This window comes from Myripristis murdjan, chromosome 24 (genome assembly GCF_902150065.1).
Source record: "Myripristis murdjan chromosome 24, fMyrMur1.1, whole genome shotgun sequence".
Lineage (NCBI taxonomy): Eukaryota > Metazoa > Chordata > Actinopteri > Holocentriformes > Holocentridae > Myripristis > Myripristis murdjan.
Genome location: NC_044003.1, coordinates 8,568,739 through 8,711,757, shown reverse-complemented (window position 1 = coordinate 8,711,757; position 143,019 = coordinate 8,568,739). Strand labels below are relative to the sequence as shown.

At 40.9% G+C, this 143,019-nt stretch overlaps 10 protein-coding genes across 16 annotated transcripts in view; 3 read left to right on the top strand and 7 right to left on the bottom strand.

Annotated features, from left to right (window-relative positions):
* Positions 1-11,671, top strand: part of LOC115356653 (gamma-aminobutyric acid receptor subunit rho-2-like) — a 20,840-nt gene extending 9,169 nt beyond the window's left edge. The window contains exons 4-9 of the mRNA XM_030047871.1: positions 403-626; positions 847-929; positions 1,474-1,614; positions 5,100-5,252; positions 7,967-8,175; positions 9,299-11,671. Coding sequence (XP_029903731.1) covers positions 403-626; positions 847-929; positions 1,474-1,614; positions 5,100-5,252; positions 7,967-8,175; positions 9,299-9,613 — 1,125 coding nt within the window. The 3' untranslated portion in view covers positions 9,614-11,671. The remainder of the gene's footprint in view (positions 1-402; positions 627-846; positions 930-1,473; positions 1,615-5,099; positions 5,253-7,966; positions 8,176-9,298) is intronic.
* Positions 11,672-22,056: 10,385 nt separating this feature from the next.
* Positions 22,057-39,146, top strand: LOC115356010 (gamma-aminobutyric acid receptor subunit rho-1-like). The gene is made up of 10 exons (XM_030046989.1): positions 22,057-22,396; positions 30,210-30,260; positions 30,991-31,097; positions 33,174-33,241; positions 33,702-33,925; positions 36,034-36,116; positions 36,742-36,882; positions 37,101-37,253; positions 38,138-38,334; positions 38,639-39,146. The coding sequence occupies exons 1-10, from the start codon at positions 22,293-22,295 to the stop codon at positions 38,924-38,926; spliced, it is 1,416 nt and encodes a 471-aa protein (XP_029902849.1). The 5' UTR covers positions 22,057-22,292; the 3' UTR covers positions 38,927-39,146.
* A 2,626-nt stretch (positions 39,147-41,772) lies between these two features.
* Positions 41,773-54,099, bottom strand: LOC115356011 (peptidase M20 domain-containing protein 2). Of its 5 annotated transcripts, none has more exons than XM_030046992.1 (8): positions 53,442-53,852; positions 51,828-51,976; positions 50,746-50,888; positions 50,495-50,649; positions 50,113-50,248; positions 49,814-49,921; positions 49,109-49,244; positions 41,773-42,819 (listed from the first exon to the last, which is right to left on the bottom strand). In XM_030046992.1, exons 1-8 carry the CDS (start codon positions 53,850-53,852, stop codon positions 42,777-42,779), a joined length of 1,281 nt encoding a protein of 426 aa, XP_029902852.1. In that variant the 3' UTR covers positions 41,773-42,776. The 5 variants fall into 5 exon arrangements, with proteins under 5 accessions (XP_029902852.1, XP_029902851.1, XP_029902850.1 ...); XM_030046993.1 differs by lacking the exon at positions 41,773-42,819 and adding an exon at positions 50,333-50,391 and having other exon boundaries at positions 49,113-49,244; positions 53,442-54,099; XM_030046991.1 differs by lacking the exons at positions 49,109-49,244; positions 49,814-49,921; positions 50,113-50,248; ... (2 more) ...; positions 51,828-51,976; positions 53,442-53,852 and adding exons at positions 43,043-43,150; positions 44,260-44,395; positions 44,523-44,677; ... (1 more) ...; positions 45,402-45,550; positions 46,548-47,217 and having other exon boundaries at positions 41,782-42,955.
* Positions 54,100-55,272: 1,173 nt separating this feature from the next.
* Positions 55,273-66,442, bottom strand: cfap206 (cilia and flagella associated protein 206). Its single transcript, XM_030047131.1, has 12 exons — positions 66,335-66,442; positions 62,731-62,814; positions 62,460-62,550; positions 61,925-62,113; positions 61,528-61,686; positions 60,655-60,869; positions 60,250-60,369; positions 59,144-59,342; positions 58,422-58,562; positions 56,892-57,085; positions 55,992-56,135; positions 55,273-55,494 (listed from the first exon to the last, which is right to left on the bottom strand). The coding sequence occupies exons 1-12, from the start codon at positions 66,440-66,442 to the stop codon at positions 55,273-55,275; spliced, it is 1,866 nt and encodes a 621-aa protein (XP_029902991.1).
* Positions 66,443-67,529: 1,087 nt separating this feature from the next.
* LOC115356102 (uncharacterized) lies at positions 67,530-90,765 on the bottom strand. 2 transcript variants are annotated; one of them, XM_030047115.1, is made up of 24 exons: positions 90,557-90,765; positions 90,167-90,241; positions 89,691-89,814; positions 89,439-89,541; positions 86,557-86,670; positions 86,347-86,463; positions 84,140-84,300; positions 81,460-81,606; positions 80,790-80,892; positions 80,296-80,424; positions 79,677-79,862; positions 78,623-78,876; positions 77,209-77,854; positions 76,796-77,118; positions 76,247-76,352; positions 75,737-75,844; positions 73,761-75,320; positions 72,978-73,100; positions 72,742-72,870; positions 72,229-72,421; positions 71,828-71,952; positions 71,327-71,517; positions 69,868-70,001; positions 67,530-69,626 (listed from the first exon to the last, which is right to left on the bottom strand). In XM_030047115.1, the coding sequence occupies exons 1-24, from the start codon at positions 90,573-90,575 to the stop codon at positions 69,394-69,396; spliced, it is 5,403 nt and encodes a 1,800-aa protein (XP_029902975.1). In that variant the 5' UTR covers positions 90,576-90,765; the 3' UTR covers positions 67,530-69,393. The 2 variants fall into 2 exon arrangements, with proteins under 2 accessions (XP_029902975.1, XP_029902974.1); XM_030047114.1 differs by having other exon boundaries at positions 76,796-77,854.
* A 4,311-nt stretch (positions 90,766-95,076) lies between these two features.
* Positions 95,077-98,346, bottom strand: smim8 (small integral membrane protein 8). Of its 2 annotated transcripts, XM_030047148.1 has the most exons (3): positions 97,383-98,346; positions 96,185-96,342; positions 95,077-95,513 (listed from the first exon to the last, which is right to left on the bottom strand). In XM_030047148.1, the coding sequence occupies exons 2-3, from the start codon at positions 96,311-96,313 to the stop codon at positions 95,355-95,357; spliced, it is 288 nt and encodes a 95-aa protein (XP_029903008.1). In that variant the 5' UTR covers positions 96,314-96,342; positions 97,383-98,346; the 3' UTR covers positions 95,077-95,354. The 2 variants fall into 2 exon arrangements, with proteins under 2 accessions (XP_029903008.1, XP_029903007.1); XM_030047147.1 differs by lacking the exon at positions 97,383-98,346 and having other exon boundaries at positions 96,185-96,554.
* On the top strand, positions 97,360-98,994 carry gjb7 (gap junction protein beta 7). The gene is made up of 2 exons (XM_030047833.1): positions 97,360-97,413; positions 98,185-98,994. The coding sequence occupies exon 2, from the start codon at positions 98,206-98,208 to the stop codon at positions 98,992-98,994; it is 789 nt and encodes a 262-aa protein (XP_029903693.1). The 5' UTR covers positions 97,360-97,413; positions 98,185-98,205.
* Positions 98,995-100,096: 1,102 nt separating this feature from the next.
* Positions 100,097-102,754, bottom strand: LOC115356614 (zinc finger protein 292-like). The gene is made up of 2 exons (XM_030047832.1): positions 102,722-102,754; positions 100,097-102,218 (listed from the first exon to the last, which is right to left on the bottom strand). Exons 1-2 carry the CDS (start codon positions 102,752-102,754, stop codon positions 100,557-100,559), a joined length of 1,695 nt encoding a protein of 564 aa, XP_029903692.1. The 3' UTR covers positions 100,097-100,556.
* An 814-nt stretch (positions 102,755-103,568) lies between these two features.
* Positions 103,569-120,190, bottom strand: znf292b (zinc finger protein 292b). Its single transcript, XM_030047116.1, has 8 exons — positions 120,006-120,190; positions 114,720-114,874; positions 114,147-114,225; positions 113,237-113,372; positions 111,904-112,106; positions 111,032-111,168; positions 108,713-108,854; positions 103,569-107,382 (listed from the first exon to the last, which is right to left on the bottom strand). Exons 1-8 carry the CDS (start codon positions 120,168-120,170, stop codon positions 103,717-103,719), a joined length of 4,683 nt encoding a protein of 1,560 aa, XP_029902976.1. The 5' UTR covers positions 120,171-120,190; the 3' UTR covers positions 103,569-103,716.
* A 2,485-nt stretch (positions 120,191-122,675) lies between these two features.
* On the bottom strand, positions 122,676-123,809 carry htr1e (5-hydroxytryptamine receptor 1E). The gene has a single exon (XM_030047138.1). The coding sequence runs from the start codon at positions 123,807-123,809 to the stop codon at positions 122,676-122,678; it is 1,134 nt and encodes a 377-aa protein (XP_029902998.1).
* Positions 123,810-143,019: the final 19,210 nt, after the last annotated feature.

The following is a 143,019-nucleotide window of genomic DNA, read 5'->3' as shown; positions in this document are numbered from 1 at the left end:
CTGCAGCCATTATTCCAAACTGATCTGGTCTTATGTAATACCGGGAGGAGAATGGGATAGAGGATGATCTCCTGTGGCGAGGGGGAGTCGTGTAGCCGTAGGACCACTCTGCATAGCAACAGGGGGAAGGAGACGGGAAGAAGTGGGTAATCTAGGACCAATGCACGCTCGGGACTTTGCTCGGTAAACATATGTTCTGCGCTTCTGCTGGCAGCGTACGTTGGATCATAAACAATCCATATAATCCAGCGAGCACGGGCCAAAGCGGTGTAATCCCAGCAGCATTCAATAAACCAGCGGCAGCACCCAAGTGGAGGCCTCCTAGTAAGACTTAATCCAGAGGCTGTTTCTATTTCTATGACCCTCCCTCCGCCCCCGCCTCCTCCCTCTCTGCTCCCTCAGGACTTCACCATGACCCTGTATCTGAGGCACTACTGGAAGGACGAGAGGCTGGCCTTCCCGAGCGCCACCAACAAGAGCATGACCTTCGACGGGCGCCTCGTGAAGAAGATCTGGGTGCCCGACGTGTTCTTCGTCCACTCCAAGAGGTCTTTCATCCACGACACCACCACCGACAACATCATGCTGCGGGTGTTCCCCGACGGTCACGTCCTCTACAGCCTGAGGTGAGGGGATAATGCCTCCCCACACGTGCACACATCTCTGCGTGTTAACTGTATCCCTCTGTGATGAGCAACAAAAAAAAAAAAAAATTTGCCCGGCTGACATTCGGGCAACAAAGAAATGTGCCCTCACAGGGGTTTCTCTCACACGGCGCTGTGATAGATCACAAGATGAGACTTGGCAGGTCCCGGCGTGGTTTACAGCATGTTGTTAATTCCCCAGGGTTACAGTTACGGCTGCATGCAACATGGACTTCAGTCGGTTTCCTTTGGACTCGCAGACGTGCACGCTGGAGCTGGAGAGCTGTGAGTGCACAAACACACTACAGAGGGAATATCAACAACACTGAAAAAACACTGTCATCCCATGTTTAAACCGTGATTTATCTGATTCAACACTTTTCGCACCCTATAGGTTTCTGTCCAGCTGCCCACAAAACACCAATTCAGTCAAAAAAGTATATTTTACTGCTAATATTTTAATGTACATCTACTACTAGTACAATAACAATTGATGCTACTAGTACAAAATCAAATATCACATTATCTTCGATCAAATACCTCAGTATCAATATTGTGACGATACTGTCGATATAAAATATTTACACGAGATTTTTGATAAACAGTAATTAACGATGTGGATATGATGACCAAGCAGGTGGAGGCAACAGCTACAACAGTCTAACAAGTTCAGAAAATTGCATCAACTAACTGTAACGCAGGTTTTAAAATCAGGAAAAGGAGCGCACTGATGTCTAATCGCAATATTATATCCAAATCCTAGATGTCTAGTCTCATATTATGATATCGATATCTGGGTTGTCTTTAATTCTTGGTTTTGGTCCTTTAGACGCTTACACCGATGAAGACCTGATGCTGTACTGGAAGAGCGGAGACGAGTCTCTGAGCACCGACGACAGGATCTCTCTGTCTCAGTTCCTCATCCAGAAGTTTCACACGACCTCCAGACTGGCTTTCTACAGCAGCACAGGTACCGCGGCAGCACAGAGGCTCATGGGAGTTTCGGGCTGTACAAACATGTCAGAGGCGTCGCATTTACACCGCAAAAACTCCAAATCTTACCGAGAATATTTGTCTTATTTCAAGTCAAAATGTCTTATTTCTAGTCAAAATATCTCATTACACTTAAAATAAGACATGATCACCTCAGAAGTAACTTGTTTTTAGACAATTTCCACTTGTTTTAAACCAATTTTAATTTTTTCCACTGGCAAATTTTGCCAACGAAACAAGCAAATTTTCACTTGGAGTGGAAATTGTCTAAAAACAACTTTCTTCTGAGGTGATCAAGCCTTATTTTAAGTGTAATGAGATATTTTGACTAGAAATAAGACAGTTTGACTTGAAATAAGACAAATATTCTTGGTAAGATTTGGAGTTTTTGCAGTGATACTTTATTTGTGATTTGGGGAATGCCCTGCCAAAGTAGTAAATACAAGTGGGGAAATATTGATGATCGCAAAGTTTCTGGGTTGTGATTTTTCATGACGATTAAAATGGTTGCGTTCTATTTTGGCTGCAGAATCTCTGCTCGTCATTTTGTTGTCAGTGTGGAAGGCATTTTCTGTTTTTGTTGAAAAGCACAATTCCAACGCTGCACATGTTTGATGCCTTGGAGCACTGGAACGCAAATAAAGTTGGAAGCTCGTACTTTTCTGGTTCAAATGCACAAGCTTCTGATGTGAACATGATGACAGAGTTATGCCGGATTCATGTGCTCATTGGACGGCTCGGACGGTTCCCACTGACGCATTTGCAGATTCTGATGTCAAATAATGAAATTGAAGTGTTTTCTGGAAATCAGAAAACACTCATTTTTGTGGGTAGCCTTAGGCACGACAAAACTAGCCTTAGCTGACAATCATGGTTGGATGCAAATCTTTTGAGACTGTTAAATATCGAACATGATTTTACATTTAAAATTGTTAGATGAGGCTTACTGAGGTAATATCAGATCAAATCACCATTCACAGAAAACTGTGGGCCACCGTTTTGAAAGTCAGACCACATCTGGGCCAATTTATATTACATCTACAATAATTATTCATTTGACTTGATCATGTGACTTGGTGTTCACGTGCACTTCCTGCTGGGAAACTACAATGCACCATAAACTAAACACCACATGGAACAGGCATTAAAGCACAACTGAACTGCAGGAGCATGCTGGGTTGTGAGGTGACCTGGGTGTAGTGTAATGAGTGATAACAATGAGTCCACATGGTGGGGAAATATCCTCATATCCTCACTAGTTGTCACGTGCTGTCCAATGCCCCATACTATTTGTATCTCTCCATTCAGTTCCCAAAATGACAGCTCTGATGCAAACAAAGCTAATTGTGCCAATATAAGAAACACAACAGGTCCCGGTACCCTTTTTTTTTTTTTTTTTTTTTTTTTTTTGAGGAAACAAAACAGGATTGTTATTGCTATTTTCCTATTTGAATTGGAAAGTAGATCCGGCAGGCAGTGAGGAAACCTCCTCATGGTAACCTTATGCTGGGAAGAAACGACCTGAGAGTCTAGGCCCTAGTTTAACAAATAATTACATGAAAAAAGGGGTAGTGGATTTGTTATTTTTTTATTAGCATAATCCACTTTGTTTGTATTCATTTATGCACTAAAATGTTATTTTGATGCCTTCCTGGCGCAATATATATTACAAGATGAAAGTTTTCTGGCTGCCTGGCGGATCTACTTTCCAATTCAAAATAACAAGACCTGTTTTATTATCAGTACTTGTTGTTTTTTCATATTAACATGAGCTACTCAGTATGCATTCATTCATGTGCTACAGGGAGCCGTTTTGCTCCAGTGTTGTGGACTGGGAGCCAAGGGGACAAGAGAGCAGCTGATGAGGAGATTTCAAAGATCAGTTTTGTTTTAAACATCGGTGGGCAGAGCCAAAGAACTGAGTTATTGTGGGGGAGGGACTGCTAACTGGAAAAAGGCCTTCAGAACAAAGTTTAACGTTAACGAAAACTAACCAAATAACAAAAACTAGGTGTGAAAAAACATTTTCATTAACTGAATAAAAATGAAAATGAGGTTTTACACAAAAAATTATAACTAACTGTAACTGAAACTGCATCGTGTGTTTAAAATAAACTAAAATTATTGAGAAAATGTCTTTAGTTTTCATCTATGTAGTGTTATTTGGCTGTCAGTCGATTTGGTTGTTCATCTGCCCTAAACTGAATTTTTATTACGTAATATTTCTTCTGACCTCTCTGAATCTCGCCCCTGACAAATATCACAAAAATATAACCAAAAAAGACTAAAGCAAACACTGAAACTAAGAAAAACTAAACTAAAAGAAAGCATTTACACTAAATAAAGACTAAACTAAATTAGCTAGCCTGCTGTAGCCTAAAATTTAATTAAAACTAAACTGAAATCAAAAACAAAGCCAAAATGAAAAAAAAAAAAGATGAAAAATGCAAAAGTATAATCTTGTAAGCAAACAAAGCTAGCTCACCTCGCTAACTTTCCAAATTGAAACTACATTAGCCTATAGCTGCTAGCTTCGCTAATTAGCCTGCTTACCTTCATGGTTCATGGACGCCACGGCCATGAGTGAAGTAAAATACGTCATTTACAGTCTTTGGTTTTAATTTTGAGTAGTTGTAAAGAATTCATTCCGAGTTTGCTGATTAATTAACCTGTGCCTGAAATAAAACTTGATTAAATTTGCCTGCTCAGGTCTAATTGAGCCAAAAAGATTATTCCTGCCTCCAGAACAGCTCTGCCTCTGAAAATGTCTTTAAAACTAAAACTCCAATCTGCAAGACAGAGGACAGCTAATTTATCACTACTATACTTTTTTTTTTTTTTTTTTTTTGATAAATGATGACAGAGAACTAAAAGGAGTCGTATTAATGTTCATGTCATCAGTGTGGAAATGTCCACCAGGCCTTTTCTGTCAGGACCAATCCAGTCATTCAGAAAGAAAAAGAAATATTATTCTATCTGGTAGCAGTCACTCTGTCTGTCTCTCTCTCTCTCTCTCTCTCTCTCACACACACTCACACACACACACATTAACATCCTCATTTGCCTTACAATTTAATTTCCGGCGACAGTGCTGTTTTAATGCAGCCTCATTGCTCTTTTCATTTTACACTCCGTATTGTTGTGGCATTTTGCACCACCATGTGTTCTGCTCTCATTCAGATGTTGCATCCCATTCTGATATCTCTTTGCTTTTCACTTTAATTATTTGTTGTTTTGTTCATTTATTGGTTTGTTTGGCACTGAGATGTTGTTTTGTTTTGTTTTTTTATCTCTCCTCTGCATAGTAATTTACATCTCTTCCTTTTGTCTTTTCCAGAGGTACATTTTAGCACGTCTTTAACACAATGCCTCTGAGTTGTTTTTATCAGCGCGCAAACGAATTAAACGCCCTGCAAATAAATCCCCACGTTGTTGCGTTTCCTCCTCCTCCTCTCTCGCCAGGCTGGTACAACCGTCTGTACATCAACTTCACGCTGCGGCGGCACATCTTCTTCTTCCTGCTGCAGACCTACTTCCCTGCCACGCTGATGGTCATGCTGTCCTGGGTGTCCTTCTGGATCGACCGCAGGGCCGTGCCTGCCAGGGTCTCATTAGGTAAGGTCACATTCAGTTTGGTGGACACTTTCATCCAAAGCACCTTACAATTAACCCTCCTGTTATGTTCACATTTTTGAACATTTTTTATGTTTGGGGTCAATTTGACCCCTGCAGTTTAAACTTCCACAAAATTATTATAAAGTTTATCTGTCAAGTACTTTATGTTTCTTTGTTGATTACCTAAATAGGCCTTTAAATAAAACATAACTCCCCCCACCCCCACTTATACATCCAGTATTCCTATTACACGACAATGGAAAAATATTCAAATCACCATAAAATCTCACTGATTGATCTAAAATTGGAAAGAAATATTAATTTTTGGTGTTTTAATGGCTTTATATTATTACTAAGTAACGATTTTTGTTATTTATAACCAATGCGTTACAAAGTGTGTACGGGACATTGAAAACATATCATCATGTCAATTTCATCTTTACCCGGTAGTACCCATTACATTAGGAACACTCATTAAATATGAAGCAAAAAAAATGATGTTAATCATTTATTTAGAGACGTTAAACATTGGCTGGGGTCAAATTGACCCCAAACATAATAAATAGGAGGGTTAAAAAGACAGCATATGATGATAGCATTCGTGGCCATCCAGGAGCATCAAACCCATGATCCAACATTGTTAATGCGAAAAATACTAATGTAGTAGCGCTTAAAGGTGTTACATAGCATTTAACATGATTTCATAATTACCACACGAAGCCTGAGCAATTTCTATAAAGTGCAGAAATACAAATAAGACCATCACTGAGAAGACTAGCAGCGCTCACTGGGCTGGGTATTTTAAATTGTGAGCCACTGGGTGACAATTTACAGGGAGGCTGATGGAGCACACCACAGCTATCACCAATACAATCTTGCATTTCCATTGGCTTAGAGGCTTCCTGATCGGTGATGATATCTCCTGATATGGCACTCCGGCGGCATTTTTTGTACACTAGGCGTGCCACGATACCAGAATTTTGTTAGTTAATGCCAGTGCCAGTCAAAATCCACGATTCTTGGTGCCAATTTTGACACCACGGAGAAAACGATGTGCCATATACAGTACATGCAAACTGTGGAAAATGTGAAAGCACCGTCTGTTTTGCCTTCTCCATCTGCCTCAAAGGCCAAATACTTATTGCCAAATAATTGCTCTTTCCAATTTTTTTTGTTTTTTGTTTTTTTGGTTTGCAGGACAGTTTTTCTGTGTGTGCCATGCTCTTGTGTCGGTTGCAGGTGCACAGTTACCAACGAATGTGATACTGATATCAAAACTGATACTGTTGAGTTTCTAAAAATTTGGCATCCACATCCCTGTTGTTCACATATCACTCCGTCTTGTTGACTCTCAGTCTGTAACAGAGGTGTTGCAGATTAACAGCTAACCTATTGAACTGTGGTGGCAATTTGCAAAAGTAGCTCTAAACTGATGACCAGCCTGTGTTTACTGCGACTACTGCGTGAATGTGACCAGTCCAATTAATATCAGGTTCATCACCAGCCTCAGCTACTTGATGCTGCTTAGCAAGAATGGCAGCAGCTACATATTTGTCTTTACAGCTGATCATATCAAAACATTAATCAATTTATACTGAAACTATGGTATAATCGCCAAAAACAGTCAAAACTGTGCTATCCCATGTAATATTCTCTCTCTCTGTTATTGTTTAATTCGTGGCATAAGGGCAAATTGCTTTACTGCACAAAACACACAGTTCATACCTTTCAAGTCATAAATAACTTTGTTCCATGTCTACTCTCTGCAGGTGCTCTGTTTCAGCTTCACAGTAGCTTAACTCATATTTTTTTTTTATATATTATTAAAGGCTGTTATTGAATCTTAGATGTCTCCTTGCTAATCCAAACAAGCGAACCTGGAGATCAAAGTGGCATCAGAAAGAAAGAGTTGGAAACTGTGAGCGATGTTTAAGGGGGAAAATGAAAGAAAGGGGTTTATGTGAAATATGGTGCAAATTTTAAGAAAAACACGATATGTAGTACCTTTATCTTGACATGAGCCCAATATCCAGCTATTAGTGCACCTTACATTTGTAATTCCACTGTTGTCTTCTTTGTGTATTTTTCCTAAAGCTGTGGAAAAAAATAGTCAAATGTACACAATGTGATGCCATGTCAAGATATTGAAAACAATCATCAACATCAGATTTTGGTGTCAAACTCGAAGAACTTTTAGGATTTCTAGACTCACCATTCTGCATCAGGGAGAAATCCACCGCAGAAGAGGCAGACATTAAACTCAATAGATCAGAATACAATGAAACTCCAGTGTTTTGGGAAAAAAACAAAAAAAAAAACTTTTTCTAACTTACCCAGACTCAGACAGGATGTTCAATACCATTCTCGCCTCTGTGGGTCTGGTGGTTCGGTTGCTATGGGCTGCATTTCATGTCAGCTTAGTATAAAGATTGATACGCTATATAAATAAGACAGCTTCGAAGTTGCTGTAAGGTTTATTTTTTCACTTTGATGGAGCCAGGCTAACGACTCCCATAGACTTCAAGTCTTTATGCTAAGCTAACACGAAATGCTACCCACTGGAGCAGAACCACTGGACGTACAGAGGTGAAAATGGTTTCGAACATCTTGTCTCAGTCTGGGTAAGTCGGGAAAAGTGTATTTCGCCCAAAACCCGCTCTCTCCCTCCAGGCGTCAACAAGGCTACACCAGGTTGTGTGTTTTCTGTGCTTCAGGTATAACCACGGTGCTCACCATGTCCACCATCATCACCGGTGTCAACGCCTCCATGCCCAGGGTCTCCTACATCAAAGCTGTGGATATTTACCTCTGGGTCAGTTTCGTCTTTGTCTTCCTGTCGGTGCTCGAATACGCTGCCGTCAACTACCTGACGACCGTGAGGGACGGCAAAGACCGGAAGCTCAGAGAAAAAGTCCGAGATCAGGTACCGGGAACCTTTCAGAAAGAACATGTTGCCCCCAGTTTTCTTTCTTTCTTTTTTTTTGTTGTATTTGTTGGCTGTCATTTATTGACGGTTTATCATGAAATCCAATAAAGCTCCAGGCGAGTTCAGGTCATGGATGGGTGAGGGCTTTCACAGCTGTCATATCAAAGCCGTTTCACCAAATGGGCAATTTTCAGACCAATCGCAGTGTTTGTGGGCTTCTCTTGTCCAGAACTTCACTGGGATTCATTCATACTGCTTTATGAACTTTTCACTCTAATATTGATCCCTTGAACTCTGAATCTTCCCTCTAATCTCCACCTCAGTATGCCTTCAAAATGCTAAAACACCTTTTTCCATATATTCTGCATCCGCTGGTTGCACGCTTTGCTGAAACTGCACACCTATATTGAGTGAAATGTCCAAACCCGAGATGCCAGTGTTTTATAGAAAATAGAAAATATCGAGATGTCTTGTGCGTCATTTTACACACATTTCCCTGAAATTCAGCAGGACATGCGTGGTATCTTTGGAAACTTTGGGATCTCCACTGGAATTAAAGATAAAGCTCTGTGGGTTTGAACAAAGATTAGCCGTGCGTAATGCATTTGTAATGACAAACCCACCGATGGGACAGGCAGGCTTGAACAGGTTTTAATTATTATTATCTCCACTTTCTCTTCATTTAGCTGCTTTTTGTTTTTTTCTGCTCCTGTGTTAAGTACACCGCTTTGCATTTTAATGTGCGGATAGAATCAGAATCAGAATCAGAAATACTTTACTGGGTAAGTGGGTAGTTGGGTGAGTGCTCCATAAATGCAATTTGATTTAATTCAAGCATGCATAAGGGTTCGTAATGGTGCTGGAAATCCTTGAAATCCTTGGAATTTAATGCGGTATTTTCAAAGTGTTTGGATTTTGAATAAAATGCTTGAAACTACTTGAAATTGTAACTGCATTATTTTCATTGTAAATCACTGGGTTTGTGACACATTTTGAAATTTTATGTACCTTGCCTGGAAAGGTGCTGGAATCTGATTGATTGAAACGTCCTCACAGTATGCGTTCAAGTTTTTACCCCTATCTTGATTCGTTTCCTCTCTGATCCCTTTGTTCCCTCCAGTCCCAGCCGCTCCCCTGCACCTGCGGCATGTCCCACGCCAGGACCATGATGCTGGACGGGACGTACAGCGAGGCGGACGCCAACAGCCTGGCGGGGTACACCCGGGCCCCCATGGTGGCCGAGGACTCGTCGGAGAAACAGGAGCGCATGGTGGTGCATCTCTCCCTGGACAACGAGTCGACGGGAACCAAGAAGAAGGGCATCCGCAGCTTCCGGATCATCCAGAACACCCACGCCATCGACACCTACTCCCGCATGATCTTCCCCGGCGCCTACATTTTCTTCAACCTCATCTACTGGTCTGTTTATTGCTGAGCTTCTCCAATTCCCGGCGGACAAAAACGCCGGAGGTTTCATCGATCCAAGTTGAGAGATAATCGTTTCCACCCGGCGCTTCGAGGCGAAGGGACGAGTTACACGTCGTGGATGAGTGAACAGAAGACATCCGGCTCTTCTGGATGCAAGACCTTCTCATCCCCCGGCTCGCACCTCGACGCCGGACTCATTTGCTTGTACAGATTTCCTCCTTTCTGACATTTTATCACGAGCTCAACGTTGCCCCGTTTTCCCTCAACCCTCCTGACTCGATTTCCCCAAGGTAGCATCGTCCTCTGAAGCTTTCTATCATCACCAACAAGCTCAAACTCAAGCGGGCATGGACTCGGTCGCCTCTGCCGCTGTAAACGTCAGAACTGACTGAGTCACACCGATGAATGTGTCCCGAGCAGGTGACTAATGAGGCAACATGTGAACTAAACAACCAGGCTTTCTTCCCTTAGCAACACGCAGGCTTTTGCTGACAAGGTCTGAATTAGCGTGACAGTAATTACTGACCCTTTGTTACTCACGGACGGCTGTTCGGTCGCAGTCAAACAGCACACAAAAACCACAAAAAGCAGGACTCTCACCGTACATTTCCAACGGGTTTGTGCTTGAAATACATCACTGTTACTGAGCAAAAAAGTTCTTTATTTATTTACAGGCTTGATCACTCATTAAATCAATTTATTTGGTACTTATGACGATTTTTTTTTCTTTTTAAGTGCACCAGTCAATCCGTATGGCATCACACCTTAAGTTGGCGAGCATGAAAGGTCACGGTTTGCATAAAATGGCTTGACGTTGGATGGAAATGTGTATTTGACCCAGAGAGCATGTGTGGTAAACAGAGAAGGAGAGTTTGTGCGAGCCGCTGTTAAGCTCGATGCACACGGCAAGACGCAGATATGTTTCCAGCTGCATATTTCTTAGAAGGGATTTAAAAAAAAAAAAAAAAAAAAAAAACATCTGAAGCTTTATCAGTGATGTAACGAACCGCCTTAAGTGAACATTTTTTTTTTTATAAATATAAATGTCACCATGGTTTCATGGCTGGTTTTGCTTGTTTGTTTGTTTATTTGGATATCATGAGTGACTGCATAGTTCTGTTTTTTTTTTTTTTTTTTTTTCTATGCAGTTTTCCATTCAGGATTTAATCACAGGGGTAAGTAATAGTTACTGAAGAGAGCCAGGGGCTATACTTAAACTGACGATGCTGTGATGTGTTTTCAGCCATCGCAAGCAGTGCTTTTGACATTTGGACAGTTTCACTCCACCATTCGATATATTTACTCGCTAATTGAAAAGTACGAGTCGATACTTCACAAAAACAAAGATGATTCTACCCTCAAAAAGCACAGCCATTTTGGAGCCATCTCAAGCCGACGCATAAAGTTTCTTGGTAACCAACAATGTGCTTTAGTTTCATGCCGGCAATCATTCGCTTAAGAGTGTCTTTTTGTTTGTTTGTTTGTTTGTTTTTCAAATGGTGCAGATCTCATTTTGGAATGAAACTCGTGTCATCAAGTTGGATGAATTCCTAGTGCAAAAAAAAAAAAAAAAAAAAAGTTGGAAAAGCAACAACGACGACGACAACAAAAGCAAGATCATGCAGATGTTGGTCTGACGGCTTCCAAACCGATATCAGGTCTAAATGCGTCTTCACAAAATGTTTAGAATGTATGCTTTCAGAGCAGATTTCATAAATAAAGTCTTTCTTTCACACGTTTAAATGAGTCCTGGTTTATGCCGCAATGAAAGACTCGGACAAGAACCAGTCAAAGCATCGAGGATATTCCCACAGCGCCGGCGAGCTCCTCCAACCCTCAGCGACAGCCGAGGCGAAGCAGCAACTTTGCTGGAAACGCAGCCGTGAACTTCCAAGAATAAATACCGGACCCAATCTTCCTGTGTGACGCACATCCGTCCTTAATCCAGATTTTAGAGAGCACTCCGGCCTTATCTAATCCCCAAATATACAAATCATGTCAGATTTTTTTCTTCTGTGCTACCACTTCTTAGACTGTGCAGCCATAAAGCAACTGATCCCAGACTTTCATATTTCTGGTTTAACATTCCTACAGACCGGTTTCAAGTAATGCAACGACTCCTGATGTATTTCAAAAAGAAACGTCTGGCTGTTGATCTTACACCACCTGGCGTGTGTGACTGTGCAAAAAGCATGCCTGTGGCTTGTAAGAAGTTGTGCTTTGGATAATGATCAAAAGGTTTATTCCCCATTTTTCCCACAAAAAAAAAAAAAAAAAAAAAAAAAAAAAATACTTGGGGGAAAAAGTTTCAGGGTAAGCAAAGCTGATGAAGGAGAAGAGTTTGAACTGTATATGCTCAAAAGCTGAGATTTGACATGTTTTTATTTAATAGGGACAGTGTATATTAAATGACTATTTATAAAAGAATGCATATGCCATATTTAGCATATTAATATAATATAATATAATATAATACAGTATTTATTACAAGCTAAGTTTAATGTGGTTCCTTGTTAGGTTCATGGGTTTAGGCCTGTATTTTCTGGTCTTTTTTCTATAACCTTTGTTTGACATTCTAAAAAAAAAAATGCATCAGATGGTTGCAGAGGTAAAAATCCTATTTGATGCACAAATGTATAAATCTGCTCCTCATCAACTGGGGAATTCAAGTGGAATATTACACAGGGTCAGCAAACGCTGTCAACAGATGCATGTCCATCAACAAAACAATTTTAATATCCTGTCAAAAAAAAAAAAAATCCTGTTATTTCCAGAGGCTACACATCCTCTCTGATAATTGGCTTTTTTATGCAATGTGATTAGCGCTGTCGTGTTTTGGCTTTGTACAATATAATCTGTGCAGATGGGCAGGTTGTTGTTTAGGCCAGCCGCTGACCTCTGTGCACGGGGCAGAGGCGGGAGAAGGCGGCCCGGGGCGATCCTCGTTATAAACACACCCCAAAGCCTCCCGGCGGCATGCTTCCCGGAAAACCGAGGAGTTTCACTCAAAAATGAGACATCCATTTGAGACAATCCACTTGTGCTGCTAGGAAGTTATTAACTGGCATGAAATGAAAGCACATGATGGTTTGGGTTTGTGTGTGTGTGTGTGTGTGTGTGTGTGTGTGTGTGTGTGTGTGTGTGTGTGTGTGGGCAGGAACTAAGGCTTATGCTCCCCTTGACATATGAACAGAAATACATCCGTTTCAAACCATGTAACCTTCACTGCCCACGTATTTTCATGCGTCCTTTCTGTCGGCATGGATGTTAAATGATAAGTCCACTAGAGGGCAGCACTGAGTCAAATGTCGAAATAACACACCTGCTATTTATTCATTGTGTCTCGCTCATAACCCGGTCTCGCTTCAACTATTGGCCTCTGCGATTTCCGGTGATGCTACTCCGTTTCGTTCGTATCCGTAAGCTTCGTGAAAACGTGCAAAAATGTGGAAGAAATGAAAAAAGAGTACAGACATAAGGCTCCGTCCATATCGAAACTAAAGAATGAGTATAAAGGAGCCTGGAAATGGTTATTGTTAAGGTTAAGGAAAGGTTTGTCGAAATGGTTAAGGTTAGGGAAAAGGTTACCAAGCTAAACGTTCACTGCACTCGCTTGGATTTGAACTCGAATGAAATGGTTTCTTGTTTGACTCAACAAGCCTCATTTTCAATTTGTCTTTATTTAAAGGACCACTAGAGGTCGCTGTGCTTTAAAACGTAACTATAAGTCATAATGAGCTGCTGTGCAAATGAACTCTGGGGTCGTTTTCGTCTCCAAACATTTTGGAGACAAAAACTGTGCTCCATTTGTAGCACAGAATCGTCACATTTGGTCATTAAAAAAAATCTACTGGAGGCTTAACATTTTACAACGAAACAACAAACTTGTTAACATCGGCTCCTCTGTGAAGCCCAGACTGTTTTATAGCAACACCGTGATCAAATTATCTGTGATGTTAATTATCTCAAGATATTTTTTTTTCTCTGCAACATGTACTGTTGTTTTTGGCCGTATAGTCAACAACATACAGGGATACTGATCTATTATCTGTGATGAGCTGCTAACATAATTAGGAGCAATAATAATTAAAGGGAACTGATGAGAATGGCTCACAAGCTTTGAGTCAAAACCGTAGCTCTGGAAACAAGAGATTTTACTGAAAATATGAGATTCACCCACACGACAGAGGTTCCTTCAACCATTTAAAAGCTGTTTCAGCTTGTTGCCCACTGTATAAACAAGAAAACTGGGGTGAAAACATTGAATAGTATTTCTTTTTGGCATGGAAATTGGTTAATGTGATGGGTATTAGCTTTAAAATGCCCCTGTTCGTTGAACCCTAATGCAATAATAATAATTTCAAAAACATTTGCTTTGAGAATCGATCATATTTGCCTTTTGCTCCTCCTCCCCCTCCCCACACCACACAGTGGGTCCGCTTATTAGGTTTTCACACTTAATATCTCTGTGGCTCATTTCGCCAATAAAGCCACGGAGGTTATGAAAATCAACTTAATGAAGTCAACTCCAGCTGCTCCCCACATACCAAAGCGGTCCGGGAGCGTATAATTATCTAATATCTAAGTCAACAGTTACGCCACTACGTCTGATATTTCATTTTCACACGTCTGCATAGGCCATATCATCAGCTGACAGTTGGTTTGTGCAGATTAATGAAGGGACTGGGGGAAAAAAAAAAAAAAAGCTTTATGTAATGTCATGAGGTTGGCTCTCCATCAAGTGCTGCAATCTTCCACCCACCAAATCCAGATTAATTCTGGTTGCGTGTGTGTGTGTCTATCTTTGCGTGTGTGCATCTGTGTGTGTGTGTGTGTGTGTGTGTGTGTGTGTGTGTGTGAGTGAGTGAGTGGGTCGGGAGAAACTGGGGACAAGGTGGGGGGTGGGAGGGGGCAATCTGTGAGTTGTAAAGAAAAACTATCAGACATTTTATGAAAACTACAAGTCAATACCGCTCACTGTGTGGGAGTGTCAATCTGCAGCTTGACAGCCACATTATGTTTCTGTCATGCAAATATTTATCAGTAATGAGCGTTTGTTACCTTTCTGTTTAATTTTAATTAAATGAACGACGTTACTGTATCAGTCTGTGTGGCTCAGAGGTTTTTCTGTTGTTGCTGAGCCTGATCAGCTATTTGGTCAAATAATGAGAAATTAAACATTTCACCGAATAGTTCATGGTAGTTGACTGCCCTCTACTGGATGAAGAGAGATAATACAAAACAAGAGAGATGCTCATTAAGATATCTTCTCTAAGATATATGATACAGTGCGAAAGATATGGCACAGTTATATTTCTTTCTTTTTTTATTTCATTTTTTAAACTTATTGTTTACTGCATATCTCTAGCGGTTTGGTATTTATTCCCTGTATATATTTTTTTTATTGAAAAAAAAAAAAGCCTATCACAGAACTTCAAGAAACAATTTTCCTTATCATCATCGTTTGTTTTATGTTTCATTTTACTTCTAACTGAAAAATATCATCTGGTGTTACTGCAATGCAAATGAATCCAATTTTATTACATATGCTGCTTTTTTTTTTTTTCAGTTTCACAAGTTCCCAAATTATTAATAGAATTTAAATATGATATTTTGTTAAAATATGAACACTTTAATTCATACTAGTAATTAGGTAGTGAGAGAAATTGAAATAATTTAATTTCTTTTTTGCCTTTCATGTGTTTTATCTACATTGCTTCCAGCAGCTCACTGTCTAAACGTTTACATGCATTTTAACTGCAATACAATTATTCTCCTCAATGAATTAAATCTCAATATGTAATAGTTCTCTAAACCAGCAGCAGGTGGCGCTACACTGCCAGATTTGATCTCAGGTTTGGATTAACCAGCAGCAGTCAGGGTCTGTGTAATCTCTTCTCAGCTGTATAAAAAAAAAAAAAGATCATACAACTGATTAATAGCCTGATTAAATCTGCACGGTGCAGTAATGAAATAAACACAACATTAATGTGCAAAAAGCCATCCTGTAACTCAATAAATAAACACAATAGAATAAATACACACAGGCCAAATCAGAAATTAGACAGTAAAACAGCCTGAGCATGAAAAAAAAAGGTCTGTACATTACACATTAGCCCAAAGCAACTGTTTAGTCAGTGATTCTCCAAAAACTGCTTGTACAGTAGAAAAACGCAATAGAAAAATACAAAAATAAATAAACCCTGGAGAGGTGGCTGGGCTGAACACATAAACAAGGTGCTGCTGATGCATTAGATAGATGAAAAATAGTCAAACAGTGCAAAACCAGCGTGCAGTCACTGTAAATAAAGTGATCAAGCTGTCACACGGTGACTAACAGTAAAAAGCTATGAGTGATAAAACTGTAAAATAAAGATAAAGCTGGTGAGGAGACATAACAGACACAGGACAGGACAAAGAGCAGAGGGAGTGGAGACCAAAGGAGCTGAATGAACAAGACTCAGGTGAAAACAATAATGAGAGGACAGGTGTGCCGGGGAAAACGAGCAGGGCAAAGCAACAGGTCGACACGGAGCAGAAAATGTCCACAAACACAGAGTTTCTAATATTATAATACACCCATTTACACACACACACACACACACACTGATCATTGAACAGGTACTTTATTAGTTAGCTTTCTTAATGTTTTTCTTTCTACCTCATATTTCTATTATTTGTATCCATATTTTGTTGTTTTATTGATATTTATTTTATATGCAACTTTGAATTTATTTACTATTTGTATTTAGGTGAGATAACCTATAACTCTGTAAGGAGTTTTTTTTATTTATTTATTTATTTTTTTTATCTCACCTGCACAATCTGTTTTTGTTATTTTATGCTTTTGTTGCTGTTTTAATACTGTGCAAAGAAAGAAAGAAAGAAAGATCAACGCCAAAGTCCATAAACACAGAGTTAAGGGGGAAATACAAGCCCATAAATTCCCCGAAAAGTCCAAAAATGCACTCTATAGCGCGGCTGCTCATTCTCAGTCATACCTTCTCATGAGGCTCTGTCATGCATAAGAAAACCCTTAACCCTATAAAGCCATTTGTATCATATATGATACACATTTTCAATTCCGTTTTTCGTTTTCAGTTTAATCAATACTTGACCAAAATACTGTTGTATACCTTTGAACACTTCCCCTGTTCACCCTGGACCATACCATTGGCACCTCAAGTACATATCATATATCATACACCAGAAAGGTCGTGTAATAACATATTTTTTGAATTTTTATTTTTTTATATATATATTTTGTTATAGGACTAAATAAAGGGTTCAATTTCAAAAAATGTTCTGCCAATTCTTTCATAGTTCAGGCTTTATAGGGTTAAAACTGAGGGATGAGGACAATCACAGCTGGAGCTGGTCGCTGGCTCAGCAGCTTTTCAGTAACACCTTTTCAGAAACGGGAAAGTTCAACGACACTTGTATTTAGACAGAGCGACAGGAGAACAGATGGAGAACCTGAAGAAGAAGAAGCAAAATCCAGACAAAATACACGGTCACCAGTAGGTTTGTCCAGATAAATCCTATCATTGTGGCATCTTGTGTTTCCATGAGCGAGTTATCCACCATCTGAACACTAACACTCCTCACTGATGTTGAAAAAATACAGAAAGAAAGAATGTGTTCCTTTTAAAGGTAGAGAGGTAGACAGATACACTGAAACACGGTTTTGAGATGTTAAATCATATCTGGATGGTGTTTGAGAAAATATGCATAAATTGCATTGCACTCACATACAAGCACATACGTTGATCTGCTGTTTTAGGCACTAAATTGACTTTTTTTTTCCTGAAGTTAAATCTGGAGTTAATCTGAGGCTACATGAGCTACAATGAAAAGATATTGGTTGATAAACTCGATGAAACCATAAGAAATCTTTGGATCAGCCTCTATTGACAATCAATAGACATCAACCCGTTTCACAGCCACATCCCTCTGGTCAGTTGAATTAAGGCAGTCTGTAATCAGCATAAATATATGAGTAAATATGAAATGACAATAAAATAAATAAATAAATTAATTGAGTCACATTCTCCCAAGAGAGTCTGGTTAGAAAGCTAATTAGAGGGGAAACCAAGCAGAAATGTCTGATGAAGACGTATTAATATCTCTTTGGCGGCTTGTAAATGTAAATAGATTGGGATCCCTTCAGTGGGCTGGGGAGTTTTTGTTACAAAACACAGAGCAGACCGGAAAGTGACTTTTTGAAAGCCAGAAATCTCAGCATCTGGCAAAGTAATCCTTCGGTGAGTGGCTTTGATCAGCGGGCCTGTAAATCCTCTTAAGACAGACAATGGTGACTTGGTGCTAGGGGACGGTAGGAATCTTACTCGAGATTACCTACCGACCCTCCTCTAACTATTTAGAGCATATTATCACATATTATCTTCATTTATGCAGCTTGTGATACTGATGACCAATCAGCAAATCCCTTTTTAACTCTGGTTTTAGTGGTAGGATCCCATACAGCACGTAATCTGCCAGTTCAGTGTGGAACAGAGGATTAGGTGCCCTGAGCTTTTGACATTTGTTGACCTCTCATTGATCCTGCTTGCAGACACGAAGGCTGCCAATACTGTATCGTCATAAGTTATAGCAGCCTTGGTAATTATTGTTTGGTATGAACAGTGTTTTACAGTAGGTCAACAGATATTTAGTCCAGCGCTGATATGGGTGGAGATGCAGGCCTCAACAGGTTGACATAGTAACAGTATTTCCACAAAGCACTGATTACGGTACAACAGGCATGCCAATCTGCTAAAAAGCAGCACAATCCTGGCTATGGATTAATGGCACGGGCCATTCGACATATTCTAATATAGGGTTTGTAATATCAGAAATGGACTGGTCTGGTGATATCAGGCCTGCATGCAGTAAACAGACTGGTGAACCAGCTCAGCCATACTCTTCCAAACAGGGATTGAACCAATAACGACGACCTCCATCACGTTAATATACAGTATGCAGCTGTTTTGTGATCTGAACACCAGTGGTTGACATATTGCACGGTAAAATTGTTGTGTCTAGCATCAAAAATAAGGGATAACCCTGCTTATTAATACAAAAAACAAGCCCAGTAAAACAAGCCCAAACAATGTGATGCAAGGCCCTTACCAGAGACTCTTTTGTGTGCGACTTCCAGTCTGAGACTACAGGAGTTTTAGGCCGATTTAACCTTGATTCACTCCTCTCTACAATCGGATCTTGGACCTTGGTCGATACCTATGGTCAGACCAGATTATGGGATGTGGGATTTATGTGAGTAAAAGTACACCTTTTTCACTCAAATCAAACTAAAGATACCTCTGTAAGAAAGATTCGTAAAAGTAGAAGTACTGCCTCAACTTGACTCAAGCCAAAGTCCAGGCTTTGAAATGTACTCAGAGTATAAAATAAAAAGTAGTCCTCTGAAGAACAGCCCTACAGCTCTTTTTTCGACAGCCGTCGGCTTCGGTTAATTGCTGCTCTGAATCTGCTCCGTTGACAGTGTTAGCTGGTTAACTGTCAGTGACATCACATTCACTAGACACCATTTCTCTGCGGCTGAGTCTCCTTCTCTTGTCTGTTTCGTCTTGGTACATCCGTCATGTGTCATGATATCCATGGTTGGATACAACACAGGATCATCTTGTCTATGTGCTATTGTCCCGTCTATTTAGGTTGAAACTAGACTTGATGTTGGGAAGGTGTGCAATGCAAAATTAAAATAATTGATAAAACAAGCCTGTTTTGAAAATGTAGGAAATGCAAAGTCGAGACATTTGTGTTAAAATGTAGGAAGGATAAGTTAAAAAAAAAAAAAAAAAAATAGAAAAGTACAGATAGCTGAAAAGTCATACTTGATTACTTTCCACCTCTGAGTGGCATGAACCATTTGTGTCGTCTGAAAGTTTACTAAGGAGACCAACTCAGGTTCTCACACTCCATACGACAACATCACTGGGCCTGAGGTGGTCCTGCTGTCTGAAGCTTCAGGTCGTGTTTGAACTGACCTGAGCCCTGGGTAAGACGGGATGAAGAGTCACGTAAAACGAGGAGAGACAGATATCAGAAGCTGGAGGAAAGAAGGGTGGAGAACTTTTCCGCAAGCCCATCAAGGTCAAATGTCATCTTTGCTGGCTGTCACTCCGCAAAACCTAAAACGCTGACTGGACACGCAAAGTGAAATCAAAACCACAACGAAGAAATCAGACGGCTGTGGATCAGGAGGTGTGGCACGCAGACAGATGCTACTGGGACACGAGTCGGGGTTTAATCGACCCTGCCTGGGTCATCTGGCTGGGGGTGTCTGATGTTGAAAGACCTGAAACATCCAATGAGCCCAAATTAAATCACTAATGATGTGTCCCAGTGCACTGAGTGTTTGTCTGCAGCAACCAAGCCCTGATAGTGTCTTTAAGGCACAAGATGTTTTGAAATCAGCAAATTGAAGACACTTCTTGACTTCAGATTGATATGATCTGATGTGAAACAGTCATCTGTCACTGAGCTCACTGGCCGGTTGGAAATGACATGTCTGCAGGACAGCGATTATACACCAGCAGATGTAGTCTTCTGCAGGCTGTCAGATATTTATACTGCAAACACAACAGACAGTTGCAGGCTTCCCTCTGCTGTCACAGATACAGATATAGGCTACCTCATGAAGCTTCGACTGACTGGGCAGATTGCCTCAATGTCCCGCGCTCACCGCTGTCACGCTCTTATTTACTAATCTATCAAAACAGTATTACAGATCAAGAAATAATCTTGGGCAGGAATAGGAAAATGAAAACTCGGGTGGCTTTTGGAAAATCCTACTGAAAGCAGATCTGACAAAAAAGCAGGGCTGGCCTACGTCCTACTGCCCCTGCGGACACAAAGGCCATCCAGGCTACACCGGCAGATTACCAGGCTCATCGAAAATAAGCTGAAATTATGGAGCGGGAGACACGCAAGAGCTTCCAAGTGTTTAAATAAGGGAGGAGATACTGTATGAAGGCTGAAACCCTGGTTGTGGACCATAGAGGCTGGGTGTCGAGGTCAAAGGGTACAGGTTGCTGAACAGAGATACAGATATGGATATTTCTGAAGATCTACTGAAGCTGATGATCTTGTTGGGTTGGAAAAGTCACTGGAACAGCATTGAGACCGTAGTGGCATAAAACTCTCCACAGATGAACGCAGTTCTTTTAGATGTATGTGCTAAAATGTGAATTAATCTAGAATCATTATTAAACAATTATCTGAATAAAAAAGAATGTGTAACAACAATAACAATTCATTTAAGGTTTCACAGACTGTTGTTTAGCTGTGGTTGGGGAAGAACCTCCATCAGGTCAATATTAGGGCAGGGCAGTGTACCAATATTATATCAGTATCGTGACACAAGACTTGATATCGTCTGGGATTTTGTATATCCTCATATCATGATACGGCATATGTCTCGTCATCTCCTAGTTTTAAGGGTTTTATAACAATTAGGCCTCCACAGTATCATCAAAATATTGACATTGAGGTATTCAGTCAACAATATTGTGATATGTTTTTGTCCATATCATCCAGCCCTGGCTGATATCTTTCATAAAAGACAAATTTTGATCAAATTTACAGGCAAATCTACCCTGATCTAAATGTATACCATATAATGTGATATATGATATGAATGTGCATTATTGCATGTAAAGCCCTTTGAGGCATACTTGTGACAAAGAGCTATATAGATAAAAAACAATTTAAAAAAAATGTATAAAATTGTATTTGTTATCCAGGTTATGAAGAGACTATTTGCAATTAGCGGTCATATTATTATTACATAAACATGGCTCCTAGACTCAGACTCAGAACATCACAGCACCTGGGGGTCAATTAAATAGGTCAGAAAAACTGATGTGAATCATAGCTCTGCATTCCTGTTCACCGCTGAACAGGAATGCAGAACTATGAGCAGCTATTTATTCATTTATCATTGGAGATCTCAGTTTATAACCCTTATGACCCTGGATTGTGGTGAGATTTAAAGTTACATGAGCCCCTTAACTGGTGTTTGTGGGAATATGTCCATACAGTATTTTAGAAATAAAATCAAGTGACTGATGGAGCAAACGGCATCTTACTAAAATACTGCAATTTTGAAAATCCCTTACAATGACTGCAAAGCTTGTTCTTCAGATTGAAAAGTGCAAAATCATTTATAGTCATACCACCAGTGATCTGATTCGTACTTTTTCGGGCATCAGCTTTCGGAAAGTTAGTGATTCGGTTTTAAAAACACAGCTTATAAAAGGAGAGAGAAAAAAGAAACCACTCAAAAGAACACCGTAAGTTGGCATGCAAAAGTCTCATTTGTCTGACCTGCCGGCTGCTTCCCCTCACCTCTAACCTTTGTCTGCTGGGAGCGAATGAATCCGCTTCCCCGCCGGAAAAACGAGCCCCGTGTTGATGCACAAACTCTTCCGAGCGGACGTAGCGCAAATCCGAGCCATCTGACGTGGAGGATTTATAGGTTTAGGGCGAAATTGCTTTCCCCCTCTGTGAGATTAAGCACAGTGGGATGCGGGATGTATGTAGAGTATCTCATGATGTTGGGTGCGGATCATGTCGGGAAGATGCATATTGTGCGCAAAAAGTTTGGCAAGTTCTAGCCTGTGATTGTGCGACTTTTGGAGCGGGCTGAGACTGCGGGCACCATGCACACGGATGTGGTGCTGCTCTCCTTGCTGCTGTGGATGGCCGGTGCGTCCGGGACGAAACTACCGAGGGGACAAATGCTGCAGCCGTACAGATACATCAGGTCGGTTTATCACATATATCACGTTTGTGAAAAGAAATGTGACGCGCAACCCTGGATGACTGCTTACTGCGCCATGCGTAAATGCGCATCAATATGTATAGAGTCTTAAAATCCCCTTTTTTAAAACAAGTGAGGCATCGTTCCAGTGGTGTTAGTTAATGCAATTTCTCTCAAATACAGCTCGGGAAAAAAGGTGCGCATCCTGAAACAATAATCTCAAGAAAGTGACACTTTATTTAGTTACTATTCTTTAAATAAAAAGCTGAAAATATCCCTTTTTCTATTTACTATTTTTTATATTTCTTCCCAAACACTTGCAGGAAATTAATTCTAAGACGATACAATATTAAATTATTAGTTACAAGGTGAAATGAATTGTTCAGATTTCTGTGTAAATTAGAAAAAGTTACATTACCAGCTGTCCTGTGGAAGTGCACTATGTGATACAGTAATTTTTTTAAGCAGATAATTTTATGCTCTCCCTCATTTCCCTGGGTTGTATGGTATGGATTTTAAAAGCACCAGTCTGTTGATAAGAGCACATCAGTTGATCAGTATGCTAAATAAGTATAAATTAGCCACACTTGGTGCAAGAAGCTGTTATAATGTCTCCTGCTGTGTGTTTGTGCTACTGTCATTCCAAAACAAGGCTCTGACTGCCGCCTGCTTTCACCCTGTTTTTAGAGGTTTTATCAGCGTTCTCTGCAAAAGCATTTCAGATAACCTTCAGCAATTAATTGGTAACTGCTTAATACACTAATATTTGCCCAAATTTCTTTTTTTTTTCCTTTTTTTTTTTTTTTTTTTTTGCACAGCTTGTAACATCAGTGTGTTTCCATTTTCCACCCTTAAAAAACTAATCCTGATGACTAGTTCAGCAGTCAGTGTCACTCAAAAGCTGTTTGAATATTAAGTGCAGGAGAAAAAAACAACAACAAATGGATGGAGGTGTGAGCAGAAGGATTTTCCCATTTGTGTGGCACCAGCCGATGTTGTGATGATGTAATGGCATTTATTCTGATTTGGGATTGCATCAGAATTCAGTGTGTTAGGGGTTCTGGTTGATTCCCTCTTTTTAACCGCCCGTGAAATCTCCATCAGGGACTCTGGCTACTGCAATAAAAACGAAATGACAAGCAAAATGTGGACTAAACAAATGCAAACAAGGCAGACCGTATCAATAGGTTTTAGGCTTACATACATACACCACAAAATCAGAGCAAAGACTGAGAATTTATGAATGAGCATGCATCACAATAAGAGTTTATGCTATTTCTGCTACTTTTGATACAAACACTGATGGGATTTGGCCTCATCCTGGTCTCCCATGTTAGACTCAAATTCCCTGCCAATATGAATTAAAAATAAATGATTTGTCTGGGAACCTGTTGGTATATACAGATTACATCATTCTGAATAGAGAAGACATGTATTCATTTTAAGAAATTCATGATTCTGTCAATATTTCACTCTTCTTGTTTTTGAAAATTACCGCCACAGCACCCAACAGTATCCAGTACAAGAGCAATGACATTTATTGTCAGTTTTATTTACTGGAAAACGATTTATATTTCAGTCTCGGAGATCTGAGCTGTTTTGTGTTGATTACAGCCGACATGTTTAATTTATAGCCCACTTGTCTTAACTGCAAAAGTGAAATCAGGACACTCGCTGACTGAAATGCATGCGTGGTAACAACAGATTTGTTTAGCTGACAGCTACAAAAGGTGACATGTGCTTGGTTAGAAAATCGCATTATGTAACCTGTAATCTGAGTGTGTTAATGTGCTTTCTCAATTATTGCTATTGTTGTGGTTTTGAGGAACCAGGTGGAAGGCAGGCAGGTCGGATCAAAACATGATGAAGTGTCAAATTTTTAACACACTTGAATGTGAAGTAGTTATTTGCTCGGGTAAGTTATGATGAATTACAGCTCTTTTGTTTTTTTGGCTTGAAATCAGCTCAGATCAATGCTGACGTCCTTCAACACCTTGTCTCCTACGATAAATTTGCTGAATATGGAGGTGCATTTCATTGAATGACTCTTCTGCGTGCCCACTTGTCTTTTTCTTATTCTTGTTTTCTTTTGGTACGCTTTGTGCAAGATACTTTACAAAATATTTACCCACTTCCTTCCTGCTCATGTGACACGTCATGTGATCATCGGTGACCTTTTAAGTCGCAGACGTCTGCATGGTTTTCACACACTAATGAGGAAAATGTTTTCTTTAGTTTGGACTCTCCCAGTCTGTCACTCAGAACGAAAGGCTGCCTCTTTTGGCAGTACACCTGTGTAACGGTTGAATTTGGGATCTGACAAGCTCATCTTATCATATTTGTGACTGTTATAGGGGGGAAAAACAGCAGGTGTTGCTTCCTTGCTGGTCGTTGAAAGGTTTAAAATTTTTGGCAGAAGCTTTGTTAGTAAATTTAGGGGAAGTTAAAGGCAGATTTTCCTAAAAAAAAAAAAAAAAAGAATGTATCTCATACAAAAATAATTCCTCCCAATCATCACTTATGAGCCACTAGAAGTGTGTGTTGGTGTGTGTATGTAGCTCCCAGCCAATCACAGCACTCGGTGCTGGATCGATAGCACTACATCCAATAGGAAGCTACACAAAATCACACACACAGACTGCAGCTGTTGGTATAGCACCATCAGTGGAAACTTGAAAATATCTGACACTCACAAACAAAACTAATTTTCATTTTTTTTTAAAATGATAAGAGCATGCAAACAGCTCTTCATCTCAAAGTATTTTCTGACTCACACTCTGCTGTTGGCGTGTGTGTATGCTTCAGGAAATAAATCGACTTAACGGTTCGAAAGGCTGCATTACAGTGAAGGAATGCAATTTTCTGAGCTGATTAGACAAACCTCCGTTTGGTCATCTTAACATTATCAATGATTGTTTAACAAAACTCTAGTGTGTAAATATCTTATGAAAGCACCAACAGCCATTCCTACAGGGATTCAGTCAAAGACACTGTGACATTTGATTTTGCACTGTTTCTATAACTCCTCCCTACTAAATAGCTATCTGGAGAGGAGGTAATGTACTGTATGTCCAAATTTGTGCATTTCTGGGTTTAGTCTTTGATGATGCCACACCAAAGAAAGGAGCTATGTGGTGGAAAAGACTTGTACGAAAGCCAGTCAGGAATAAAGGAATAAAATAAAACATCCTCTCCTCCAATAAATTCCTGAAGTGTTATGCTTTGTTCTCGTCCATCATTTCTCCATGGTTCACACACCACACTGTTACCAATTTTTCGGCTCGCTTTGGCAAAGCCTGCAGTCTCTTTCGGCAAAGAACCGAGTAAAAAGGAGTGTGCTGGTGATCAGGTGTCCTTCAGAAACGCCTGAACTGTCCTGGTAAATGCGTGTTGTCCAGGCAGTCCGCTGGTAAAACACTCACCATCTATCCTCAAGTCAACTTGGCACTTGTTTTACATGCCGCTAAGCAAGCCAGATGGTTCCCAGACAGCTCTTGTGCTCTCTGACCTTTTCTGTATTCGATCCGCAATGAGATGCTTAATCATTCTCTTTTTTTGGCTGCATTCAGGCGGGTGAGGTAAGGTAAATGCACTATAGATAAACAGAGGGCAGTCTAAATTTAGCAGGCCTGTCTGGTCGAGAACAGTTGCCCTTTCCCTGTAATATCTCTCCCTAACTCTCCTCCAACATCTGCTGGAAATTGCGCAAGCTCCCCCTGCAACTATGGAACAGCTGCAGCAGCTCCAAATGTTGAATTTTATATTATTACTATAATTATTATTATTATCGGTGATAGTTTCAGTAACATATTATGTAAGACCCACTTGACTTATCAACATGTTTTGGTGCATAAATACCGTTGTGATCATTATTGGGGGGGACAATAAACAGCAAAATTTCTGAGAGTAATTGTTGGGGGGGGGGGCATGAAAAAATTGCTGTCTGGCACGACTGTACCACCCTCTTTCTCTCTTACGCTCCTTTGAAACCTGCCGTACAGCGTTGAGCGCTCAGCATGTTCATGTGTTTTAAATAATGCTATCAAAAGCAATAAAAAGCAATAATCTTTCTTTGCTCACTGTTCTATTTCCACTACAGTCCGTCAAAGTAGCTTTACAAGCACTAGAAACTCAAAATAAGCTCTAAAACTATTCATCAAACTATTCTTCAAAAAACAGATTTATTGTCGTGTCAACAAAAAACAAAGCAAGATATGGCATCAAATAGTGACATACAGTATATGTTTGAGCTGTACACTGTCCCTTTTAGATTAAATAAGAAAATAAATGAAACGATGCCACAAAATAATGCAACTTAAAATGCAAAAATAGATATCGATCTAGAGACAAACTCAAAATATCAGTAAAATACGAACTATTTCTGACATTAATATCCTGACATACATTTTTAACACTAAAAAACACACTGTTTTACATTTATAATTAGCACCGCTTGCATTGTGCTTTCATTGAATATTACTATATTAGTGAAAATTATTTATTAGTGTTAACAATGTTTTTTTTTGGGGGGGGGGGGGGGGGGGGGGGGGGGGGCAACTTTATGGATGGAGGGGTCTTGTCCCCCCTGACCCCCCCGGGATTTCCGCCTATGGTTGTGACAGCTACACGACATTTTCAGGAATACTGTTTAATGTAGTATAGGTCTCAATATTAATACTCCTTTACCATTTGTGGTAAAGTAGCTTAACAGTGTAAATTTGCCCATTCTGATAGCAAAACATACAGTTAGTGATTAAAAAAAAAGGTCACCTTTGTGAGTAAATTACTTTGTATTAATCTATGTTTCTGGATTTGTAAAGTCAGTAAGAAGTCAATATGCATCTTATGTCCTCTTGTTGTCTTCTCAGACCTCTGTTCCTTCTCCTGGTGACTGATTTTGATGCTTTCTATCATAAGATCCCAAGGGGAGAGGCAAAAATCCTGCACTGGAGACATTGTGTAAGACATGTTTGACATTGTGACATCTTTGCCCCACTGGCAGGGGGCGTCTAAGGATGGCCGTGTTTGACGGCATATCCCGAAATCTGTCGGTTGATTGCCATGAAATTTGATGAGCACATTCATGTTTCCTAGAGCATGAACGCTGTCAGTTTTGGTGACCTTACGCTCTTTTGTCTAGTGTCACCCTCAGGCCAAAACACCAACCTTACACACAAAATATCACAAAATCGAATTGGTGAATTGCTGTGGTTGGCGAGGGCATTCATGCTCCCAAAAGGAAGGTTCTTCTTGATTGCGGTGGCCCTATGGCTTTTCCTCCATCGCCACCTTCAGGCCAAACATGAGTTTTACAAAACATATCTCTCAATCTAATACACAGATTGACAACTGGCCGAGCGTACTCATGCTTCAGGTTTGGTGTCACCAGCACGTTTCCCCTCACAATCTAATTGCCATGACATTTGTTGAATGCATTCATGCTCCCTGGAGAGTGATCCCTGTTGATTTTGGTGAACTCATTTCCACCAACAGGTCAAAATTCACAAACTCTATTCTCCCTTTACATGCATTTTCCTGGCAGGTACCAAGCCAGTAGGGCAGCAAATGCACCCGACACCAGAATGTCATTTTGGCAAAAAGGGCAAATCCACTCAGTGAGTGAGAATGGGAAGTTCTTCTCAAATGCAACCCCACTTCTTTCATTTAGGCTGGTAAAACGGGTGTAGCTTCTTTCCTGGAGGATCTCTGCATTTGATGTTTTGCCTGCTGAATGCCAAATGAATCCACATGTTCCATATGTTCCCTGATAAGCCACAAACGGACATGCTGGCACCACGCTCTTGGCAACAATCCCCATGTCATGTAGAGCAGACCGGCCAGTGAAACCGTGTAATAACTGGACAGTCTGTTACCTGGAAAGAGTGATGAGAGATGAGATTCTATATATTACAGCTTGGGCCGGGCAATGCATTGATATTACACCAATATTAAGACATGATCTGGGATATGATCTGGGATTTTGGATATTATCAAGACATTATCTTGGCATAAGTGTCGTCTTTTCCTGGTATTAAAGGCTGCATTGCAGTAAATGAATGCAAACTGCGACTTTTCTAGCTGTTGTATTATTTGCCTCTAACTGCTTGGTCATCATGTCCACATTAGTAATGACTGTCTGAAATCTCTCGTGTGCAGATATGCTGTGAAAACACCAGTATTCCCTATGCTATTATCACAATATTAATATAGACATGAAGTCAACATTTTGTGATATTTGGTTTTGTCCATTTCGGCCGGGCCTAGTTATAACAATCAAAACCGCGATGGTGATAATGTTATCTAATATCCCAAAGGCATCTGCTGAGAGATTCCAGATTATCTTGCTTTCTGTGGCTTATTTTAAGCCCCAACACACCCACACCCACACACATGCTCATGCACGCACACATACACACGCGCGCACACACACACACGTACTATCCCTGCGTGTGGAAATGTAGAGCAGCCGCCTTCGCTCACTCATACCTACCGGTGGATTTTGTCAACACCGGGTTTCCCCTCACCTTGCGGGAGGCAAAAACGAGCAGACCTTTGTTCTGACCTCCCACACCTGTTTTTGTTATTGTAGCTGTTTATGAAATGAGATTTGAGTGTCTGCCACCTCTCGCTATAGCGTCACTCCTGCCCGCCCCATTTTGAGGAGGACAGGCTGATGAATGTTTTGTAGATTAGTTTAAGTTGAGGGTTCAGTGAAAGGTTATAATAAAACCTTTGCCAGTGTGCACCCCTGAGAAGGTTGGACACCAATTTCACAAGATACAACGTAAAACTGAAGCCCAAGTAGATCCCAGGCTTGGTCATACTTGTTATGATGGCATGATTTATTTTTTTAAACAATTAACTGACAATTATAGCCTCTACTACACTATAGAATATTGATTTTTAATACACTTACAGTTCTGAATATCAGAAGTGGACTGAAGTGGAAATTGTGTGAAATGCTGCAGCTAAGATGTGGACATTCATCAGTTACATTTTCATAATAATACAACATACTTTTCTTGTTTAAATCACACACTGCTGTGTAACTGACTGACGTGGTTTGTTGAAAAGTGTTTTCTCAGTTGTAGAGCTGAATGTTTTTTTGTTGTTTGTTTGTTTAATCTCTTAATCGCTTAATCATACGTGCGACTGCACTGTGTCAAAAATACTGGCAAATGGTCCTGGGAGTTTTACTTGATAAATGACTAAAATTAATGAATTATCAAAATGGTTGATTCATCTTCTGTTGATTAACTGATTAATTAATCGGCTCACCGTTTCAGCGCTACACTGAAGGGATGCACTGTTTGATTTTGCCCAGGTGTAGAGATGGAAAAACGTGTCATCCCTGACTGAGGGACCTAAAATATTTGCCTCTTTGTGACCTTAGTAAAAGCAAAGCAAGCAAAATCAGCTTGCTCTGCCTTGTAAGCATTTGCCTAAAAGCCCTGGCAGCCGAAAGTAAAAGGGTCTTAATGGATGTGACAGTTTCCACTACAAAACACACAGATTTCAGTTTCCTGCTTTGAAATGGATGATTTGGGCTCTCGAATGTGACAGAAATCGCATCACGACACAGGAAATGATCTCTGGTCAAAGCCAGACTTGGCATGAAAGGCAGACAAAACAGCATGAACACAAAGCTAATGCAATAATTAATTCATAATCTCATGCAGGGTGTGGGAAGCCTTTGCTCTCTGTTTCTCAGCGTGTCACTCTTACTTGAAGATTTTACTCATCTGACATCACATGCTGTCTCACATTACACAGTCCCTGACAAAAATAGTTATTCTTTCCTTTTCCTTTCTTTCAGAACAAAAAGAGAAATGCCACTGATGGCGGCACCCATCCGCAAGATTGGCAGGTATTTTATCGTATTTATTCATTTCTTTGTTTGGTTTGAATAAGAAAAAAAAAGAATAAAACTAGATAGGAGAATTTGACAGGGGGGATTAAAAACAGCAGGCTTGGACCTGGAGGCACACGGTCAACAGCGTTTTAATTATGCTATTGTTTGAAGTATCCAGTTAAGGGGATAGGCGGCTCCTCAGAGTCTCCCTAAGCCCAATTTAATCCATTCTTAACCTCCAGAATTAGAAGTTCACGAGATTATTCGCCTGTGCTGCATAACACCAGTTTGAGATGGCAATACACTACAATGTATGGATTTTATTATTCCAATAACCTCTGTTTTAGTTTAAAACAATTTAAATTAATTAACCCTTGATGAATACAACAGGATATTTTCAAGCGCTTGGAAACACTTTAGTAAACAGTGTAGTGATTATAATCATCAGTTTCTATAGACCAGTTATGACGGCAGTAATACAAACCACCAACAACAAATAAAACCATGAAATGAACAAATTAGAAGAGAATGTGAATAAATAGATTAGTAAAAAGTGTCTGATTTTTTTTAATGAATATTAAATAACAAACAATTTAGATGCAAAATGACCAATTCACAGTGAGCATTTAAAGCATACTTAATAATTTCAGCCTTTAATTGACAAAATAAAGAGACTTTTATGAAGTAAAAGTTGTCATTTAATGTGTGATTAAATGACAACTGTTTTTCCAACGATTTCCGACAGCCCCATTTTCAAGAGAAGCCCTGACATAACCAAAGCCTCGACAACCAAGTCCGAGCAGCTCCTCAGGATCGACGACCACGACTTTACGATGCGACCGGGTTTTGGAGGTAAGGGACTTGGACTTTCTGAAGTTATTTGAAATGAAATGAACGATTTGAACGATGCAAGGAGCCGCCCAGATCGTACTGATTCACTGTCAGTTAGTGCAGCCAATCCTTTTATTACAGTTAGGAATGATAAATATATCATTGCATCATATATCAGACTGACTCCTCTTTTATCCAGGACACCTTATTCAACATCAATCTTTGTTTTTCTCTGACTGAAATAAATTTCTTGATAGTGTGATTCTATAGTGGAGGGAAAAAAAATTCTGCCCTATGTTTACATCATTTTATGATATGTGATCCAAATAATGATCCAAATAATGTAATAATGAATCAAACAGTCAAGTAATCAGCCTTCTTATATTTGACAAAGTGATCCAAATAATCTACCCTGCACTGTTAACCAGGCCAGGTTCATTAATTTGCCACCTGATTCATGTGTTAAATCACAGCTATAGAGAAATTAGAATTAAAAAATAGAATTTTAATGATTTCTTGAACTGTTGTGGGTTTTTTTTCATCCTCACACAAGGCATCCAGGCACACCACAATAGCACTGGGCGTTGAATGCATCCTTTTCATTTCACTATGTATTTCAGCGCTGCGGCGGCCGTATTTTGACATGATATATATGGGACTTGCAATGTGGTGTGTAAAAAAAAAATTACACTTTCAAAATCAGTTTGGTCAGTTTGAGCCCACAGGCTGGGGGCACTAACCCTTGAACCTTCTCTCTTTATCTGCATGTTTGTCTAAATGTGGGAAGCGGCAGTGTCCAGCGCACTGGCTGGAGTAGATGACATAACCCGGCGAGGATTATGTCTGAGCCACGCTGCTGTGTGCCAGTGTTTAATTACCACGCAGCCACAGTCTGTAGCTTTAGGTTTCAATAACCGCCGGGTAAAGCAGCAACATTAGCAGGGTCCAAATCCTGAATCTGTCTGCTTTCCTAATTCACATGCTTGCATTTCCTCCATAAGTTAGACCGCTTACGTGGAATCCCACCACAAATTAGAGTTCTTGAAAAGCCGGCGCTTGTAGCAGCAGATTTTGCTCGTTGTTTGTGGAACGGAAGTGTGACTCGGTGGAAAATAATTTGAAGTTCAAGGGCAGTATTTTTTTTAAAATATATGTTCAGGCACTAAACCCACCTTATAAACTTCTCTTTCTGCAGCTGACAGCACATGCCCAGGTTTAGAGGTCATGGGCATTTGAATTGACTCTTTAAAACAATCTTTTCTTCAGGGACTACTTTCTGACAGAGAAGTACATTCTGTCGTCTTGTTCTGAGGGCAACAGGGAGGAATGGTGCATTTTTCAATAATTTTCATATTTAATTGTTAGCCAGACTAAGTATCACAGCTTATCTAAATCAAGAAGCAGCCAAATCCTTATAATAGCGTCACTGTTTGTGAACGCCATTGTGTTTGACACTTTGTAGTCCTCGATGTCAGAGTTTCCCAGCAGCCTGTGAATGCACCGGTTCAGATGTGTAACACATCATTTGGACGCATCTGCTAATAAATTCATGCTGTGAGTCAGAATTTTGCATTTTGTTTCTTATTAAAAATGTGGGGGAGAAAAAATCTCAACTGCTTGCGCCATAATGTCAATTAGGATTAAAGTATTCATTTCACTTGCCCATTTTGGGGAAATGTGCACCCAAACTGCTTTTACAAGGATTTGGATGGAAGTGAGCAGATGTCATTGTTTCAAACAGAAATGTTGGCATAAAAAGGGGTCGTGACCACTGGATAAAGATCACCAAGTTTAGAAAAACCCGCGTCTATTGATAAATCTGCACTCTTGTTGTCCAGTGTTGCACAGTACCTCAGGATACCACCTCTGTTAGCAGAACTTGCTCTGTATGCGATATTGTTTTCCCTAGGATGGCGAAGTCATGATCTAATTAACTTACATTCATTCTCTAATTTTAGCCATAACCATTTTAAGCCTAACCTTAACTGAAGAGCCAAAATGACCACCAAATGACCTAACCATTCTTGGAAAAAAAAAAATGGCATAGTGTACAGTTCAGGTTAGCGGATCATTGTAACCTGCTCTAAATCTCTCCAGGTCCAGCTGTGCCAGTTGGAGTTGATGTTCAGGTTGAAAGTTTGGATACAATTTCAGAGGTCGACATGGTATGTTTTTTCCTCTTATTAAGTTTTTAATATCTCATACTGCTGTGTCATCAGTTGAGATGAAACAGGATAATGTAAAAAACAATGCTGACGAGCTCGTTTCTGATTTTGATTAACTTTTCTGTTGAAAAAGATAATGTGCTACCTAATCTTTAAATATTGTTAAATGTTGCCATGCAGCTAATGAAATCATAACAGTCATAACAATCATAAATCATAACCAGTTTTCAAGCAAATATGTTCAAATCCTTAATTAACTGGATATCAGTTATTTGCCCATCAGCCAGATGTAGGTGTCATTTGAGGTGTTAGGTTTCACATTTTTCAAAAGGTGGATTCCTCATTTTGGACAAACCCTCTTCTTAATGTTTTATTCTGTGATTCTCTAATTATTTACTGTCTTTCACTACTACAGCTTGTTCTGAGCTGAGCTGGTATTGAAACAAAACATTTTTTGCAGGACTTTACAATGACCCTGTATCTGAGGCACTACTGGAAAGATGACCGTCTGTCTTTCCGAAGCAACAACAACCAGAGCATGACATTTGACGGCCGCCTGGTGAAGAAAATCTGGGTGCCCGACATGTTTTTCGTCCACTCCAAGAAGTCCTTCACACATGACACCACCACTGATAACGTCATGCTGCGAGTCTACCCAGATGGCAAAGTCCTCTACAGCCTCAGGTCAGTTCCCTGGGTTGGAAGGCCCCTGATGCTCAGTGTCCATCTGTGTTTGAAACTCCTCACAGTCGCTGTTTGGACTGGGAATACTGAACGCAAATGGCAAGGTTTTGGCCATGTCCTTACTACATTTCAATGACGAAAATCAAATTACTTCATAGTCAGGGTCACCTAACTCACACATTTTGTTTTCCCTGTGAGTATGTAAATGACCAAACAGTGATTTTTGGATCAGAACTAAAATAAGTTTGCTTACAGAAACAAACTGTCAAACTCTATTGGAGTGCAGAAACATAGAGTAATTGAACAATAACATGATAAAGGACAGAACAAAAAAATCAAATAAAAAATTTAAACTACAATATGAAATTTTTATTGATGTCTGTCAATGTAGGAACATTTAAACACTGCTCAGAAATGAAAACCATTCAACAGATTGCATATTTTCCTGGGTTAGTGATGGGTGATGGTGTGCTGGCGGGTGGTCAGGGATCTAATTGCCATCGATTGTCCCGGCTAGACAAAGCGGCCCCAGATGCCACCGCTCCATATGTGTATTTCGTGGGATGCAGTTCTGCCAATTATGAGCTTCAACCCTACTGAGCACGACCTTGTAATTTGGGCGAGCAATCCCAGGCCTAATGCCAAAATACTTGATTTTGTAATCCACATTAGAGATTTTAGCAGCAAGTAACAGCTGGCCATCTGCCTCCTGTTGTAACCATTAGTGCGCACTGCCTTAAATAAAAACGTCACACTTGGTATACACAAAAGTCAGACAGGGATACTGATGCACTGTCATCATCAAAGCTGTAGCACTAATCATTATTTCGAGCATCATACCTATAAAATATCTTTGAATGTTACCACTGATGAATAGGTAAATCATTGATGGCAGAGTGGCCTAATTATCAGGCAAACAGACAGGTCATAGGTTTGACCCCGAGATCATGCAGTTGGTCCATCAGCAGTGTCCATGAGCAAGATCCTGACCAGGACCTGACCATGTCCTGATGAAACATTATTGGAAAAACATCATCTACTGAAAATTGTGTTGACTTTACACTGAAATGACCTGGCTGCAGTTATGTGGACATCTAGAAACGCAATCTTTCATGACTAAAGCACAGACGAAATGGCAAGATTCAAACATGACAATCAGAGATCCTGATCTTGGTGTGGATCACAGTCATTTGCACGTTGTAAATTTATGCGATGTGGGTATACGGAGGAATAGATTGTGAGAAACAGTGGACATAAGCAGGCTCATCACATGGCATGGGTTAATCTCTCTGGGGTTGGCGCTGTTGGTGGAGATTTTCCCGCAGATTGGTGAGTGAGGATGACAGTTTGTAGACCTACGCTTGCAGACCGTGCCCTCTCTCCTCCAGTGAGCAGGATTATCGCCACTATTTTCATTTATCATCTCTGTGCTGGGAAATCTCAGCCCAGACCCCTGACCGGAGGTTTATTTGGCTGTGAATATGAAGGGGTGGTGCCTGAATTTTTGCTGGGAGCTATGTATCTATGCCCAGACAAACTACAAAAACTTGGTGGGAGAAGTTGAGAAGGAACTATCTCCCATTTTTAAGAGCCACTGCCTGAACAGTCTGCAAATAAAACCAATACAATGTGGAGGGACAACACAGAAGCTAACAGTAGAGGGCAATAATTGTACTGCATAGCTCCCAGGAATTAAGGTGGGAAGCTGAACATAGTGACCGATGAAAAAGAGCATAAGGACTTTTATCAGTCTGCTGGCTAATGAGAATTACAGCACCCAAAAACTGGACATGGTGACATGGTGTAAAGCAGTGCAGCATTTTAGTGAGATGTGTCTGGATTCAATGGGTAGGGAGTTTTGTTCCAAAACAAAGTGAGCTTTAAATTCCAGAAATCTGGGCACCAAAACAAGTGATCATTAACTTACTGCGTTCGGTGGTCAATTCGTAGTATGGGACAGTAAAGACATCATAGTTATTGTGCCTTAAATAAAAATGTCTTTGCTTATTCCTAAAGTTGCATATCAAAGAAGTATTTTTTCTCTGACAACACTGTTTTTTTTTTCATCATGCAATATAGTATATTAATTGTTTTGTCTTCCACTGCAGGGTCACAGTCACGGCCATGTGTAGCATGGACCTGAGTCGATTTCCTCTCGACACGCAGACGTGCTCTTTGGAAATAGAGAGCTGTAAGTGACCGATGTGATCGAGCCCCACTTGGGCTTTCTTTTTGTAAAGCAACTACACTGTAACATGATTTAGAGTTTGAACCAGACATCTTGAAGAGTCTGATAGTTCTTGTTGTCACTGGCGAATATGTTGTTGTAACTGTGGAGATAGTTTGAGTTTTCATGCATTCTCTTGTCTTTATTTATCTGTTTTAGTACAGTAAAGAAATTGAGTACAGTAAAGAAAAGTTTTCAGAGCATAACACTTGTATTGGTAATTGTTCTGGTTGGGCAAATACTTAAAAACCCATGTACCCATTTTCTCTGTGACGAAAGTCCTCTCAAGAGCTGAATCCAGCAGTTCTTGAAGTGGGGTACAAGGACTGCCAGAAGTCCTTGAAAGGGAACCAGAAGGAGGACTCTCATCAATTTTGACTCTGGGCTAATTTTCATCTAAAGACAATCTCTACAGATGGGGGGTCCCTCATCTAAATGGGCTTTAACTTTAAGTTTGGAGAAATTAGGCATGTGGACGCCTAGTTTAAATTACCTTTACAAGCTGTGACTGTACTGTCATCAATTCACCTTGTTCCTTACAAAAAGATTTTCTGCTGCAAATAGTTAGGTGATGCTCTTTGTGTCCCAGATGCTTATACGGATGACGATCTGATGCTGTACTGGAAGGAAGGGAACCAGTCATTGAACACAGATGAGCGAATTTCCCTCTCCCAGTTCCTGATCCAAGAGTTCCACACGACCACCAAGCTGGCCTTCTACAGCAGCACAGGTACTAACGAGCAGATCGCACAGCAGCTCCAACTGCAGTATCATGATGAAGAGCCACCATCTTGTCTGTTAACGTTAATCATGGATCCATTTTTATTTTACTTTCCAAGCAGCAAGGTGCTATTAAAGTTAAGTAACCGTAGCTTTCATGGTACCTTTTGAAAACATTACAGCACTCCTGACTTTTGACATCAACATTTTATCCCATGTCCTTCCCAGGCTGGTATAACCGTCTGTACATCAACTTCACCCTGCGGCGTCACATCTTCTTCTTCCTGCTGCAGACCTACTTCCCTGCTACTCTGATGGTCATGCTGTCCTGGGTGTCCTTCTGGATCGACCGCAGGGCCGTTCCTGCCAGAGTGCCACTGGGTGCGAATCTGCCATCCTTAGACAGTTATTAAGCTGATTTGTGGTTGGTTGGTTAGTTGATTGCCTGGTTTGTTGTAAGGTGGTTATGTAGATTACCACCCAGCCACTCCAAGATGCTTTACATCAAAAGATAGGCAAAAGATGCAACTTGCTCATTTCAGTTTAGGAGACACTTTGGATTTTGCATTGGCATGTCTTCCGCTAAAGAAGTTCTGGTTCTCAAACTGGTTTGGTTCAAGATTCTTGGAACCAAAGTGCAAACTAAGGAACTGGCCCACATTCGACCAGTGTTTGGAATGAAACTGCTGCATCGCCAGTCGACAAAATTTTGATAATCTGGCAGTGCATAACCAGAGTGTCATGGTGACCTAGCCTGAGCCCAATCCCTCACACCTGTTGGAATAATTAACCTAGATAATCTGAGCCTGATAGGGTTCAGACTGAGATTATTAAATTCTAAATCATGATGGTATTTTAGCTGGTGTGCTGATTCTGTCCCAGAGAAATGAGCAGGATGTGATGGGAAAAGCATAAATGCTGCCCATAGAAAGGGAAATGTAAAACGTTTTTATATGCAGATGTACACAAGTGTGAGGAAATCTCTGTTTAGTGCTGGCAAAAACACTTTTGATCACTATTTTTAACCAGACCACAAAGTTTCTTGGTAGTCCTCTTACATGCCCACTTGATTCACACTTAAAAACTACTATTTTATGGTTCCAGCTGAGAAGCAATTTTTCCATTGGGGAATTGATCTGTATTTGATGGAAATTCAAAGAACGGTTCAAAATTAAGTGCACAAACTTGAATGGAACCAGTTCTTTGTTGGTGGAAAAGGGAGTATGGGCCCTGAACTGTGATTTAAACTGTTTTCTGTGCTTCAGGCATAACCACGGTGCTCACCATGTCCACCATCATCACCGGCGTCAACGCCTCCATGCCCAGGGTCTCCTACATCAAGGCTGTGGATATTTACCTCTGGGTCAGTTTTGTTTTTGTGTTCCTATCGGTGATAGAGTACGCTGCCGTCAACTACCTGTCCACGCTACAAGAACGCAAGGAGAGGAAACTTCAAGAAAAGGTTAGTCCAACAGTGCTCAACCAATCATCATCAAATTAACATAATACTGTGCAAAATTTTCTAGAAAAAAACTGCCAGTACCTTGAAACAAGCGATTAAGAGAGAAATGTCCACTACCATCAAGAAAACGATAATGATAAAATCAAGAGATTTTACCTCAACCCACTGACAAATTCTTTCTTTCAAGTGTCAAAAGTAAAACAAGATTTTAAGACTCAGTTCCTGCTTTTGTTGATAAATTGTCTTTCAGCATGCAGGGTTAATCATTTTGTAGTGTTTTAAGGTGTTTTCTGTCCCTCTCCAGCTGCCCTGTACATGCGGTATATCCCATCCCGGCATGATGTCGGCCAGCTACAGTGACGTGGACCCCAACACCACAGGGAATTACGGCATGCCAGAGGAAAATGGGGTGAAAAGGGAGAGAATGCTGGTGCAACTGGCGATGGAGAGTGACCAGATCACCGGCCATGTTGGCCCCAACGACTACACCAGCGTCTGGATCGACACGCATGCCATAGACAAGTACTCCCGAGTCATCTTTCCTGGCGCGTACATCCTCTTCAACATCATCTACTGGTCGATCTACTGTTAGGACATGGGACTGAAAGTGACTTAAGAGCAAGAAAGGTTTGAACGCTTCACAGACAAGTGTGAAAAATGTGCCAGCTCGCTCATCAAAGAGGTGACAAGACACACCGAGCTCACAGCATCGATTTGATCTTCATATTTTATGGTGAAAGAAAGAAGTCAAATTGTAATTATACTTGAGATTATGGCCAAACGATATGGCACAAAGAAAAAATCATATTGGAATTCTTTTAACACTTGGGGCCCTATCTTGCGCCAGACTCCCTCAACCCGCTATTTGAGGATTTAGGATTTAGGAAGAGGCGTTCCCCCGTAAAAGTTGCTATCTTGTGCACCTCCCGCTATCCGCAAAACACCTCCGCTTCCCGCTATATTATGCATAGGCGTGTTTTGGGCGTTACGCCAGTTAAACCAATCAGTGTGCCAGGTGCCATCGCCTTTAAGGGCAGGATGCGCTATCCTAAATCCTAAATCCTAAACCCGCGATGGAGAGAGGGAGGTAGATTTTCTCAGGGCTTCTACTGAGGCTAAAGCAAGTTGGCTTTATATACATATTATATATTATATTATAGGCGAGTTAATTCGGGAGGTGGAGCCACATGTGTCCAAGTGGACGTGTCACAAGGTTGTACTGATTGAGTAAAATCCCCGGGCCACACCACACACACACAAGAGGCAGAGGTGGAACTATGTGTAAACTAATTTATTGACAAGGTAGATTGGGCAAATAAAATATTAAAAATAAAAATATAGCACAGCTGCTGGCTTATGATAAAACAATAAAACGTGCTGGCGTAAGTGTCCAATTAAAACAGTCTTTCCTCTAAACAGTCTATATGAGTAATATACTCAGTCCATTCCGGCGGCGTCCCGGTATCAGTCCGACCGTGTGCGTGGTGAGGCTCCATCGGGGCGCGCATTGAAGCCGCCTGGACGCGCTCTCATAACAGCCCAAACTTTAGGGATAGCGGATAGCGGGAGGTCAGGACCACCTGCTATCCGCTATCCCTAAAGTGTGTGCGCAAGATAGCAACTTTAGGGATAGCGCATGAAACACACCCACGGACACACCTCCAGGCGCAAATGACGGAGTCGGCATAACGGATAGCGGGTAGCGGGTGGCGCAAGATACCGTTTAGGGATAGCGGAAGTTCCTAAATCCGCAATTTGCGGGTAGCGGGTAGTGGCAGCGGATAGCGGGTGGCACAAGATAGGGCCCATAATCTTTTCAGTATGAATCATGATTTTATTTGGAATGCTGATTTTTTTTTTTTTTTTTGCATGATTTTGACTGAACAAAAAATCTGATAAAATGGTGATGATGATAGTTTTTTCTGAGGTCTGTCACAAACAAACAACATGTTTGCAGGCCAGGACACCACAACACTTTATTTATAATGATATTTTGTCCCATTTTAACTTTATCAAAAAAAAAAATGCAGCTCCTGCACTTAGGCCAACATCACTCGGCTGTAGTGTGAATATTGCAGTAATATTATGATTATTTGTTCAGGCCTGCTTGTGAGCTCCTACTTGACGTACTACCATACGACATTTTGAAAACATGTCATTTCATAGGGCTATTTGTGTTTGATGAGAAAGCACCTGCTGTTGGAGTCTTATTCTCTTCAAAGTATGGATTATTATGCAAGGCTCTTGTCGGAAAATCCTTCCATTTGGCACAAGCTGAAAGGCACTGAGAGTGTTTTGACTCTGTCTTTGTGTACATGTGTAGATGTGGATAATGCAATACCAAAAGATCATTGTGTCATGGTCACTGTGTTGGTCATTGTGTAAAACCATTCATTTATTTATTTTTTGTAAACTGTAATATAGATATACATTTTGTGTACAGTATCATTAGGTGTAGAGCTCAGCCCACGCAGTGCTAAACACATAGACTGGGCTTTATCACGTCCTGAGCTTGTTCACAGGAAATATGCAGTCACGTATATATTTATAGAAGTGTATACTGAGTTGTTTGTGTTGTTAGTCGATACTTCAGGGAAACATTTATGGTTTGAACATTAGTTCTTTTTCTGGATATGCTTGAATTAGAATTTGTGTAGTAAGTGGGTGAAAATCTCAAATGATTTTTTTTTTTTTTTTTACTTTCAGCTTCTCCATTTCTTTCAACTACTGTCATTTACCCACAGTGGCAGAGGTGGAAGTAACTAATTAAATTTACTCATGTCACTGTAATTGAGTAGCTTTTTTGTGTACTTGTACTTCTGGGTATTTTTTAAAGTCAGTAATTTTACTTAAGTACATTTTTGCTTGAGTATTGTACTTCACTACATTTTTAAATCACACCCATCACAGAGAACAAATTGTCAGTGAGATTGTGCAACCTTTCACAATAAAAGCTCAGTCTGCAAAGATGAGAAGAGGAAACTGTTCGTACTTTGTTGGTTCTACCGTTTCTCGTTTTCAAATTTCAAAATAAAAGCAGCACGATGAAAAACTGCAGATGGTCCATGGAAGTGAGGACCATTTAGACTCAACTGACAAAAAACTGTAAAATAAGTGAGGGAAAAAATAGGAGTAATATCAATACACTGTAGACTCAACCATTACATTACGGGCATACTGTGTATGTATGCCCGTGGGTATGTGGGTAATGTGGGTATTCCACATTTGGGTCTGTTGAGTCTGCAGAGTCCTAACTTTGATCAACTTTCAGCAATTTTGCGTAATGCCCCTTTAAAAGAATAGTTTGCAGCGTGTTCTCTCCTTTTCTAACTTCATGGAAAAGATCACAGCTAACAAAGTTACTGTTTACTTTTACTGTGGTAGATTTTTACAGCACAACGTCTACTGCAGTAAAACATCAGTAAAGAGCTTCTACTGGAGCAGTGGTTTGTAGTGGTTTCTTTATTTAAAATATTTTTCTTTCGCCGGTCAGCTTCTTTTCTGCACAAACACCTCTGAGCTACTGTGACAAATGTGCAATTTAGAAATCCTGTCACTGGTGTCAAACACATCTGACATGTTTGGATAAATGTGCTTGATCAACGATGGAGAAATAAAAGACAGTGGGAGGTTTCATGCTGAATGTGGCTTTGGAAGTTGTTCTTCTGTTGCTATTATTCTTATGCAATATTGATACAACATCTGCGTGGATAACGCCAAATTTCTGATAAGGCCAAAGTAGAGGACATAACGGGGAAAAAAAATAACTTCAGACTCGGAAGACTGAAGAATTTTTCATTGCAGAAAAATTAAGAGTTTAGACAAAAGCCTTAAGATTACACATGAACTTAGTTTGTAGACACGAGCTCTTCAGTGTAACCCTGTCGTCCTTGCTGAACCACAATACAAGCGAGCAACACCTACATTTTCATTGCAAAAAATGTATTTATCAGATACTTTTATCATTATGTGAAAATGTAACAGTATTTCAGTTCAGCACCGTATTTTAAATGACAGGATGTTTAATATGAGCAAAGAGGGTGAGGATTTTGAGGAATGTAATAGCACATGAACTGTCTTCAAAAGCTATACACATACAAATTATAAGTAACCTGTGAACAGCATGCAAAAGTCATGATATAATAAACTATAATTTTCATGATGTAACTTATTTTAAACACACGGCTCTGCCTTCACTCTGTGGACAAGCTGTAATTGTCTATAAGCTAAGTATGCTTATGATGCTTTGATAAAGACGTTTGGTGAGGCTATTTGTGGAGATTCATTCCCAGGCCAGTTTGGTTTCCTCAGTGATTCGCTCATCCACTACATGTCTAGAAATGTCTTCGCCTTCTCCTCCTATTTTTGGAGTATCAACCAACCCCATGTTCTTTGTGGAAAGTCCAGCTGTGTGTTTGTGTGCTGCAGCTCGTCCACCTGTCTTAAGCGTTCTTTGTGTTGTCTGTCGGTCCGTCCTTCAGCAGCCTGTCCTCCTTCAGCTTGGCCTCGGTGAACTCGTCCTTCACCCTCTGCAGCAGATCTGGACACAGCAGCACATCCAGGGCCGTCATGGCCAGCGCCTTCGCTGTCCGCAGGGTGTAGAACTGGGCTTTTTGATCTCCTGCAGGGAGTCGGACACACACACTTCCTATTAAATTATGTGATTTTTAGCGTATTCAACGTGTAAGGCTTTGTCTGCTTGACGTACCGGCAGCGACGGTGTATTCCTCCGTGTGGCTCAGAGCCTTAGAGCCGATGTAGAAGTAAGAATGGATCCCAGGAACGACAAAAGACACATTGCCAAAATCTGTGGAGCCTGTGAATATTAGAGACAGGGTATTATTTTCAACCAATCACACACGTGGCTGTAATTTTGCTTATATTAAAACAGAGGAAGGCCAGTATACCTTAGTGATGGGAATTCCGGCTCTTTTTAGAGAACCGGCTCTTTTGGCTCGGCTCACTAAAAAGAGCCGGTTCTTTTGGCTCCCAAGCGGCTCTTCAGATTTTTTTGTCGCTTAAATTAATTTATTACCAACAATAATGTAAAATTATGCACAAAATGAATTACTAATGTAAAAAACAAAAAAAAACAAAAAAAAAACATGCGTTATGTTTTTATTTATTTATTTATTTATATATGTTTATTATATAGATATGCCTTTATTTATTCACTCTACATAGTGCTACAAAAAATATATTATAAAATACAAAAACAAACTTTTAACTAGGCTATTTACAGTTGAATTGAATTGCTGTACACACTGCAGCAGCCGCAACAACAGTTGCAGTAGACACACTGGCATCTTCATTAATATCAGGATCAACTGCTTGTGTTTTTAGGGTGGGGGTGGACAGTTGCCATGTGCCTGTGCAGGTTGTTTGTAGAGCCGGCTCGATAAGAGATTTTTTCTTGCAGACTCTACACTCTGCCTTTCTATTGTCAATAAAATTGAAATGGGTCCAGATTATACTCCTTTTCCTGCTGTCACTCATTTTCTTAACTCCACCTTTCCAGCGCGTTCGTGTTGTCTCTCCTTGTGGCCCCTTGCTCTTTCTCTTTCGTCTCCCTCCCTCCTGTTCGTGTGTGCTGTGTGTGTGTGTGCTGTGTGTGTGTGTAACTGCCGGTCCGGGGTGAAGCTGCTCAGCGCAGACAGATGGCACCCACATCTTGACCAATCACGTGCGGCTTTCGCAGAAAAAATAACCAATCGGCTCCCGAAAAAAAAAAAAACGGCTCCCAATCAGGAGCCGGCTCCCGTCGTTCACTTCAAAGAGCCGGCTCTTAGAGCCGGTTCGTTCGCGACCGACCCATCACTAGTATACCTGTGCTAGAGCTACAAACCATTAGCAATAATCGTCTCTTTCCTCACATGGTGGTCGGTGTTTTGTGAACTGGCTCTGACAAAGGGGATGTGTGCTCACCGGAAGCATTGGTAAGGACTTCTTCATCTGTGGTGAACTCCATCCCCAAAGCTTTGCCGTTTTCCTCGTACAAATCCTCCAGCGTCCTGTTCCTCAGGATGTTGTCAAAAGCATTTCTCGCATATTCAACTTCCACCTGAGGAGGAGATTGTCTTTGAGTTGAAACTTGAGTCCTTGGGACAAAAAGGACCAACTCGAATTTTAAGTTTGCAAAACACTGCAAAAAGAAATAGCGCCTTTATTTTCCGGGTCATCTTTCTTACCTCGCAGCCGGTTGCCATGGCGGCCGATCTGAAACACATCTCCGCTTTTGCCTTGATGACGGGGAGCTCGGCGCGTGATGGAGTACGGAGGTAGTACTCCAGCTCAGTGTAGGCAGGGATGATGTTTGGTTTCACTCCTCCATGCTTTATGATGCCTGCACAGGAGCACATGATGAAACACCGTGACTTATGATGCATGGACTCAAGCTCGGCTGGTTGGAAGGACAGACAGATCACGTGCTGCTCCTCACCATGAATCCTCCAGTCGGGCTTGATCTGCTGCCTGAGGACAGACAGGTTGTTGTAGCACAGCACCGCCGCATCGAGAGCATTGACGCCCTCCCAGGGGTAGGCTGAGGCGTGAGAGGCCTTGCCGTGGTACTTCACAGTGACACTGGAAATGATCAGAGACACCACAGGCACAGATTAATCTGGCATGTAAGAGAAAACCTAAAACATGACAATGCAAATAATTCAAACAGCTAACGGGAAGTGTTGCACTGGGGATTTAGGTATAAAAGCATTTTTCATGGCAAAAACAATCTCATTGGTTGATTGAAATCTGATGACTTGAGCCAATACACAGCTATTCAAAAAATGTCATGATCATAATGCAAAAAAGAATTAAGACACAATCATTTATGTCCTTTATCTATCTTTTATTTTATTTATCTTTGCCATTAAAGTTTGCCATTTAGTCAACTTGCAAAAGCTTGACCTCTGTTAGTGTGGTGGTGCCCACAGAGGTTTAACCCAACAAATGAGATTATTTCTGCCTATGGATAATCTGTCTCTGAGTGAAAATGTTTGTATAGCCTCATGAGGCAACCACTATCTCTAAAAACTAAAAAAACAAAACAAAACAAAAAAAAAACATACTCATGTTCAGCCACATGTGGCAGAAAGGGGGCGTCGTCCTGTAGCGGGTGGGCCATGAACACCACATCCAAACCGTCAAACGCACCTTCTCTTATCAAGTCTATTTTCCCTCCACCATCCTCCTCAGCCGGGGTCCCCAGCACCGTCACCTGCAGAGACGACAGTCAGCTCAGTCATGACATACTGCTGTTACCATGCAAACTCTTAATGGGTGGCATCAGTCGAAAATAAACAGAGTTTCATACTGATCCCAACAACTGATAGTAAGAATATATCTTGAAAGGGAACCCATCTATTGGAGTGGAACCAATACATCTATGTTATGGTGAGGGTTAGGTCATTTTTGCTGACACACCTGGCAGGACAAGTGAAGTAAATACTGCATGAAGTGAAGGCTTTCTTACTCCCCTGAGTTAACGTGGCCAATGAGGTATGTTAATTTTACTTAAATCGATAATATAAGCTACCTTTTAGTTTGCAACGGTTATTATTCATGTGGCCACTGAGTATCGCACTTCATTTATTAATGATTTGTGTATTTTTCTGTAATCTAGTTCTCACGGCACGTAACACCATAGATACTCAGAATGCCTCTAACAGAAAAACACCTGGTGTTTGAGATTCAGCTGGACTGACACTGTGCTGAGTTTATAAGACACTTTATGGTGCGTTCAATTGCATGAAATTTGTGAATGTTCATATTTTGAGGATACCTTGCAAGGGTAACTAGCAAAGTAAGCATCAAGTATTTTTTCCATCTTATTGTGAATTTAACCTTAAGGGGTGCATTCTTCAAAGTGTACATAGTGAAACACCTGGCCCTGGCTTCCCTTATTGCAGAGGCTGATCAGTTTGATTGATACTGTGCTGACTTTACAAGGCACTGGTGCTAAGTCAGGCACGGGCTCCGAACCAGCCCTGGAACCGGTTTGGTGGGAAAGGGGTATTTGTGCTGCATTCAGTGGTATGATAGGCATGAATGCTGACATTTTGGGAAGAAGCTTGTAAGGGTAACTAGCAGAGTATGCACGTATTTAATTTATTGTGACTTTAGCCTGGAGGGGAAAGTTAACCCAGCTTTACTCAGATGTAATGAGTTGAGTGTACTCTGTGCCAGCTGGCCCCAGCCTCCCCTGCCGGTGTTACCTGCACCCTGACAGGGAGCTTGCTGCTTTTCTCCACCGCAGCTTTGAACCCCAGAGCCGCAGCAGCTCCGACCTCAGCGATCAGGTTGTGCCCACAGGCGTGTCCGATCCCGGGCAAGGCGTCGTACTCGCACAGGAAAGCGACGCTGACCACGTCGCCCTCGCCGCCGCCGCCCGGTCCCCATGTGGCCCGAAACGCGGTGTCGAGTTTGAAGTGGCTGTCGACCTTCCAGCCTTCCTCCTCCTGGGAGAAAAACGCCACCAGCCTGTCGTGAGCCTTCCTCTCGTCATAAGCCAGCTCCGGGCAGCTCCAGATGTCCTGACTGAGGCGGTGCAGCTTCTCTGCGGCCTCATCGATGCGGCAGCCCGCTCCGTGTTTCAGCTCCGCCAGCAGACCTGCCCGCTCACACATGATGAACAAGCACTTCTGCAAACTTGGACTGTCTGTTCACCTTCACGGGACGTGGCGATTATACACCGCATGTGCTGCCACCTGACTCAAATTCAAAATAAACTCACAAACAAACACCATTAAGTGGAAAAGCCAACATGTCACTTGGAAATAATATGACTTGCAAACTGTGTCGCTGTTGTTGTTGTTGTTGGTCCTGAATTTCAACTACTTGTCTTCCTTCTCCCCTTTTTCTTCTTCCTCCTCACTTATTTCCAAACACGTAGCATGCAATAACAATGCGTTGCTGCCACCTAGTGGGTATTTTATAAACTACTTTAATAAAACACGGGGACAATTCAAAGTTCAGGTTTGTTTATTCCTCACTAAGAATGAGCTCATTAGTCAATTATTCCCAAAGAGGTTTACTTTGTGTCTAAATAATGAGCTTGTGGTGACCTTAATATGCTGTGTTCTATTTTTTCTATGCACTTACTGTTGTATTACCTGCCTGTGGGAATTATTTTTGCTCTGATAATCATTTAATAACTAAAAATTACTGAACATTTATCAGTTAATTCTCATGCTATGTTCATGATAAAAAAAAATGAATCTGTTCTCTTTTATTACCATATCTATGCAGTGGAGGCAAGGTGTCTTGTTTTCTGTGGGGAAACATGTATGCAAATGTTTCTTTATTTTTTATTTAATTCACATCACATTTCAACCTTTGAGTCTCACAAACACCCACAGTTTCTTTGAAATCATCAGAATCCTCTTAGGTGTTGAAAGAAATGGGGAGCGCGGTGGCCGGTGTGCAGGACTGTCTTTACAGATAAGACTCTTTAAAAAATAAATAGATAAATAAACTGATGTGTTCCCGCCTGTCCTTTTATCTTCCATCTAACACAGCTTACATCTGACGTCTCTGCACTACTTTCAAGTGCATTTTTTTCGTGCAGGTGAAGCTGCTCAAACCCAATATAACCCTTGGGAAAACAAAATAAATATAATAAAATAAATCATGTGCATACCTGATTGTGTGTGGTGCAGATGGGAGCTGAAGCCCTGACCCTGACAGAGCTATACAGGACCATGTCACCCCTGAAATCAATAATTATATCATTTAAACTACCAATTCATGACTGATGAAAAGGAGAACATACCAGGATTTAGCAATAGTTCAATAAGACAGCCAGTGTTGACATGAAAAGCTTTATATGGCCTATAATTACAGCATGAGGTGTTTTATTTAGAGCAAAACTGAACTTCGGTCAATTGCCGGGTTGTATAGTTACCTGAGTGTTAAGGTGGTGAAATATTCTCATAAGTCACTGCAGTTTGTGCTTCCCTGGGCTACTAATTCACCACACTGTGTTTGTGTTGCTCTGATCACTTCCATAGCACAGGAAACTGAGTCCAAAAATGATGTTTTAAAAATGACCGCAAACTATATGCTTGCAAAAATACGATCAGGTTGTTTCTTTGTGGCACAAGCCTGCAATGCCGAAGTTACCTGGCGACCTGGCTAATTCCAAATAACAAGAAAATATCTTTATTATTGCCTCAAAAATGGGTACTGGGACATGTTTTATTATATTGGCATAATCCAGCTTGTTCACACTTGTTTATGTGCTAAAACTGTTGTTTTGGGATCTGTTTTACGTAAATGAACTGAGAGATACAAATATAATATTCTGGATAAGGAGCCCAGGGAAGCATGAAGCAGTTAACGAGGATGTTTTGCCACCATGTGGACTTAAATAATGCCTATCGAGCTATGCAACCCCTCATCATACCAAGTTTCAATTCTGCTTTAACATGTCACACTTGTCAGTGAAGGATACATTTCAAACATAGCAGCAAAATGAACGGTTTTTGCTAAAAACAGCTTCCTCTGTTAGTGTGACATCGCAGAATCAGGAGCAGCAGCTCTGCCTGCCTCCACAATATTCAAAATAACAACGTGTAGAGCAAAAACAGAGGAAAATATTCCACGGATTAATCAGTTACCAAGCCTTTGGCAAACATTTAATTTTGTTTTATAAAACCCACTCAAAATATTAACTACACTTGATTACACAGTCAGTGTTTTTGAGGCTGGTATGCAGCTTCTCCCTCTGCCTTATTTGTTTTTGGAAGTGCGGTCTGTCTGTCCGTCCTTCAGCAGCCTGTCCTCCTTCAGCTTGGCCTCGGTGAACTCGTCCTTCACCCTCTGCAGCAGATCTGGACGCAGCAGCACATCCAGGGCCGTCATGGCCAGCGCCTTCGCTGTCCGCAGGGTGTAGAACTGGGCTTTTTCATCTCCTGCAGGGAGTCGGACACAGAAACAAGTGTTCAAAAACCCACAAGGGCCAAAGTCCACTCTTGATCACTTTCAACTGAAACCACCACAAGTCAACATGTTGTGGTCATTTTTAGTATAGTTAAATTTTCATCTCTGAAAATTCCAAGGATTCAGTGTCTCCCCCAAATTTCTTTGCTGCTGGAGTAAAAAAAAAAACACTGAAACTCTCCACTGAAACTGATCTAGTCAAAGTGTTGCACTGGAATCAATTCAGGTTCAGGACTTCCCATACACTAGTGGTATAGTACTGATGCATTACACAATAAATTTGAAATCAACTACAGAAGTTGATGACACTGACTGGCTGATACAGGAAAAAAGGTGAGTATCCAGTTTTACTCTAAATGAGATATGCTAATTGTGATCTTTATGCCATTTCTACTTTATGAGATAGCAGTGGGGAAAAATTAAATAATTATTTAACAATCATTTTTCCATATTTAATTAGGCATGCCTATTCCAAAAGTGAATTTGATAATGAGGCTGCAGCTGATAGTGATTAGTACTATCATTATCGGGAGAGGCGTACCAGCAGCGACAGTGTATTCCTCTGTGTGGTTCAGAGCATCAGAGCCGATGTAGAAGTAAGGATGGATCCCAGGAACTGCAAAAGACACGTTGCCAAAGTCTGTGGAGCCTGTAAACGTCAAAAAAACAGACTATATTTAACTGGTAACATGTTACACAGATACAGAACTCTTAGTTTATCGGGTTAAATTAACAAAGTGTGGTGGTAGAGCTGAAGTAAAACTTAACATTATCAACTTTCGAATGTTTACATGCAGCTCGCTCTTTTACAAACTGGCTATAGAGAGGATGCACTCTCACCGGATCCATTAGTGAGAACCTCTTCATCTGTGGTGAACTCCATCCCCAAATCTTTACCGTTTTTCTCATACAGCTCCTCCAGCGTGGCATTTCGCAAGATGTTGACGAACATATTTTTGGCAAACTCCACTTCAACCTGAGTAGGACATTTCTTTTATGATGACTTCTTGACTTGATGTGCCTTTTTAATAAAATCTAAAAAAAAAAAAAAAAAATCCACCTGCAAGGGGGTTTCATGCCGTTGCCACGTTCTATCAGTGTTGTTGTAATTCCTACTGGCTGCCAGTAGAGGTCGACAAAGATCACAGATTACTTACTGCACCTTTAAACATCACAGGCACGCTCCTACTGTGCTCTTCCTAGTGCTTGTGTCTTGTCTTACCTCGCAGCCGGTTGCCATGGCGGCCGATCTGAAACACATCTCCGCTTTTGACTTGATGACGGGGAGCTCGCCACGTGATGGAGTACGGAGGTAGTACTCCAGCTCAGTGTAGGCAGGGATGATGTTTGGTTTCACTCCTCCATGCTTTATGATGCCTGCACAGGAGCACATGATGAAACACCGTGACTTATGATGCCTGGACTCAAGCTCGGCTGGTTGGAAGGACAGACAGATCACGTGCTGCTCCTCACCATGAATCCTCCAGTCGGGCTTGATCTGCTGCCTGAGGACAGACAGGTTGTTGTAGCACAGCACCGCCGCATCGAGAGCGTTGATGCCCTCCCAGGGGTAGGCTGAGGCGTGAGAGGCCTTGCCGTGGTACTTCACAGTGACACTGGAAACGAACAGAGAAACCACAGGCACAGATTAATCTAGAAGAAAAAGCAGCGTCCGACTCATAACCATGCAATTAACTGAAATGAGCAATATGGGTGTAACAACACACAAAAATCACGGTTCGATACATACCTGAGATCTGAAATCACGGTTCAGCTCATTTTCAGTACAGTACGGGGAAAAAAATGCAAAACATAAAATAGCTTTTCATTTATTATGAACTTTTGTAAACATTAATACTTAATAATTTTTTTTAATAATAAAAAATACCAGTTAATATATGCAGTACTGTGACAAAGTACTACTTGTAGTAAATTCTCAAACTAATAAGAGGTTCTCAGATAAATTAAACAAAATAATATATATATATGTGTATGTATAAATATATTTAAGATTTGCGTATTGAATTGTTCGTTTTTTCTTTTTTTTTTTTTTACAGTTCGGTTTTGCATCCCTAAATGGCCAAGTACTGTATTATGGCTGCCTTGTTCTGGGGAAGTCCAGCACTCATCCACTACAAAAAATGACATTTAACCTAAGACAGAGTTGAGCTACAGTAAACTGCATTCGTTACTCAGCGTGAGAAACCCTCTGCAGACCAGGGGTCCAAGATAACCTGTGCAGCGAACCTAACCAAACTGTACATGAAACAGGCTGTTGACCGATAAGTTAGGAATGCTTACTATCCAAAAAACAATTCTGTACTTTTGGAAATGGTGTTGGTACTCAGAGCCTTCTCCATTTTTTGTATTCTGGGAAAGGGGCACCAAACTAATGCCACATGCAGTAACTGAGAAGTTACCTTAAATAGCTGCAGAATGTGCAAAATTCACACTTTCTGGCCTTCACTATGAGATGTTGTGTATTTCTAAGTACAAGTGGAGCACGAGCACTGAAGGTCAAACTTTCAAGATGTGTGAGCTACAAGTAAACTTACTCATGCTCCGCCACACAGGGCAGGTAAGGGGCGTCCTCCTGTGAGGGATGGGCCATGAACACCACATCGAGACCCTTAAATGCATCTTCCTTCATCATGTCTATTTTACCCCCACCATCCTCCTCAGCTGGGGTCCCCAGCACTGTCACCTGTGGAGACAATATTTAATTCATTACCATAATGTCACCTTAGAATCAATAGCAGGGGGGCAAAGTGAGTGAAAATGAGGTCAGTTAAAAAAAAAAGGATGTAGCTGAGTGTACAGGCACAGTCACATCTACAAGTCGTTTTCTTTAGTCTGAACTGTTGTGGAATTATAAATAAAGCAGAAGTGTAGCTCCTCTTTTTCTTTTGGTCACTTGCGATCCCACAAGCTCGGCTAGAGATTTTGGTGATGGGGTGGGAATTTATAACAAACACAAAATCCAGGCCCACTAACCCTGAACTGATGGCGAAGAAATAGCTGAATATGAGCAGTTCAAGTTTATTTAGAGCCCAAAATTACTGTTTAAAGTCCCAAGAGGCTTTACAGGATCTTTGCATGATTTTACAAAACAGCACTCCCTGATTTAAAACCTCATAGTGCTTTGGGGAAAAAAAAAAAACTCTTAATCCCTAAACCCCAAAGCAAAGGGGAAAAGGGAAAAAAACCTTCAGGACCATGGAGAGAGAAGTTCCCTTCCAAGTGGTCCAACAGTTCAGTCAGATACAGGGTGTCCACAAAGTCTCTACAATTTAAAAAATCTATTACAAAAGCAATTGATGTTAATCAGATTTGTTCTATGTACTCAGTGGTTATCAAAGTTTTTAATCACACTGGACATCAACGACCTGGAGCAAAAGATCACTGATGTCATTGCCACCATTGATGAGGCTATGCTACAGTAAACATGGCAAGAAATTGAGTACCGTCTTGATGTGCTTCATGCAACTAATGGTGCCCATATAATATAGAGGTGCATTAAATGAGGCAAAAAAAACCCCTTCAATATCTTGTCCTCATTTTGTAATAATTTCCACAGATTTGTCTATTCATTTGCTTTTGTAATAAATTTGTTAAATTGTAAAGAGACTTTATGGACACCCCGTATATCAAATCAGACATATTCTGTGTACTTTGATCTTTGGTTCGCATTACGCAGCTTTCCAAACATCAGGTAGTGTTGGCTATACACTCAGTGGCCACTTTATTATGTCCATCTGTACAGTCCAATGCAGTTCAGTGCAGCAGCTCTGTCATAAATTCTACTTTTTAAGAAAGTTTATGATGTTCAGTGTTTGGTGACACCGTGGAGAATGTTAACTCTATGTTTATCATTGAGGTTGTAGTTTACAGAAGCCTTGTACTGAACTGCATTATATTTTGGTGTTTCTAATTTTTTGTCCTCCCTATTTATATTCATGAGGGCGGACAGAATAGTAGAAACACCTGTCAATAAAATGCAGTCCAGTACAACAGCAGTACTAACTATGACTCAGTGCCTGCCAAACACAGAAGTGAATGAAAACCTGAGCATTATATGCAGCTGAAAATGAAACTTTATGGCAGAGCATTTGTGTTGGATTGTATGAGATTGTGCCCTACTATGAGACTGAATTACAGCCTGGTGTTACCTGCACCCTGACAGGGAGCTTGCTGCTTTTCTCCACCGCAGCTTTGAGCCCCAGAGCCGCAGCAGCTCCGACCTCAGCGATCAGGTTGTGCCCACAGGCGTGTCCGATCCCGGGCAAGGCGTCGTACTCGCACAGGAAAGCGACGCTGACCACGTCGCCCTCGTCGCCGCCGCCCGGTCCCCATGTGGCCCGAAACGCGGTGTCGAGTTTGAAGTGGCTGTCGACCTTCCAGCCTTCCTCCTCCTGGGAGAAAAACGCCACCAGCCTGTCGTGAGCCTTCCTCTCGTCATAAGCCAGCTCCGGGCAGCTCCAGATGTCCTGACTGAGGCGGTGCAGCTTCTCTGCGGCCTCGTCGATGCGGCAGCCCGCTCCGTGTTTCAGCTCCGCCAGCAGACCTGCCCGCTCACACATGATGAACAAGCACTTCTGCAAACTTGGACTGTCTGTTCACCTTCACGGGACGTGGCGATTATACACCGCATGTGCTGCCACCTGACTCAAATTCAAAATAAACTCACAAACAAACACCATTAAGTGGAAAAGTCAACATGTCACTTGGAAATTATATGACTTGCAAACTGAACCGTTGTTGTTGTTGTTTGGGTCTTGACTGCCTGTCTTGCTCCTTCCCCTTCTTCCACCTCTGACTTATTGCTAAACACAGAATGGAATAACAATGCGTTGCTGCCACCTAGTGGGTATTTTATAATTTACTTTTATAAAACACGGGGCTAATTGGCCAACTCCTATAGAGGTTTACTTTGTGTCTAGATAATGAGTTTGTAGTGACCGTAATATGCTTTTCTATTTTCCTCTGATAATTGTTTGAATATTGAATATTTGAATATTTTCGATGAGCATTTCTCACTACATGTGAGTTATATACAGAAGGAGATGTGTAGGCCTAATATAATTAATATTATTCAAATTTGAATGCTGCTGTGGAAATGTTTTTCAGTATTGTTTCTGACAGGTAGGCAATTTGAATGAACTAGATAAAGAGAGAGAGACCTATATCATTAATACAATATACAATTCAATAATATATTATTGTGTGCAATCAGGTGGACTTGGATTATTTTTGATACTAACATTTTCATGACACTGAGAGGAATCTTTCCCTTATGACAAAAATAAATAAATAACTATTTCAACAAAACATTTTAGACAGATAATAAACACTTATCCCAGTAAAACTAGTGGTCTCTAGCTGTATTGTACAACTACATAGATACCATAGGATATACAAATCCTGTTAAAGTTACTGTAGGCATGGTAAGTTCTATAAGCACTGAACAAATAAGTACTGTGTACAACAGACACTATAATATACACATTTTAGTCTTTTTTTCCCCTTCTTCTTACATAATAATTACCAGGCCTGTGTGGTTTTCATGCTGATTGCCCATCCTGGAAAATATTTAGTTTGACTAAGTGGCTGTTGATGGACATGTTGGTTGTTATGTGGACTGAACGTCTGACCTCTCTAACCACTTATCCGCACTGCCGCTTGGAGCCATTTGGAAAAGATGACTGTAAATTTGGTCTTCAGGGAACTTTTATTGCTGAAATTATTCCTGTGTCTCTCAAGGCGTCTGAGTCAGTGACTGCCAGCGCTGTCATTACTGCCAAGAAGAGGATCTGCAATATAACATACAGTGTGTCTGTAGCGCTAATGTTTTCCAGCCAACAGCCATGCACCCTAAACAGCAAAACTAAGGCGGATTTTAAAGAAAACAATATAAGCCATACCGTTCAGTTGTGAAAACATATATTTTTGCTGGATCATATTCAAAAAAGTTTTGTTTTCATTTATTTTTTCCAAACTTAATCATTCATTGATAGACCTGGTGAGGTTTGTTTTCATGAAATGTCCACTTTTTTGCTGTCGCAGACCAGCCAGGTAGACCTGAGGCTTGGGCACGTTTGTCTCGCCGTCCCCCTTGCTTTGACAAGCGGCGTCCTTGGGGAGGAAAGTCTGACTGCTGTTGTCCCGTCTCATGTGACTCAGATTAGTCTGCACCGAGTGCGTCACTTTAGTCCGGAGATTGGCCTAGAATTATGAAACGTAAATAGTTTTTGCATAGTTCTGAAAAAAACATTTGGTATGACAAAATCATAACCTGAGGCAAATCCTTTCATATCTTTAAAGTACAGCTGACAGTCTGTAAAATTATAATTTTGTCAGACAAGGTTGTAATTTATTCAGTGTTCTATAAAGAGTGTTATAATTTGTTTCAATTTTATTTTGGCAGCTATTATATTGCCTAGTGCTAGCCAAACCTCTGGATCTATTATTTACAGTGCAGTTTTAAAGACAACAACCACTTGACTGTATTGCTTCAATACTGAATTTGCTACTCTTTAAGATACAACTTTGAGGAAAAGAAAAAAAAGTAATTCCTTGAAATCACTTGCACCATGTAGTTTGAGGAGGGAATTCTGAATGTCAAAATATTTTGGGATAAAGTGATGTTTTTAAACCATAATGACACTGTGATAGTGGTTTAACACACAAAAAAATGCATCAAGTGAATTCATCTCACTGACCAGTTTGATTGCTTTTCGTCTCAACTCCCACTCGTTCCATTCATACGACTTGACGATGTTTGTCTCCACCGGGTGGATCTCGGTCTGCGTGCTGCTGTCACACTTGGTGATGGGCTTCACCAGGAAACCCTCCCCTGACTGCATCTGCACGTGCACAGTGGCAGAAGTTCCAGAAATGACAAAAAAACAATTGATGGGGCCATAAATTACTCAGCTCAGCCAAAAGGGAAAAAACAGTTGTTAAAAGTGCTTGGCACATACACTTCAGTTAGACGTCCCTTTTCATATGTAAGAAATTAGTCATTTTATCTACTTGCAAAGAAAATGTGAAATCTGACACTCCTCCTATTTGTAATCCTACAAGAAGGTATGATTTGGAGCCATCAGTGGCATCGCTCAGAGCCGACAGGGTGAATAAATAACCACTGCAACCCAATTCTCCTTTTCAAGCTTTTATCAAAGCTGAGAGCCGAACCCGCCAGTGAGACTGCCAATTAGAGCAGCAGTACATTAGCATAAAATCAACAAGCGCAGGGAAAACAGCCTTTTCTTTTCAGTAGAGACACTGACAGGCTGGATCATTCAGAACACTACAAAAGATGCATTTAGGTGCTGTTCTTCAGCTCCACAAAACAATTTGAAGCTGTGTTAAATCGCTTAAAAAATTAGTCAAATATGGGGCTTCTGACTCAGGCTTATACCACTGATACATATATATATATATATATTTTTGTACGGACACCAGTTGCATAGCCCTGACACACCCTGTTCTCTGCAGTATCCATCTGAGTAATATGGATCAAAAACATAAGGACTTGTGGGGTATACCATTACATCTCTTACATACAGGCTTTCAGAATAATCAACATAAAGCAGAGTCAACAAGAAGAGGTTTCTGACCTCAGAGTATGGAGTGACGCAGGCAAACTGCTGGTGGAGTTCAAGGAGCTGAATCAGCTCAGGGGAACGCTTGGCTTTCTCAGCCACTTGTGCAATAAACTCGTCTGGACTGGAGGCAAATTTCAGTGCAGTGTCTTTGGAGCTAAAAACATACAACTTCTCCTTATGCTTCAAGATGCCGATGCTCGGATTACCTGTACAAAGAATGCAAAATATTCCATAATGTCTTCAGATTTTGGATCAGAAATGGACCACCGCACTGCAATTTGGACTGAAGGGTCAACAGCCCTCATTTAGAAAGCTGTTTTTCAAATCATCACAAATTCAATCTTTGTAATGATCACATCTTCTGAAACAGAAAGACTGAATGAAAAAAACCTCAATCATTTGGAGCAATGAGACAACTATTTCCACACTGGTCCACATTTGCTGGACGTCATTCAAGTGAAACAGGCTGAAGTGGCAGCTTTAAAAAACATAAGAAATGCTGATTTATTTTGCTGCTCTGTGTGACTGATTTCAACAGAATGATGACATTAAGACTGATAAATCTTATTGGTCATCAATATAGGTCATAAGACACATATTTGCCAATTTTGACATAAACTAGGCAAAAAAAGTTCTGCACCGCTTTTTCAGTCTATAATTTCTCCCGTTTATTTATACCCAATAGTGTTGTATCTTATACCATTGTAAAGCCTGATTCGTCCTCTTTCCAGTGAGATACAACTTGTAAGGATCCTGCAAAATCCCATTCAATGTGTTTTCAGTTGATCATTTCTCCCCTGTGATAAGACCAATTGGATTTGTGAGTTATACTGTTGGAATGCCAGCCCCCTTTACAATAGGGTATAACTGTAAGGATGAGGCAACACAGCTAAACAGGTGGGAAGCACAATATTTTATTCATTTTCTCATTTTGCCATATGCTGTCAATTAAGTGCCAGTTAGGAACACCTGTGAGTGCAATTTAAATTACCAACAGAAGAACAGTGAAGGGAATTTTTATTGACTGAAAGGACATTGAATGGGATTTTGCTCCCCTCAAAAAAGGGGGGAGGGGACATGTTTAGCCATGTTGGTCATACCAATCGATTGACAATCTTTACAACTTATTTCTCATTGAAAAGGGGACTAATCAGGCTTTCTAACGGTATAAAAGACAACACCAATTGGTTTTGTTAAATGGGAGAAATGATCAGCTGAAAAAATATTGCAGGGGATTTTCTCAAAAAAAAACTGGTCGCTTCCCACACAATTACCAGTGTCACTCATTCCAGAAATGCAGGATCCTTACAAGTTGTATCTCATTGGAAAGAGGACGAATCAGGCTTTACAATGGTATAAGATACAACACTATTGGGTATAAATAAAGGGGAGAAATTATAGACTGAAAAAGCGGTGCAGAACTTTTTTTTGCCTGCTTTATATGACACAAACATCTATATATTGCACACATCAGATTTCTGTATGTGTCCGCACCGCAGACATGCCAGGGGTGTTTGTGTAACATCAGACCACATACCGTACCTGGCAGTAAAAGCCCATCCTTGTTTACGAGCGTATACCCACAGACTCCGTTATACTGCAGCAGCAGCTTGTCAAAGTTGGCTGTTGTTTCAGGCAGGAGCCACTCCTGTGTCTTAATCTCAGAGGGATTGATACGTTCACCTGAAACGCACGATGAAGTAAAACAACAGCGCTTAGGCTACAACATTTAACTGTTCAGGAGCACGATCATACTCAGAATAAGTCATCTTCCTCCTTCTACATATCAAGATGTGTGACTGTCATCCTTGTTTGGCAGATGAGGCTGAAGCATCAAACCGTGGCACTGGGTTTTTGGTGCAATAAATTAAGCCTGAAGCACCAATGTTGCAAGTGTACAGAATCATTTTTCAGCGTGCTAATGCAGCTATTTATATCACTAATGTAATGTAAATATTGACATAAATTTGGTAGATGCATATGCTGAGAGCACCACAGAGCATTATGAGAGCAAACATTTTTACATATCCACTGGCCTCTTTTGGATGAAACACGGGGGAATCATAGGTTTTAATACGGAGGTCCAGAAATTTGATTATAAACCTGACTGGCCGACCACAGTGCCACCACCTGGCCAACAGGTCTCTGAGCTTCACACTCAACATCTGGGTCACATCTTAACAACCTTGGGGTGCACTGGTGTGTAACAGTTGAGGAAGTGATGGTCACTGTTGGCTTGTGTCTGATGTAGACATGATCTGTACCTGAGGAGTCAATGATTCTGTGTTCATCTGTCTTCACCTCTGACCCCCCCAGCAGTTCATCCAGCTGAGCCTCAGAGAAAATTTGTGACTGAGCAGCGAGGAAGGGCTGCAGATTCACCGCCGTGTTATCGAGGATGCTCAGCAGCACCATCTCATCCTGAAGTCCAGACCACAACTTCGCCAGGCTTGTGAAGTGTGGCTGAAAAAAACAAGCAAACAAACAAACACACACACACACAAAAAAACAACAACAAAAAAAAAAAAAACATGTGGAATGGGAGCTGAAAAAGGCTGCATAAATCAAGAAAAAGAGAACTCAGTGTTGAATAATGCAAATATGACTCCTGCAAGTTACAAATAAGACAATGTATTTTTTCAGTGGAGGAAAGTTTCCTCCTGAACAAACTAAGCTGGTCATATGATCATGCAAGATTACAGGACTTATTTCCATGATTTTCCATAATTAAGCTGGTGCACTTTAATCACCAAAAAAATATTGTCCTTCTTGGTAAGTTTGTTTTTCAACGACTATTAGAAAACAGCTCAGACCACAATCAAATGAGATGATGCTCTAAGATACATTTTATGTTTACATTCTATGTTTATATAGAATGCATTTCCTATAAAGTGGATATATACATTTATAGGTATATTCCTGCAAAGTGATTGTTTGTAATTATTTGTTGATTATTTTGTTTCCAAACAAAATTCCACGATAAATGCAAGTAAGCACTTTTTACAAAACAGCAATAGCAAAAGGCTGTCTTTGCTCATCACAAATTGATATGCAAATACATTATTCAAAAAAAGCAAACCCCTTCTTGTCCCTGTCTGTTCCAATAGTCACCACTCATCCTTCCCCTCCACATTCTGCCTCCATGGACTCACTGAAAATGTAATTTCTCCTCCTATATTTCTTTCTTTTTTCTTTTTGTCATTCCCCCTCACTGCCTGTCTATATTTTTAGGATCTTCTATTAACTTGCACATTATACTTGAATTTACAGTACTGTATATGTGCTACATGTGTAATATACCATAGTGTAGCACTGTTTAAGGAATAGAAAAAGACAAATATACTCTAGAAGCAGTAATCAGGGCACTTACAAAAACCTGTGCGGTGGGTATAGCACTCCTTGAATGCACCATTTCCTGCAGCAGCTTCACCTGCGACTCCAGTTTGGTCTGCAGGGCTTCAACTTGCTTGGCACATAAACACACATCAGCCTGGCAATAATAGGAGACATTTTTGTATTCCTGAAAAGGTTTTACTCAGGAAAATAAAGGAGGGTATGTCATAAAAGATTTAGTCCTCTATTTTAAGCTGATACAAATCTCACATCAATTCATATTCTATGTAATATGCATAAGAGTGCTGTCATTTCAAGTGAAACCTGAATGAAAAGTATTTGCAATTGTCTGTAGCCTCATCACTACCGTCTCATGTAGCATATAATCAGTGACTGAAGTGAAGACTACTATCACAGGCTAACATGTTTACTCTAAACTCACCAATATGACTTTCAGGAACAGTTCGTGCTGCCTGACATTGTAGAGTGCCTGTTTGAGAAGGACAGGAGACACGTCACAGTCTCCAGGCCGTCTATCAGGGTCCATTAGCATCTCCAGTAGAGCTGTGTATTTCCATGCCAATTTCTGTGATACATTCAGTGTGTTTTCTATGCCTTTACTGGTGACTGGTAGAGCTTCATTAAGAATTGAAGGCACTGCACAAGACAAAATAAAAAAAAAAAAGAAAGTGTTCCATAAAGTGCCCCAAAATGAGAAATCCGTCATTTGTGAAGGAGTGAAACATACACTGACAAAGTAACTGACAGCAACAAAAGCCCATGGGCTGGAAAAAGACATACATTTATGCAGTGGATCCTTGAATTTTGAGATATTGAATGATTTTTGAGAGGATATACAGTATAGTATTGCAATAGCATTGGACCAGAATTTTTAAAAGCTGCACCAGGCACTGTTGCACTTTGTAGCACGTTGTAGCTCCAAAATACTCTTTGTAAAATTTTAATTCAATTCCCAGAAATCATCAAAAATAGTGTCTGTAAACTGCACACATCATGCTCATGTTTACCGTCTCTCCTGTCTGTGATGCTCTATACAAAAGGGAACCAAAGGAAGACGAGAGGCAAAGAAATTTATCATCAGTATGTCCAGCTTTCTTTGGACAAAGTGCTTGCTTGCTGGAGATGGGGAGACAGTCTATATTTCATTTTGAGAAGTGGATTTGTATTGGATGCTTAAAAAGTAACAATACTAATGTGCAAAGAACTTTCCTTAATGGAGGAACAAAGAGCTGTGAATGTCAGGTATATGTGTTGTTATACATATGCTTCACTATGTACCGTGTGAAGAACTCACAGTCATCAATGCCCTGTCCTCCCTTGCTGCTGAATTTGTTGAAGAGTCGGATCCCGGTGACAATCATGGTCAGCTCGCTGAGTTGCTGCTCCTTGTCCCTCTTCATGAGTGACATGAAGGCTCCCAGTTCAGGCTGAGGGAAGACGCTCTGCAAGGCAGCTGGTCGAGGAGAGGAGCAAGAGAAACTAAATAACCATTCAACCATAACCTGATGTTGTTGCCTAAATGCAGCTGAGCCAATCTACTGTAGCAGTTCAACCATATTTTGCTGAGGGAGGGAATAGTGCATCTTGTTCACTTCCTCCACCCAGACCTATTTTCTATGCACTAAAATGCTCTCATAGAAACTGCATTTTACACAAATAAAACAACAAATAACAACAAGCTGATGTCAAACCTGTGGCCTCTCGCACCGTGCTGTCATCAGATGGTGAGCCCGTGCCAGAGCGCAGCAGGACATACTCAACGATCTTGCGATAAAGGGCCTCCACCTCCTCCCGTGTTTTCACCCGGCTGTCGGTGATCTCTCTGCTCATTGGGCTCAGCCTGGACTGAAGCAGCTGGTGCTGCTCCTCAATGAACTCACCTGGATGGAAAAACAAGGGATAACAAGCCAAGGCTTTGACAATATAATCAGCAACCAGAGACATGATGGTGACTTCTGGCTGTGGCTAGAAAGTGGCTGTTTCAAGCACTCAGAATTAAAAGCACTACAAAGATGGAAGAGCTGTAACATAACAATATAAGAGCTGAGCAGAAAACAAAGAAAGAATTATTTTACACCTAAGTCCCCAGTTGGAAAGAGTGCTAACCATGCTTTAACTGGTGTGAGAGTAAGTTTACTTTGTGGATCCAAGGCTGAGATAAGCCAATCAGTTCCTGCTATTACAAACAAAGGCCATTAGTATGACATTTCATACAGATTTACTTACGTCGAGATGTGTAATTCATGTCAAAATGGACCTGCATTTTGATTGTGTCGAGGGCCGGGCTGCACTTTTCCATAAGTCTGCCCACACACAGCTGGAAGAAAAAAAAAGAAGCACTGCAGCCAGACATGTGAACATCAACAACATGAAAAACCTGAATTTTCAGGAGAGTGCTCAAACTGTGTTTGTTTGAAAACAGGGGCCTGAGATTTATTCTACCTACATGACTGTTAAAAAAACAAAACAAAAAAACAAATCCAACACACTAACTCACCTCTTCCAGTTTTTGGACATCTTGCTTGGTCAGTGTCCGATCGACATTGAACTCATTTCTTGGGTCCAACACAACAGCTTTCACCTGAGAACAAAGAGGAAACCTAGAACACTGGTTCCCAACGTGGGGTATGCAGTCCTCCAGGGGTCCAACCAGCAGAATGAGGACTAGCTACTATCCTTTTGCTACTATTACAGTCCCTACAAGTTAACCAGTTATTAAAAAGAGTTATTAACTCTATCCATCTCTGGTTTCACTGTCCTCACTGTTAAGTTACCTCCACAGTACTGCATTATTACTGGTTAGGTAATTCTATGACAAACCAGCTGTAAAATGGAAACTAACAACAACATGGGGGTCCGTTAACCCTTACGAAACAAAAATATATTGCAGTATACTGGAAAATATCATGTGATATATTAGATAATACATTTCCATATATGGGAACTAGTCTTTATATTTTACAATATATTGAAATATATGCATAGACCATACATGTCTATATATTGATACATATAAAAAAAAATATTGCAATCAAGACCAAAAACGGCACTATATTTTTACATGCAATAGTTTGTCTTTATATGTTCAAATATACTGCAATATATGCATATACCATATATGTATATATATCGCAACATAATATATAAAAAAACATATTGGGATTTTTCTTAACATTGCATATTTTCCAATAAACAACCATAACATATGCATGGACCACGCATGGCATATATTTAGGGTCCGGGCAGCTTAGGACACCAGACACTATTGTATTCCCAGGTCTTCTTTCTTTCTTTCTTTCTTCTTCTTTCTTCCAAGGAATTCATACTTCCCATGGGTGAAAACTCACCAAACTTTGCACAAAGGTCCTGTCCAATGCCAGATTACCTCAGCTGCAAACTCAAGCCTATAGTCCTGATGGTGGCGCTATAGCAAGCTTTTAAAGTTCAAAACTTTGAAAATTCATAACAAATCAACCATATGTGCTACAGCTTCACAACTTTCATCAAACTGTAGCCTCAATATAGAAGAAACTTTTGTACATTCAAACCTATTGAAAATTATGAAGCCATCACTCTGTTTTTTTTTTTTTTTCCAAAAACTGCAAAACTTCTTAAACTATCTCCTCCCACAATTTTTGCTCAAATGTCACCAAACCTGCTACGGAGCATCTTCAGACTGTCCTACACAAACGATGTTCACAGATTTTTGATTTATCAAAAATTAAGCCTACAGTGCATCAAAATGTTTTACTGTAAACGCTACTGTAAACATATACCTGCAAAGTCTTGCTAAATAAATCTTCAATGTTCATGAAAAAAATTGACAAAATTCTGGAGTCATGGTCGATGATGTGTGGCAAATTTCAGAATTGTATCTCAAAAACTGAATTTTTGACAGCATTTTGAATTTTGCTCTCATGTGAACAATTGGAGTCAATGTAAAAATGGCATTTTTAAACATCAATTTTTCACTTATGGAGCCGATCAATCATTGTTAAAAACAAATTAACATCATCTCCCTGTTGTCTAGATCAGTGTTTCTCAAATGGGGGTACGCGTACGGGCTACTTAGAGGAACTCCAGGGGGTACTTGAGATTTTTTAAAATTATAACACGAGACTACCTTGCGTAGATCCGACCGAGCAATCTGTCAAATGTCTACAAGACTACCTGACAAACACCAGGCAAACAGCTGATTTCTCAACTTAAGTAAACAAGAGCTAAACAAGATCCCCCGTGAATTTTTATTTCTATAATAAAGTGCCTCAGTGGAGTCAGCACCACGGACAGTAGGCTACCTGTAAGATTTTCCACGGAGATATATATTGTTATCAGTTATTAATTAGCCTATTAATCGTTATTCATTTGTTTAGTCTTTATGAGTTTCCTGGGCCATTTATTTAATTAATTTGTCAGTTTGTTTGCGTCTGTACATTGAAATGAACATTTAATAAATCAACACATCTGTGAAAACTGTCGTCTTTATTTCAGAGGTAAATTAATAACAGCCTGAAAAGGTGATTCTATAACTCTGTTCAGCCTTAATGTGACTGCTTAGGCCTACTGTTACTTTTGCCGCATAGCCACATTAATCGGAGCTGACGTTAAATTGGAATGACACACCCCCAGCTGAAATGAAACATCTACCAGTTAAAAATGACTGAGAAGTCGATAGAAGTATAATTATCAGTCCATTAATTTTTTTTTTTTTTTTTTTTTTTTTTCCAGCAGATATTCTAGTCACAACATGATTGAGCTAGTAGAGCAATTTTATTTTGCTATGTTTGGTATCTATTCATTTTCAGGAAAACACGATGTAACCACTGGCTTAGTAAAACTGTCAAGCTGCTATTGAGCTGCTACTTGCCAATTAGCTCAGAGCGGTAAACGACGGTCTTTGGATCCAGAGGTTGCAGGTTCAAACCTTGACTGGTGCAGAATCCACATTGTAATGTGAACATCTTAATCATGTGCTCCAAACTGCGTGAGTGTGACTAAAAATGCCTGGACCCCACCCATCGCTGCACAGCAGCTGTAATTTTACGTATATTTCCAATACATGTTCCCATATAATTGGAATGTCATAGATCATGTATTTATAAATATATTAACCCAGTGTTCATCACATGAATGTAAATACATTATGGAGGACTTTTATACATATAAAAGTCAATATATGAACACATATATTATATATTTATATTGTATATATGGCAAATATATGAAATGCGCAATTGTTGCTGTATTTTTCCATATATTAACATATATTGCAATATATTGATGCAATATATAAATATATGCCACATATATGATTCACCTATATATTACACAATTTATTTCTGAGACATTTTCAAATATATAATATATTTCTATACATTGTTGTTCGCATATTAAATGTAATATATTCGAATACATTACAATACATTGCATTTCATATATTGGTAAATATATTTTCTTTCCGTAAGGGAAGATATTAATATTTCAACAAATATTTGTTTGGGGTTCTTTGACATGGATTTTGGGAACATTTGACAAGTATGGATGTACTAATCTACTTGGGGCCAATTTGACCCCATTAATTTAAACCTGAATTATAAAATGACTATAGTAAAAACTGTTACTCAGGTTTGAGTGTCAGGTAACATTATGTTTCTTGCTGACCCTCTACACATTAAAAATCTTTTGGGAATCATGTTTTCCCCTCACAAATGTCACATTAACCATCAGTGGTTGTCACAGGCATGGTTATGGTTATGGTTACGTTTTTTTTTTTTTTAAAGATTATAAATGCACGTTATAGTTCCTCAGAGTCCAATTCTCATGTTTCACACAGCTTAAAAAAAAGTCCAACCCCAATACACCTGTAGGAACCAAATGCGTACAGGGCATTTACAACAAATTATCATGTTAATGTATCGCTATTTCATTGGTAACAGTCAAAAACAGATGTTAATCATGTATTTAGAGATGTTAAACACTGAATGAGGTCAAAGATAATAGGAAGGTTGTTATGACTCTTACTTTATAAGACATTAACGCACATTCAGAGCTAGCAAGCAACACGTAGCGGTTAAGTTATACAGTATTTGGCTGTTACTTACCATAAAAGCCACCAACGTCTCCGACACAGCCTGGCCCTTCACTGCGCATTCTTGAACTATCTCACGAATAATAGTTTTAATCACACCTTCTGCTTGAGCCCGGGACATTTCGACAGTCAGTATAGATTATTTTCACTTTAATCTGGAGAGTTAGCAAACTGTTATAACTTTAGCACAGAGCTACACGGCGTCTCACGTCGATGACACGTTACCATAGCAACACTTCAGCGAGTAGACAGGAGTGTGCTGCGGTCGAGTAATGCGCCTCGGTCAAAACAACTCTTTTTATCCAACGTAAAATATTAGACAGATAAATAGTTATTTTTCCACACAGTGTAAAAGCTTTGGGTGTTAGTTCAATGATTTTGTTTTCGTAGTTCGACTGGAAAAAAACTAGTCCGCTGACAAGCAACAGTCATGATTATTCATTAGATTTCAATGGAACAGCGCGGAGTGATTTTACCTTTAAGTTTGTGTAGTGTGGTTGCCCAATCACAAAATGCTTTCACAAGTACACATCTATTTACAGGTAATGGATGGTTAACTTATAAAACACTACATTATGAGAGGTATACATAGAAAATGTAAGTATATCATTGTTATGCATATAGGTTAACATAGCCTATTATTAGTTATAGTCTAGATCAGTTAGAGTGCGCACAAAAATGTGGCATTAATAAAACAAGGAGGATTACTCTGTGAAGTTACTTATCCTTCCATTTTTTTAAAAACATAAACACTGCTGATCTGTGTGCACAAAAGTTGCAACTACTTATGCAAAACATTAAATCAGTATGTTAGAAGAGCAGTATTTGATTTGACTGAAACCGTGTCTGGTGGTCCTGTAGATTTATAAGGATAACCAGAGGTCCTCTATAGTCACCATTTGTGCGTTAGTACATCATCCTGTTAACATCTGAACTTGACCTCTGTATGAATACTAACATTTGAATATATGACAAAGTATCACCACATCAAATCCTCCTGTGAACTGGCAAACTTTTAACCTTTGACAACTTGGCTTAATCCATGTTTTCATACTTTAACACAATGATAGTGAATCCATTTATGTACTTAAAATGTACTAAATTTCATGCTTAACCACTAGAAATTGGCCAGTGATGATAACTTCATGCCTGAGTGAAAAACATTTGTGCCTCTCTAGGATGTCTTTAGCAAGGATACAACACAATCATGTGGATTAAAATATTTATTATAAAAAGAAGAACAGACATGACATAAATAGCATGATTTAGGTGAAACATTGCAAGACTTAGTCCAGACTGTTACAGTACATTAAGGAGGCCCAGACAAGGTTAGGACCGTTTCCACTTCAGATTACAACCAGCTAACAGGCTGACTTTTACTGGGCAGTTTCAGTCTGCCCTTACATAAAGGCTCAGAGTTCCCACAGTCATACTGCATGACTACTTCCACTTAAGACCTGAGGTTTAGATCACACGACAATCCCATGCCTTTAGACTATCAGTTTAACAAAAAAAAAAAGACAAAACAAAAACATGCAAAAGGTGCAGCAGGATTTCATGCAAAAGGAAATGTGAGAAACACAAAAAACACCAACACAAAAAATAAGCAAGTAAATACATGGGGGTGATGAAAGTTTCACAATTCTCTCATTTCAAGGTGGCAAAAAACACCGGTTTTGGCACTACTGGAACACCTTTCACAATGCTGAGCAACACACACTACTGTACAGGTATTCAAACAAGGAAAAAATTCATATTTAAAAAAAAAATCCACGCACACAATGCTCTGAGGTTCAGTTAAGGAAAGTAAACAAAAGCTGCAAAGAAACTGAGCTCAAGAAAACAGACAAACAAAATTTCGGCGGGTAAATATTGTCCATGCAGCAGTTGCAAATGGCAGTGCCTGTTTCCACAGACTGAACCACAGTGATAGGCATTTCCAGACCAATACTGTGTGTCACATGACTCACCAAGAACATACATTTCATTTTTTAAATTTTTCTTTTTAAAAAAAAAAAAAAAAAAAAACACACAACAAAACGGGTGGACAAACCTCCAAACTAACTTGGCTCTAGTGGAGAATCAATGCACGAGAAGGAAAACTGACTGAAGAGAGCAAACAACTGAGAAAGAGACAGACTCGGCTGGTCGCCTTGAGTATCAAATACTGCTGAAGTGATACGAGCCACAGATGACTGGTCTATTTGGAATGATTCTCTTTTTTTCTCTTTAAATGAAACTGGGAGTTGAGATTGTCTGTACTGATGCAAGCTTCACAATCAATGCAACTTTCATGTCTACATGGAACAAAAATATTATTTGCTTTTTCAAAATTTAGTTTAAAAAATTTATATAGATTTATATTAGACTAATATTTAATTTGGGTCAGTACATCGACCTTTTTCTTCTGTATGTCCCTCAACTGGTTACTCTGGAAATGAGATGATGGCAGACAAAACAAAACATGATTAAGCCCATTTTCCACATCTCCAGATTACCATCTTATTAGCTCTAGTGCCTTTATCACACCAATCAGTAAGGAATGCTTTAGAGACGTCCATTTAAATTATTCCTGTGCTGTGTTTTGAGGCATATGACCAGCAAACCAGTGATCCAGCGTGAAGGGTCAAGATCTGGGACTGAGGTATGCATTCCCAAGACTGGAAACCTAAGAAATCCCAGCCAGATGATTCTACAGACAATGCCATCACCTGACCAAGATTTCACAAAAGTCATTTCATATTGGCCATGCTGGCAGATACTGATCAGTAAAATTGTCAAGGCATAAACTCAACAGCAGGGTAATATTTATCTGCTGGTGTCAAGAGTTTCCATTCGGACATCACAAGTGGACACACGACGCACTGACGAGGATAAAAATGACTCTTCAAAGAGCCACCGATACTTTAAAAAAGACAAAGACAAACACTTAAAGGGATTATAGTGGCTCAGACCAGAACCATGGCACTGGGAAGAAGAGCTGTATGTCTATATATGTCTATATATTGCACTTGGGGTGAGAATATTAGCCATACGTTACACAGGAGTCGGTGCTGCAGACCCGAGTCCAGCTCAGAAGCACTTCCTGAAGACAATCTGTGGTCCAAATTCCTCGTATTCTTCTTGACTGATCCAGGCGGGGGCGAAGGTCGGCAGGTTGGCCAGCACTGCTCCTCCGCTCCACACAGAGAAGTCTCTGTCTTTGGGGCTGGAGACACGAACGCAGTCCACCAGGTCTGCAGGCACCATGCCTCTGATTTCAGCCTGGAGCCGCTCGGGCAGGCCGGGCAGCAGGGTATTTCCACCTTGGCAGAGGAAATTCACTGAGGATTATTAAATTAACTGGAACAGAATGCAATATTGCAGAAAGGCTGCTGTGTTATCGACCTACAAATGCGAGTGTACCGTTTGAAATGCATTCCTCAAAACGGACTATTTCCATGGTTTACAAGAAGTTTTTTGCAAGTTGTGGTTTCTTAGTGAGACCAGTTGCTTAGCTGAAACTACCATTTGTATGAAACATCTTAACCAAAACCAACTTGTTACCTGACAGAACAATGTTCCCCAGGAAGCCCCGCCGCAGGTCAATGTCTGAACCGAGGATCGACTTGAAAACGCTCTCATGCATCCCGTACTGGTCACGTCCAATCAGCTCAGGCTTAAAGAGAATCTCAGGGGCCCTGGGTGAGCGAGAGGAAAGCAGGTGACTCATCTGAGAAGTCAGCTGTAAGAGGCATTTGACCTGTCTGAGTCGTCTGCTGTGGAAGGTGCAGACACATGATCAGTTGCAAAACAGCTGTGCATTGGTTGAGCAATCATTTTCCTATGGCGGGAGCAGCAGTGGCGCCCACCTCAGAGGCAGCACTACCTTTGCCAAACAAAAAACACTCAAGTTCACAACCCAGCCACTGCCTAAAAGCTCAAATTATTTAAAATCAACCCTGCATGTGAAGCTGAACTCCCAAAGCACTTTGGATGAGATCGTAGCTTTAGGCGATGTGAAGTCATGCAACCTGCATTTCTGAGCACCCTGAAGTTTATACTTCATTAAAAATGTATCAGTGCTGGGAGACAGTGCTGCATAATGAAATATTAGGTTGTCAGACCGGGCTTCTTTACACATTAACTTGCCAGACCTGTCTACATACTGATCACATAAAGTAATCTTCAGAGGTAGTTGGTGTGTTGCAATAGTTAGCTTTAGGAGGAAGCGGCTGGCCTGTTAGATTTGCTTTGCATGGAGAACCTGCTGATCAGGCCTGCTCTGTAGTCTGAATTTAAAGATTGCCTTGATAAGACAGTATTCAGATGTAGTTGAAAATAATGGAGGGACCGTATAAATAAAATTGTGTACAGGCAGAAGGGCAGCTACCATGTGATCATGATGGCTGGAAACATAAATTTAATCTGTTTCACTGTTTTATTATAACAGCTACACAGCAGTGTCTCTTGAGCTGCTAGCAACTTAATGTCTTGCCCAAGGACATTGCAGCAGTGTAGATGTTGGCTGTCACAAAGGCTTGTTCACAGGCCTTGACATAGACTCTTTTCCAAACTTAGATCACCACATCACTACACCGCTTTCCAGCTTTAAAAACACCACTAAGTTTATTACAGTAAAGACCCTTCAAATAACTTTTTGATGCTGGCCAAACTAGAATAAACAATCTTTCCTGCAGTAGCCAAGATACACCAGCTGGTGGCTAATGTTCAATGAATACGCCATGTTTTTTGGAGGCTGGTTTGCTGGTCACTTATGAGATGAGATCGCACTATGTTGAAAAATATTTAGCAACAAGACCTTCACATTAAGACAATTGACCCTTTTTGAGCTTTTAGGCCACTGGGCAATATCCCCCAGAAACTTCATCCTGACAGCCACATTTATAACAAAACAAAAAGTAAAACTGATGTTCTGCAGTTTCAAGTGGTAATAGAGCCCTTGGCGACCCCGACTCATTTGCTTAAGTGTTAACGTGAAGCAGGATGATGGTCAGACAGTTACCTGAACCTCTCCGTGCTGAGGCAGATAATCTGGCCGTCTGGCATGGTGTAATGCATCTCTGCACTGGACGGCCCCCCGTGCTTCAGCTCCGCTTCATAGTTCAGAGCCACGCAGCAGCACTTCTCCTTTATCTCCCTGACAATCTCCATCTCTGCAGTGGTGCGCAGAGAGACGCCCTGCTCCTGCAGGAGCTTTGAAACACAAAAAACATAACAAATGCCCAGATAAGTGCATCTATGGAATAAAATACTCAACCCAAGCCAATTCAGCTTGCACATTAAGAGGCCCATGAACACAGCAACAGATACAGGACATAAAGGATTCACTGCGTAACTGAGACACTCCCATCCATTAAACTAATGCAGTTACAACACAAAACATGCTTGCCATCTACATTCAGATGCTACTGATAGAAGCTTTGTCCATCTATATAATAAGTTCATCATTACCTACAAACAAGGGATGTCTAAAAACTAAATAAATAAAACAAGAAATACATACCTTTTTAAGCTCCATAGTAACATCTACACCAGCCAGAGGAAAGCGCTGCACAGCATGAGGTAGGCAGTAGCCCTCAAAGACAGGCACACTGTGGCTCACTCCATCCCCAGAGTCAAAAACCACCCCTGCAATTAAATTAAAAAAAAAAAAAAAAAAAAAAAAAAAAAAAAAGTGAAGGAAAATTTGGTTTTCACAGAGCAGTCAGTACATGAGAAAAATTACATACTGACTTCCAAGCCCTTAAGTGCCACTTCCCTATAATCCAATAACAAATTTTAACAAAGGGTTTATGATAGAAGTATTCATTCATCTTTTTTAAAATCTTCACATGTGCAAAGTTTGCTTCAGAGGTTGATAGACTTTAACTGTAATGCATGAAAACAATAAAGTGACCACGTTACCTGTGGATCTACCTGCTGCGTACAGTGCCAGCACCGCCTGCATGGCCACATACGTGAAGGGGACATTGAAGCACTCAAACATGACCTCCACCATCCGCTGCCGGTTTTCCAGCGGGTTCATGGCTGCCTCGGTCAGCATGACGGGGTGATCCTCTGGATCCACACACAGCTGCTGGAATGTGTGATGCCAAATCTGAAACCAGGACACTGTCATTAGCTCTGAAGGCTCAAACAGTAGGCTTGTGTTTGTGGGAACGTTGCCAGTAACACTGCCTTTTGACGAGTGACAACTGCTAACAGGCATCTATTAGCGAGGCACTTAAACCCAAATTGTTCCAGCGGAGCGTTTCAGTGACAACAGAAGAATGTATGAATGCAAAACAGAAAAGGTGGAGGAGGTGCTGCTACCTAAATAAATAAAGACTTCCATCTAGCCTAGGTCCCTGCAGGCGCTCACCCTAGTTTTAACTGCAAAAGCACATCTAATGTACCATCCTTTGCATTTCTGCTTACTTTCTCCATTTCATCCCAGTTGCGGACTATCCCGTTCTTTATGGGATGCTTCAGAGTCAGGACCCCTCTCATGTGCTGGGCGTCATGTCCAATGTAGGTCTCCCTTTCGAGGTCACCATTCATGATTTCCTGCCGAGACAAAACTGCTGATCAGAGAGGCATGCCGCACGTGAAGTAATGTTACTATCTGACTGTTTTTCTAGAGAGACCGCATACTGAACAAGCGAAGCCATTACCTCATATTTGGGCTGCCCGATTATTGTTGGGAATATAATCGTTGGGAGGTCTTGATCTGCAAACCCGGCTTTCATCAAACCAGAGCCAGTGTCCAACACTATGGGCGTCTTAAAGTCTGTTATCTGATATTAAAAGTGAAAGAGAATTAATTCCACCAAATAAAAACAATACTGGTGAACATGCTTTTATGCACTAATCACAAAAATACTTGCACACCTAAGGGTTAAATCTAAGGGCTTTTTTGTCCTTGGACCAAATAGGTGAGAGCCTGCGTTTTTAAAATTGTAATACCTTTGCAATGAAAACATTTAATCTTTCCACATTAAAGGGTATTCCTGTAAAATTTGTTATGTACCCCATATTTAATTCTCACATTCTCCCCCCCCCCCCCCCCCCCCCCCCCCATATTACTACCAAGCTTACACAAACTGGTCAAAAATGATCACCTCTTTGTCTACATTTTCCTTTCATTACTGAAGATTTAATACATTTGACCATTTAATTTATAAAATTTATAAAAGTAGGCATAATCAAAACTGACAAGGGACTCTTCGAGTGAGGACTGTTTAGACTCAACTAACAAATGTGGAAAAAGCTTGTAATTTAATGTTTGGGTCTATATGGCTCTGAGTGGTTAATTATGTACCTGGTCCAAACAGTTCTCATTTTCAGTTACTGTAGCATTATTTCCAGATATTAAAATCTATGCAACCAACATAAGACATATTAAAGTGGTTCCAAAAATTCTGGAAAAAAAGAATGTGAAAAAGTCAGAGCATTACAGTGCTGCTGATGGTGAGCTGGACCTGGTTCACAGGCAACATGGAGGCGGAGATCCTTGTGGCTTCAGAGATCTGAAGGCTATAGGATGTTTCTTCACCGAGCTCATATCCCCCACCTGGGTCGCATACAGGCAGCTCAGGAGGCACTTGGGATGGTGACTGTGGATTTGGAGACTCGTCTGCAGGATCGGACGTCAGGATTGGTTCCTGAAGGACCGTCTGTGGAGGACCAGCAGACACTAGCACCAAGGTCGGGCTCTCTTTGCTTTCTGTAGATATTTCGAAGGAGTCAATATGGCTATTGGACAACACTGTGCACTTCTCATCTAGGTGATGGTTATTATTGTTGTTATTGGTGCTGTGTTCCTTGACATCTAGACTGAGACTGTCAGCTGGAGTCTTGTTTTTTCGCTCTCTGGGTTTTGGTGGAGCATCTGGTGGATCAAGTTGCACAAGATCCGGATCCTGAGAGACTGAAGGCACGCCTGTATTGACCGACTCTGTAGAATGAAGAGTTTCATGTTGTGCAAGGTTGTCGCTCACAGGAAGTGATACCGTCCTTGGTTTAGGCACAGGAGGGAAGAGTGATTTACCACCTGGGTCGAATGCTCCATCATCAGGCCTCATTTCAGGCGTCAAGGAAGCTTCCGGTTTGCAAGTTGTATCATCTTTCCCAGATTGTCCATCCAATTCCTTCTCAGGCACGAATTCCTGAGGCTGTATTCCCACCTCTTCAGAAAAGTCCTTCGGCTCAGAAGTGCTATTTTGTGGAGTTACAGTGGGTTTAACACCAGAACCATTAAGATCCTTCAGATTACACTTTGCGTCTGTATCATCTTGACAAAGGGAATCTACAGGTGGACCCAAATCCGGTGGTATTGTGTCTTTGGCAGTGTCTAGACCTAATTCTATGTAAGCGTTTTTGGTTTTACATGTATCCTGAGTCAAAAATTGATCCAAGATAGTTGATGTCAAGTGCTGTGAGCTCTGACTTCTGCTCCGACTTCCTGATAAAAGCTTGTCACAGAGCGCCCTGTCCCCCATAGTCTCATTCGTCGCCTTCTCCATTATAGAACATTTTACAACTTTCCTGGTTGTGCTCCCGTGCTTCTTGATTTTACGCTCTCGGCCCAGCTCTTTCTTGAGACTCTTCTCCATCCTCTCTACCTCCCTTTTCTCCTTTTCCAGTTGTAGCCGGAAAACCTGCCTCTCCTTGCTTGTACTTGAGGGCCCGATCGCCTCAGAAGAGCTGTTCCCTGGGGGTTCCTTGTTTGGGTTTTCCTCACAGCGTCTGAGCTCATGGATCTTCAGGTTCTCCTCCATGATTAGCTCGTCAAGGATGTTAACTTGCCTCAGCTCGGTCAGCAGATCCGGCCTGCTGCAGGGTACCGCTGAACTTGCCGTAGTTACGCCTTCACTATAGTCCCCGTTATCATCGGAGACCTTCGTTTCACTTGGAGAACCTGGTGTTTTCAGTTCAATGAGCTTCTCTGATTCTGCAGGGATGAGACAGTCTTCAAGACCAAGTACACCAGCTTCAGCCAGTTCACTGGGAGACATCTTTAAAAGAACAAAACAAAACATAAATTAAGAGTTTAACAATGGCAAGAGTTCTTTTTTTTCTTCCGCATACTGGTCATTGAACAAAGCTCAACCACTTCCACTATTTTTGAAATTATGCCATTTGACTCCTGAATGGTTCTTTGTTTCTTACCAAAGTAGCTGGCAAAGTCAAACTATTCAAAACTAAAACTGGGTGGTTCAGTTATTGCAAGTGGAAAATGCAATGTCAACATAATTGCGAGTTAGTGGGGAAAGGTATTTTATAACTGAAGTAACAGTCCATGGCATTTGCATTTTCATGTTGTTTGTCATTTGCCACTGAAAACATCTGCTGTAACAGGGTCTCCTGCCCTGTTAGACCCCCTGCTGGTTTATATTCCAAATGTGATCTAGCATCATAACGGCAAACGTACCGCACTAAGCTGGTCCTCACTGTCCCACAATGCCCACTGATTCTCTCTGCCTTCTGACCTCAGGAGGACATCCAACATGGCCTCCTGAGCCAGAACGTTCTCTTCTTCCTGTGGCATAAACAAATCAAATTAATAAAACACTTTATAAATAACTACAAAAAGGACAATTGATTGCATGTAGGGAACTGGGTGACTGTTGTGGCAGCTACACTAAAACAAAGGGATTAAAGTCTGGAACTAGATACAGAGGCAGTTTCAGAATATCAAAACTGCTGCCTGGTAAAGCTTTGGCAATAAGTAAAATCTTTAAAAATTGACAATGAATGTAGGTTGTAGCTACACAAAATCATGTGCTATTTTATGAGAGGGGTAGAAACACAGATGCATAAATGTGTATTGTGTCTGATTAATTAAAAACAAAAGACTCAATTTAAAAAAGCCACGTTTCTTGCCACATGTTGAATTTACCAATAGAACTCGTTTCTCCAGTTGAAATAGCTGATATCTCACCTCTAATATGACATCAGCTCTGTCCAGCATCTCCTCCACCTGCCTCAGACCCTCCTGCTCCTTTAGATCCCAATCCTTCAGGGAGACATCCATCAAATTACTTGTGCTAGAAAAAAAAGGAACAAAATTCATTCTTAGATTATTTTTTTAATCCAATTCTTCAGTCCTTACATTTTCAATCACTGTCCACTGTCAAGTACGCTTGCAGAATTCATTTATTTGACGTGACTGATGTTGCTGCATATTTTGTAGCATTATGAGTTATGCATGATACTCATTTTTCGCATGCTTTATGCCTGTAATTACTTTGATCTCTGCTTGCCCTCTTTATTTTCCCCTCAATGTCTGCAATGTACGGTAATTAAACTGTGTCATTAAACCTAAGCAGTAAACTGGTATACTGTTTTATCTACTCTGCTAGCCAACAAAGAAAACTTTAGTGTCTGTCTTCTTGGGCTATGACTCATGAATTTTTGATGCAGTTTAAATAAATTGAATTTAAAACCAAATTGAATTTAAACCCAGCCATAAGGCAGATGGTGTTATTACCCATCACAAGCATCTTGATGTTGATCATGGAGGTCATACGAGTCCCATAGGAGAGTGGGAATCCCCTCTGTAGCAAAGCTGGACTTCTCTCTTTCATCGGTTATGGTGCTCGACAGGACGTGACCTATGGGGCTCAATTCTGGATCCTCAAAACTGTTTTGGGAGTGTAATATCCAATCTCTTGTCCGTGGCCCTTTGGACTGCACGCTGGCTGATGTCTCCGTCTGTGTTGGCTGGTCTCGGGATCTGCTGGACTGGTCAGCATTAGGGTAGATGTCTGATGAACCAGAGCGTTTTGGGTCTTTCAACTGTGCTGGCGAGTTCTGTGTAATGGTAACAATGTATGAGTTTTCCAGGTCATCCACAGGCAGGCTAAGCCAAGGATTACTGGGAAGCGTAGCTGACCGCTTTACCTTGATCTCAAAGTTGAGGGAATCCACAGAAACTCTGGGGATTACGTGGATGCTGGCCCTGGAGGAGTTTCCCACAGAGCCAAAGTCAAACTCGTCTCTGTGATCTTCAGAAGTGGAAACACAGGAAAGGTTTTCTTCTTGAATCTGAGGCTGCCTGGTGGCAGGTGTGACTGACTCCCTGGTTCCTGTTAATCTGGGCAAACCTTCCCATCCGTCTCTTGCCCCCCCAGCGTCCAGGGGGCTGCCCCCCGCTCCATCGAAGCCCGAGTCAAATGAGCTGAGAGACGAGGGCTTGCCCTCAGCTAACACCGTCCCACAAACTGCAATGGAGGGGGAAGCTCCAAGAACCGCTTGTTGGTGGGTCACTTCCTTTCCAGTCTCCCATTTGGTGATTTCAGAAACAGAATTACGACAGTGTATATCATCCTTTAGGCGGTGCTCTGATCTGGCGTGAGAGTTTGTGGAAGGATGGCACCCATCAAGGCTGTCCTGGGCGTTCTCAGTTGGTCTGCTTGTGCCCTGGTCAGCATGGGGCTGGTTTTCATGTAAACTCCTAAACAAGTCGTACTGCCACTGCAAAGCCAACTGGAGGTCACCGACTGCCACCACCCCAGGACAGCTCAAAAGTTTCCTGAGGGTCATACACCTGGTAGGAAAATACAACTGTATTACAAACAGCTAACAATAACGCAGTATTTGGGGTGATCAAAAAAAAAATTAAAAAAAATCTGTGTGTATCTGGGCAATATGGTTCCTACTAGACCCATTTGATCAGTTTCTGTGTTAAAAGTTGGTGTCACCAACATGGTGGCTATGGTGCATTTATTCTAACATGTGTCTGAACTAACTAAACAAATGTTTTGACAGGAAGGACCTTCAACATCTTTGTAGAAAACTACCAGTCAGAAAGGTCTAGTCTAGAGTGTCTGGAATAATAAACAGGGAAAAAGGGTTACTACTCTGTCAAATTTTTCCATGAAAACCTGTTGAATTTGACAGATCTGTATAAAAACATAACATGTTTTTTGCTTGACCAAAACTTGAACCACTTCAGATTTGGAGTTCTGATTTATGTTCACTACTGTTTTATTCTGTTGGAACAAAAAAGTTAACATGCATTCAATGTCTTACTTTCACTGTAAAGCGGGAGTAAACTTTGCATAAATACAATAATTTTTTTTTTTTTTTTAAATTGTCAATAACCTTTTTTTTTTTCCAAACTGAGGCAGACAAAATTCCATAATATTTCATCACTTCTTTTAAGAATATATTACATTTCTAGATTTTCCCTGTCTGAAAAAGTCAAATGTTTTATTTATCATGTGTATTGCCATTAAATACAGCTAATGATGATAAAACTCCTGGTGACTGTATTTTGTTATATGAAATCAAACCTTCGCCTATGCTTTCTCACCGTTCGGAGAGCTGCTTGCCCGCCTGCTGAACGCGGCTGTCAGGGATGACATTAGAGAGATGAGCCAGGTGAACCAGCTCCTCCATATCTGGAGCAGGGTTTCTCTTCAGGAAGGCAGACAGTTTCTGCCTCCACACAGGGATTGTCCCACCGCTCCTCCTGTGCCGCTGCCTGGGGACGCTGCCTGAATGAACGCCTGACAGGAGCTCCTGGAGGAAGTTCTCACACAGGACGAGACTGTACCATCTGTCGGCCTGTTTGGAAAGAGGTAAACAAGTGCAAGATCCAGACTGTGTAAGTGCTATTTCATCAACCATTCACACAAATTCAACTTCGTCCTTTGAAAAGTAAGGATACACTGATTCTGGTAGCCATATCGGTGCCAATACTGGGCTAAAAATTGAGGCTTGGTATCAAAGATTTTACCCATTAGAGTAAAATCAGATACAAAAAGCCCGAGTTAATATCTATGATTGAAAACTAACTTGATTTGTGTATGTTTGGCAAAAATAACCTTGTATTTCAAATGGAGGGACAAAGAAGGATTTCACATACATTTTTGTCCAACGTTCCACAATTAAAAAGGTATTCTGTTTCTGTATTGAGAGTAATAATTTTAAGAAAAATCAAAAACAAATCTTCCATGCATCAGCCTCTTTTAAAATCGACAGATCGGTGCACCACAGGAGCAGGAGAGCAAACAAAAGAAAGAGGTCTTTGGAAGAACACAATCAGAGAAAGCCTTTTATTTAAAAGGTGGAACAAAAAGACTAACGTTTCAATGGTGACTGCTTCGGCTCTAAAGATGCAGCCGACATCGAAACGTTAATCTTTTTGTTCCACCTTAAATAAAAAGCTTAATCTGATCACGTTGCTCTAAAGACCTCCTTCTTTGTTGTATTATTATTTATGTTAAAAGGATAAATTCCCCCCAACCCAATTAGCAGATTTCTCACTTTGGAACTGAGCTTTGGTTCAAAGAGTTTGTATTCACCATTTTACACCAAGAGACCAGAATTCTCGGTCTAAAATCCTCCACTACCCCAGCACTCGCCTTGCTGTAGTGATGATAGTAGCTGCAAACGGCTCTGAGGGTTTGGTACGGTAACTTCACAGCCGAGTGGAGCTTCTCCTTCAGCCTCTCCAGGTCCAGGACCCACCGCTCCCTCGTCTGACCGTCACCAAACGGCAGAATCTCTACGAGTGTGTGGATCACATCCTCAGCACAGCGAACCAGCGCCTGGGAGAGGGCGGGAACGGGGGCTGAGAGACTAGATATCACGTTTTGCCAATGCTGAGGTTATTTGCTGGGACAAATTAACTGCCAAGGTGTGAAAAATAACACAATAAAACTCATCAACAAGGTCATGAGATGACTAATAAATGATCTCCTATGCTAATTATGTAGGTACGGGCCTATAGAAATTTGGCTCGAATGTTGAAGGGAAAGGGTGTGGATCAAAGTGTTTATGTCAGTGGGTTTAGATATTGAATCAAATCAGAACTGTGAAACTTATAACTGGCTCAACAGTAAAACTCTGGGCATTGCAGAACCACCTGAACACTCGATTAAACTTTTACTATAACTAAACATAAACCTGCAACTTCTTAAATGTTTAATCGTTACTAACTCACTGTATCTCTCTGTAAAAGGAGTAGAGACATAAAAGTACCATGGCGGGTGTGTAAACGGATGCTTCAAACTCTGATGCCGACATTTCTGCTTTTGCAGCATCCTTGGCGATTTCAAGTCTGTAAGGCTGCAGCTTTTCTTTCAGGAGAGTTTCAATCTGCTCTGTGATCTGCAAGCGGAGGTAAGGACGCCGTTAAGAAGGAAATGCAAGACTTAGTCCACAAGAGGAAAACTGGGTCACCAGAGACTTAGCTTTCCCTTTACTGCTTAAAATAATATTTGTAAAAGGACTTTACAAAATAATCCAAGCATTTTAAAAATACAGCACGACTGACACAATCATTGACAAATTACTATAAGAAAGGTTGAATCCATGAGGGCCCACTTGGAGCAGAAATCACAGAGGATCACAATACTAAGTCACAGCAATATTGTAAGACTACAAACATCCAGTTAAACAAAACTGTAAGTAGTGCCATTAAAATTAAACGCATATTTGGCACCTTGGGCACCAGCCACCACCTTCTGACGTACCTGCAGGGCTTCTTCACGCAGCTGGAAGACCTGCAGCTGCATGCGGGCCTTAGAAAAGGCCTGCTGCCACAGGAGCTCCACTTTCTCCACAGCTGCAGTTATCCTTTCAACACAAAAAACCACCTTGAATTACAGGACTGCAATCATCAGTTGACAGCTACTTAGTGAATGCTTTTAAACAAAATAACTTTGGGCAACACAGTGCATTCATTTCCGTATCCTGGCAGCACAAGCAAGGGTTAGACTAATACATGGGGCCGATAATGTATCACATTATCACAGATATGTTTGTTCCACCCAAACTACATCAGTATAAAACAGTGTGCAAACACTTGCAATGAGCATTTTCTTTTGAAATCCCCCCCCTTTTATTGTTCAATAATGTTTTTAGTAAATTAATTCTCCACTTAATAGGCAGAAATGTATTCCAGAGTACCTGAAGAGTTTCAGTAGAGCACTTTAGTTTCCCATGATGGTCTAAATGCCATTTAAGATGTGTTGCCACAGCGACAAAGACACAATTCTAGAGGAATCTTGAGCACTTGTAATTTTTTTTTTAGCATAAAAAGGATCATTCTTGAGGACATGAGAAAAATGTGCTTGAATATAAAAACCCATACATGTTCAACCCCCTTTTCTAAAATATACTTTACACTCTGCCCCTCAGTACCTGCTGTAGTTCTGCAGCATATCGAAGGTGGTGTGTGTGAAGAGGGCGGTGCCGGCCATGGCCTGGTAGCAGGGCTCCTTCTCAGGGTAACGCAGCTTCTCCACCACGAGCTCGCAGTGCCTCAGCAGCTCGTCCAGGCCCAGCTCCCTGCACAAGGAGACGAACAAGCATATATACTGTGTGTAATTGAGATGGTGTGTGTGTTCAAAAGAAAAAATAAAATCCGTCCTAAAACTTTAAGAGTCCCTCTAAATCCTGATTCTAATCTAATCCTCGAGAGCCACAATTTTTCCCACCAACTTTCAGAAACTATTTAGAAAGAAATCCATGGTAGAAGAGAGAAATTTCTCCAACAGAGCTCGAGTTGGTGACTGTTCCTGTCCAGTCAGTTTGAGTGGGACAGAAATCTCAAATATACAGGCCAGGTTGGGTCAGATTTTTCTCCACCCTGATGAGTGTGTGTGTTTTTTATGCACACTTACGCCTGAACCATGAGGAACCTCTTGCAAAAAAGTTTTGACTCACAGGAACCACAGAGCGTTTTGGGTACTTCTCCACCCACCGTGTACCTCGCTCGACCATCCCTCTCATATTATGGCCTCATGAAGGTGGCACCATTTTGTCATTTTTGGATGGATTTTCCTGATAAAGCCTCATGATTTAAATCCATGCTTTTAACCTGAAGGCAGCGGGTGCTAGGTGATCATGACTGCAGTTAATGAGCAGCCTCAAGGAATTTCTGCAACATAAATGTCAGGTACTGGGGCTCTGGCTTGTGGTTTATGTCCGGGTTGGGCAATTTTAATCAGGCTTTGGGTCGGGTTCAGCATTTTGTTCTGGTTTGGGCTCGGACGAAATGTTCTCCGCTGCAGGCGGGTGCAAAATGTCTGGCCTGACTGAAGCTCTACACCAATAGAGGCTTCAATAAATCACAATGCAATGCCACAATAAGATATTATCACATTCACGTCCATTCTTCGGTTGTCAAAAGATATTCTGGCAAAAGAAAATCACCAACTGTGGTAGGCTGAGAGAAAGTGGGTACTCCAAAAGGTAAATTGCAAAATAACTTCTGGGATGCATAGAAAATTAGATCCACAACAGTGTAAAGAGCAGCCAAGGGTGGATATATTTTTTTTCCTTCAAGGTCTGTAACCGCTTCTGGAAAAAATGTACAGTATTCCAACTGGCAAGGGAACAAAGCCCACCTGAATCTCCCCATTTGCATCTGTCTCACCATTTCTACTGTCTCAGTAAAGAGGGGGGAAAAGCCATCCTCCTTTAAAATAGGATAAGCTAGTGGAATAACATTCAAAAAAGGCATTTATTATCATTACACTGAAGAAATACAAAGTATGCTGAGTAAGCCAAACTGACTACAGGAAAGGCTTCAAGCCCCGAGCACCAGTTAACACTCGAAGGTCACGAATTCACATGCTTACCGCACATCTTCACACACAAAAACATGAAAACCACAAGACTTCAAGGATAAGGTTTCCGAGTACAACATGCAAACCCGGAGACATTTACCAATCCAGAGCGATGGATTTCATTGCCTCCCTGTTTTGTTATTTAGGTTGAGCTTCTGTATGTAAAGCCCTGGCTCAGAGTCACAGGAAGCCATTTAATACCCACTGGAAGAATGCTGCTCTACCTGAAAGTAAAATCCTGTCTTGCTAAAGGGGAGACTCATCTTGTGTTGAGAAAACAGCGGAAATGCTTTCACAAATACAAAAAAAAAAAAAAGTAGGACATGCCCTGTAGAAACTGCTGGTTATTGCATTTGTGTGTGGTGGGAACTGTATGTCCGAGTAATCTTTAAACTCTCAGGTGAAGGCTAAAGGCTAAAAGGTTAAATCAATGTAAGAGCTGCAAAATGCTTGTACTGCAATTTTAGTTGCAACATAATACAGATTTGGGCATACTAACAATGCAGAAACACTTCATTTAGTATGTGTGCTCTAGTTGGAACGATCAAGATACCGATGCAAAAGTAAACTGCAAAAAGCGCAGTAAAGCAACTAAGAGTGCAAAGAGTGATAAATAAACAGATTTATAGTGTCATAAAGCATTGTAAAATAATCCATAATTATAAAGCACAAGAATTGGGAGGCAAAATTCATCTTGATTATTTCACTGAGATGCTGTGATTACAATTATAAGTCCCAATAATGAGGCTAAAAATATCTGGTGAAATAATCAAGACTGGCATTTTTGGCAGAACAGGGCTGGGTATCGCTCAGAAATGTACTTTTATGATACCAATTTTATCACTTTTATAACATCTATGGATCTAACTGTGTTGTTCATGTATGCCTATAGCTCATGTTATGTTATGCAGCATGCTTGTACCAAGACCTAATAATGATGGTGATTGGCTGTTTACTGGCTCACTGATGCTGATGAGATTTACCCCTTGGGTATTGAAACTTTATTGTATGTTTCTACTGTTGCTGCTGGAACACCAGAATTTCCCTGGTTGGGATCAATAAAGTATATCTATCTATCTATCTATCTAAATTTGCTACCGAATGTTCGATACCATGGCATTTTTCAATAATCTATAGTACTGAAGCAATTCGGTCGGTGCCATATCTAAATTTGGCACTCAGCCTAAAGGCAGAACTGAAGCCAAATTATGTAAACGCAGTTGCAATATTTCAAACTGGGAGAGCCTGACCTCCTCAGCTGCAGGAACCTGGCTTCGTTGGTGGAGCAGAAGTCGCGCAGCTCGGTGAACGAGGCGGGCAGCGGCTGCCTGGACAGAGCCTGCAGGGTGGAGATGCAGGCGGGCAGCCGCTGGACCACAGAGAGGAACTCCTGCACAAACACATCGATCTCCTGCAGAGGGGAGCAGAGAAACCACAGGCACTTTAGTTAAAATCACCAAAGACATCAATGATTTATCTCCTCTTCATTTAATATATGCACATGTGAGTTTCAATGTAGCAGTTTGTGCAATATATTCATGGCGCTGTCACACTATGCCATGTATATCTTTGGTATTGATATTTACTGTACTCACTTGTTGCTCTGCTAAATATTTTTGCATGAGAGGAGGAAGAGCAAAGTAAGAATTTCACTGTCCGGTGTAACCATCTGTTTTACCGTGCAAATGACAATAAAAACTTAAATCTATTGATAATACAAAGAGAATCTTTCTGCGATACTGAAAGTTCAGCTCAGCAGCCTGGGATGTGCACCAACAGCAGCAGAGAGACTGAGAAGTTGCATAACACCACCAACACACACTGGTGCACGCGGTGGAAAACATCACATGTGTAGCAACAGGAAGGCATATGATAGATGATGCTGCAAAATGTTAAAAAAATGCAATCCCTCCTGCTTTTGTAAACCTTGGAAATATAGCTATGAATGAGCTTAATTGTCAAAAAAAAAAAAAAACGTTTCATTTGGCCGAGGAACCTTAACCTACAGGTCCCTCGATCATCTTTCACCATTTTGATTCTTGCGTTCGCTGTCTAATTGTAATGCTTCTGATATATTGAATATACCCCCTCACTGTGAATTTGCTGATTAATTCAGACGATTCATTTAAAGTGGACAGGAACGCTCAGTGCCTTCAGCTCCATGAGAGACTGTGTTGCCAACGCTGCAGACATTCAGAGCACCGCCGGGGTTAATGAACACTGTCAACATGGCCGAATGCCCTAGTTGAACATGATTGAATATAATCTAACAGAGAGAGAGAGGGAGAGGAAAAGAGAGAGGGGGCCCCTTTCACTTGCTAATCAGGTCAGCTGATTACGCGAGGCATTCACGCAAGCTTCTCCAAGGTAACTAACAATAGACGCAAGCCGCTTGGACGGAGCTCATGAATGGATCCGCAAATGAAAACATCTCCTCGCCGACTGTGCAGCTACAACCTCTCAAATCACAATCCCCGATGACAACGTTGGGCTGGAAATAAATATTTTTGGCCAGTTGTACCCTCAGTGTCGGAGGTCAGAGATGAGACAAACATGTTTGTGTAGAGAGTCAGAGACGAGTTGTGTGCGTTTTTTGTGTGTGTGTGTGTGCCACTACTGCCGAGTACAGCAGGACAATGCTACTTTGTGCTAAACCTTCTATTTGAGTTACGCCTGATCATAAGACCCTTCATAAGTTACCCTCTGAATCTCTCTGCAGCCCACACTGTTCTTCAATTACATTCAATTCAAGTGGGATTTATTGGCCTGAAACGCAAACGCACTTACTGCCAAAGCACATACACAACACAAATATAAAAGGTCAACAAAAGAGGAACAAGAAAGTAATTCTCAAACAAATTAAAACAGATCCCATTGGCAAATAAAGTGAGGACAATGTTTTTTTAAGCTTTTCATTGTTTGTCCTTGCTGTTAATGTGGCACACCCGCCTGTTTCTCCAAAAAAGGTGTTTACATTGGATAATGCTTTAGTTCCCTGGCTATACACAACTTTCAAGGTTTGTAGACTTGTTTATGTGGATGCAAGATGCATATTTTATATGACAGCATACTAGGGCCAGTGCAGGGAGGAATAAGAAAGTGGTACATTTACGAGAAAAAAAAAACAACTCAAATTTATGAGAAAAAAAAAGTTACAAATTTGCAAGGAAAAACTCAAATTCTGAGACTAAAAATGCATATATTCTGAGATTAAAGTGGTAAATTTTGAGGAAAAAAAAACTCAAATTTGAGAAAAAGTATTTTTACTCATACATTTGTGAATTTATAATCTCAGAATTTCATTTTTTCATGTAAATTTACAACTTTAATCACAGAAATTCTGAGTTTTATTCTCAGAATATCACCCGTCCCCAGTTCCATATTTTTTTTCTCCTTCCTACAGTGGCTCAATACGCCATCGCATATTTTATGCATATGTGTCAGATCAAAACAGCACCTTAATGAAGGCGACCCAGCTCTGATGACAGTAGATCAGGTAGCCGCCCAGAGATGCCGTCAGCTGGCTGCGGTCGATGTGGCTCGAGAGCTCCGACACTTCTTTCAGAAGAACTTTCTGCACATCAAGAGATCAAGAGACGAGTGTTCGTTTACTAGAAGTTAAATCTCAACAAGGACATAAATCAACGTATGTTTTTCTTCCATTCACCTTGAAAGAAGCAGTGCAGGTCTTTGACGGGGCCAGGAGTTTCAGCAGCAGTTTGACCACATCTTTCTTTTTGGGTTGGATCATGTACACGGTGTGGACCGTCCTCTTATGCAGCTGCAGAGACCAGAGGGACAGAAAAATCAGCGGAATGTGTCCGTTAAATTAAACGTTCATCCATGACATTTTTAATCAAAATGCTACCAAAACAGCCTCGATGAGACGGGATGGAATTTTTGGGGAGTTGAGCTCGTCCCCCACCACAGCAGTTTCCAATTACAAAATAGAAATGTATAAACACGTCTGTAGTCTGCATGCTTGCTGAGATCAGCCAACAACTCAACCACAGAAACTATAAAAGCTCTCTTCTGAGAAGCAAAGAATTAATCCGAGCGCCAAAAATCAAAACCACTCGGATAATTTATCACTTAATGCAATTGCGCTGAAGCTTTTCTATTCAATAACAGTTAAGTGTGTGACCGACGGGGCATGTGACCACTGCCTTTGACAGCTCTGGTATTTCATCCCCCCAACCCCGTCCCTCCCTCCCCACAAGAGGAATTCCACTATGACCCGACCAAGGAAGTGACGCACTTGGGATTATACACTGAAGATGAACACAAATAAGAGCTCTTTAAACTGATTTTTTTTTTTTTTTTTTTTTTTAAAAGAGAGCTATGCTGCCCGCCAGGAGGGAAAATCACAATCTGATCACGTCACCAGAGTCATGCTGTGTGCACAGGACCGTCAGCTCTGGTTCAAGTCAGCATATCTTGAAAAATGATCCGCCGCAGAAAGAGCTGTAATGCAAAAAATTCACCCAATGCAGTAAACCTAAATTCCAAAGCGGGACAGCTGCTGAGAACAGCTGAGACCCGACAGATTCACAGTTTCTGGTGTGTTCACTTCTCCACCCAAAGAGTGAAACAAAAAATACGAATCAGCACTTCGTCCAGAGAGAACTGGACATCTAGAGATGCTCGATATTGGATTTTCTGTCACTATTTTCCAATTTTTTGGCCAGCTGCTGATACAGATGTATGCACGTATTTTTTCCATCTAACTGGAGAGAACATCAAGTCTCTCCTGTAGTGGAATTAACATTATTATTATGCCTGCTCTTATTGTGAAGGCCCACTGGCAGATGCAGACAAAATACAAAGCTTTTCACAATATACACATTCACTGGGCAAAATAAGAAAACTACATCAGCTTAGTTTGTGCAAATCCTGCCATATTGATTATTTTTAGATAATTTTCTCATTTCAGACTGATAGATATTTCATTTTAGAGCCGATATCAGCCGATACCTATGATGCGCTGATATCATCATGCGCACTACTCACAAGATAAGGATTGTCTTAAATATAAGAGAGCTTCCTAGCTTCCTATTTAGGTGGCATTTCTAGTTGGACAGAGAAATTTTTAAGGTTGCAGGACTGTCTCATTCGAAAGCTTCTTTTTCCAGGTCACTTCCTCGATTTTTAAGTAAGCTTGCAGTAGCTCCTTAGCCAGAATCAGAAATCCCCCAAATGCCTGGCAACATCAACTAAGAACTAGAAGAAAAGCAAAACCTGTCCAACATTCATTTCAATTCACGGCGGACAGAAGTCGCCACATAGAGAAAAACTTTTCCCAGATGTGAACTTGAGGTTGCAAAACACACCATCCGACATTTCGAGTACATTTTATGTGAAAATTAGGTAATCACATTCATTTGCTCTGGCCCACGGAGTTATTTCTGGAAAACAGCTGAGATTCTTTTCAGCGGCTTGAATGTGCCCGTGGAATTCAAAAGTGGAAAACAAGCGAGGAGCTGGGAACTCTGTGCACGTCTGAGATGGAGCGGGGATCTCCTGCTGCTCTGCCCCTTTAGGTGCACAGCGATCACGGAGCAGCTGACCATGAACCAACCATGTGCCGTGCACAGACGATGCATTTTAAGATAGTTCAGCTTAAGATATTTATAGGTAAAAATATGAATCCTGTTGGGCAGAACACGCAGCAGACCATGTAGGAGCCATGAAGAAGTGAATTTTGCAGTAGCACTAATAAGGTTTGTGATGGATTACACTTTGGAATTGTTATTTATTAGGGTTTCTGATTTATTATTGGGTGATCTCTGATTATGGTGAGATTTGGGTCACATGGACGTGGACGGTGACACGCAGATGATATTAAGCACGTGTTCACCCGTGTGAGAGGGTCACCGTGTTTTAGCCTACTTTTGATCACGGTGATCACTTTGATTCTAGTTTTGTGCACATTATGAGTTGACTTTTTTCAGTGCTAAAAGTTATTAAATGCATTTTTGGATCTCTGAGAATCTTTTGGTAGCCAAACCAGACCCGACCTCAGCCTCTCAGCAACTTTCAGTTTGTTTCCTCAAGTCGCAACCGGCTACATGAAGAGTTTGATCCCAAAATACTACAAACTCTGGGGGACAAAGTAGCACAAATTCATCATTCAAGGTCTGTTAAAGATGAAGATGCAGTTTGTTGATTTGATATTGTTGATATTGTCATCCCACTGGCCTGTTCTGAATTAAATTAGGAGGAAATTGTTTATTTTGACACTGGGATCTGGCCGTTTGAATATAAACCTCATTGTCCCACCACAGCGCCACCACCAGGCCCCCAAGCTACACACTCTCTTGGACCCTGCTCGGTTAAATTTGACAAACATTGATGTATGAATGATGTATTTTTAGATTTGTATCCAGCATCCACAATAAGCTTTGGAGACAGGAGGCTCAAGAAAGCACTCTCCTTTCGTTTTTAGTCCCACAGCTTTTGAAATCAGGCCGCCGGGTGGATATTCAGTTCCACAACAATCATGGAAACCTGCCACAGGCCAGTGCACACAGCAGGAAAATGACATGGTACCTCAAGGAGGAGAAGAGTCTCAGCGATGAACCTTGAGGCGGTGAGCGAGGCGTTCCTCAAGTCAGCCACCACTGAAACCAAGCTGTCCTTCTCCTGCTTTTTACTGTTGTTTTTTTTTTTAGGGAAAGCGAGAAAGAGAGAGACTTATTGGCCGATGAATACATCTTTGTGTTTATACATTATTATGTAAGCTTTTCACATTCTTTCTCTCGCCTCGCTGTGCTGACAATAAGCTCCTTTGACTCCACGTACTTGTGTAGACACAGAAAGTAGTTTACAAAGTCCACCACTTCTGCTTTGCTGACATCAGAGGAGAGCTTGGCCTGCCCGTCCACCGGGAACACGATCAGAGGGCAGCCGTGTTGATCGAAAGCACCTGTAAAGCCAGGAAACACATAAGTCATCTCATATTTGCAATCTTTGATGCAAAAAAATGACACGTTTGGCATGCCAGAGCATCTTATATTCACATTTAGCATCTTTAGAAGAGGATTTTTTTCAGTCTAGTCAGTAACAAATTAGTCAATTCAATAAAAATTTACTTCATCCTAAATTTCTCTTTCCAGAAAAAAATGCAATAATGACCAAAACATCAAGCTTTAATAAGTTTGGAAACAGATTAAAAAATACTTTACAAAGCTTGCCATTGATTAAAAACAAATTTCTACGCTTAAGTGCATGTGAGGATGTTTGGGAAAGTGAGGATGGTGGTGGTGGATTATAGCTACCAGGGAATAACACTGCTCCAGAGCTGAGCACATGATCCGCAGGCAGAGGCAGGGCGCGGACGCACTCCTGGATGTCTGCAAGGGTTTTTGGTGGGGAAATGATTATTTTTATTGAAAACATGCCCGAGAAGAATTTTTCCTCCCCGCCGACATGTCCAGTGGAAACCAATCCAACAAATTCCTCGCCGCCCATTAAGCCTGGCGGATGAGCAGGAGGCTACAAACTGATGAGAACACACACTCTCTCTCACACATACACACACACACCATAGGAGGTTACATTGGTTTATCGGCTATATTTACAGATAGGCACGGTGGTTAGCGCTGCGTAAACGCGTAAAGGCAACACACTCGCAGCAGCTGCACTTGTTTCTGATGTTTCCAGCCTACCTGTTGCGTGTCGGCTCATCTCGAAATCCCCACTTGCATTTTTTTTACCCCGCAACTATGTTTCCCACCGGCAGTGAAGACGCGAAATATCCCTTCAACACCTGTCCTCAAAACGTGGGGTATCAACAAGCGGCTTTACTGCGGGCAAACAGAGCCGGGACACCGCCGCTGCTCCTCCGCCATGTTGCGTCCATTCCGGGGCGGCCTGGCCGAGCAAATCCCGCTGGCAGGCGGCTGCGGGCTGCTTTATAACCTGGGATATTGGATGGAGAGGGCGGAGAAAACACACAAAGCGAAGAGGGAGGGAGAGTCGTGACACTCATAAGCCCCCTTTTCCACCCACAGAGAACCGGTTCCGTTCTGGTTTGCAAAGTTTGAACTGTCCTTTGCATTTTTACCAAATATACAAACGGGGAAAAACTGGTTCTCAGATGGAGCCAGAAAGTAGTTAGTTCTCAAGTTGAAGTAGGCTAGAGTGAGTGTGTATTATTTTACAGGGAAAGATGGAGATCACTACAAGGAAACTTTATGGTGCCAACACTAAACAGACTTCATTCACACTTGCATACGTGTCTGCAAATAATAATAATAATAATAATAAAATAAAATTATAACATAAAAAAAAATAAATAGAGCTTATAATTCTCAATCTGAACCCTGTCAACTGAATTTCCCTTTGGGGATGAATAAAATTTTATCTATCTATCTATCTATCTATCTATCTATCTATCTATCTATCTATCTATCTATCTATCTATCTGTCAGGCTCAGATTATGATGGGGTCAGGCTCTGTGCTGCAGGTGACAGCAGCACCCATGATGCAACTGATCCACCTCCAAAAACTGGTCAAGATGCAGGCCGGGGCCTCAGTTTGCACTTTGGTTCCAAGAATCTGTGAAAGAACCAGCTGGAGAACCAGAACTTTTTTTTTTTTAGTTGAAAGCATAACAGTGTGAAAAGATCATGCAGGACTTAATTTTAATTTTATTATGCACTCACACACAGGTTATGAAACTCTTGCACAGGCCGACATCAGTATCAAGGTCAGAAATATTTTATTGATCCCTGAGGGGAAATTAGGTCAGCTGCAGCTGCACAGATTCTCAAGAGAAGAATACAAATAAGGATAAGTGAAACTGAGCAACAGAAGAAGAAATAAGAAATATAAAAATATGTGCATCAGAAATTTGTAGCACAGAAGAAAAAGTATGTGCATTATATAGGATTATGTGCATTAATCCTACAGTATTTACAACAATAAATACAGAAAGAAATTGAGAATGTGTAAAAAGTAAACAGTCATCGATATATGCTGCATTTGCAATGTATATTAATACACACATGTACATACACTGTGCATGTGTATATGTACAGGATGTAAACACATGTTTCATATAGTTATTGCATTCACAGATGTGTGATTATTTAGCAGGCTGGTACAGTATGTGTCAATATTTCCTGTGTGTGTGGGAAACAGTGAAGTTTGAATTAAGCCCTGCGTGGCCTTTCACACACTGGACTAGTCTGACAACATAGCTGAGAATTAAACTCACCGAGAGCTTGGCTTTAATGTTGAGTAAGATCAATTATTCATTATTCTGGGCCGACGCGAGTCCTCCCGCTTGGTGTCAAAGAGCTCCGGTGTGGCTACAAAAAAATTAAAATGTGGGTTTCTAAAGACAGGAAAGTTGTGGTTGCTAGGACTCCTCTCATATATTAAGAGATAAAACAGTCAGAGGGGGAAAAAAAACATTGGTTTGAAGGAGAGATTGTGCATGTGGGAGTTATTCTCTTAAAAATCTGTTGAACAAAAATCAAAACAAATGCTCTTATTATGATCGAGTGAGACCTGATTGACTTGTGAATCCCATGACTCAAAGGCCTGGATGCGATTCAAATCCAGTTTAAACAAAGGTAACTGAGTGGACTCGCATTATCACATTGGAAAAGTGGATTCATCTGTGTCCTCAGGTAACTGGAATCAAATCAGCAGACTATGAGGGAAAACACTGTTCCAACTCAGAGATTATATTTAATTTGTGTTACTATATCACCTTATACTGCACTAGGCTTGTTTCAAGATGTGTAAATTGTTTTGGCCTATGCTTTCAATCAAACCACACGTCTCTCTTTGAGGAAGGGAGCACATTCAGTTCGATACAGTTGCCTACTTTGTGTAATCATACTAACTACTTTAATCCATTAAGCTGAATCTTAAGGGAGAAAACAAAAGCAAATGACAAATTTGTTGACCAAATCCAAATCAGTGCACACCAAATGCGGGGCCTTGACAAATGCAAGAGGCTATTTATCATCATTGCAGCTACAAATTAACTTTATTTAAAAAAAAAAAAAGGCAGGGGTTATTAAACCTGGTGCTGTCCTTATGTCCCCTTCCTGAAGTTTCTTTTTTTCCTCTGTATGACTTTGCATTCAGTATGTCAGGCCTTATGTAAAATGTCGTCTGCGTTTCCTATGTGCAGAGTGTTACTGTAATGTCTTTAAGTTTTCAAAGCATTAGTGGGTGTTTCAGTTAATCGGCTCAGCCTCGTACCACTTCTCCCTCATGCTGACTTGTTTCAGAGGGACTGTTGTCTCTTGCCTTCAGGTGCTGTCAATGTTTGACACCATTGCTGGTTTCACCTTTGTGTGAACCGCATTGTTCCTCCCGCTCGGCCCCATTTATGGCGTGCTCAGGTTGCAGCAGGTAGTGCTTTGTCGGCTCTTGAAAACAGACCCATACAGATGGAAGAAAGTGAGACAGATTTTATCTTAAATTAAAGCTGTATCCATCCACCCAGTTTCTAAACATTCATCCCAGTCAGGATCACGGTAACAGGGCAACCGGAGCAACCCTGACATCTTTTCCCCCAGCAGGTTCCTTCAGCAATTCCCGGGGGTCAAGAGACGCTCCAAATCCAGCTGGGAGTCACTTTTCCTCCAGCCTTTCCTCCAGCCTCTCAGGGGGCTACATCCACCAAAGGAAGGTGCCCGGGTGACCTTGTTACCAGGGACCCGACCCAACTCAACAGGCCCTTCTCAATGGCTATGTTCAGTAAAAAGTGGCCTAGATCTGATTTTTTCCTCAAAAGTGACATAGATCTGACTTTTTATGCCAGTGTGAACAGCTAAAAAACACACTGAATTTGACATTTTCAGTTCTGATTTGGGCCACTTTCATACGGGCCTTGTTCAGACTGCAGGCAAATCGGATTTGTTTCTCAACTCTGATCTTTAGTAAAAACTATCTGCACATTGTTATTTGCAAGTGATCTGATTGGCAATGTGCAAACCTCAGCATCTTGGCCCTTGGTAATACAAAAATAAAAAGTAGAAATCTAGAGAGAAGAGGTAATGATAAAAGGTGTTAACTCCATGTGCTCTCTGTGTAAAATGACATGGTGGCAACAAAGGCCTGTCATGAAATGTTTCAGACAGTGGTTCAAGTGGAAGAGCACAGCTGACAAATGACGGTTGAAATGAAATCTGAGTAAATTATTACAGTTTCTTGTCCAGAGTGGAAAATATGTGCTATAAAACTGAAATCTCTCAAGCAAACATCCTCTGTCCCTGTGAGTCAGAGTCATTTTTAGTGATGGGACAGTTGTACATATCCACAAATTTGGATTGAACCCTTCCAGAGTTTAAAATATGATTATTGTTATTTCTTGAATCAAAGTGAATGTCAGGATTTTCCATGTGATCTATATGTAATGGCCTAAACAATCTCGTCCACATAATCCACTTCTACTCATTAATTTCTGTTATTTGTGGTGATTTTATCTGTATTATTTCATTGTTTTATTGTGTAATTTTTTGTGTGTGTATTATTTCATTCTACAGGGCTCTCATTAACAGTTGCTCAATAAATAAAGTTGACTCTTCAACCAGTGGAGCAAAATTTTTCCCGTAACAGCAACTGATTTATGTCATGGGTGACAAAACCTGCAATGCAAATGAGGCTGAAAAGACATGACCGATACCAGTTGGCCCAGCATAGTGTTTGGAGGTTATGGGAATATCTTCCTGGTTCACAACAGGTGACACGACTTAAGGTTTCAACAAAGACTGTGTGTGTTCAGTCAGAGTCAGTTTTAACACATCAGCCAAGGTGACACACCTGGATGGCATCCCAAATCTCAGATAAATGCCGAGATAACCTGCAAGGCCTAAAATGAGGCCTCTTCCTGGTGTCAAAGCTGACACGACGCAACTGGACCCACACATTTCTCACCCTGGTATGAATACTTTTTCAATCTATCTTGCTCAATAAGCACAACAGTGAACCAAGTTCCAAGAAATGTGCATTTTCAATATTTTGTCAGTGCATCTCCCCCCTCTCATTTGTTTAATTTCCAGATCATGGAAACAATGTAGGTCCACTTTACATGGCAGTTTAGGTGGGTAGGTTGAATATCATTTAAGCCATGTTATTGCCTACATGACACTGAAATATAATATTCAGCGTATAATAATATTAGTCTTTGTATTTAAAAAAAAAAAAAAAAAAAACAATTGAGCAATTTTGAAAAACATTTCTTTTTAATTGATAGTAAATAAATGACATTATATTCTTTTGGCAAGCAATTCAGTTCTTGACAAAGAGCTGTGGGGTCAAAGCCTCCAACTTGGCTCGGCCAATCACAACCAAGGACCACAGTGATTATTTTTTATTAGAGAAAAATCTCACGTGGAGCCATTTGATAGAAACTGTGACATACTCATTAGGATTTCAGTCCACTCAGTCCTACACACACACTGTGACAACGTGTGTCCTCTGTGTCTACTGTCCTGTCCTCAGTCCCATTTGGAGGTCTTCCTCCTCATGTATCTCTCCCCCTCGCTGTCAACAGCCTCATACAGCTGCTGGTCGTTCTCCTTCATGGCGTGCATGTAGCCCAGGTAGCCCACGCACAGGGTGATGGTCACCAGGCCGAACGCCATCACCGGCTTATTCTGCAAAACAAGACGGCTCATGTCATATTCCAAGGGAACCACCTCGGGGTTGGCTACCAAAACCCTAACCTTAAGACAAATCCAGTTCAAGCTCATGCTAAAAATGTCATTTAGGTAGGCAACATCATTACTTGTTTCTAGCCAATTTAAGCTTAAAAAAAAAAAAAAATCCAATCCTTGTCATCATTTCTCACACCCTGATCATTTTTAACTTTATCATTTGTTGTCCAAGGTAGCTTAGTTCTAAAGGATGAAAATAACCCCGTTAAAATAATAATAATAATTAAAAAAAAAAAAACATCAGGTGATGGTGGGTTATTTAGGAAGATCAAGCAGAAGGCGCTGGTGCTGGTGTTTACTGAGACTGTCACATCTGCATAGGATGTTTGTGTTCCAGGATAATATGAACAAAAACTGATATCCAAACTAACAACCAAAAAAAAAAAAAAAAAACTGTAGCATGCCAACCCACTCTGGAAAGCATAATTAAGAGTAAACTGAATTTGAAAATAATAATAATAATAATAATAATAATAATAATAATAATACAATGAAATGAAACATACAAAATTAAATAAAATTAAATCAAAAAATTACATTAAATAATAAAAATGATAAATAATAAAAACTAAAGAAAACAGGCCTATAAAACTATATTGACTCAGCCTCACTGGTCTGATGAAGAGCTCGGGGTTCACGGCTCTGAAGAGCGTAGTGGTTCGGGCACCCCGCAGCCCCGGTGTCTTGTAGCCCTTCTCCCCGGGAGCCTCCCTCCCCTTCCCGGCCTCGGCGTCTGACATGTCCGGGCGACTTTACCACCGACACCGCGCTGAGTAAATGGATGAGAAAGACGAGTAAATAATGAACATTGCAGACTTGCGGGGCTATGTTGACATTCTGCGTGCAGCCATGTTTCAAAGTCATCAAAACCAACGACAGCAGTGACAGTGACAGAAAAAAGACTACTTGTAATGCCACAGCGCCCCCCAGTGGTTGGAATATGCTAAAGGCACTGTATGTAGTAATGCAAGATTATTTTATGGTTACTGCATGAGTAAATCCAATGATAAATGTTGGATTATACTATGTTGGATTATACTATGTCAATAATGAGTTATAACCTAAGAATAAGAAATCTAAATAATACCACAAAAATACTAACAATTTAGGAGAGAGCAAATACAAAGAGCTGTTTTCATATATCACATTGAATAAATACAGCACAAGCACTTTTAGGTATAGGCGATTTTTTAAATGAGGATTTTCAGGGTGTACAACCTGGTGAGTTTGTCTTACTGTCACAGTAAGTGCACAGGTTGAGGTAAGCCTCAGCCTCAATGTATTATTTATTAATCACCAGTGTAATGCAATATCCCTCTCATCAAAGTTACATGATCAGCCTAAGTTTCTCTACACGTCAGAGAAATAAAAAAAAAAAAAAATCATTTCATTCTCTCATTTGAAGTTCAATTTAGTCATTAGCAGCCCCTCAGGCACACCGAGCTCAAACAGGACGTGGAGAAAATGTTATTTGCATTAGAGTGCACCATGGTGATGTCCGCCTGTGTACATAGAGACCCACTAACACTGCTGGGCTTCATACCTGCATTTTATTTTCGACATTTAAAAAAAAAAAAAAAAAAAAAAAAAACATCCTGGAGAGCTCTTAATTTGTCACACACTAATTGGTATTACTTTTCAGTGTAAATTCACCTCAAGCAACTAAGGCAGAGGATATAACCTCCATGTGATGAAGCAGCTATTTGAATAAGGCATTTGGTTACACAAGGTGTGGCACAGCGCTGTCCCTGCAGGTGTGTGTGTGTGTGTGTGACAGCAGTGGCATCAGACAAAAAGCCCCAAACGGACCTTCAGGTAACGCCAAGGCACATCTACAGCGGTAAGTCTCCATCTCCTCATCCTCTGCTTCCACAGCTTTTAAGACACTTTATCTAAATGAGACAGGTCATCTGGGGTAAAACCCAGATGTGTTAAAAAAGAGAAGAGTACACAGTAATTTGGACATGGGCGCTCCTGATAAATACATTACTTTTTGTTTGGGGAAGGGAGCGGGACCCAACATGATTAATACAGTTTGATAACAATAATATCTTAAAGAAAACAAATCTTGAAGGCTGACCGTGAGATATATTAAAAAATCACAATGCCCTCAAAATACCTTATTATGAATATTATGCTTTTTTATGAAACAGTAGCAAATTGATTAGATAGATCGATAGCAGCTACCTGGTTTCACAATTAGTCCCTATGGGACAGTTAACAGAAATATTATAGCCTAGTTATACAATAGGAAATAAAGAATCGCATTGATCAAGTCAATAAAAATGTAGTTGAGCACAGCACCTAAGCTCCCCATAGGAAAATTATACTGTATGAGATTTTAAAAAAGCTTAATAACCTATCAAAGTGACTATAAATTAATGAGTAACACAGGAACAGTGTAAGAATAGTACAGTGACACTATTATGATAAAAACAAAACAAAACAAAACAAAAAAAACCAGCATGTATTGTATGATAAGGAACAACAGACAAACTTAAAATTGCTAAAGCACTATTAGGTTTCATTAGGGATAATTTCCTGAGAAAATAAGCCTGTGAATATTTCACATTTTGCCAGTTGAGTCAGTGTGACCTTCCTCCCTGAACAGGAGAGTGGAGACCACAGGAAAATGAACTGGGGCTTTTTGGAGAGTGTCCTGAGCGGGGTGAACAAGTACTCCACTGTCATCGGGCGAGTTTGGCTCTCCATCCTCTTCATCTTCCGCATCCTGGTGTACGTCGCAGCGGCCGAGCAGGTGTGGAAGGATGAGGAGAAAGAATTTGTCTGCAACACCAAGCAGCCCGGCTGTGAAAACGCCTGCTTCAACCACTTCTTCCCCATCTCCCAGGTTCGCCTCTGGGCCCTCCAGCTCATCATGGTGTCCACCCCTTCCCTGCTGGTGGCCCTCCATGTGGCATACAGGGAGTACCGGGAGGCCAAGCACGGCCGGAAGCTCTATGAGGACCGGGGCAGGATCGATGGAGGCCTCCTGTGCACCTACATTGTCAGCCTGCTCTTCAAGACAACCTTTGAAGTGGGCTCCCTGCTTGCCTTTTATTTCCTGTACAGCGGCTTTGACGTGCCCATACTGCTTCAGTGCAGCTTGGAGCCCTGTCCCAACACGGTGGACTGCTACATCGCCAAAGCCACCGAGAAGAAAGTGTTCCTCTACATCATGGGCTGCACCTCTATTCTGTGCATTGCCCTAAATTTTGCAGAGATGCTGTACATTGTGTGGAAACAGTGCTGGAAATGCTTCAGCAAGCGCTATGTCCCAGTGGAGGGCAGGGCTTACTGTCACTGCCACCCACCTGTTTCCACTGTCAACAAGGCTGCCACACATCAGCTCGCACAATGCAAAGAAGCGAGCCCACAGCAGCAGCCGTCTACAAATAAAAACCAGCCTGACCTGTCTTAGATTGGGCTGACTGAGAGCTCATTTTCCCATCGACAGTGGAACCCTGAAGAACATTATGAAAATATGTTAGATAAATAGCACTGTTGAATTTTACGTCTCTGGATTGAAAACCAGGTTGTTGTTTTTTTTTGTTTTTTAACATGAAAACATGGGCAGCTGGTATGTAATTTAAGTATAAATGGAAAACATAAACACATTCTCACTGTCTACCCGTTGGCCCTGAAAACAGCCTTCGAAGAGTTTAGAAACGTGTTTTTTTTTTTTTTTTTTAAATGATAAACATAAAAATATAAATTGTCTAGATACCCTTTTGTACTGTACATGTGACATCTAGAATATGTATATATTTGTACATTTTGTGCATTTTTGTTTTACTTCTTGTATATGATTAATTCATCTTGAAGTCCCACATTCAGTGGGCTTCGGACGGTGTATGATAAACACTAATAAATCAATTAAATTACACCATTTCAGGTATATCATTGTGTTAGATATGAAAATGTGAAGTGCAATGAGATTATAATACCGCCTTAACTAAGCTTTAAGAACTTCATTCCTGTCCTTGCAGAGATGTGAACCACTTCCTCCCTGATGTATTTATTTATTTATTTGTTGATTTTTTTTTTTTTTTTTTTTAATTATTGTTATTGCTGTTTGCAAACGGCTGTAAAAGAGGAAGATCACTCCATTCCTGCATGGTGAAAACGGTAAGGTTTGTGAGCATGACTGATTCTCTCCACATACGACATGTAAAACAGCAAAGATTTTAACTTGTAATGTAATAATATAGTCTGAAGCTGCTACAGAGAAATTGAAAAAATGGCAAATGTGACTTGAGTATCTTCTGGGTGGATAAACAGAACATTTCAGATCTGAAGACACTATAAGAAAGAATTACCTGATTTGACTGACACCTACACAATTCTACAGCAAATTCATACCATCATTACCATCTGCAAAACTATTCTCCCATTCATTGTCAATGCAGCAGCTCCAGAGGGCATTAGAACAAAGAAATTAACATTTCACATTTGGGTGGCGTTTAAGTTCTATTAAAGTCAAATGGAAACTGCACAGTTGAACAATGCAATAAAACAGCAAGTAATACTTGTAATAAAAGCTGTTCATTTAATTATATTGAGACTGCTGGTGGCAGTAGGTGATTCAAAACAGTATATACACACACACGCACACACAACTGTCAACATCTTAAAATCACAAACTATAGGCAACAATACAATCCATTTCAGTGTCCTTTTGTCTGTAAGTAGTCCCATAGGGATAATTAAGACATCATAAACTGATGTCACATTTTACTTTGCATTTTGATTCTCAGTTCATTCTGTAGTCCATAAATATAAACATGCTATACACTTTCTTATAAAAAGATGAAACATTTTACTGACAATATTACAGTTAATTTCAAAATGTGTTTTGAATAACTGATAATTTAAAAAAAAAAAAAAAAAAAAAAATCTGAATGTAGGGCACCATCTGCAGCAGATTTCACTCATTCTACTCCTGAGATTCTATGTTAAAAAAAAAAAAAAGAAAGAAAAAAATTAGTCATTTTTTTCCAATATCACTGTGGGCCGCATATCCTGCAGTTGTCTCAACAGAAGTTCAGTGACATCTGAATAGGCTCCATCGATAATGACTTTCACTTTGTCTAGCGATTTCAGATTTTGACGGTTGCTGAATCCCACACACGTTTCTTTGGCGTGCAAACGGGATGCATTTCTCATCATTACTGGCAGCTCCACTTTGCTCTTCAAAGGAGGTTTGGTTGTATTTGACTGCTCCAAAAACTGTAAGAAGGACATTTCAAATCCCATGGGCTTGAAAGAGTTCAATGGTGCGCTCTGCTCACTCATCTCCTCCTGCAGCGGGGCAGGGCAAGACGAGGAATCTGATTCATCATCCCTGTTGTAAACTACATGACTTTTGCTTGACCTTGGGATCCTCTTCCGTTTCACAATGTTTTCAATCAGTTTTCTCGGACGTCCTCGTTTGCGCTTCACCACCACTGAGCCGTCAGAAGCAGGTTCTGAACTTTCATCATTTGACAGTTTGCTGTTAAAAAATGGAGCAGGCATATCTGTGGCCATCCTTTTCCGCAAGACAGGCTTTGAACTTTCATACTCACTGCCTTCCATGCCAGTATCTACGATCTCTGTGTCTGACAGGTCAGAGGTATTCTCTGATTTAGAATCATCGCTCCTGATAGAGCGGCATTTCTGCCTTGGTAACTTTTTGCAGAATATGAAGTGGCTCCTCTGCTCTTCCAGATACTTTTCTGCGAGTCCATGTCCCATGTAATGCTTCATTATGCTCCGCTCTGATTTCATGACAGACTCGCATCCCTTTATCATACAGGGGTACTGCAGGACAAACTTTTTAGTGCACATCGCAGATGCCTCTTCCTTTGATTTCAAGGACGGTTTTCCATATTTAGTCCAGTGATTATTTTTTGCCTTGTCAGCTCTCTTTTTGTCACTTGTCCTCTGAAGGATCTTTTTATTGCTCTCAATGTTTTCTTTTCCATTGCTTGTCTTGGTGATAGGGTAATGGGAATTCTTAGTGTTCTGTTTAACACGCTCTTCAGTCATCTTTTGAGTCATCCGTTTAGGCTGGTAAATATCAGTATGCTTTTTCATTGTATGTCTGAGTAGATTTGACTTTGTGGCATACGCACGGTCACAGCCTTCAATGTCACACCTGAACAGGACATTCACTGGTTTGGGTTTGGACAGTTTTACCTCTTTATGCTCTTGTTTGACATGCCCAATATACTTCCAGAAAGCAGTAAAGGATGCTGTGCATCCCTGCTGACCACAAACAAACCTGCCGAGGTTGATGCTGGACAGGAGAGCACCAGCCTTATCAAGGCTGAACTCGTGGAGCTGAAGATAATGCTGCAAAAGGCTGGGAACTTCCTGGAAAACTCTTGAACAGTCCTTCTCTTGGCATCTGAATTCTGAAACTTGGGGGATCTCAAACTCTGGCTCCTCCTCCTCAGGGTCTTTTGACTCATTCAGTCCCTCAGACTGATCCTGTTCTTTGTTCACCTCCAATGCTGACAAGGCAGACTGGTGAACAGCCCTGTAGTGGAGGATCAAATTATGCTGAATAGTAAAGGCTGCCAAACAGCCTTGATGAACGCAGCGATAAGGTCTATATGGACTGAACTCACTGTTTGATTCAAGCTTCTTCTCTTTGTCTTCCTAGTAACATCTATGTTTGGCTTAGTTATTGCCTGCTTGTTGATAGTGGATTGTTTGTCTAGAGACTCAGGCACACTAGCCTGAAGAGGGCCAGAGAGACCCTGGGTTGGAGGAGCAGACACTACTGGTGAATGGCCTCCATCTTGTTTACCATTCATATACTGGGTGGCTGCTGTGGACAAGGTTCTCTGTGCTCCACCTAACCAGTGCTCAGCAGTAGAGCCTGCTTGTTGAGACTGTACAACTAATGATGAGGTGTGGGCATTTGCTGATGAAGTCAGTTCTTGGTTGTGCATGGGAGCTGTTTGCAAGGGATGAAGTCCTTTGGGGTGATTGTCATCTTGCAATTTCTGATTAGTATGCTGTCCAAAAGCTGATGATGGATACTGCCGATTTACTACATCTTGGGGTAAATATGCTCGGCTTGTGTTCTCCACTGATGAACGAGAATCAATGGCAGTTTCAGCCACTGGAGCTTGATCTTCCTGGTTTTGAAAACTGACTGATGCAGCAGTTTTAGCTAACTTGCGCTTCATGTCTAGATCTGCAATTTCTTTGGGTGACAACCTATGAGCTGACTGGTAGTGAGCACGGAGGTTTGAGTTACGGGTGAATGCTTTACTACATTTCTGACAACCAAATGGGGCATATTTGCCATGTTTTTTTTTCACCAAATTTACCATCTCATGTGTATAGTTGTGACTTTTGGAGAGGTGTTTCCAAAGTGCCTCTGATGACATGGAGCTAAATGTACAGGTGTCACTCTCACAGGCAAACGGTTTAACACGAGCTGACACAGCTGAGCTATGTGAATCGATCTTTGCTGATCCTGTTTCATTGTTCACATTATTGCTATTCTCATTCACAGAGGATGACAAATGATCAGGTATCTCTCTGACCAAATCTAGCTTTTCAAATGCAGTTTGAATTTCTGCCATCCATTGTTGTTGGCTTGCAGTTAACTGGGTAGGCCCATGATCTATATCATTTGCCACAATGCTTGTTGGGGTTAGTACTTCATGCTGTGGGGTGCAGGCCTCTCTGAAACAAGTAAAGCTGTGTGTGTTCATTGCTACTTGAATTTCTCCAGAGGGTGCAGGGATGATTACAGAGTTTGTCTGAATAACCTGCCCTCCAATAGCTTTGTCAGTGTTTACAGGGATTTGATCTTCTTGAGGGATTTGATGAAGTCCAGAATTTCTGGAAGGTGTTGGACTGAATAACCCAGGACTCTTTAAACTGGCATTAGGTTCAGTGTTCCCTGAATAACATAAGTTGTTTCTACGTTGAAAGTCGCCAGCCAGAATCTGCTCCCTCAGTCTCTTCTTGACATCCTGTTCAGTGCTCCTCCTCTGTATCTCAACCTGGTTGCTACTTGTTGATGCAGGACTAAGCTGAGGATCTGCTAACAGGGCCTGCTTCACTGTATCTGAAATTGTATCAGGTGTCTGACTGGTTGTCCTTGAACAACAGCCATCACTGAGGATTCCTCCAGTGGTCACAGGGTCTGCCGGAACACTGCCAGGAAGAGCAGCAGATGAGTTTTCTGAAAGGATTGAGAAAAAAGTGGGTCTGTGAAATCACTTGTGCCAAATGCAACACTTGACTGAGGATAATGGCCTGCGTATGAGTTGTCCTCCCTCTTCACCTGGATATTTCCAGTGTGCTGTATAACTGAGGTTTCTGGCAAACGCTCCACTGCTCCATAGGGCGCACATGTGTTTTGGAACAATGGCGGGGGAACAGGTGGTTGCTCAAACAGATCTGCCATATTTGAATCTGCCATGATTTGTTTGAGAATATCATCATTTGATTCACTGTGTCCATATGTCGGCAAATTAGTTTGTGGATAACTGGGAGGTGGAAAATCTTTTGGACCTGCTGAATCACTTGTAGCTGACTGACAAGACTTCTCCTGATAAACTGTAACAGGATTAAAAGACAACTGTGACTGCAGGGCATTAACTGTTTGTTCTGAATTGAGAAGATCAAGAAACGATGTTGGCAAGTCTGTGTTCAACTCTGTCTCATCATATGCTTTACAGTGGGAACGCTTGGACAAATGGCCTCCAAGGGATTTGGGACTGTCAAATTCTCTAAAACATCTGCAACAAAGGAATTTGCCATCTCTAATAATGGCTGGATTCTTTGTCCTTTTGCTTCTTTTTACCCGCTTTTGATTTTCCTGTTCATTTCTAGAAATGACATCGCCATTTTGAGATTGATTGTTAAGGCTTGCTTGACATACAGTATTTGCAGATGTAAAATTTGTATTCTGCATTATCTTTGTCATTTCTGGGGCCATAGAATTAGAGACCAAATTGCTTTTCATCTGTGAGGTGTATGGTGGAAGAGAACTCCCCACTTGTTGAGGTACTCCTTTTGCACTTTCTACATAAGAGGTCAACACAGACTGAGACCTATTTTCCATCAGAGGTGACTGCAGGGGCTCTGCTGGTCTGCTGGATCCCATCATGGAGCAAGGTGGAATACCAAGTGCCAGAGCTCCACTAGTAGTATCCATTTGTGGCATCGGCTGCATGTTTGATGGATATACTTGGGAGGAGCCACAGCTTTGAATTTGCTCATTTCCAGGTGCTGAATGCCAGTTATGACTTGCTTCAACTGGAGACTGCACAGGTATTAATGGATTTTGAGTGCTTCTTAACTGAGAGAGAACAATGGGATTCAAGACATTTTCCATTTGTACTCGAGCATTCTGGTTTGGATTAATCAAGGAATGGGATGGTGGAGTAGCATAGTCTGAGTTTGGAACCATGTTTGTAAAAGGGGAAGGCTGAATAACATTCTGCCTCTGTGGGACTGCACTAACCTGTTGATTCTGAATTGATGTGGGATTTCCAACAGATAGTGTGCTTGGTAATGCAGCGTGGGTAATCTTGATTTTTGTTCGAGCAAGTTTCCACTGATCGTAGAATTCAGGATGGACAGCTTTCATGTGCTTGGTAACGCTTCTGTAGGAGCTGTAGTGCCTTGTACAAGTTTCATATGCACAGTGATACCGTTCTCTCTCTGCTGCAGGGGGAACAGCACTGGATGAGGATGTCATTAAGTTCTCTGGCCTCTTCCCAGTTGGCGCTAGAGGAGTTACTGTTGGTGGAAGTGGTTGTGACATTGCTGTTGGCATAGTGTCCTGTGGTGGGCCTACAGTTAACAGGTTGCTTGTACACATGGCCTGGAGCTGTTCTGGTAATGGTACATTGCAGTCAGAGTTGTATCTCATTGAGCCAGTATTCACATTACTGGAGAACATTTGTGGCTGGCCTTGTAAGACATTTGTTTGACAGGTATGTGACAATTCATCTAAATTAGCTTTAAATGGAGGTATTACTTGGTTCTGCAGGGATGGTTTCATGTAATCAAAAGAATGTGCATCTGAAGTATTTCTACTTCTACTAGGTTCAGATGAGTGACAATTTATAGACTGGATTACAGAATTATCTGAACACTGTGTCTTGCTGACTGAAAAAGGCTCATTATGGAGTTCATGTTTGACTGCATATTGTCCTAAGTTTTCCATAGGTCTTTGTGCAGAAGTCAGCAAGTTCTCAATGGACTGTGCCACAACTCCATGGTCTGGGTGAAAAGGGCTTTCAGTGTCTTTGGAAATCTCCTGTGTAGGCGGAGTGTGATCAGAGAGCATTCGCTCTATCAGTGATGGACCAAGATCTGGATTTTGTGAGGTCTGTGGCTCTGAAGCTGGGGTTTCCTCCTCTTGAACAGAGTGCTCTTCTTGGTGCAAATCCAGCTGAGTTTGTGAATGGAACACCTTTCCACAGTCCGGGATTTTACAAGTGAATGTTTTATAATGCTGTGCCTCGTGGTCATAGAGTTTAAAGGCTTGATTAAAAATCTTTCCACAATTTGGAAACATGCATCTGGCCTTGAAGACAGCATGTTCTTTCCTGTGCACTAAGAGCTCAGCATTTGACAGAAAACTGGCCTTGCAATTTAACTGTATACAAATGTAAGGCTTCACACCACAGTGGACTTGTAAGTGGTCATTAAGGTGGGTAACATTTACAAACTGACGACGGCAGTACTGACAGATAACCTTTTTGCTCTGCATTTCAAGGTAACGCTTTGCCTCCTCATTGTCGCCATGAGCTTTAACATGTGCAAGAAGATTTTTAACAAACCTGAAGCTCTTTCTACAGTTTGTGACGGGACATGTGTTTTCCTCACCATTTTCTGTCTTACATCCAGTAACTCTAGTCTGAACGGTGAGAGTCAACCCCTCATTATGATCCTGGGAATCACCATTTTCTTTAGCAAAAATATGATTTTCTGTCTTAGCCTTTAGTGCTGCAATAACAGGGGCAGCTGTTTTAGGGTTAGCTAATTTCTTGTTTGTTTTCATTGCAGTTAGCCTTTCCTTGCATGACTGCTTGACATGTGATGCTACATGGGGAACCAAAATGTCTTTTGAGGTAAAAGTCTCAGCACATATTGGGCAGCTGTACAGTCCACCTTTCAAATGAGTCTGTGCATGGCGTACAATCCGATGGCCTAGAAATTCTTTGTCACACAACACACAGTACTGCATATATGCCTGCCAGTTTCTAAACCTGGCAGATATAAAACCTTTTTCTCTTAATTTCTTGAGCTCTTTGTTTTTCTGTCTCTTGTCGGTTATTTCCTTCAGTTCATTGGTGGTGTTCACAAAGCAGTCTGTGACATCCTTAAACCCTTCCTGACTGAAGCCCTCTCCCTCTTCCTCAGGAGCCCCAGGGCTTTCACAATCATTCAACAAGTCAATGGATGACACTATGGAAGCCTCTTCACCCATCATCGCAAGACACTGACGCTTCAGTGTTTTCCAGTCCCAGAATTCTGGATCAAAAGGCCACTGGGTCTTAAAAACCAGCAGGAGCTCACAGCGTAGCGAGTTGGGGACAGGCATATTCTCTTCCTCTAGTTTCTGATCCGGTTCATTGTAAAGAGTCTCTACAGCATAATATGAATCCACAGTGGGCTCCAGGAGGAACTCTGTAAGTTGGCAGGCTCGCTTGACTTCCAGGTCAGTAGGAAGCAAACAAGAAATAGTTTTACATACAGTGGCTTTTGTGTTCCCATCACTTGATTCCAACTGCAAAGCCCTTATGCACATTTCGATGCACACTGGCAGTCCAGCGTTGTCAAGCTGTGAATAAAAAGAAGGGATGTGTCATTTAAGCTGATACAGAGAAGGCAGGAAACTAGTCAAGAACTCAAGAGTCTCTTCCAATATATGCACACTAGATTAGGCTAGATTTTAGAGTATTTTAACTCTTCCAAATGATAGTGGGGTAGACAAACTTACAAGCCAAAACAAATAACCAAAATTTGACCAGTAGAGGACCTTAATTTCTGATCACTGAGAGTTGAGCACAAACAGTTGAGTCAATTTAATAATTACTAAAGAGAATAATAGGACATCATAACCCATGTTGGTTACAACTGTCCTTGAGAAGATTTTTTCTCAAAATTTCTTGTTACATGAATCCAAAATAATGTATGCATAATTATGTGCAAGCAGTTTCCCTGGTGGAAGTACTTTTTTTTTTTTTTTAAACTAACTGCTACTAACAATAAAATCACTATATTGCACTGTTCATTTATCAGCCTACACATAATTGCATAGTATTGTTTTTACATTCAGACTAAATAAGTCATTCTAATTTCAAAATAATATGTACCGACATTTTTAATAAAATATCTTAAGAGGAATTCTAGTCATTCAGGGTTTTCCCTGCCTTATAATTTCTTAGGCGCACCGCCTAGACGTTTTCACCGACCGCCTAGATCAAATGAACGAGGAAAGGGGAAAAAACGCACATCGACATATTCAATCTGCGGCTCCTTTAGGAATCTGTTGATGATGCTAGCTTGGATTGTCCGGAGGGAGTTAGGCGGGCACTGGGCCATACGTCATGAAATACTGACAACGGAATTAACCAATCACTGCAGCGAATAGTTTCTGCTTGAACGCTGAGAGGATGGCTTTCAGCCGCAACACATCCGCTGTAGGCTAGGCGGTGGTGGAATGTATGAATCCCCTAGCGCGAAAAACACAAGCGCTCGCAAATACCCGTGATCCATTGGCCATTTGCGTGACTTGTGTGAAGCGTGCAGATTAGCCAAATAAAACGGAATCTATTTCTAACGCGGAATTTGACATAACAACTGCACCGGCACCGCACGAGCCAAAGGGCAGAGAAACTCTCCAGCTACCGCAGCGCACTGACATAGATTGTGTAACAAAGTGAAGAGTTGTCCACTCCGCTGTATTTTCACTGGCTAACAGCAGCACACTGGCTTAGCTTGTCTATTCAGAGAAGAGGTATCACTTCGGCTTATTTTTTCAATCTGTGAAGCCCCAGGGAAAACCCTGTCATTCTTTCTAAGTAATTTCCACAAGGGGTGAGAGTGACCTCCCCTGCTTCATACGGCCCATATCTGATAAACAAGACAATAGCTGACTGTTTACTGACCTCCGATTGGATGACCTTGATGAGGAAGAGAATGTGATACACTGTTTTAGACAGTAAAGACATCTGCCGGCATCGGTCGAGGAAGGCCTGCTCTGATGGCTCTAATCGCTTCAGCAGCTTGCTCCAAAACAGAGTGAGCTCCCTGGTGAGAACAAAGTGAATAAAAGTCTTATATTACTGCATTACATACTGACCGTCACACAGAAACTGACCCTTCAACTTAATATTAATCATAAATGTAATGTACATGGGAAACTGGGTGGTCCAAAGCAAAAACAAAAACAAACAAACAAACAAAAAAATTATATAATACACATCAGAAAAGGACAACAAAACATGCAATAAAGGCACCCTACCTACCAGCCAGAAACATGAAGAGGTTTAAGTAAAGTCACAGACTGATTTCTTGCCAGGTGTATTTCCTGGTTTCTTTACAAAGTATTAGTGATATGCTCATGCAGAGCAATATATCTAAGCTATACAAATACTCATTTGGACAAGGGATAATAAAGGGTAATACTGGTATTTTTAAGCCTGATCCGTATTTTTCCATCATTTTGGGTCTAAATGACTGACAGGGAGGAAAATTTTTGGAATTGGTCTAGAATTGAGCAAGACCGCTTCAGCCAACAGCCGCAAAATGAGCTGCAATACAATCCTTAGGGGCAATTGCGACCTCAAAGTACATCCACTGAAAGTGCTTGATTTGCCACTGACAGGCTAAGGTTGTTATTATAAGGGTCCAACCTGAAACAGAAGTCTCGCTCTGAAATCTTGCGAGAGGTTAGTTAGAGTTAGTAGGTTTGCAGGAAGTGTGTGAGTGAGAGTTGGAGAGAGGAGTGCTGGGAGGGAAGAGTTTGTTGTGCTGGAGTACAGGACGTGCTTAGTGTTACCTAAAAGAAAAAAAAAATCTGTGTTTAAGCTTATCGGAGAATTGTGTCACACTTCATACAGTTTTCATAGAATAGCCTTGTTGGACAGGGACACACTGAGGTTGTGACTAGTTGTGCTACACTTATGCCCCTTTTCCACCAAAAAGCACCTGGTGCTAGTTCGGTGCTGGTGCTAGAGCCAGTGCTTAACTGGTTCCAACAAAGAACCTGTTTGCTTTTCCATCGGCCAACAGCCAAGCGGAGCCAAGTTAGACCTACGTCATTACGTCATCGTAAAACGTGATCACGTGGGTGTGCGAGACGCTCGCTCGGAATCACAACAACAAACATGGACGACCCATCGTAGCGGTGCAAATACTGCTCGTGTGTTTACAAGCCTACATTGCAGTCCAGAGGCGATAAAACGCAATTATGGCCGGCCAACCGTCGTATTCGTGGTTGGAACGAACGACAACTGCATTTAGCTATGCGTTTATAGCGTTCACTGTTCCCGTTTGGGTCTGTAAGCCCACCCACCAATGACATGGTGGGTCGCGTCATCGGTTCTTTCTCTGGCCCCTGTTTAGCCCCTGCTCGAAGTTGGTGCTTGCCTGGAACCGATTTGGAACCAGTTTGGCCCATGCTTGGGCAGTGGAAAACCAAAGAATTGGTGCTAAGTCAGGCACTGGCTCTGAACCAGCCCTGGAACCGCTTTGGTGGAAAAGGGGTTATAGAGTCCTGTCTGTACACTGCCCCTTGCAGACCATTGGGTTTGCAATCACTATTTGACTGGAATGATTAGTGCCAGCCCAAGAGGAAAAGAAATCCTACACCAAAAGAACTTTTTCTTAAGAAAAATGTTTCTGCTGCCGACAGAGTGGAGGTAACGTTAATATTATTAGGTTGAGTTTCTGTGATGACCTGGCATCAGTACACACAAAAGCTTTCCTTATAATAACAGTAAGTCTGTCAATGGCAAAAACAAGACTTTTTGGTGGACGCACTTTGACAGACAGAATTGCCTCCAAGAATTACACTGCAGCCCATCCACAGCCCCCAGCTTACTCAATCAAGGTCAATACCGGACCAGTTCCATTTTTAATCTCTATTAGTCGTTTAGATCCCAAATGATACAAAAATTGGTCCCAGGTTTAAAATTACTAGTGTTAACCTTTAAAGCTTAAGCACTTGTGCAATTTATTTTCATGTTGTGTAAGTGCTGCCATGGGTAAATTCAGATTTTTCTGTAAATTCAAGCATACATACACTGATATTTCTGAGGGAGACACTTCGAGACAGCTAAGCAGAGTGTTAACTGACTCGCCTATCAAGGTTTTGTCCGGCCAAGTTGAGACAGCTAATCTTACTCTCATTTATTATCAAATCCAGTACGGTCTATGTGGATGAAGTTAAAATTGTGCAAGTGCAACATGTTTTTTTTTCTTACCAAGCACAGTAAGTGTCTCCTTGGAGGAGCTGGCGGGTCAGGAAGGCAGAGCACAAACTGAAAGCCGCCTTCTCGTCTCCCTCTGATTCAAGATTGCAGATCATCTCTAATGCATCACGGCAGTCCACCTTAGAAAGCTGTGGAGAAAAAATGTGTGAGTTACTGCAGTTTTGTTTCAAAACACTATATATGCATTTTGGGAGATTGGGCTCATTCATCATGCAATATTTAGAAACCATAGACAATCCAGTTTTTAAAAATGTTATCAGAGCTATCATCTACAGACCAAAGTTAGACACTATCCCTTTAAAAAAATCTGGATATTGTTCTAATTTGCTAAAGTTATAACCAATAGGAATTCAAGTGTATGCACTTAAAGTCTAATACATGTTCATTTAGAGTATTACTGTGCAAAATAAATAAATATCCAGGGGTCAGTGATCAAATTAATATCATTAACACCATGTAAAACAAATGATTAAAGTTCCCCTGAAAAATAAACAAAATGTGCAAATGTTAAGACATTTTTTTCCCAATACCAAACAATCCATATAAAAACAATTTCACACTGCAACTCGCACCACAAGCAAACTGTGCAAGTCATGTGTTTCACACAAACAGAAGAGGGGAGAAGGAACATGTGTATGTGCACACCGGGTGTGTTAACAAGCAACCACTTGTAAACAAAGCGAGCATGGCCTAGTGGGACAAAACTGTGGCAGCTCAAAACAGATGAGTGTGTGTGAGAATTATTTAGGTGCGACTGTAACTTTAATCTCTTCTGCACAAGTAATTATTTTCCTCTCTTCCTCCTGTGTTTTATCATCTACAGGTGCATGCTAATTAACAATAAATTATCCAATGTGACTTACTTCATCCATTAAGTGATCCTGTTCTGAGGTAGCACAAAGACAGACAAGGTGCATCTGCTTGAAGAGTCCCTTCCCTTCGAAGGCAGGACACTCAGAGCATGTCTTTGCCAGAAGCGCAGCCTTGCCCATCTGGTTCTCTTTGATCAGATGCTTCACTCTCATCTCCAACAAGACAGGCCCCTCCAGTGCCAGAAATTCATGAACTGAAAGTCAGAGGAAATTGTGATAATCTAATTCTCTTCCTGTACTTCAGTGGTTTCAAATACATGACAGGATTGCATTCATCTATTGATGAATTTTAAAGCAAACAAATGAAACGCCTGACGCTGTCTATTTTGCATTAGCTGCTCTATCACTTTTCACCTTCTTCTATGACACAATCAAAACAACTGATGAGTGACCTTAATTTTTCTTAGCCGTATTTGAAGGTTTTGTTCACGATGCATGTCATGTATGTTGACAGTGATTGGGAAATATGACAGTCAAGCAGATAACAACACCAGTACTTCACATTTCTCTTCAGACCTACACAGACAGCAGTGTAACATGATCGACTTTATTAGGTGTGTAGTCAAACAGGTATCAAGATTCAACGATATAGCTGGAACAATTAGTCGGCAGAATATTAACTGTTCATAATTTTGGCAACCAATTAACTTTAACTGTTTAAGTCATTCATCAAGTAAAAAAAACAAACATTTGCTGCTTCACAAATGCTAAGAATTACTTGCTTTTCTCAGCTTCATACCATTACAGAATACTAGTGAACAACTTCTGTTCAAGAGTAATCTGCATGCAGGTGCCTATTAACAAAAACTGATGAAATGTAAAGAGGGGGTAGTAACTTCTGCTGTAACTTGCAAACTGTCCCTTTTTCCCACAAAAAGCTGCAATATTTACCGAGCAAATAATCTTTAACATTTAGTACAATTTGTACAGTAAATGATGTGTTGTCATGTGTCTGTGCCACGTTTTACATATCACTGTGTCAATCTTCTTTCATATGATGTTTGTCACACATAACTTTCGTATGCCTGACAAATGTCTCTTACTGAAACACTGCAGTTCTTTGGTGAATAAAACCTGGAAGTTCTGCAACATACAAAAGTATGAGGGACCACCTCCTTTCTACATCTCATTACATTTTTTTTCTTACTGCTATTCATATTAAGGAAGCAGTTTTAGCAAACATGCTATTTTGACTGACACACATGCTGCTCCTAATTTTATAAGACTTTGTGCAATTCATAAGGATTTCGAGAAGTGGACATTACATTCAGTCTCTAATATTGTTCAGACCTGTGTAGGAACTTAAAAGTAAAATGAGACCCACCTTGTTCTGGCGGTAAAGTGTCATTGGACAGGAGGCCTTGGAGGACACTGTTGGTCCAAACACCATTGTGCTGGCCCAAAGCAGACAAAAGAGACAGCTGAGAGATGCCGTTCTCCTGCAGCCTGGCATGGGCATACTATACAAAACAGAAAGTCTAATGTCACTTAAAGACGCCACCCACAAATTATTTGAACATGTCAAATTTTGAGGGAAACAAGTCTTTGGAAATTTCAATCATTACTCAAAACATGAGTAATTTACTTCCTCAGACACATCTTTCAATGCACCTGAACACGTTGTCAGTGATGTTTCCTGGGTCATTGGGTGTTTTGGGTCTTTCAACACCAGACACCCTCACCCAGGATCTCCTTCCCTGAGCCACAGCCACCTTAAGGCCTCTTGCGCTGCTTCCATGAACATTTTATAGTCTAATGCTTACTGCCCCGCTGATGCAAAGGATTGTTTACTTAACAATAGTAAGGCCAGTGTATTCGACGAGACACATTCCATTTTGATCATCATTTCATGATTCTGAAAATCTCACACTGGTTTGCAAAGTGGAGAGACATTTTGAAAGCTGAGATTTTAGCTCTAAAATACAAAACAGCTGTCAGCTGATGGCAGCTTGTCCTTTATAGTGTCAAATGGTAGAATTAAAAATGCAAACGAACCTGTTAGAGCTCTGTGACAGGTAGAACTTTTTCACACTGTCAGCTGTCATGTGAAAAACTCCATTATTTTCAGAGTGAACAAATATCTTGCATCCAAACATCCACTGCATAAACATATCCAGTGGTGGAGTGACAGTGTTTCAACATGGAGTGCTCGTGCTTCAGTAACAGCTCTGGCTTTACACAGACTGACAACTAGAAATGTATCTGTCCATGAAAATGACAAGCCTGTACTTTACCTGGACAGATGACTTGAATTCTTTCCATAAATCACCTGGAACTTCCTCCTTCAGGGAGAGCAAAAGCTCCACAAAACTCCTGCAAAATGAACAGCAAACAAAACAGGCTCACTTTAACATGTCAGCAATAAATTAAAAGTATAACACGTACAACACAAGCACCTAACACTGCATAGATTTATAGCGAGCAGGCTATAAAGTACACTTTAAAAGCAGCTGCATCTCAATATTGGGAAAAAGTGCACTCAGCATGGTAAATATGAGCGTAAAACCTTAAGAGTAGCTGTAATTAGTCAAATATCTTCTAGTGGCACTGGCACAAAGAAATAGGGATAATAACCAGTACTCATGAGTAACATATGTAACAAGTCTTATTGGGATGGGCAGTGACTGAAACTGAACACAAATGATGGGTAACAGCTGAAATGCATTTGTTGTCCATGCAATAAGTAAGACTTATTACATACTTCACTCGTAAGTGCTGGTTAGGGTTAAATTCTTATTTAGATTATTAATCACAGGCCATGTGCCCAAAGATGGACTTTGAGCATGCATAATTTCTTTAGTACTTACAGAGAAAGCCTTTCCAGCACTAGGGGGACATTTTCACACTGTAGGGACAGGTATGGAGAGGCCTGGGCGTAACTCAGCAGGGCTACAATGTACACTTCCACCAGGGGCAGAGGCTCGTCCTCAATCCTCCAACGCCCTGCATACTCCAACAATGTCTGCAGAGAGGAGGTACAAGTGATTAACTCACCAAAAGGCAGTTTAAGAGACTGTTTACACTGACAAATGAACTGCTCTAAACATAAACAAATGGCAGTCTAGACATTCTCAGAATGCAAACATTAGGCTACACCATAAAAAATTCCTTCTGACAGTTTCAGTGTAGTCCTAACATGTGGTAATAAAAATAGAGCTGTCTTCAGGAAAATAAGTCTACAAAGCACTATCATTATGGAACAAGACTGTGGTGACAAGCTGTCTGAACTTAAGACAATAAAATAATGACAACCCATGATACCAGGGCTGAGTGATATATCAAATTTATATCAAAAACGTGGTATGAGTCTAGCTGTCATCTTTGTAGTGGAAAATTACAGCTCCTGTCTCCCCTGATCCACACGAATCTCAGGTCACACACTATTCAGGAGCATAAAGATGAAGCTTTCTTTGCCCTTGTACCATAAATGAAGTGCTTTGTTATCTTGTACAGACTAATTATCCAATGAGAGCAAGATATTTATTCCGTTCCTTTGTCTTTTCCACAAAACAAACAACTTCCAATAAGCAGAGAATGTGCTAATGTAGATTTAGATGCCTTTATTGTCATTGTATACTCAATACAACGGAACTGCAGTAGCTCATCACAGTGGAAGTCATAAATATACACATAAACATGCACATAAGAAGAATAAATAAAATCACTGGATTTAAAAGTGAGAGACTTAAAAAGCATGATTTAATGTACACCACCCATGCTGTGTGGATTCTCTGCTCGCTGAATGTGGTGATTTCACTGATTAGTCCTTTCTCTCTGCTTGAAGCTGAGGTAATCAGCGAAATCACCTCATGGAGTATTTTGGTTGGAATGAAAACCTGCAGCCTCCTGGCCCTCCATGGCACATGGTTTGACACTCATGACCTAGGTGTTAGCAAAAGCTGACAAAAGCAGGGATAGCCACCATAGGGGAACATATACAGAAAAGAGCACCACCTACAGGAAGTAAAACTCCATCAACAGAAAATCCAAGTAAGAAAGGGAGCTGAGTGATTTCTGGGAAAAGCTTTGCATAAACACCACAGACATGCCTACTTATAATGAAAAATATGCCTAAAACTCCAAAACGAGAATGTTGCATGATACATTTTTAATGGTAGGCAGTGACTTGTTTGTTTTAGCAAAATATATCAAGTGAAATTTTTCATCCCAAAACACACACACAGAGTTTTGAAATGCATCCCTTCCAGCCGATCCACGCTGCATTATTATGAAAAAGCTACATCTCCTACTGATAGGTTTTCCCTCTCGTAGTATCCTAGTCATTATAAGCGCTCCTGCTGGCCTTTGTTAGAGGGAGAGGGGGTGGCTCGTCGGGCTGTATACCTGCAGGGGAGGAGCAGCCTGTGGGGAAGTGAACCGAGCCGCGCACAGACAAACAGCTCCATTTACAGAACACACAATCTCCTTCTCAGATGTCTCAAGTTCAGCCTACACATACTCGTGATCTTCCACCCACAGCATCTCCCTCTGAGCAGTTTACTCTACTGGGTGTTAGATGGGCAGGAAAAACAATACCGACTTGCAAAAGGCAGCAAAAACTCCTATAACATGACACAGGGATTAATCTAAGCTTCTGAGGCATTTAGAGGGCAATGCATGTGTGGGGGAGGCTCATGGTCTCGGAGTGAGAAATGCGGACACAACAAGTACAGGTTCAAGTGAAATCAAATCAGCTTCCCAAACGTTTAAAATATACTTCAACTGGAATCAAAAAGCGTGTGATTAAAATCTGGTTTGATTGACTTTTATTGGCTTGAATGAAGTGATGTGTGTCACCTCAAGGAATTAGTGGGACTGAGAACAATAAATGTCACTGAACCTCATGACAGAAAATGGTTTCTTGACAACCATGTTTACCATGTTCATTGAATCCTGGAACACATAATTCCAGAGTATTGGGAAACTATAACATTATCAATAATAAAGCAGTTAAAAACACTGCCCCCAGCATGTATTGATTTCCATTTAAGATGTAACTCAGACAGGAAATACATTGAGTCAGCAATTCACTTCTGCTTTTTGACTGACCCAACTAAAATTTTGTAAGCTGTATAAAGCATCTTTCAGACAAGTGTTTCAATGTCTCAAGTGCTGCAATAACACAAAAAAAGTCCCACTCACACACCCTGTCTTGCACAAGAATTGGGAATGCTTCACCTAATGACCTCATGAGTAACCTTATGAAGCCTCAAGTAAGGTGCCGTCACTATTTGTTTGCCAACTGCATTTTTTTTTTTTTTACAAAGATGATTTGAGGGTAGGTGTCATTTATCATTTCCAAATGATAACAACATCTTACGACAACAACTCAATCAGTGGACCCCTAATGTACAAGTTGGGAAAGCCTGAATTTAATGTGATTTTACAGGTTTGCTGCTATTTTAAGTCCCTAGATAACTGTCATAATATGGTGGAGGGAGATAAAACATTTCACGGGGCAGGGCATTCGTTTGGTTAAAAAAAAAAAAATCTAGTTAATGAAAAGGCTATTTAAGTGATAGTGTGATTTCCTTTTCACATTTGTACCAAACAAATTTACATCTGGAAACTACAATTTGTAGACCCGTGTATCTCTGTGGCACCATGATCCTTTACTGACAATAATGTTTGGTCACACATTTTATCTTTATCAAAAACTTGCAGCTCCTGCTGTTGGGATACTGCACTATGCCGTATTGCGATTAAGCTCATTTTTCAAACAACCCTTCAACAGATTTGCAATAACTTGTCCCAAGCTAACTGCATCTGGCTGCACTGCATAAGTGCTGATAGCCTAATTGTGTGCAGAGGCGGTGCTGTCAGTAAGACTCCTGCCCCCAGAGCATGTTAACTTGTTGGCCTGAGATCAAAACCTGCAAGAACTGTTTCACCACTGTATCTCATCTGTATAAGCTAAACTTCCTTCCAGCTCAAGAGATAAATACCTAGAGGTGACTGAAGATGAGTGCACAGTAATAAAAAAAAAAAAAAAAAAAAAAAAAAGAGTAGACAGGCGTGCAAGCCATAAAATATACATTGCAATAAACCTCAGCTGCGAGGCTTTGCTCTGGTCAGAGGTTTCATATCAGAGCAGACTATCTCTCCTGTAAGCTGTGGCTGGGTTTGCTTTTATCAGTTATTGTTTCTCTGTAACTCAAAAGATAACCTTTTCATCCGTAGGCCAACATTACATGTGAAACTTATTCATGCCACTGAGTTTTTGTTTTTTTCTGGAGTTTCATCAAATGAAAATTATTAACTGGGTTTGCATCATCGTTTGGAATGTTCCGCATGGGTTTGGTGACATAGCAACAGTAAAAAATTAATTTCTAACATGCAACCAACTGCCTGGAAGCTGCACTGTGTAACATCAGACTTCATTCTGAAACAGAAAGCCTCCATGATGTGAGTATGGCACTAAAAATCACAAATGCGTGAGGATGTTATCAGTAATTCAGAACTGAATGTTTTCAGATTTTACAAACTGATTCCTTTTCTGCTACTCATTATGCAACACAGCCACATTCGTGTTTTGCTGTCAGAATCATCAGAATTATCTATAAAACAAAACGACACTGCAGTCCAGGCATCAGATCTACCAGTACAGTACTTTCATAACATGTCTCCATTGCACAGGAACCTGCCATGACAAGAACCAACCATAACTTTGCCCTTTAAACTCATAAGAACTTAGCAGGGCATGGCGTATCGTGCAGGTTATTTCCACTGGTTCTGAAGTGGTTTCCAATGGCAACGATGCAGTTCCAGGTAAAGTTCCTGGAACCTGATTTCAGCCCCTTCTCAGGAGGTGACACTGAAATCTCGAGCTCCAGGATCTTATAGGAGGAGCGAGCGAGGTTGTTGATTTTGATTAGCCAAAGCACTTCTGTCTGCTGTGCTAACACTTCTGTAAATATATGCCATCAGAGAGCTACAACCCAACACAGCCAGTGGGAAAAACAACAGACTGCAAAAATAAACAGGAGAAACAATGCAAACTGCAAGTTCAACAAACAGGTGCATGTCGTGATCAGTATCTGGGGAGCATAAAGTAGCTACCTTGGCTCTGCATTGTCGCTTTAAAACACAAGTGCATTGTATTACCAAAATATGTACATACGCTTAAGCAAAGTGTTCATTTTATTGGTTACCGTTTGTTGCTGGAGGCATCGCCATTCAGCGTGCAGATCCAATCGGATGGACCTCACACCACACAGCCTGTTTCCCCATTCACTGAATTACACCGAGATCAATCTAAAACAGCATCTAAAACAGGAATTTGTCCATGCAACTAAGCTGAATAAACACGTGCCTGCGCTGCACACGCACACCCAGGCTGGTTAACGCACACACCCACAAAATGCACAGCAGTAAACATGCCTGAACCCTTGTGCAATCTCCCTACACACTGCGCTTGGTGCAAAGTGTTTACTCACTGCACGATTCTGGACATTAGCTTTAAACGTACAAGCTACAGTTAAATGTGACGCCCGCCGAGGGAAATGTCAATCCAACACTGAAAACAATCGATTAAATTATTCTTACGTGCACGCGCATGTAGCCAAACATGCCGGACTAACAAGCTAAGCTAAATGGAAGTAGAGGAGGAGGGTAGGAGGGTGGTATGCTAAGCGTTAGCCGCGGTTACTACATACATATGTTAACTTATTTACATATGTATGAGTCTATCTGTATGATTTCTGTGCCATACAGTAGCTCGCCCCATGTCTGTTTGAAATAATTTAAGAATTCTAATGTCAGTTGCAACCGTTACTTCTGCTTACACGGCATTTAACGTTAGCCAGCGTATGCTAAGCAGGACGGGACGTTAGCAGCGCTGATAGCCGGGGGTTAGTTTGCTTAATGCGGCGATTTCACAGATAAATCGGGATTTAAACTCCAGTCCGCTTCGATAACTGCATCTTCATTGGCCCCCCCAAACACAAACAACAACCAACTGCGGCCCACTCAGCTGAACACCCGATACATCAGCAGGAGGAACCAGGACGTAGCCGTTACCATTAACCTGGCTGGTGCTGGTGCTAATGCTAACGCTAGCCTGTTTGATGAACACCGAGAGGGACACAGCGTACCCGGCAGAACTCCTGGCAGTACTGAGACGAGGGCTGGACCGGAGACCCGCTGCTGTCCCGCACCAACACTTCTTGCAGGTCTTGTAAACGCCGTCTGAGCGCCCCGACCGTTGCAGCGACGCCGCTTTCGGAACTACGGTCTTGTTCGGCCTCCTCGTCCGCCATCTTCACACCCAGCTCCAGCGCGTAGCACTGCCGCGTTACGTCCTCTGCGCGACGCAGTGTTTACGCACTGATGCCAGCGGAACGTGAGCTGCCCTGAAAGGCTGAGGCTGACTGTGACAGATTATAAAGTCACACATTTAAGGGGAAAAAAAAAACACGGGAAATAGCTCTTCTTTTACCTTTTTTGTCAAGGAAACACATGGCTTCACTTCGCTGAATCCGCTTCTTGGCTCTTGGTTCCTTTACCCAAAAAAGTACAAGAAAAACTGTAATTCAGATTTTTTCCCCTTGTAAATTTGTGACTTTATAATCTCAGAATTATTGAGCTTTTTCCTCATAAATTTGTGAGTTTTTTCTGTTAAATCAGAGAGAATTTCTGTTTTTTTTTCTCTCGCAAATTTGTGACTGTATCTGGATTTTTTATTTTATTTTATTTTATTTATTTATCTTTACTGAAGACTGAATACAATTGTATTAGTATGACAAATTAAAGAAAAAATGTTTTAATTAATTTATTGATTTATTGATCAATTTATTGGTCAACAAGCCACATGTGTTGACTTTGCCAGGTTGGATTAGCCCCACACTGCAGATGCTGCTGTTTGTATCAGGCTTGCAGCTGAGGACATCATCCTCATCAAATTCTGATTAAGTGACAAGGAAATACTTGAGATTTTAGCCCAGAATCACAATATAATCATGCGTGTATGTACTTTGAATAGACATTGCTGTGACTTGGCCCTAATCCTTTATAATTAGACTTCATAATCTCAGAATTTTCACGTTTTTTTTTTTTTTTTTTCTCTCATAAGCTTACCACTTGGATCTCAGGGAATCTCAGGGTTTTTTTTCTCATAACTTTATGACTTTAATCATGGAAGTTCTGTTTTTTTCCCCTCTGAATATCCCAAGGAGCTTTTCTCTTGACAAAGTTTCACAGAAACCTACAGACATTAATGTTAATTCCAAAGTAAACCTTAAATATAAACTTTGAGAGAAAGATCCTCAAAAAACAGCAGCCATCCAAAATGACTCCTGTGCTATTTATTGAAGCCCTATAGGCAATAATAAACTAGTAATCTGTTCTTTTCCGTATTCATAGAACTTACGGCATTGTACCACATTAGTTGATATAAACTGAAATTACCACCAAAAAAAAAACTATGTTCAAACAAAGTCACTTGGATTAAACAATTGCTAAATAATCCCACATCCATTTGGAACTTCTTTTCTTTAATCTGTAATTAAAGGGTTGATAAGATCCCCTTTAAACTGTCCAGTTTCCATCGACAAAGGTCGCTTGCTTGGTTCCTCATTAATTAATGTAACGTCTCTCCTCAAATAACTTATTTTATTTATTGACAACAAATCCACATTTATGAGATATGGTTCACAAATTATATTATCTTGGTGAGGCAGATGTTTTAGGCAATCTCTCCTTGGGTGTTAATATTCTTAAAAGACACTGTAGGTCACAACACAGCTAGAGTGATGTCTCTGTTCCCTATGCAATTACTTACTCAAACAACTTTTTATTTGGAAAAATAGTTGGAAATTAAACCCTATAACTATTTATTGACTGATAAAATCAGGGAAGTCTCCTTTAAAATGATGTACAGATATTACCCTGCAAATCATCATCTTGTCAGGATGAAAAAGGATGTAGGACACTCCCAGGAACACTTTGTCCATTTGTTTTGGCGCTGCGCCTGCACCAAAAGGCTTTGGAGGGACCTGATTAGATTTATTATTGATAATATTGACTCTGATCTCACTTTTACGGCTTGAGAATGCTTTGTTTGATTTCAATAAATGTAATGTCAGTACAATCAAATTGAATTATTAACCTCATCATCCTTGTGGCAGAATTTCGAATCCGACTTTAATACTCTTAGGCTAATCCTTTATTTATTATATTTGAACATGAAACCAAGCGACACATGAACACAATTTTCTCCTCCAAAAATCAAGGCTGTCAAGGCACTAAGTTTCTGTACCTCATTTAATGTATTTGTACAAATTAATCATGTTCTCTTGCTTTGTGTATATATTATGTATACTGCATTGTGTTTGTTTATTTTATAGTGACTGATTGATTGATTGATTGATTGATTGATTGATTGTATAATAATTTTGTATAATAAAAGAATGAAAAAAAAAAAACTCAGGCAAAGGTGCAAAATTCAGTGCAGAAAACATAAAGGCTTTTTTTCAGTTTTCTGTGGCTTTAAGTATGCACATCACATAGGCATGTATCTAGTTTCTCATGTTATGGAGTAGATATAGCAGAGCTGGAATGCTGCATGTGTTTTGTCACCGGCGAGCAAAATATTTTTTATTCAAAGGATCCTCACCGAGTAAAATAATCAACACATTCAGTTGTATTTATTATTTTTTTTTAATTTTATTTGAAAAAGCACATCACACTCCATACTGCAAACAAAACAGACTGCATGTAAATGAATGGTGTGCACATTCCCTTTGGTGCAGAGTTTAACCTCCAACCTACGCATGCTCCTTCCGTCTGAGCAGTTTCTTAAAAGCCAGCTTGAAGTCGTCATTGAAGCTGGTGTACAGCAAGGGGTTGATGAGAGAGTTGATGTACCCGAGCCACGTCAGGAGATCAGAGACAAACGGGGAAGGCTGTAACACCCGTAAACCCACCAAGAGCTCCTTTATAAAGAAAGGCAGCCAGCAGATGATGAAAGCCCCGAGGATGAGGCCGAGGATTCGCGCCGCCTTCCTCTCACGGGAGGTGCATATCTGGTTTTTCTCATCGGGCCCGTCCATGTCTGTCTCGAAGGACGGGACGCGGATGGTGACGTTGAGCTTTTCGATGGCCAGGGTGGGATCTGAGTTGGACAAGTCTGACACGCAGTATGTGTGGGACACGCGGCAGTGGTCCATAGAGTTCTGGCTGCCCATGCTCCGGCTGCTGAGGTGCCGAGAGGAGCCTCGTTTCTGGTATAGAGTCTTGGCAGCGTGGTAAATCCTGTAATATAAGATAAGGATGACGATCATAGGGATGTAAAAGGCCCCAAAAGTTGAATATATGGTGTAGCCCAGGTGGTCGTGCTCGATGATGCATTTCTTGACGCCGCTGCCGGGCCTCTGCCTCCAGAATAAAGGCGGCATGGAGATGAAAATGGAGATGACCCAGACGATCCCGACCATGACAGCCGCCCGCCTGGCCGACCTCTTACGGGCGTACTCGATAGCTTTGGTGATGGCCCAGTAGCGGTCCAGCGCGATGACGCACAAGTGCAGGATGGAGCAGGTGCAGCAGGTCATGTCGATGCTCAGCCAGGCCTCACACACCACCTGGCCCAGCGTCCACGTCTCCATGGTGATGTAAAGGATGCTGATCGGCATCACCAGGATCGCCACCAGGAAGTCAGTGACGGCCAGGGAGCAGATGAGGTAGTTGGCGGGCAGGTGGAGCTTCTTGGTGGTGCAGATGGCAGCGATGACGGCGATGTTGATCAGCGCGGTGAGGAGGGTGAGGAGGCCGAGCACGACCACCACCACCGCCATCCTGTCCGTGAACCTCGCCGCCTGGAGGCTGCTGGTCGGGGGTCCCGTGCAGTTTGTGATGTTGGGCGTCGTGGTCGTGTCCCCGAGGTACCGCTCCATCTCCATCCCTGCGCGGCGCCAGGCCTCTCGCTCCCTGGAGGCTCGCCCAGGGAGACAGCGCTCTCTCAGGGGTCAGAGGTCATCCTGTAAGAGACAAAACACATCATCAATCATACTGGTGACAGTAACAGATTCAAGCACCCTGTCATGTAAAGTCAAGTAGTTTTTGGGGGTTTTTTTTTGAGCAAATCTGAGGATGTTTGTGATTTGTTGTGTGTTTGTTGGCATATACTAAACACAGTAGGCAGAAATTATACACCCAGTTAAACCTTTGAAACCCAGGAGCCATTCTACTTTTGCTGAAATTGAATTTATAAAGCTATAATTATAATAACTGCATGTTTTTTCTTGTATTGCCCCCTAATTTACTAATCTTCTGGAATTGACTTGTATTTTTTTTTTTTTTTTTTTTTTAGTAATTTTCTCTAAATATATACATTTTTTGGACTCATTTGCTAATGGCATTTCCTCCCATGTTTTTGACAGAAATGAAGTGAATTTGCCTAAGTTTCAAAAGGTTAAATGTGTATGAAAGATACCTTTAACAAAGACATTTCAACACAAGATATGTGATGTCGATGCATCATCACTCATTTGATGTCTAACTTTTCCAAAGTCTACAAATTGGGGCTCTGTCTTCTCTAAGAGTTATTATATTATTAAGAAATTATTAAAGAGAAGCATGTAAAGGGGTATAGCCCCATTTACAAGCAGGTTATAATTCCTGAACAAGAATCAGCAGGTAAAGACAATGAATGAATGAATGAAAATGTTTGGCTCTTAATGTTTTTTACCTGGACTTTAAAAATCCCTTGAACTCTGATTTCCCTTAAATTTCCCCTTTAGATTCTTCAAAGTTAGGAAAAACATATTTTTTATTCTCCACAACATCACATCCATATTGTGTACCTCACTGAAGCTGCATCACACTTATTCTGGGTGAAATATTCAAAGGCAAGATGCTGTTTTATGGCTGCACCTCGACATCAAATAGAAAACATTTAGACGTCTTGTGCACAGTTTTCTACAAATTTCTCTGCAGCTCAGCAGGACATCTTTGGTGTCTCAGGAAACCTCAGGATTTCCACGACAAAGTTCGGCCATGCAGCAGGTGACTAACCCAACCAGCAGCAGAGTCAAATACATTTTTATGTGTCATTCAGTTCATCCACGCCATCCCTGCATTGTGTTTGCATAAGGCCTTTGACGGTGTGTTTGGAAATGAAAACAGCAGGTGTTCAAGGTAAAAGCATGTCCATTTTCAGCTCCAAGATGTGATTGGAGTTGACACTAAGTGGAGCCATTTAGTTGTGACTTGCATAGAAATGTCACTAAGACAGAGTCAGAGTCATTATCCCCCCCCAAAAAAACAAAAAAACATATTAAGCAGGGAGCAAAATGACAAACACTTTTGCTTTGTATTTTTTCTGTTCATGAACATATTAAGGTTAGAGACCTGATACAGACAAGGGCAGGTTAGGACATTCTGTGTTGTTATGCATATTTTTCTGATATTTGAGTTTATTTGATATCATCATGACAGACAGGGAGGTGACAAAAGATATTTCTTTTGTCATTTTTTGTCATTCACCTTTGTCTGATGCATGCTTGTTGGCATGTTTTTTTAATAATTAACTTTTTTTTTCTTTTAAGAATGATGAACTAAGAGGAGAGTGCCTTGAGATTCGCTCTCTCGGCTCTTTTCACAAACAGACACGAACCGAGAGTAATTACCTTGTAATCTGCTGCAGCATGGTTAAGTTTATTCATCCAAATTATTAAAAAAAACACTGAAAAAGAGACTAAAAAGGTCTAATGTGCAAATGAGATAAAAGGAGACTACTTTGAAAAAGCTCTCACCCCGAGAGAGAGAGAAAAATATAATTTTATTAAAAAAAAAAAAAAATCTGGTACATGTAAAATACGTACATGGTAACATTGCTAATAAACACTGTTATGTCAAGCATAATTATAATACCAGAGCCAGTGTGTGTTCTTTAAAGTTCTTTAAAGTGCCTCGAGTGAAAAAAGTAGCCAGAAGTCCCCCCCCCCCCCCCCCCCCCCCCCCCCCCCCCCCCCCCACTGGTGTCACATTGTGGAGCAGCTTTCTGCCTCATATCCAGTCTGTAAATATGAGATACACTTACAGAAGTCAGGTTAGGACTTTTTTATGGAATGAGGAAACTGATTTATGATGAAATCTGCAACGGCAGTGTCAGTATAGCAGTCTCTCTTTTCGGAGTGGGAGTTGTTTTCCATTCCTTAAATTGTGGTGGAGTGTTTTTTGGGCGATTTCAGGATCATATTGTTGAGCTTTTTTGTGTTGAATGTCTTACACATGCGTATGTTTATGCATGTGCTTTCACTTTTATATGTTATTCCTTGGATTTTGGATCCAAAGAATTGCATCTAAATCCACTGTGATACTGAAAAATCTGAAAATACAATTTGCGTGTCCAATTGTTTTCCATCCACACAAGCGTTTTCAGAAAGTTTTTCAAAAGTTGGCCGTCCACACCAAAGTGCAGAAAACCCTTGAATTTCTTTAATACGCAGTAAATCTGAGGCAGCAACAGAGCAGATTCGCGCCTTTCGAAAAACTGTTTTTCTTGTGTGGTTACTGTATGTCCTGCTTGTCACATATTTTTCCCAAAACTACACACTGCCTCCTCATTATCTGAGGCTGCAGGAGCCCTGAGTGACTGCTCAGGGGGAACGGCTTATTAAGCCGGACCGGGTCAGGTGGAGCGGCTAAGTGGTGACTGTCACTGACACAGGAGCTCATTGGCAGCTGTCGCCAAGGCCACGGTTGACTGCTGCTGCCACACGGCCTCTCAGCACACATCAGCTGAACCAACAATCACAGACAGGTGGGCCAGAGCACCGGCATGGCATGAATACAACCAGCGCCCAAAGGGTAAAAATACACTCGATGAGAGACCAGTATAGGTGCAGGCATCAACACGGATTCATTTTAGAGCCGGATTTAGTCTTCGTTTATCGTTAAATTCTCTGGCGCCGCACTTTACAATGAGTTCAAGAGCAAGCAAGATTAAAATTAAACTTTTAAAATGTCTTTAAATCCGGATGAACACTTATCCTGTTGCTCCCAAACTTTGAACTTTAATCAACTTTAAACTGACAACTGAGGCGGTTTAAGTCGTAAGAGCAGAATATTTTTGATCAATGTAAGGAAACCAGAGTCTCTTGAGGAAAGATAAGAGACAGACACGGTTATGTTTAATGATAATGCCCTTGTTTTGCTTCGAGCAGGCTTTTAGTTTGGAAATGGATCTCCTTTCCTTCCATTTCCATAAAAAAGCCTCTGAGGCTGATCCCACCTGGTATTAACAGCCATCCTGAGAAATCTGAGCACAAGTGGACAGCTGTCAGTCTGTCCGTACACACATTAACATGCATCTCCAAATGCGTCTTGCCTGCCCACTTATGTATGTTTACGATCTCACTTTCCCGCTCTATATGCAAATGAACACATAACATTTCAGAGAGAGAGAGACAGAGAGAGAGAGAGAGAGAGAGAGAGGGAGGGACCATAAAATGAAATTCCCACTTTGCTAGTCTTTCTTCCTTGTAAAAAAAAAAATAAAATAAAACGACATTTAACAGGCAACAGGTAGGCTATTTAACAAAAGCAGACACCCTCACTCACTCCAGCCTCATTTTAATGCAGCTGTCAATCACTGAAGACACATTTCACATCTGTTACAGGCTCGACCCGATCACATTCAGGCTCTGATTAATTCATTATTCCAGCAGGTTTGGTGGATAAATCGACCTGTAATATTTCAGTGGTATCCCTGTAGTAACTGCAACGCGCACATATGCACGGCTGCAGCCACCTATAATATTTCTGTAGTATTCCTTTAGCAACTCAATCACGTCTAGGGTTTAGAAAGAATGTGTTCAATTAAGAACTGCTGTCGCCTCTGAGTTTTAGGCTATGTGGAAGAAAAAAACCCTGTATAATGTGAGTACATATTTTAGAAAGCCCCCAAATTTCTCGCATCATGTTTTTAGTGGAGCTCATGTCTTCTTAAGGGGAGTTTTTACTCATTAGCCAGCTGCTTTATAGCCGACCTGCACTTCAGTTTGCATTTGATCCATCAGCTGCTCTGGCCAGAGTCAGCTTGGATATTTTTTTGTGTTGAAAAAGTGACGGTCTGGCCAGTGTTGGGGGCTGGACAAGACAGAGGACGTCAGGTGAGTGGGCGGTCCTTCAGCCCGTCCTGGGACCCGTCTGTTCACACCTCTAATGCGATGTGGGCACAAGTGTCCCAGATCGCCTCCGAATGCCTCCTGAGATCCGATCACTCAGGACGCATTGCTGCTGTTTACACCTGTTCTTAGGTGTCAGCTTGTGATCAGAGTTCTCAGGACGGATGTTAACACCAAGTGGGGGCAGCGTCTATGTTAGCTGAGGCCACACACCATCCATTACTCTTTTCTGCCTTTTTCTTATCCTCCCATTACCCCATTTGAGCCCCTGCCAAACCATAACAACTTCTGATGAAGCTAATGTTGGTTTGATTATTAAGCGAATACATCAGCGCAGGATGCCAGTACTGGTTAATAATTCAAGTTTAGGTTTAAACAATTAATGCTGAGTTTACTGCACAAGAATCAAAATAAATTGTACAACACAATTCGTGTTAATTTTAAATTTAGGTGATCTTATTGAACCCAGTTTAATAATCTCTAAATCACTGGTTCAACCAATCCTATGCCAGTTATACCCGGGTAGCTAAATATTTTTTCTCCTTTAATTTCCCAGGTCAGGTGTACCAAACATGTCGTCTCTTTCTCGGCAGCACCTCGCTTCACATTCATATAACTTCATTCATATTAATGCAGCCCTCTACTGTTTAATTTCCAGTAAAACAGCTGTGTTAATTGCCTAGTTCAAGGTTAGCTCAACATTTTTGCTGTCGAGAAAGTAAGCGCTGCTCATTCACTTTCCCCACCCAGATTTTGCCAGGGATTTTAAATAATGGCCCTCCTGTCTCTTTCAGCTAAAAACTACACGGTGTCCTTGTTTGTGTCCTTGTGTGTGTCCATATGCACTCCAACTCTGTCAGCTGAAAATACTACTGCAGTATATCTCTGCATCGATGCAATCAGTGATAAAGTCCCTTCAGTTTTTCATTCTGATCTGCTTAGCAAGTACAAGCTGATGAAAAGACTCAGCCACTTGGTGGAGGTAGAGGGACACAAAGCCAGTTTCAGGAATCAAATTCCTTGATATCACAACAGAATCAGAGTCTTGGACATTGTCGGCTATCCAAAAAAATTAATTGGCAAGCAGCATCATTGTTCTCTTTTTGCTCTTATAGAGTAGTTTCCTGTTTCATTTGCACTTACACTGCATGTCCTGTGGAACAAATTCACCTGAGATAGCATTTGATAGCACATATCTAACATTAAAGGGGCTCTCTTATTGATCAATGCAGATAATATGATTTTAACTAATCACTGCAGCTCTTAGTCCTGATTGGCTCACTAAAGAATGACTGAAATCCAATCAGGACAGTTTGCAGCTTTTAAACTGGAAAGTCTCCACTCAGCTGTCACCATCGCATCCAATAAATATACGAAATACCCTTTTACTCGAATCATAACAATGTTATTCCTGTCCTTTTCCATTGGATATGTGAAAACAAAATAAAAACTGAACAACATGGGACCTTCAGCTGGTAATTAGCATTTATTATTTAGTGCTACACTATAGCTCTCAGCTAAGATAAAGCTTTTCATGAATGAATAACAAGCCCTAACTTTAATTGCATTCCAGTCAGGTGTAAACAACGCATAAGTTTATTCTCAAAGAATATTTCACTGAAAATACCTGCATCAAAGGGCTGTGCTTTTCTACCTCACAGCAGGGGTTCATTCCTTGGCAGTGGTTAGAGGCTTTGATAAAAAACAAAACAACAACAACAACAACAACAACCCGTCTGTGCTCAGTCCAAGATGAGTCATCAGTTTGACTTATCTCTCAGAGTGAAACTCAGCCAGAGAGCAGTGTGGAGGTGTTTGCTCCCCGCTGTCTCACCTCTTAGGGAGCTCATTGTTCTAGTTTAAGACACAGGCTGCGTCCCAAAGCTTTCTCCCTCCTCCTCCTCCTCCTCCTCCTCTTCTCCTCCGCTCTCTCACTACAACTCCCGTTAAGCTGACAGGAGATGACGGGAGGAAAGGAACGAAGGGGAGGAGGGAAATTTGAGGCCATTTGGTGCAGATAATTTACTACTCCATCATCAAATGTGGACATTTGCTATTGATTAAATGGCCTTATGTGGAACCCGACGCTCCAAAAACCACTCCGCCTCTCCTCCGTGACCCACAAACTGATGCTTGTGCTGAGTGTTGTGGATGACATGGCTGTGATCACACCCAGAATATCACATCATTTGCAAAACTTGAGGTAATCATAAGGGCATAAGGGATTGTGATAAGGAGAATGACCTTTAATTTTACCATGAGACTCTAAATTTTCACACTCCTCCCCCATTGTTCGGCCAAAGTCTCGTTTCACCTGATTCTCTCCCATATTTTGCGAAATGTCAAAATCTGCCCATCTTATACATTGCAAAAAAATCTGCATTGTATGAACACTGCTGTTTCCAAAGGATCAATAAACTACATTATACATAAAAAGCAGGCAGCAAAGGATAGCTTATTGGCAGTTCTCACGCCCAATCGCTTGCGTCTCCACTGAGAACGCGGCTCAGCAGACCAGACTGCTTCTGTTCTGGCTGCAAATCAATGAGACGCTCGCCATTCACTTTTTTTTTTTTTTTTTTTTTTTCCTGCCAGAGGCTTATTTGGCTTATTTATTTTGGCAAAGCAGTGCCATGTTTCAGTGCCAGGCCTCAGTAAAGCTTCTGACAGCAGCATGAGATCCAGGCACAGCTTCAAAATAATAAAAAAACCCCCCCAAAAAAACCCAACTTTATTCAGTTGCTTCTTTCATTTTGCAAATGTGTGAGACGATGACATTGAAAATTTAGTGCGATAAATTCATCAGTGTTAGCTAAGAGCTCCATTAATGTGTGTCCCTCTGTGCATAAAAAGTTTTATAGGCCATGAGATATATTGTGGCTATGGGCCATGTCATTTATGACGGAGCCACTTCGTCCACAGCAGACGTCCATTTTTAATGATGAAGTAGCCAATAAACTGCCCCAAACGGCCTCCATGTCCCTCTCACTGCCTCCTCTTCTTCAATACACTCCTTCTTCCCTCAGTGGCAGCGAGGGATGGGAGGAAAAGTCAAGGACTCCAGGCTTAAAACTTCTTCTTTTCTTTTCTTTTTTTTTTTGCACTAAACTTTCATTTCCGTACATGATTGTACAGAAATGAACGTACATACAAGAGGGGCTTAAAACTTTTATGCTCTACCGTTTTCTGTTAAGATGATGCACTTTAATTTTATGTACTTTTTACTTTCTTATTTTTGCATTTTATTGATTTTATTTGTGCATTTTTTCTTTCTTTTTCTTTTTTTCTTTTTTTAAATGCCCTCTTATGCCTCGTGTAAAGCACCTTGAATAGTCACTGTGTATGAAATATGCTATACAAATAAACTTGCCTTTGCCTTAGTGATGTTAAAAGTTAGGAAACATCACCGGCTTTGACGTAACTGTAAGCTATTTTAACTGTTCTTGTACTCTTGTACTTAAATATGCAGTATATTCCCCTGCCCTGTTTGAAAATGTGTTGTCAATGGTGTCATATACTGGGTGAGGTCAACCTTGGTCAATTCTTGTGCAGGAAAAACTCCTTCAACTGCAGGAGATTACAAAAGTCTCCTGCACTGGTGGGACACACAGCAACAAAGTGGCACAAACATTCATTTCCAAGATATAGAAGAAGGAACGAGTCATTTTAAGAGCTTTGGGAATCATCCATGACAAGCATATATTATCATTTAGTCTCAAATTCCGTGTTAAAAATCTTGCCTTAAAACAAAGTTCTGCCAGTGGCCTGAGATAATCCCACTTGTTTCCAAAGCTAATCAACTATTGAGGGTCAAGAGTCATTTTCCTGACAGATTCTTAATAATTTGTACTGCTCTGCTTTATATCTGCCTTGTTTCAACATTTTACTTTATACTTGTTCCCAGAAGTCTTGAAACACATGCACTGGAAACATGGGATTATCTCATCTCACTGTCAGACAAAATTTTTCCACTTGTATAATAAGATTTTAAACGCTCAATATGAGACTAAAGGACTACTTTTTTTTTTTTTTTTTTTTTTTTTTTTGCAGTGACAGTAACGGTGGCAGAAGAGCTCAGAGCTGCCACTACAATGTCTTCTACTGTTTCTACTGCCACCACTGCTGCTACTCTTACAACTCCTACTAACATTTATGATGCTCATCTCTCAACAAACTATAAAATAAAAGACCGAAACAAACATAAAGCAGCCATCAGCTATAATGAAGGGGAGAAATTAGGACTGCCGGCTCCATTAAGACACTAAAAAATACATTAGGAAAGAACAAAGCAATTATTTTGTCTTTACCCCTCTTCACTCTGTCCTCCATGTTCACCAAGTACAATATTTCTGATATATAAGAATTAGAAATTGACATTTACTTCGTAAGGATAAATTACTGTGTTTTCCAGACAACCAATGCCATCCTCCAGTAAGTATGGTATTAATAGCAGGGATGGAGTAGCCCTCCTTCAGGCAAGGCAGTGACCTCTGTTCTCTCATGGGCAGAGCTAATTCCCTGTGACACTCTTTGCTTCAGAAGCCCCCAAATCTGTAGGGAGGAGATACAGAGCGGCGGGCCTGTGTCTGAGGCTCTTACTTCCCCCCTGGATCTAAATGGAACTGGAGACTTTCAAGACAGGCAAACATCAAAAGAATACGCCTATTCAAGTGCCGGGATATATTACCGTCTTATCTTCCGGCACGGAGCGTATTCCTTTTCTCATTCTGGCAAAAGTGCCACGAGGCTCTCGTTAAGCGCGGGATGGGGATCATGATTAAAGCAGCCCTCGGTCCTGCTTCTTAATGAGAGCGTAGCCGTGTACAGATGTGGTGTGATTCATTAACCGAGTGAAATAACTTGGCTGTGAATGACTGGCGTGCCCTGCAACACCGGCTGCGGCTGGAAGGCAAAGCGTTTGAAAGGCATTAATATTCATCGCGTGATCTACCTTGATCGATGTACATGAACTGCCTTTTGGGCACGACGGTAGGGGACAAGCCCTGTGAAGGTCAGCATCTCATATCCAGCAGCGAGGTTCGGGGTGACAAGAAATGTATACAAACGACTGATACAGACTGGGAGACTTAGACTGAGAAGGCTACCAGGCAAGTATCTGCTGCAGTGAGGAATTATGGGTCCTATGTGCAGGAAAGTGACCGAGCCCCTCCTTCACTTTCATCTTCACACCACAATCATTCCAACCGCGCCATGGCTCAATCAAACACTCATTCACACATTCATTTACTGATCAATTATCAGGCAAGTCATTAAGTTAAACCTGCACCAAGTGATTTCAGCACCTACGAGCAATCCTGAAACTAACCTGTGCTTCTCCTCTTCCCACTTCCCACCTCTTCAACTTCATTCAAACCGTCTCTGAAACTTCAGATTCTGCAGAAAAGCCTATCCAAATTCCACATCAGTCGCACGAGCTGCATGTGTCGCTACGCCGGGAAAAGTTCATTCAAAGCAGTTGTTTACCTTGATGCTGAAGGTCTGCAGCCTTGCCAAATTTTCCAATTGGAGGTCAGAGACAGAATAATCCAAGTAATCCAGCAAGATCCTTGTGAGAGGGAAACGTATCCCTCATTGCCAAGAGGGATACGGGTGACTGCATCGCTAAACTGTGTTCCTGTTTGTTCTAGTTTGTCTCAAAGAGCACGGTGTTACATTGCTGCGTCACATTTTCAAGATATTGTGGAGAAGGGGGGGTAAACTGCTTTTTAAATCTGCTGGCACACTGTCGGCCGTCATCGACCCTTCTGTAGCTGCTGGCTGATGCAGCGTGTCCCACACTGTCGGCACGTGTTTGACCTCATCAGCAGCCGATCGAGCGATTCAGCATGTCGACGTGCTGCTGGAGAACGTCCTGATGGGCCGCACAGAGTAAAGTGAGTCAAGGCACAGGACGAGAGATGGAAATCGGTTTGGGCTGTTATTGTGCCTACTAGCTGGCAAACAAACTAACCAGAGGAGCTTGTGGCCAGTGGCAGCTGCAGCTTCATAAAGGCTCTAAACCTCATACCAAACTGTTTGAAAAGTTTCAGAGTGTTGGGAAAATTAACCCTATAAAGCCATTTGTATCATATATGATACACATTTTCAATTCCATTTTTCGTTTTCATTTTAATCAATACTTGACCAAAATACTGTTGTATACCTTTGAACACTTCGCCTGTTCATCCTGGACCATACCATTGGCACTCCATATCATATATCATACACCAGAAAGGTCGTGTAATAACATATTTTTTGAATTTTTTTTTTAATACATATTTTGTTATAGGACTAAAAGGGTTCAGTTTCAAAAAATTTGAATTTTCTGCCAATTCTTTCATAGTTCAGCCTTTATAGGGTTAAGGGTTAATTCTAGTTTCAGGTAAAACATACTTTTGGGGCATGTTTTTTCCGTTATTTTATGCAGTCAGAATTACAGTATACCCTATAATGCAGTACAGTTATAGCACCCTGAGCTGCTATTTCCTTTTATTCTGATTTTATCATTTTCTTATAGTATAGCCAAATCCATGTTTGCATGTCGTTTATTCTTTACATATGTATTTTAATGCAATTTCATTTAATTTAATTCAGTTTTTTAAATTTCTGTGCTTTCTGTTTTTTTTTTTGTTGTTGTTGTTGTTGTTTTTTTTTGTGTGTGTGTGTGTGCCCATACAAATATATGCTTAGCCTGGATCTGTTGTCTTGTAGTGAAGAATGTTTATGCCATTTGTTGCTAATAATGCACGTTGTGTCATGGTTTTGGGTTGCTTGTGTTTTGTTTGGTTCTGTTTCATGTGTTTCTGTCATGGTTTTGTTTGTATCTGTTTCCTGAGTTTCTTTTGCCTAGTTCCTTTCAGTGATTTCAGCTGTGTCTTGTTTGCCCCTCCCTGTGCCACACCTGTCCTGTGTCTGTTAATCATCCCTGATTGTTCTGATCCCTCCCAGTGTTTCCCTCAGCCTATCCTCTGTGTTCTCCTGTCTTGTGCTCCAGCCCCTTCCCCAGGTGTGTCTTGTTTGATGATTAGTTCTTGTGTATTTAAGTCTTGTCTTGAGTTCTGTTCCTTGTTGGTCCATTGTGTTATTCTGTTCTGTGTTGTTCTGTGCCTGCCTTAGTTTCTTTATTAAATTTTGTTTTTCATTGAGCATTTTTCTGCCTGTGGCTCCTGCTTTTGGGTCCTCCACCTTCCAGCCCCCGTAACACGTTGTGTCTCTGTCTCACCAGACTTGCATACATATTTTATAGCATCATTTTCTGTAGGCATTCTACATGAATGTCATAACATGTCCCAGTGAGCCAGGTGTACAGCACGACTTTCCAGTTATAAATGAAATCCCAAACACTGCTCTCGCAACACTACTCCTTTCCTTCATTCAACCAGTACCGCAGTCATGTCTGATCTTTGCCCCTTGATCAAGTTACGCTGAGGGTTTCTATCAATTTCCAGCTTTTTTTTGTGTGTGTGTGTGTGTGAGCCAGTGATGTTAAATGGTTTTAGCAGCTTGTCAGTCTGATCAGTCTCAACTTGTTAACCAACAAATTCATCCCAGCTGATGAATCGCTGAACACCAAGAGAACACTGTTAATAACCCAGATGACATAAAGCATCCCGAGGTCCATTTGTTATCGATGCACAACTGTAGTTTGTCAATAAACAGCAACCTCTAAATCGTATGTTTGCTTTACTTCCACAAAAAAAGAAGACAAAAAACACCATTTCTGGATGCCAAGGGCCTTGATAACCTCAGATATGCCTATTCTCATCCAGCCTTACAATACATCCTCAAATATCAGTGAGCAAAATGTTATAATCTCTGCAGAGGACGTATAGCGACAGATGCCTGTAATTCAGGCGCAGATAAGACACCGGCTTTTACAACAATGGTAAATTCAGGGCGATACCTGAAGGACTTCACCCCCGTGACAATGCAGAGCGGCCAGTTATGCCCAGGGAGCCGGCCAGCGATGCCATTACTCAGCTGTCATCTCACCTGGAAAATGGATGACCTTTCCTGAGTGGAGATTGCAGAGGTGATTCTGCATCATCGTAAAACTGCCAAGACTCTGGCACTTGTGCAATTTAAGCATCGAGGTACTCTGCGGCCCGCGTGCAGACAGTATGTCATGAGCGGAGCACAGTCAAATTCAATCTTTTTGAATTCGGTAATGACTGCTATACCTCTGTGATGAAATGACTCTGCTAAACATATTACTGCAAAACGGCAGAGATGGACGCGGGAGTGCAGAATGAGATGATGAAGACGGACAGGGCCGCTGTCACGTAACACCATCAAACACCGGACAAACAGCGGACTGGAAAGGGGAGATGACAGCCAAGACGAGCCCAAATGACAGATAAACGGTAGACAAAAAAGGACCGGTCAAGTGTGACTCCATTTCCATTTCAAATCCAATCAGACGTCCTGACAGCCGCCTGTTTCTGACAGTACATCTTACTTTGCACGGCGCCGTGGTCGTGTATTAGGAGCGGGCTCTTAGTGTGAACTGATCATAGGAGGCAATGACCCTGCTTGACGTAAAAGGACACCACAGCGCAAACATGACTGTGTCTAGCCTTGGCTTTGGTCGAGGGAATGCTCAAGAATTTTATTCCACAACATGAAAACCACTGAATAACTTTAAATGAACATGCACTCATGCATTATTAACCATCAGTGTGTCCATCTGTCAGCAGATTAACTTGAAAAGTACTGGACAGATTTGCATGAACACTTGGTGGACAAACTGGTTGTGGGCCAGCGGAGAAGTGACCGACTTTTTGGGACAATCTGAGACTTTCTGGCTCAAGGGGGAATGGTAAACATCACAAAACCCGGCATGGAGGTTTATCAAGTTGACACTGACCAACTTTTCTACACCAATTGGCTGAAAGCGGTGTGTCGTTATGACAACAGCACTGCTGAAAGGAGGTGGAGCGCAGCACAAACAGGATCTGGTTTAACAAAAACACTTTAAGTGACACTTAAGTGACACCACAAAACCCAGCGAGCAGGTTGCTCATGAGCCAACATACAACATACGGCTGTAGTTTGAATCACAAAATTGTGTGGGAGTGTTAGCCATGGGTCATTTTGTGGAGTTTTGTAATGAAATCTTTCAATTTAGCGCTCACTGACTCATGTCATACAGAAATCTGATTTCAATTGTGTAACCTTTAATGTGTAATAGGTAACCTAACAGGAGAGTAGTGCTCAGCAGTCTGTCACATATTTCACAATATGGATCATAATATTTAAGTGATTTTTTTTTAATGATTATGTTCAAGTTAATAATGAAAATATTAATGTTCAGATGAAGAAGAAGAAACGCAATAAACTGTCATGGCTTTATTTAATTGTGCTATTGCAACTACACTATATTTGATTCTTAAAAAATATATCCATCTGGACACCAAACCCATATTGAAATATAATACATGCACATATAGACGATTTCCATATGTGGCATATACTGTAAGTTCATATTAATCATCTATATGTTCATGTATTATATTTCGAGTTTGGTGTCCAAATCTATATTTACTGCAATGTCACTAATAAAAGAGGCCATAACAATTTATTCCATGTATTATTATTATGAACTTCATCATTAAATATGACTTAAATATTATGATCCATACTGTGAAAGACTGTCAGGTAAGATTGTCTGCTGAGTGCTAATCTTCTGTTAAGTTACCTATTACACATTAAAGTTTACATAATTTGCCCTTTTTCTACATGTACTCGTCAGTCTTTCACGTGGTGATGTTTCATTTTTTGACTCTTCATGTTGTCGTTAGCCACCAAAACTGCTGGGTTACGGTTAGGAAAGTGTTGGTCTTCATGGGTAAAGTTAGGAAAAGGTCATAGTTAGCGGAGAAAAGAATATGTCCCCTGCTTTTTAGCTGACCTTTTTTTTTTTTTGAGCCTTTTTAGGTGCTTTATGCTAGTCTCTGTCTTGAAACTTAAAAACATGACATTTAAATGTATCCTTGGTTTACAGAAACATAAAATGCCAACACTTTTTCCTGGTGACATGCAATCAGAGTTTACTTGTCCAGCATGGTGGCTATTTCTCCTGCTAATGAACCAGGTCTTCTTCTGTTTACTCCAAACAAACAGTTACCAGAAATGTAAAACATGTCACTTCCTGTGCAACGCAGGTGTTTCTTCCAGGAAAGTCTTGGTAGAAAGTTGCAAAATGGATGTTTATATGTATATAACTGCACAATCAGTTATCTCAAGGCTTACAAATATCTCTTTTATGAGTCTCTTTCCATGCATTCACTTCTGTTCATGATTAATGAGGATTTAAATCAACAAAGGTCCATATCTCTTAGAGCGAGCAGGTGCTGCCACATAGTTTGCCTTTAACCCAGTGCTGATACTGTAAAAGTGACGCTGTTTGTGAGTCACGTTCAGCACCTTTGCAAGTGCTATTCAATATCAATATCACACCATATGGCCAATTACATCATGATTTGCCACATGGAAAGCCAAAACATGGCCAGTGTAAGAGAGAGAGAGAGAGACTCAGAGAGTCATAAAGAAGGAGAGAGAGACAGCTTGGCAGTGAAAGATGTTGCTCCTGCGAGACATAAATCTCTCCGTTCTGAAATGTAAATCTCTCCGAATCATACCTCTGAGACATAAATCTTTCTTTCCCGCTGTCCTTAGCTGTCGCGCTGCAAAATTAGCTGGCATTAGGACAAACCACATGTGGAATGTAACATTTATCAAGGTGCAAATCAATGGCAGAGGCAGGACGGCTCATTGGATTCTGCGGCATTTTCCTCAGTTGTTTTTATGTGGCAGCAAAGTATACAGGGCTCACTTTAGTTTTTGTTCTGAACTCCTCTCTGTCTTGGCTCTTCTAATACTAAAATGCTACTACATCGACACTTTGGATACTGCTGAGATCGCAATTTTAAAGACTATATTATTTGGGGCTTAATTGTACTGTCCTGAGCCCTGAGATTTAAGTCCACTAAAGCCAAAAAACATGTGAAAAGCATACGCATCCATCTCTTTCTGCAGCCTGCTGAACTGTTAATGCAACGTATGGAAGCCGTTTATGCCTTTTCACAGAACGGCTCACGGCGAATGCAGCATTACAACAAGCTCAACCTGTTACCTCCATCCATTTTTGACCCCAGTCCTATTTTCCCATCATCTGCCCTCCAACCCATTACACCTCGTCAACCGCCAACCGCCTTAATATGGAGCAACTTGGATGCTCAAAAAAAAAAAAAAAAGAAAAAAAGAAAAAAATCTGTCTGAAATGCATCAAAAGCACGTCTTTTTCAACCTATTGACACTCTGTAATGAGCCGTGTATACCTTGTCTCCAGTTAAATATGACCTGACAGCTTGCACTATTTATTCTGCACTCTTTTTGCCCAGCGGCACATGTAGACGGGCGGCTGCAGCCGGCTGGCAAAGAGTAATGAAGGCAGGGCTGCAGCGTTGTCAGGAGAGCATAAAAGCTACAATATATGAGAAAGTACAACCGAGGCTGGGCGATATGGGTGAAATCCGTATCACAGCAACTCATGAGGATTTATTTCAGTATGGATGGATATGGAACAACTCATGTGTGCAAAATCATGTTAAATAAATGTATGCCAACTGCACGATGATGCTGATGTCACATAAACTCTTAAATTTTCAAATAATATCCTTTAAAATGTTGCATGCCAGGAGGTTTTAAATAAAAATGTGCGTGTTATGATGAGTTTGAACAGCACTGTGTGTCACGATACCCCAAAAATCACCATATCACCTCAGTTTGACTCTACTGACAGACAATTATACTTAATTATTTTCACATAAAATGTATTTTCTTACCTTTTTTTCCCTGTTCATGTGTCATTTTTTGCGTGTTAAGTCAGGTTTTTCCTGTTTGTTGTAAGCCTCTGGGCCTGTAAGCCCTTTGAGACTGTAAATAATCTTGAACTTGAATTATCACCCAGCCCCAGGTACAACTATCCTCCTCTAGATGATTTCACTTTACAACATTTCTTGAACAGCTGTCTCAACACAGACTGTTGTGTCCCAGCTCAGGAGCCGTCTCCTTCAAAGGACGTGGTCTACGAAGGTCTGGTCTATAGGCTAGACCTTCTGGGTAGCTATCGGTCGCTAATTGGGACACTTTACAGGACGGTGTGGCGGGAGGTGCAACAGCTGCTACCTGTTACTCGCTAAACTTTACTCCAAACGAAAGAAATGCATGCAACCAAAACTGCAAAGCTTGTAGCCCTCATTTGAAATCACTAGATGGTTAAAATTAAACTTATTTAACGCTGCATTTGTTCAAAAATAAAATAAAAATAACATTATAAACTAGTTCCCCTTTTTAGCATGTAGTTTTTGCTTTCCATTGGACGTGCCGCCACTGTAGCTCTCAGAAATGACAGCTGTGCAAGATGGATTATGGATTACAATGGAGGACGACAAAGGATACACGTGTTGTCGCCTCCAAATTCTGCTAAAAGAGGGTTGCATATCAGGGCTGCGTTCAGAGGACACTTTGGGGTTGGGACTGGCTTGACAGGCGAGTTTGACATATGTGGTCTGAACATGTGACCTTCAGAAGGAGATGACCCCTGGGTTGAGGGGCGGCTTGGCCGTGGACTCGATCCCCGGCTCCTCCAGAGAGCACGGCCAAGTGTCCTTGATCCAGACACTGAAGCCCTCTGCCAGCAGTGTGTGAATGTGTGTGTGTGTGTGTGTGTGTGTGTGTGTGTGTGTGAACGGGTGAATGTGAGACAGACATCGCAAAGCTCTTCAGAAAAGCGCTTCAGAGATATGCGGTCCATTTAACTGGGACACAGACGATGTGTTGAAGACATGCTTCAGATGCTTTTGGTGTTTCGATTTTTGTGTCCACAGGTGACGGGAAAACAGGCCTCAGGTGGACTTTTGTCACAAGATTGCTTCCCTCGCTCAAACTTTTTTCAGTAATGTACCCCCTTTGAAATATTTTTTTCAGCCAAATACTCCCTGACCAGTGTAAAAAAACAAAACAAAACAATGTCTGTAGAAAGCGGGCCAACACAGCTCCATCTGTGTCTGAATCAACAACCTGATACTGACAGTATTTTGTTGGCTCTGTTTTTGCTTCTGTTTCTCTTCTTTCTCCTTGTTTTCAGCTGCATCGCTGCTACGTTTCAACCACAAATCAATTTTCTTGATTTTCGTCTCGCACAGTGAACAAACAAACACACACATTTGACACCTTTGGGAAACCCAGAGGGAATACTTATTAGAAAATGTGGTTGACCAAACTTTTATTGAACTTTTTATAGCATAGGCGGTAACACTTTACAATAAGAGTACAACAATTAACGTTAGTTAACGTTAGTTAATGCCATAATGGTTAATTAACTGTTAGTTAATGATTATTATGGCATTTACTAATGTAAATAATATCTACAATAACCCTTAAATAACATAAATTAATACCTTAGCATGAACAGCATTAGTACATGATTCTTAGACACATTAGTTAACTGTTACTTAATGTTTATTACAGCATTAACTAACGTTAATTGTTGTACTCTTATTGTAAAGTGTTACCATATAGGCTAATTATGCATGGCTGATATTTAAAAAAAAAGAAAAAATCTCACGTATGCACTGCAGTACTCCAACATACCACTAGGGGTACGTGTACCCCCATTTGAGAACCACTGTCCTCGGTCACCTTCACTTGAAAAACAACTACTGATGAGAGGAAAAGTTCAAAGTGGCCAGACGACAGAGGCGGCACAGATTGATGTGAAGTACGAACAATTTAAGATTCCCCGAAGTATTTATGTGTGAAAGGAAAGCGGCACGCGAAGAGCCGGGCGGAGTACGGTGTGTTTTACGAGACGAGGCCAGAGTTCAAAGGGAGGAGGAAGACGGACCGGGTGTGAATCGTTTGGAGTTTTGAGCTCGCGGCAGGAGGTATATAGGGCGAGACTCTGCATCGCTGATTGGTGTGGGAAGGTCATCCAACCATTTGGGAGCCAGAATCATCACGTCTCTCTCCAGCTCTTGCGGCGCCCTGCCTGGCCGTCCTTGGTCCTGCGCTCGCTCTGTCAGGCCAGGAACCTCCACAGCATCAGCAAGAGGACAACAATTCATCCCGACAGTTGGATGCAAAGACACCGTCTCCAATGGATCTGAATATTTAAATTACGGCTCTGTTCACAAACCATATTCAAAGACTTGACTTGTGCATTGAATTTTAAGCATTCTGTTTAGCCACACATTTGTGAATATATGTTTTATTTTTTTCTAAATATAACTGTTTGTATGAGAAATTGGAGCTGGTGATGCAGAAAACCTGGAATGTAAATCCACTGGATCCACTTTCTCATTCAAACAGTTCTATTTTTATATTTATTTTATCCGGACAAATGTTCTGTGTCACTTTAATCGATCTTAACTCTAAATGCAGCTCCAGTTTATTCAGTGCTGAACTCATTAGCCCATTATTTGATTTGACTTACGGTTAACAACTGGGTTAGCCATTTATCAAGTAGAGACACCAATTATTTGCTGGTAACAGCTTCAAAAATGATATGATTCCCTTGATTTTTTTTTAGTTCTGTATTATAAAAGATAACTTTGAGTTTGTTTTAGTGTTTTTTTTTTTTTTGTCTGCTGCTCAGATTAAGTCAGTAACTTTAAGAAAACTGTTTGTTCTCCGGTATACCAAGTGTAAGTGCAATACCAATTTGTTGTTATTTTGTACGGAAGCGTAGAGCTGCCAGACCAAGAAAATAAAAACCGAGAGGCTCAGTATCACGTAATTACGTAAAAAGTTTATTGTTATAACAATATATTTTCACGTTATAACGTGAAATTATCACGTTATTTCATTATATGATTTTTTTCACGTTATAACGTGAAAATATCACGTTATTTCATGATATGCTTTCACGTTATAACATGAAAGTATCACGTTATTTCGTGATACGACTTTTTCACGT

Excerpts from the sequence above, each read along its gene's own strand:
- smim8 (XM_030047148.1), bottom strand. The coding sequence starts at position 96,313 with ATGTCAGACGCCGAGGCCGGGAAGGGGAGGGAGGCTCCCGGGGAGAAG. Across the intron at positions 95,514-96,184 it reads CCGAGCTCTTCATCAGACCA|AATAAGCCGGTGATGGCGTT; the intron begins GTGAGGCTGAGT and ends CTTGTTTTGCAG.
- htr1e (XM_030047138.1), bottom strand. The coding sequence starts at position 123,809 with ATGGAGATGGAGCGGTACCTCGGGGACACGACCACGACGCCCAACATC.
- LOC115356010 (XM_030046989.1), top strand. The coding sequence starts at position 22,293 with ATGCACACGGATGTGGTGCTGCTCTCCTTGCTGCTGTGGATGGCCGGT. Across the intron at positions 33,242-33,701 it reads CAATTTCAGAGGTCGACATG|GACTTTACAATGACCCTGTA; the intron begins GTATGTTTTTTC and ends CATTTTTTGCAG. Across the intron at positions 36,883-37,100 it reads GGCCTTCTACAGCAGCACAG|GCTGGTATAACCGTCTGTAC; the intron begins GTACTAACGAGC and ends TGTCCTTCCCAG.
- cfap206 (XM_030047131.1), bottom strand. The coding sequence starts at position 66,442 with ATGTCCCGGGCTCAAGCAGAAGGTGTGATTAAAACTATTATTCGTGAG. Across the intron at positions 62,815-66,334 it reads AGACGTTGGTGGCTTTTATG|GTGAAAGCTGTTGTGTTGGA; the intron begins GTAAGTAACAGC and ends CTTTGTTCTCAG. Across the intron at positions 62,114-62,459 it reads CATGAATTACACATCTCGAC|GTGAGTTCATTGAGGAGCAG; the intron begins GTAAGTAAATCT and ends TTTTCCATCCAG.
- LOC115356614 (XM_030047832.1), bottom strand. The coding sequence starts at position 102,754 with ATGAAGCGCAAGTTAGCTAAAACTGCTGCATCA. Across the intron at positions 102,219-102,721 it reads TAGCTAAAACTGCTGCATCA|GAAGACAAAGAGAAGAAGCT; the intron begins GTCAGTTTTCAA and ends AGATGTTACTAG.
- LOC115356102 (XM_030047114.1), bottom strand. Across the intron at positions 71,518-71,827 it reads TTACTATGGAGCTTAAAAAG|CTCCTGCAGGAGCAGGGCGT; the intron begins GTATGTATTTCT and ends TGTGTTTCAAAG. Across the intron at positions 69,627-69,867 it reads GGGGAACATTGTTCTGTCAG|GTGGAAATACCCTGCTGCCC; the intron begins GTAACAAGTTGG and ends TCCTCTGCCAAG.
- gjb7 (XM_030047833.1), top strand. The coding sequence starts at position 98,206 with ATGAACTGGGGCTTTTTGGAGAGTGTCCTGAGCGGGGTGAACAAGTAC.
- znf292b (XM_030047116.1), bottom strand. The coding sequence starts at position 120,170 with ATGGCGGACGAGGAGGCCGAACAAGACCGTAGTTCCGAAAGCGGCGTC. Across the intron at positions 108,855-111,031 it reads GGAGACACTTACTGTGCTTG|GGAGCTCACTCTGTTTTGGA; the intron begins GTAAGAAAAAAA and ends TGTTCTCACCAG. Across the intron at positions 107,383-108,712 it reads TCAAGGTCATCCAATCGGAG|CTTGACAACGCTGGACTGCC; the intron begins GTCAGTAAACAG and ends TTTTATTCACAG.
- LOC115356011 (XM_030046990.1), bottom strand. The coding sequence starts at position 53,852 with ATGTGTGAGCGGGCAGGTCTGCTGGCGGAGCTGAAACACGGAGCGGGC. Across the intron at positions 51,977-53,441 it reads AGCTCCCTGTCAGGGTGCAG|GTGACAGTGCTGGGGACCCC; the intron begins GTAACACCAGGC and ends TTGTCTCCACAG. Across the intron at positions 50,249-50,494 it reads CCATGGCAACCGGCTGCGAG|GTTGAAGTGGAGTTTGCCAA; the intron begins GTAAGACAAGAC and ends TGTCCTACTCAG.